At 44.9% G+C, this 144,179-nt stretch overlaps 1 long non-coding RNA gene across 2 annotated transcripts; it reads left to right on the top strand.

Annotated features, from left to right (window-relative positions):
- Positions 1-33,786: 33,786 nt before the first annotated feature.
- On the top strand, positions 33,787-124,973 carry LOC137547020 (uncharacterized). 2 transcript variants are annotated; one of them, XR_011026441.1, is made up of 3 exons: positions 33,787-34,031; positions 40,263-40,346; positions 124,598-124,973. It is a non-coding gene; the product is annotated as an uncharacterized lncRNA (long non-coding RNA). The 2 variants fall into 2 exon arrangements; XR_011026440.1 differs by lacking the exon at positions 124,598-124,973 and adding an exon at positions 48,943-49,200.
- Positions 124,974-144,179: the final 19,206 nt, after the last annotated feature.

The raw sequence follows: 144,179 nt of genomic DNA, 5'->3' as shown, positions 1-144,179 counted from the left end.
GTAACCCTGGCAGGCCCTGCCTGCTGACCTTGCACAGCCTACTCATGTTGTGAACTGGAGCCAGGAAAAGGGATTTTGTTTTTAGTCTGCTGTCTTCCTGTGCTGCGGAAGGACGTTGCCGTCTCCTTATAAACAAAACAGAACAGGTGCATATTTGCTTCTTCATCTTCCAATATGCTAATCCCTCGTGGTTCATAATAATTTAAAGATCTCATTTTTATTTAAGGAAAGACAAAATGCAACTCCCCAGGCAAGCTGCAGCTTCATTGAAGTTAAAGTTTAGCTGTTCCTTTCTTCCTACGAAAAAAAAAGTGTTTCTTCAAACTAACATAAATATCATTGTAAAGGCCTTTTTCCACTACAAATCCCGGATGCAATTGCAAACGTGCTGCTGTGACATTTTTCCAAATCTTAACTTGCTTTTTTTCATGTTTCCGTGCAATTCCTTTTTTTTTTTTCCTGACAGTGTAATTGCATTCCTGTTTTTGACTCCTTTTGTTTTCCTAGTAATAAAAAAAAGAATGCAAACCGGCATGTTGCGTACCAACGTGGCATAGCACCATGTTTGGTATGCAATTCTTTTGCGCTCCCATTAACCATAATGCAAACAGTGAAAAATGCAGCAGAGGCAGTGCTTGCATTTGTGGAAAAATCGAATCATATTGTGGCAGCTGCAATAGAAGTGGATAACCACAATTTCTATCATTCCGGCAGCGGTGTTGTGATCAGGGGTACAACTACATCGGGCTACTCCCCCAACCCACAGAGATCTGTTGGCTTCCCCCCTCCACCTCCATCATGATGTCCCATGTCAAGTGACACGATTGGAAGCTGCGTGGTGATTGGCTGGTTGCATAGCACTTGTAAACTGAACAGAAAGTGAAGAGGACCTGTATTTCTGCAGGGAGCAGGTAATGTATAACGCTCTGCTGGACCCCCCAGCTCCTGCTCCCGGGCCCCTTTGTGTGGCCGGGTTTGTGGGGGCTATTCTTGCAGCCTTGACAGTGATCAGTTTCCAGTAATTTGTAACTGATGCATTTAACAAATGTGCTGCCAGTGGAAACGGAACAGTTGAACTGCATATGTTACTGATAGAGGAAAAATAATGCAAGGGTGCAGCACAATAGACAGCAATAAATAGGAATAATTGGCTCAATAGCACCGTTTCAGTTCCTGCCCATAACCTTTTGTTGGAGGGAGTGACAATCACACAAATAACGTGTAAATCATAATGTAAAAAAAAGTTTTATCACTCACGGCATGGGGAAAATACCAAAATAGCATTTCTTGCACCAATTACAAAAACGTCTACTAATCAACCAATCTAACACCAATTAAAACCTGCATGCTTGTGGAGCACTCCCATCCATCCACTTGCTACATTCCACTCATACTTCCACTCAGATAGCAATGCTGGTATTCTTCAGAGAGGAGGAAAGGTCCTAACATCAGTGTGGAGGAATTATGGGGCTTTGGCATACATTGGGCTTGATTCAGTAAACGGTGCTAACCTACTTAGCACGCCTAAAGACTTTAGGAGTGCTAACCAGGGTGCTAAGTAGGTTAGCACTGTTTCTAAAAGCAGATCACGCGCAAAGTACCCGTGCGCAAAACTTTGCGCGTGCACGGCCAGGTGCGCGTGGAACGTCGCATAGATGTGAATGGGCACTTTGCGCGCAATCTGATTTTAACACGCCCAAACTGAGCTAAGGCGTGATAATGGCCTTTTCAGAAGTGTGCTGTTACTGCTTACTGAATCGAGCCCATTGGCTTGCAAGATACAGGACTCTGTATATTAGGTCTCACCAACCACAGTTCTCAGGTCTTCCGGTATGTCATAGTCCTGCCTCTGTCACCTGCTCTTCATCCAAAAGGACGCCGGGTCAGGAGATGTCTTCGGTGTACATCCATAGGATTGTATATCTCCATGTGCAAGTGGATCTAACCAAGCGGCATCCAGCATGCCGGGGAACCTCAATACCACTCTGTCATATGCTACAGAATAGTTCCTCCTCCGCAGCTGAATTGCTATCCCTCCTAAAAGGATTGCAATATTTAACTTTTCTTATGCCAGCAGTGAGTTTGAGGAAACCAGCAGTTTTGAAACAGGAAAATCACAGTAATGTGATTTTCCTCAGGCAAACAAAGATCAGTAACAGACAATTTACCAAAGGTTACAATACATCATATACAAATACATACATTCAGAAAAAGGTACTAAATTGTACCACAAAAATATATATAGCCCTATCACATGCACTATGATATATATTCAGTGTATATATATATTCCAGCGAGTCCAGCGGTCAGAGAGACACAAAAAAACTATGGGCAGAGCCGTTTATTTCTCCCATAGTCCCACCCCTTTCCTGCTTTGTGATTGGCTAGAGGAAGGTGAGCTGTACTTCCTGTAGCCACAGGAAACTCCACAATGATGAGCTGCACACTGGTACACACTGAGCTGTACAAGAGCTGCCATGTGGCTATCAGAACGATGATGCTATCATGCTATCGGCCATCTTAAAATAAGTTAACAATGTTTCAGATTTAAATGGTAGAAATTCAGTAACACAATCTTCACATCACAGCAGCCAATATCCAATTTGCAGGACTATGAGGCAAAACCCCGCCCCTCAACGCGTTTCATCTGCCCCTTGGGAGCTTTGTCAGGGTGCAGCACAATACCCATGCAAGAAGCAGTTTTAAAAGGACAGCACCAAATTATTATTTTTTTTGGTAGTTACCAGTGGCAGACCTATCATGAAGCCACCTGAATTACGTAATTCAGGTGCCAAAGTCTAGGGGGCGGCGTTAGGACAAACAGTTTGGGGCCACCTGGTGCTTGCTTCCTCTCCGCTCTCCCACCCGCCTTCCGGGCACACACACATAACACTCCGCATCCCCAAATCCCCATCCTCCTTCGACCAGTGGCACCTGCCTCCCTTCCCTATGACATAACTGAGCAGTGGTTGGGGATGAGCAATTGTGCAGTGGTGGGGGATGGGGCCGGTGGTGATAAGCGTGTCAGACTAAGTCTGAAACGTTAATCTGAAGGGGCTTATGTTGTGCCAGTTTTCCTATGTCAGACTATGTCCATCATTGGTCTTATGGAGGAAAATGTCAATGTCGGACAAAGTCTGAAATAGAATTGGAAAGGGTTAATTCTAATTTCTTAACCACTTTTCAAAAAAGTACAATGAATGTGATCACTCAAGCTTCTGCCACATGTCTGTGGCCACCTCCTGAGCTTCCGTGACACAGCTAATGGAAGTGGTCATTTACAGTCGGATTTATACTTTTTTTCATCCCTAGTCCAGTAAGCATCAGTAGATGCTTACTGAGATAGAGGGAATCCTCCTACCAGCCACCAATCCAGCGCTGGAACCCTCAGAAGTTTGTGGCAGCGCTCCTGTGTGCAAACAAATACCACTGCACTGTACAGATGCAGCAAAGCTCGCGTCTGTGGAGTAGTAAAGAGCTGGCACTCAGGCTCTGTGTTTTCTGCAGTATGGCCAAGCTCTAATGACAAGCCCTTGTCAATGGGCTTTGGGGGGTCCCAGCTCTGGAATGGCGAGGAGGGGGATAATGGATAATCCAGAGGCTTCCCTCTACTTAGGTAAGTATTCATTTAGGACACGTTTTCACTATAGGTACACTTTAAAGGTCCCCTTAATCTATAGAATTAAATTATTTATTTTCACAAGCTCTTTCAGGTAAACATGAAGGGGCCTAGTATATACTGCTACTGGTTTTAATTTGAATATACAGTAATTATTTTTTATGAACTGCATAGAAAAAAGACTGAACTTGAGCTGTTAAGGTTTCCTGGGGTTATTATCTGCTATCCTGTGTTCAGCGTCACAGTTTTCTGTGGAAAGCGAGCAGCTGCTTGTAAACATCAGTAAAATTGTATCTAAAATATCTTCTGTGGAGGAATAAACTTGGCATGGTAAGGAAATCCTCCCATACACACTAAGCAGCTGTAAACCATCCCCTGCTCGTGTATTCCGTCCATCCTTTATATGGCAATGTTTTTTGACACTTGTTTATGTATAATGGCTTCATTGTGTATATGGACTGCAAATGTTATGAGCTGAAATAATCAAGTTCAAGTTAATGATCCATGAGAAGAGCTCTGCTCTGTGAGTGGGCCACTAATTACACGGACTCTCTGACCCAGACTTTACTTCATCCAGCAATGCAGACACGCTCAGGATCTTTATATGCTTTCGGTGATAGCAGAAAGTTGGGTAATAAATTATATAAAACCGAAAACAAATTAGTGTTCTCAGTAACTGCAATGGGTATTTTATTAATGGGAAACTCTGCAACAGAATATAAGCATTGAAATAAACACAAGGACCAGATGACAACATAGGAAGGAATTTTGTGACTCAGATTCAGAATGTTAGATGCCTTAGGTGATTTGTTGACATAATCTGTGTTATGTTGACAGACAAGATGGTTGCTGGAGTCACCATGACATGATTCCGGATGTCAGTCGCTTATAACCTAACATGATGAAGGTCGTTTATACCTCAGGAGAGATATAGTGTAAACAGACAAATTCTGTTGCTTTACACATTAAACTGGTACGCTATTACCTGAGTGTAGTGTAAGGCTGCATCTAGCCAGGTTTACTGCAGCTGCCCACATTCAGAATCCTTCAGTGGGCTCCAAGGTTATATTTTTCCCTCAGGTGTCCCCCGTGGGTCCACCTGTGCCACTTGAGAAAGCACTTCTGTGGGCACTTTTGCGAACAGCCTTTTCACTAATAATAAGAAGGGAAGGCAGGGAGTGGTGTCCCACAGGCGGAGAGGTGCACAGGTATGTGGTCATATGGAGGGGCCAGCACACCCCTTCAGTCCAACAACTCCTCAGCCCAGGACTAGATGGAATCAACTCTGTAGTTAAAAATACGTTTAATAGGTATGTGTTTTTCATGTTGTTACGTGGTGACTACTGTATATTCCTGCGTATAAGACTACTTTTTAACCCTTGAAAATCTTCTGAAAAGTTGGGGGTCATCTTATACGCCGGGTGTCATTGATGCCGGGTGATACGCCCTATCCTGTTACCGCTTCTCAGATCTCCCTGCTGAGGGAGCGCAATCTATTCTTCCATACCGCTCTGATAAACAGGTAGACAAGGAGAGCTGACCAGTCTACTTAAGGAGAGTTGACCAATGCAACAAGTCAATTGACTATATACTGTTATATACTGGGTAACACATACAGTACAGCACCAGTATCTGTTCATACGCAGCACCAGTACATGATTTTTTTATTTTAATTTGGCGTGCGTTGGAAGAGGGGTAGTCTTATACGGCGAGTACATCCCAAACTCTATATTTTAACTGGAAAAGTTGGGTGGTCGTCTTATACGCCCAGTCGTCTTATACACCGGAATATACTAGGTTGCTAACTTTTTTTTGCTTCTTTTAAGTGCTGAGCACAAATATTGCAGATAGCCGTAATGTGGTAAAAAGTCTAGGTATCAAAGGATGCCCAGATGGCAGAGGTTTTGTGACCTTAGTTGGCAGCTCTTACTGTGAACCTCTGATAACAGATAAGGGATGACCCAATTGATGCCATTGTTTTGCATCACTGTTGGTTTTAATAAGCTTCATGCTTCCCATACCTCCTTAAGTAAATACCTTCTCATCCACCCCCTGCAAATTGCTCTGATGGTTCCTGCCTTCACCGAATGTATAGAGACACATCTCATCATCTACCATCACCTCTTCCTGCTGACCAGACTCAGTCTTACAGTGAGCACCCTGAGGTGGCATCTGCCTTTGTGCATGGATGTCATCACCTCCTCAGTACTGCAGGGCCAACTGCAGATACTGACCATCCCTACTCTTGTCTTGGTCCTCTACATCTAGTTGTTTAATTGTTGTCACTCCATCAAAAGCTCCCACATAGAACACCAAAGCAGTACTTAAAGAAGAACTTTACAGATAGTATTAGGGGAAAAAATAAATCAAAACATTGCAAAGTGAGAAGTTAAAACATAGAAGATAGATCAAGAAATGATTGCTACTCGCAGTGTAATTCATTCACATGAGCCTGCGGGTAATCATTCTTGCTACTGGCAAACATGTAAAAAAAAAAAAAAAGAAAAACAGACAGCGAAACTGCCTATTATCTATAAACACACCCACTAACAATGTAAACGGCTAAAAGTAATATATATATATATATATATATATATATATATACATATATATATATATATATATATATATATATATATATATATATACAGAGAGAGAGAGAGAGAGAGAGAGAGAGAGAGAGAGAGAGAGAGAGGAAGAGAGAGAAAGAGAGCGCTTTTTCAACTATTTTCATCGTTTTTCACCCTATCTATGTTACTTTTTTAAGCTTCCAAAGAGCAAAAATATACTATAATTAAGGTAAGAAAAGTGATATTGAAATGAAGTTAATCAGGAACAACTTACTTTAAGGGATTATTTTGCTCGTAAATGTGCTGAAAGGCTATTTTTATCAATTAGGTGTAAAATATGTAGTTTATGAGCAGTTTTGTGAATAGAGTCCAATGCCAAGTACATCTGTAGGTAACTTTTCTTCAATAATAGCACCATCATTCGGACAATATGCTCTGCTCAAAAGCCCCTGAGTTCTGTTTGTGATGTTTAGTTAGCATTAATTGTATCACTTGAGTTAGGCACAAAATATCTAAAGCACATCATAAAAACATTAATTTCAATCACCTAAATGGGCTGCACCAGCCGGCTATCGTGCCCCCCCCCAAAAAAAAAAATAAAAAAAATTGAAGCTGGAGCCCCCACTGCTCATTGCTCAAAAAGAAGCTGCTCTGTGTTGCTAAGAAGTAAGAGGAGGTGATCAATGCTGAGTCATCCATTCTATATCTTCAGAAGGTTTCCCTTTCCTTTTTGCTTGAAAAAAATCATGTTGTAATTAAGTGTTAAATGTTTTAGAAACATAGAATGGCCACTAAGAGCAGCATTTATTTTTTCCAACGGTAACAATAATTTATTGTCGCAAATAAGAAAAAAAAAATGCCAAACCACCTTGCCTGTGTGACTACAAATGTATGCACACTCAGTTGAGTACTTAACAACATTTGTTTTCTACTGGTAACACTAAGTTGCTATATTTACTGTTCTGTTCTAGACACTTCCCCTTCCTGCCCAGTCTGATGGGAAATGTGATACCAGCAATCTCAGTAAGGTGGCCTAGTCATATTTTCCCTATGACCGGGGGCAGGGCTGGGAGAGAGAGAGGAGTAACAGGAACGGGAGTAAAGAGAACACAGAGAATGCATTGCTATTTTACTGGTGTTTATGGCAGTGATGTTACATAGCACAACTTGCATTGCGCAGACAACATACATGTTGCTTCTGTAACCCAAGTTATGCTATTTGCGTAACACATTCTAGAAGTAGCAAATGCATTGTATGCATAGCGCAGGTTGCACTAAGAGAACAAGGCCACATTATATTGGTTGTGTAAACACCAGTAAACTTGCTGAGCCCTCTCTGCGCACAGAAATGTTACTGTCATTTAGTGAACCAACACCTATCTATCTACCTATCTATCTTTTTATCTATCTGTCTTTGTCTGTTTTGCCATATTTATCTGCCTGTCTGTCTTGTATAGTTCTATTTCCAGAGGATTTCTCATCTTCCCTTTTATCTCATAGAGACTGCTGCAATTGCTTTTTATTGCAAACACACAGTGCAATACTTTTCTCTCTTCCCTTTAGCATATTAGATGGATCAATCCATCATTCCACACCTACAATTTTGCAATGAATAAATGAAGTACTGTAGCTTAAGAATAAAATGCTGGTACATTGTGAAAGCCCTCTCCTTAATGGCTTGTGTCTGTAGCAGCGTAAGCACCAGACTGGAGAGAGCCATGACAGAATACAAACGAGGAACTTTGCAAGGCAGGCTGATGCCAGGAAGCTTTTTGCAGAGGATAGAAGAAAGACCCTGAATACTTAGCTGAACAGGGTCCTTTGTAAACCTTGTCAGAGAGGAGCAGAGTGCTCGCCTCCAATATAAATGATGTGAGCTGAGAAGGATAAAAAGTACATCCTTTAAGTGTCCGCTCGGACATACATGTGTCAGTCAGTGTTCATAGATTTTTTTGTTCTTTCTTTTGAAACAAAACAATGTTATTAACTGTGGAAAAGAGAAGCTTGTACAGTACTGTCATGCAATGCAGTAGCAACCAATGACCACATTTTCTATAAGGGAAAAGCTCTGAATAGTGGTGGGCAGAAATGACGCCTATGCGTAATTACGCATCAATATTCGCAATTACGCATCATAATCATAATGCAAAATTTGCATCGTATCGTAATGCAAAATTTGTAGATTACACTTACATTTTATTTCGTAATCGTAGCCTTCGTAAATCATAAACTTAATCGCTAACCGTCATTACACATGTTAGCGTTATTTTCATGTAATGAATGCAATTTTTTTTTTTTTTACATATGAAGTGATTTTTCACATTGAATATTTAACTAATAGCCACCCATGTGCAGTTCACTGGCGAATAGATGCAAATATTTTTACGCATTGAAGGTGAATTGCGTAATTACAGGCATAAATATGATTCACAAACAAAGTATGCTATATGTAATGTTATTGCGTAATTGAGAAAAATTACGCAAAACTTTGCGTAGTTGTGATTGACCCATTACGAGCACCACTAGCTCTGAACCTATGAAACATGCACACAGATCCACAGATCACATAAATTAAGTACATTTAGGAGTTTCTGGTCTTCCAAAGACAACAGGTTCCCTCTGAGAAACATGCCAACACAGCCTAAAGGCATCACGGCTCAGCTATCAGGGATTATCACATGTATTTTCCCTATGAACAGCAGAATATGCAGAGTAGGCCAGGACAAATGTGCTTAAAATCTTTTTGTAACCAAAAGTAGAGAAAATAAGGCCTCCAGTGTTAAGCCGCATCTACACACGTAGATGCGGCCGCGATGTTCCTTATCAATCGAGCCGCTGACGCGGCTCGATTGGTAAGATCCGACAGGACGGATCTCTCCATCGCCGATTCCTTGCTCGCTCCCCGTGAGGGGACAATGGCAGGGAATCGAGCGGAAGATAAGCGGCGCCGGCGGGGACGAGCGGGGAATCGAATCCGGCGCATGCGCGGCGAGCGAGGACGCGGCAGGTACGCGCGGGGATGCGGAAGAGGCGATCCGGCGGCTAATCAAGCCGCCGGATCGCCGCCTCATTTACACGTGTAGATGAGGCTTTAGGTCAACACGCAGAGATGCTGGACCTTCATCCAAGAACAAATTTACTATGAGCCTGGTTAATGCTATAAGTCTTCACTTCTAACATTTGGAAACAGTGGGCTACTGTCATCACAGAGACAGGATTTACCTTTCAGTGCACATATGTGTACAATGACTCTTCCAAGCCTTGTACACACACCTCACTTAAGTTGGCTGAGGTGTACATCACAATTAGGCGTGTGCATGGCACTAGGCAACCCTCAGCACCCAACCAGTAAGCGATTCGCCAGACAGATCTACTCAAACCCATCGACAATTCCGTTTTTTGCACTGCTCCACTGTCTGCTACCTGACGTCAAGCATGTGCTACTGGTCATCTGCCTGTCATCCCCCAGCCCCCCGCATACCAGCATAGCGTGTCGTCAGTTACACAGCTGAAACGTGTGTGTGCAGCGGGTCTCAGCAATGTCGCCCAAGGGCAGGCCTGGATTTACATCACGGGAGCCTACAGGCACAGATGTCCCGGCGCCCTAGACTTCGCTCTCTATAAACCTACAAACCCCTGCTAAGCTGCACTAGAAGTGTGTTTGCTGGCCTAGATGTCACTTCTCCCATACTTCCCTTGCCCGTCACAGGTAGCTACAGGTGCTCCTTAGTATTAGGTATCCAGAGGCATCCTCAGTATTAAGTTGCCCCTGACTGAAGAAAGATCCTGTCAGTGGAATTATTATTGGTGTGTATTTACTATCTCCTCGGCTTGCACTGTTTGGTCAGTGGAATGCTAAGACCCAGGTGAGTAACTTCTCATTTACACTTCCCTCAGGACTCTGCATAGGGAAGAAGGGAGACACGTGCCGACAGTGCCTTATGGTAAATCCGGCCCTGCCCAAGGGGATCAGGTGCTGATCCCCAATGGGCGACATATATTGTCAATGTATATGAGCCCTTACACTGTGTCAACTCAACATTTGCATGTACCTGTATACATAGAGCAGTGTTTATAATCAATCAAGATTTATCAGCATGTCCTATCACTAAACAACTGTTCAAATGTATACATTGATAAAATTGTTAACCAAAGAAACTCAATGTGGCACTACCCCAATGCACATTATATAATAGGTAGAATACATGATGCAATATTATATGGATGACAATCACAAAAAAGCACTAATATTACACAAAATAAATGTGGGAAAAAGCTGTTGTATAATATAAAATGAAAACATATGGAAAGGTTAATAGCACACAAATGGGTAATGGGAGGCATGAATATTTGCCTTTCCTGCGCACCAAAAACTGCATCACCCTAAGGTGGCCACACACAATACAATAAAATGATCCAATTTTACAGCATTTCGATAAATACCTATAAATACCAGGAGTCCGCAATTGCAGCATAGGGGGCGATATTTTGGCTGGGAAAGTGAAGAATCACTCGCGTTCCCATGTCTGTCAGGTCCTGACGGTGAAACTGGAAGTGGTCGCCGCCGGGGACTGGAGCATCGCAGAGACATGGCGAGGGCACCGATCGGCTGCAGGGGGCTGAGGAAAGCCCCAGGTGAGTAAAACTCTTTTTTTTTTACTAGGCTTAAGGTTCACTTTAACCACTTGAGGACCTAGGGCTTTCTACCCCTTAAGGACCGGCCACTTTTTTTCCATTCAGACCACTGCAGCTTTCACGGTTTATTGCTCGCTCATACAACCTACCACCTAAATGAATTTTGGCTCCTTTTCTTGTCACTAATAAAGCTTTCTTTTGATGCTATTTGATTGCTCCTGCGATTTTTACTTTTTATTATATTCATCAAAAGAGACATGAATTTTGGCAAAAAAATGATTTTTTTAACTTTCTGTGCTGACATTTTTCAAATAAAGTAAAATTTCTGTATACATGCAGCGCGAAAAATGTGGACAAACATGTTTTTGATAAAAAAAAACCCATTCAGTGTATATTTATTGGTTTGGGTAAAAGTTATAGCGTTTACAAACTATGGTGCAAAAAGTGAATTTTCCCATTTTCAAGCATCTCTGACTTTTCTGACCCCCTGACATGTTTCATGAGGGGCTAGAATTCCAGGATAGTATAAATACCCCCCAAATGACCCCATTTTGGAAAGAAGACATCCCAAAGTATTCACTGAGAGGCATAGTGAGTTCATAGAAGATATTATTTTTTGTCACAAGTAAGCGGAAAATGACACTTTGTGAGAAAAAAAAAAAAAAAAAAAGTTTCCATTTCTTCTAACTTGCGACAAAAAAAAATGAAATCTGCCACGGACTCACCATGCCCCTCTCTGAATACCTTGAAGGGTCTACTTTCCAAAATGGGTCATTTGTGGGGTGTGTTTACTGTCCTGACATTTTGGGGGGTGCTAAATTGTAAGCACCCCTGTAAAGCCTAAAGGTGCTCATTGGACTTTGGACCCCTTAGCGCAGTTAGGCTGCAAAAAAGTGCCACACATGTGGTATTGCCGTACTCAGGAGAAGTAGTATAATGTGTTTTGGGGTGTATTTTTACACATACCCATGCTGGGTGGGAGAAATATCTCTGTAAATGACAATTTGTTAATTTTTTTTACACACAATTGTCCATTTACAGAGATCTTTCTCCCACTCAGCATGGGTATGTGTAAAAATACACCACAAAACACATTATACTACTTCTCCTGAGTACGGCGATACCACATGTGTGGCACTTTTTTGCACCCTAACTGCGCTAAAGGGTCCAAAGTCCAATGAGTACCTTTAGGATTTCACAGGTCATTTTGAGAAATTTCGTTTCAAGACTACTCCTCACGGTTTAGGGCCCCTAAAATGCCAGGGCATGATAGGAACCCCACAAATGACCCTATTTTAGAAAGAAGACACCCCAAGGTATTCCGTTAGGAGTATGGTGAGTTCATAGAAGATTTTATTTTTTGTCAAAAGTTAGCGGAAAATGACACTTTGTGAAAAAACACAATTAAAATCAATTTCCGCTAACTTGTGACAAAAAATAAAATCTTCTATGAACTCGCCATACTACTAACGGAATACCTTGGGGTGTCTTCTTTCTAAAATGGGGTCATTTGTGGGGTTCCTATACTGCCCTGGCATTTTAGGGGCCCTAAACCGTGAGGAGTAGTCTTGAAACGAAATTTCTCAAAATGACCTGTAAAATCCTAAAGGTACTCATTGGACTTTGGGCCCTTTAGCGCAGTTAGGGTGCAAAAAAGTGCCACACATGTGGTATCGCCATACTCGGGAGAAGTAGTACAATGTGTTTTGGGGTGTATTTTTACACATACCCATGCTGGGTGGGAGAAATACCTCTGTAAATGGACAATTGTGTGTAAAAAAATCAAAAGATTGTCATTTACAGAGGTATTTCTCCCACCCAGCATGGGTATGTGTAAAAATACACCCCAAAACACACTACTTCTCCCGAGTACGGCGATACCACATGTGTGGCACTTTTTTGCACCCTAACTGCACTAAGGGGCCCAAAGTCCAATGAGTACCTTTAGGATTTCACAGGTCATTTTTGTTTCAAGACTACTCCTCGCGGTTTAGGGCCCCTAAAATGCCAGGGCAGTATAGGAACCCCACTAATGACCCCATTTTAGAAAGAAGACACCCCAAGGTATTCCGTTAGGAGTATGGTGAGTTCATAGAAGTTTTTATTTTTTTGTCACAAGTTAGCGGAAATTGATTTTAATAGTTTTTTTTCACAAAGTGTCTTTTTCCGCTAACTTGTGACAAAAAATAAAATCTTCTATGAACTCACCATACTCCGTATGGAATACCTTGGGGTGTCTTCTTTCTAGAATGGGGTCATTTGTGGGGTTCCTATACTGCCCTGGCATTTTAGGGGCCCTAAACCGTGAGGAGTAGTCTTGAAACCAAATGTCGCAAAATTACCTGTGAAATCCTAAAGGTACTCATTGGACTTTGGGCCCCTTAGCGTACTTAGGGTGTAAAAAAGTGCCACACATGTGGTACCGCCGTACTCAGGAGAAGTAGTATAATGCGTTTTGGGGTGTATTTTTACACATACCCATGCTAAGTGGGAGAAATATCTCTGTAAATGACAATTGCTTGATTTTTTTACACACAATTGTCCATTTACATAGAAATTTCTCCCACCCAGCATGGGTATGTGTAAAAATACACCCCAAAACACATTATACTACTTTTCCTGAGTACGGCGGTACCACATGTGTGACACTTTTTTGCAGCCTAGGTGCGCTAAGGGGCCCAACGTCCTATTCACAGGTCATTTTGAGGCATTTGTTTTCTAGACTACTCCTCGCGGTTTAGGGCCCCTAAAATGCCAGGGCAGTATAGGAACCCCACAAGTGACCCCATTTTAGAAAGAAGACACCCCAAGGTATTCTGTTAGGAGTATGGTGAGTTCATAGAAGATTTTATTTTTTGTCAAAAGTTAGCGGAAAGTGACACTTTGTGGAAAAAAACCAATAAAAATCAATTTCCGCTAACTTTTGACAAAAAATAAAATCTTCTATGAACTCGTCATACACCTAACAGAATACCTTGGGGTGTCTTTTTTTCTAAAATGGGGACACTTGTGGGGTTCCTATACCGCCCTGGCATTTTACGGGCCCAAAACCGTGAGTAGTCTGGAAACCAAATGTCTCAAAATGACTGTTCAGGGGTATAAGCATCTGCAAATTTTGATGACAGGTGGTCTATGAGGGGGCGAATTTTGTGGAACCGGTCATAAGCAGGGTGGCCTTTTAGATGACAGGTTGTATTGGGCCTGATCTGATGGATAGGAGTGCTAGGGAGGTGACAGGAGGTGATTGATGGGTGTCTCAGGGGGTGGTTAGAGGGGAAAATAGATGCAATCAATGCACTGGGGAGGTGATCGGAAGGGGGTCTGAGGGGGATCTGAGGGTTTGGCCGAGTGATCAGGAGCCCACACGGGGCAAATTAGGGCCTGATCTGATGGGTAGGTGTGCTAGGGGGTGACAGGAGGTGATTGATGGGTGTCTCAAGGTGTGATTAGAGGGGGGAATAGATGCAAGCAATGCACTGGCGAGGTGATCAGGGCTGGGGTCTGAGGGCATTCTGAGGGTGTGGGCGGGTGATTGAGTGCCCTAGGGGCAGATAGGGGTCTAATCTGATAGGTAGCAGTGACAGGGGGTGATTGATGGGTAATTAGTGGGTGTTTAGGGTAGAGAACAGATGTAAACACTGCACTTGGGAGGTGATCGGACGTCGGATCTGCGAGCGATCTATTGGTGTGGGTGGGTGATCAGATTGCCCGCAAGGGGCAGGTTAGGGGCTGATTGATGGGTGGCAGTGACAGCGGGTGATTGATGGGTGGCAGTGACAGGGGGTGATTGATGGGTGGCCGTGACAGGGGGTGATTGATGGGTGATTGATAGGTGATTGACAGGTAATCAGTGGGTTATTACAGGGGAGAACAGATGTAAATATTGCACTGGCGAATTGATAAGGGGGGGTCTGAGGGTAATCTGAGCGAGTAGGCGGGTGATTGGGTGCCCGCAAGGGGCAGATTAGGGTCTGATCTGATGGGTAACAGTGACAGGTGGTGATAGGGGGTGATTTATGGGTGATTGATGGGTAATTAGTGGGTGTTTAGAGGAGAGTAAACGCTGCGCTTGGGTGGTGATCTGATGTCGCATCTGCGGGCGATCTATTGGTGTGGGTGGGTAATCAGATTGCCCGCAAGGGGCAGGTTAGGGGCTGATTGTTGGGTGGCAGTGACAGGGGGTGACAGGGGGTGATTGATGGGTGATAGGTGATTGGCAGGTGATTGACAGGTGATCAGTGGGTTATTACAGGGAAGGATAGATGTAAATAATGCCCTGGCGAATTGATAAGGGGGGGTCTGAGGGTAATCTGAGCGTGTAGGCGGGTGATTGGGTGCCCGCAAGGGGCAGATTAGGGTCTGATCTGATAGGTAACAGTGATAGGGGGTGATTGATGGGTAATTAGTGGGTGTTTAGAGAAGATAACAGATGTAAACAATACATTTGGGAGGTAATCTGACGGCGGGTTTGCGGGCGATCTAATGGTGTGGGTGGGTGATCAGATTGCCCGCAAGGGGCAGGTTAGGGGCTGATTGATGGGTGGCAGTGACAGGGGGTGACAGGGGGTGATTGATGGGTGATAGGTGATTGGCAGGTGATTGACAGGTGATCAGTGGGTTATTACAGGGAAGAACAGATGTAATGAATGCACTGGTGAATTGATAAGGGGGGGGTCTGAGGGCAATCTGAGCGTGTGGGCGGGTGATTGGGTGCCCGCAAGGGGCAGATTAGGGTCTGATCTGATAGGTAAAAGTGACAGGTGGTGATAGGGGGTGATTGATGGGTGATTGATGGGTAATTAGTGTGTGTTTAGAGGAGAGAATAGATGTAAACAATGGATTTGGGAGGTGATCTGATGTCGGATCTGCGGGCGATCTATTGGTGTGGGGGGGTGATCAGATTGCCCGCAAGGGGCAGGTTAGGGGCTGATTGATGGGTGGCAGTGACAGGGGGTGATTGATGGGTGATTGACGGGTGATTGACGGGTGATTGACAGGTGATTGACAGGTGATCAGGGGGGATAGATGCATACAGTACATTGGGGGGGTGGTGGTCTGGGGGGGGGTCTGGGGAGAATCTGGGGGGTTGGGGGGTGATCAGGAGGGAGCGGGGGCAGGGGGGGGGGGGTATTAAAAAAAATAGCGTTGACAGATAGTGACAGGGAGTGATTGATGGGTGATTAGGGGGGTGATTGGGTGCAAACAGGGGTCTGGGGGGTGGGCAGGGGGGGGTCTGATGGGTGCTGTGGGCGATCTGGGGCGGGGGGGGGAGAAAATCAGTGTGCTTGGTGCAGACTAGGGTGGCTGCAGCCTGCCCTGGTGGTCCCTCGGACACTGGGACCACCAGGGCAGGAGGCAGCCTGTATAATACACTTTGTAAACATTACAAAGTGTATTATACACTTTGTATGCGGCGATCGTCGGGTTAACATCCCGCCGGCGCTTCCGTATGGCCGGCGGGATGTTGCGGCGAGTGAGCGGCGACAGGCGGAGGCGGAGGATCGCGTCACGGATGACGCGATCGCTCCGCCCATGCCCAAACAAGGACCGCCGCATTTTGTCAATACGGCGGTCCTTGCGGCGTCTGCTTCCCGGCCGCCATTTGTCTATACGGCGGTCGGGAAGTAGTTAAGCAAAAGAAATGGGTTAACTTCCAAGTGGATGATATGGTTAGGCATGGGAGTTTACTTGTGGGGGAAGGTTAGGGTGAGGCATCTGTAAAGAGATTTAGAGGTAATTGGTTAGATGTTCAGGAATGGAGTATCTCTAAAAAGCATACAAACACCATGTCGTATAGTTGAAGCGTGACAGTATTGGGAATGCTTTTTGTGAAATTCTGCATGCCTATTTAAATCCCCAATATCTACTCTAAAGGTACCGAATCTTCCTAATCCATATTAGATATACGTTTTATAAAGATCTCCAGCCATGTAAAATCTCAGAACAAGTCTTAGCTAAAAATGGGCTTGATGTGCTAGCGGGTAATATTGCTGTGCACACATAGCATATGGCAATTTTACCAGTACTTACACCAGCAAATTACCCAGTGTTGCCCAATCAACACAACCCGCAGTACACTGTTTGCTCAGGGTGACGGCAATATTACCAGCTTTTAGTGCATCAAGCCCAAAGAACCAGGTAAAACGGTGAAACCACAGTGGCATAATGTTTAAAAAACGGAAGTGTGAAACGTCAACTGTTTATTTCAGCTCCATTTTTGTAGTGCAGATTATGCTGAAAAACTTATCACATCCCATGCTTAAAACTTGAGAAATGTTTTATTTTCAAAAACAAAAAAAGTAAAACTTACTAGCGTAGGTGCTACTTTCTACTTATTATTTACAGAATAATCATGCTAATGTTAAAACGCTACTACCTATAAAATATTTAGCTTTATACATAAAATTTATTCTAATAGCAATGCAAGGACAGACCAGTCAAGGTTAGTCTTGTTATTTAACCTGCATTTTTATGATTTATTTCCATTAAAATTTCCATTTCCGTGTGTGTACATTAGCATTTGTATTTACTATATTTCCAAAGTAAAGGCATACATTATAAAAATAAGGTAATTATTCTACAAAACTGCAGGAGTGCTAAGATAATGCACTTGTTGTTCAAGGTCTATTATATATTCTACCCGATTAGAGATCTGATTATTTTGGGAATAAGTGTATCAAACAATCTGAGGGAAATTCAACTAAAAAGTGAATAATGCAGATCTCATATGGTCTTCCCGGGTGTTAGCTTTGTGCCACTACAGTCATGTCAAGATGCGGTACAGCTCAGTATTACATACAAAGATATTCATGCCTTATGCCTAGCTTGTTATGTTAACATGCACATTACCTCTGTATGTATTCCTCTTTTCACTAGTTAAATTAACATCCATTTGCATTGCTGTGCTTACCTTACATGTAGCAGCAGGTAGCCTGCATTTTATGTGCACATTAGGCAACTGTCACCAACTGTATGGCAGAGAATATGTTAGAACAATGGTTGCTCAGTTCTGAAACGTGCTGCAAACTGTCTTCTGTGTCCTTAACCCAAACACCTTTATTCCCTGGCTGATCAGCTTGCATTATTTATTTATTTTAAACTAGGATTTAGGCCTCATTCATACCACATACTTTTTTTGTTGTTGTTTTTTTGTTTTTCCGTAATGCAAATAACACATTAGCGCATGTTAATCAATAGGCTCATTCGCATCTAATGTGTTTTCGTAATCGTGTTAAAAAAGCCGACGGCTTGTTGCTTTTTACGGATGCCATGTGTGGTTTCCAGAAACTGTTTAATACCAAAGTTCCACAAATTGCACGAGCACAAATGCATTCATTTTTTTGCCATTGCAAATGTGAACATAGTCTTAATGTGTAACGTCAGGCAAAAATTAAAATGTATCCATTAATAATGTATTTTTTATGCTCACTTTCACCCTGTGTCACCACCCACCATGTGTCTGTCTCCCCCTTCCCCCTCCCATGGCTGTGAGTCTTTCTCTCTTTTTCAGTCCTAGAATCAGACTCAAATTTATTCACCATTCAGACCAGCATGAGAAACATACATTAGAGAATATAAAAATGAGAGCAAAGGAGCCAAGCATTGAGAAACACTGAGACAGCTGTGGTGTAAGGCAGTGCTGCACAGGGGGTGCAACTGGGAGACTGGAGTGTGCTGCTAGGAAAAAGAGTTGACAAGAAGGCTAAAGTGCCGCAGGAGTGCAGATCTTGTGGGGGGACTCGAGTTTAGCAGGACTGCTTGGGAAAGAAGGTGTTCTTGCGCCTGGTGGTTCTGGAGGGGATGGTTCTATAGCAGCGGCCTGATGGAAGGGGCTTGACGTAGCGAATGCCCAGGTGGGATGGGTTTCGCAAAATCTTGGTGGCCCTCATCTTCATTCTCGTGAAACTGAGGAGATATAGTGGTGACAGGGGAGTGACAATTATCTTTTCCGCTGCGTTGATCTCTCTATGGAGTTTGTACTTGTTGCTAATGGTTGCTCCTGCACACCAGAAGATAATGGAAGAGCAGAGGATGGATTCTGTGGTAGTGGTGTAGAAGCTGGTCAACAGTTCCCGTGGCATTCCAAATTTCTTCAGTTGGTGCAGGAAAAAATAACCTTTGCTGTGCCCTCTTCTGAATTTTGGTGGTGTTCTGTCCTCATCTTAGGATCCCCTATGTATCCCTTATGTGGCTGTCTTTCCATCTACATTACTATACCCACTCCCCCATGTGGCTGTCACTCCCTCCCTGTGTCACTTTTCTCTATGTAGCTGTCTTTGCTTTTATGCGTCATTTTTCCCTGTTTGGCTACCTTTCACTATAACTATGGTAGGAATTAGATTGTGAGCTTCTCTGAGGACACTGACATGACTATTGACGTAGTAAAATGCTGCAAGATATGCCTGCTATATAAAGATAGGACATTAGACTATGACTATGGTAAGTATTGGATTTTGAGCTCCTCTGAAAACAGTCAGTGACATGATTATGTACTCTGTAAAGTGCTGCAGAAGATGTCAGTGCTATATAAATAATATAAATACATAATAATATTATGGTAAGACATTAGACTATGACTATGGAAGGGATTAGGCTGTGTGCTCCTCTGAGGACATTCATGTACTCTATTAAGTGCTGTGGAAGATATCACTGCTATACAGGGGCGTAACTAGAAATCACTGGGCCCCCCTGTGAAACTTTGGATGGGCCCTCCTATCCTTCCCCCTCACTTTCTGCACAGGTAAACTGAGCACCAATCTATATATCTATATATATAATATAATAGACTAAGTGCCTCAACCTTCAAGCAAGAAGAAGAAGTAGCGCCCTGCCCCCAGGGCCGGTCCAAGCAAGAAGAAGAAGTAATGTCATATCAAACCAAGGGCAAAGAGGAATAATTTGCATATTCAATAGCAGTGCATTGTGAGTAACCACAAGTGTTCACTTATAGCTGAATTATTGCAGATTTGCTTCTGTTTTAAGAAGGAAAATTACACCAAGCTTTGCTTTTTTTAGTAGGAGGGCTTTTTCGTCTCTTTTATCCTCCTATACATTTGTACATAGTAGTTTGGGTCACCCTGAGCTGCTTGGTTACTCTGTTGTACTGGTCCAAGCCCAATCTCATACAGCCATATCAAACCCTGCTATGTACTGATGAGAACAAAATGGCTGAAATAGGCTATCACATGTGGATTTGATATGACTGTGTAAAACTTAAAGTTGTAGGCTTGCTTGACTTAACAAAGGTGAAAAGGAATAATTTGCATATTTCGTAGTGGTGCTTTTGGGTAATCACAAATGTTCACTTATAGCCAGGCCCGGCCCTAGACTTTTTGCCGTGGGTGTGAGGGGCTGCCCGAGCTGGAGGGGATAGTGGGCAGGAAGGGGGTCGGACCCCCCCCCCCCTCCCTCGCCTGGGTCCTCCGCTCCCCTCCAGCTTTAAAAAGTGACGTCAGTGGAGCGCACGCTGGAACGAGGAAGAGGTGAGTGATCCGCGCCCGTTGCCTCTTATAGCTGCAGCCAGCGACGTAACTTTTTAAAGCTGAAGGGGAGCGGAGGACGGGGGACCCAGGCGAGGGAGGGGGGGTCCGACCCCCCTCCCCGCCACTAGGCCCAATGCTACCTTCCTGCCCGCTATCCCCTCCAGCTCGGGGCGGCCCCCCCAGAAGTGCCGCCTGAGGCAAAAGTTTCACCCCGCCTCATGGGTGGGCCGGCCCTGCTTATAGCTGAATTATTGCTGATTTAAGAAGACAAATTACACCAAGCTTTGATTTTTTTTAGTAGAAGGTCTTTTTGGTCCCTTTTATCCACCTATACATTCCGAGTGGTTTGGGTCACCCTGAGCTGCTTGGTTACTCTGTTGTACTGGTCCAAGCCCTATCTCATACAGGCTTATCAATCCTTGCCATGTACAGATGAGGACCAAAAGTCTGAAACAGGCTGTCACATGTGGGTTTGATATGGCTGTGTAAAATGTAAAGCTATAGGCTTGCTATACACCAGTGGTTCTGGATACTTGCTTGGCTTACTAAGGGTGAAAAGGAATTATTTGCATATTTAGTAGCAGTGCATTGTGAGTAACCACAAATGTTCACTTATAGCTTAATTATTGCAGATTTCCTTCTGTTTTAGGAAGGCAAATTACACCAAGCTTTGCTTTTTTAGTAGGAGGTCTTTTTGGTCCCTTTTATCCCCCTATACATTCTGAGTGGTTTGGGTCACCCTGAGCTGCTTGGTTACTCTGTTGTACTGGTCCAAGCCCTATCTCAAACAGCCATACCAATTCTTGCCATGTGCAGATGAGGTCCAAAAGTCTGAAACAGGCTGTCTACATGTGGGTTTGACATGACTGTGTAAATTTTAAAGCTGTATGCTTGCTATACACCAGCGGCTCTGGATGCTTGATTGGCATACCAAGGGCTAAAAGGGGTAATTTGCATATTTAGTAGCAGTGCATTGTGGGTAACCACAAATGTTCACTTATAGCTGAATTATTGCAGATTTCCTTCTGTTTTAAAAAGGCAAATTACACCAATACAATGTGCGGCATTGCAGGAAGTGACGACAGTGGAATGCACGATGGAACACGGAAGAGGTGAGTCATCCCCGCCCGCTGCCTCTTACTAATAGTGGCGGCTGCTACCGTACTTAAGCAGGAGGGGGAGCGCACATGGGGGTCCTGCTGAGCTTAAGCTGGAGGGGGAGTGCACATGAGGGACCCAGGTAAGGGGGGGTTTCCTGCTGAGCTTAAGCTGGAGGTAGAGCACACATGGGGGACCCAGTTGAGGGGGGGTCCGACCACCCTCCCCGCCGCTGTGCCCAATACCCCCTTCCTGTCCTCTACCCTCTTATGCGGCGTATGCTACGCCGCGGGTCGGCTAGTGTTATTTAATTGGCTAATGCACACTTGAATGCATTTTCCTCATGCCAATAAAAGCAGACAGAAGTGAAAAAATTTGCGCATTTTCTCTATCAATTACATTAGTTTCTGTGATAAAACGCATACAGAAAACCGACAGAAAAGTGTGTCTTCCCAGCCTCAGCTTATTACACTCACTCTGACCATCTCTGATGGAGCAGAACTTCTCTGGCATCACTAAAGTACAGAGAACTTGGGGAGTGGTAGAGAGGTTGGGGCTGTACACAAGTCCCAGCTACTGAATAGGGACTGTCTACAAATCTTTGTCTGCAAAATGTTGTATGATTCCTTATCAGTGGCTGAGCAGATGCAGTCATTAGAACAATTGTGCACATTGCAATTGTGCAATTGTGCAATTGTGCATTGCAATTGTGCAATTGTGCAATTGAACAGATTTTTTTTTCTCCCCGTGCCCTTAGTTTATCTGTCTCTAAGGACATGGGAGATATACTTCTTCCTTACAGGACCCCCTGTAGCTTCTGGGCCCCCCTGCAGCTGCATCCCTTGCATGGTCTATATTTACACCCCTGCTGCTATATAAATACACAAAAATAAATACCAGCATATGTAATTGTATTTAGGACCTCTTTTTTCCATTTAAGGCCTCTTTCACAGTGCGACGTTAAAGTCGCACGTTAGAAAATTTTATAAGCAGACTAACACACAGCAATACTAAGTCTGTGCGACATTCACAGTGCACACGTTGCGTTTGTGTGTAACGTGAGTCGTTATTAGAAAGTGTTGCATGCTGTGCGTTTAGCAATGAATCTGCTGCGTTATTTGTGTTACACATGCTCAGTAATGTATTTTTTTTTATATGTAACGCATGCGCTGTTTTCGTTCCATCACTGTGCGACAAAAACGGTGCACCAAATGCAAGGCTAAAGAATGCACTATAACGTCCAAGTTATAGTACACAATGCGTTGCATTAGGGGCACGTTGTGCGACCTTAAAGAGACTCTGAAGCGAGAATAAATCTCGCTTCAGAGCTCAAAGTTAGCAGGGGCACGTGTGCCCCTGCTAAACCGCCGTTATCGCGCCGCTAAACGGGGGTCCCTTCACCCCCAAACCCCCCACTGCGACACTTGGTCGCAGACTTGGTCGCTCCCGGAGGCAGGGCTAACCACCGCAGCCCTGCCTCCAGTCGTGTCTATCAGCAGCGCATCGCCGCCTCTCCCCTGCCCCGCTCAGTGAAGGAAGACTGAGAGGGGCGGGGGGAGAGGCGGAGATACGCACTGACAGACGCGCGTGGGGCAGGGCTGCGGCGGTTAGCCCTGCCCCAACAAGGAAGAGCTCCCCCGCTGCACCAAGGGGGTTTGGGGGATCAGGGACCCACATGCCCCTGCTATTTATGAAGTCTGAAGCGAGATTTATTCTCGCTTCAGACTCTCTTTAACGTCGCATCAAATGCAACGTCCTGATAGGAAAGTAGCCTAAATGTTTACACATTTTCATCTTTTGTTTGGAGCATTTGCGAGTGATGTGTGCTACATGAATGCAGTGCCTACAGATTGTAACCTAGGTTCATGCGCTTTTATGTCATCCACATTATTTGGATCCACCCATGATCTGTGACACATTTGGTGGTTACCTTTAAAGCTCAATCTAGACGGAGCGATCCGGCGGCTAGATTAGCCACTGGATCGCCTCTTCCGCATCCCCGCGTGCACCCGCCGCGTCCCCGCTCGTCCACGCGTGCGTCGGATTCGATACCCGCTCGTCTCCGCTTATCTTCCGCTCGATTCCCCGCTATTGTCTGCTCGCGGGGAAACGAGTGGCGGCGAGATCGGACGGCTCGACTGATAAGTAGTATCGTGCTGTGTAGATGAGGCATAAGAACTTTAGGCTACTCCAATCTGAAAGTCCGAAATAATGTTTCACAAAAGTCTTATCTGAAGACCATCTTGCTGCTCAAACAATTATGTGTAAGGGAACACCTCTAAAAGCTCCTTCAGTAGAAGCAACACTTCTAATCAAGTGAGCTTTGAAAACATATGTATCAATACCAGCTGATGATGCAGCCTGCACAAATTATCCCTGAATGGTGTTTGTGGAAATTGGTGTAAACAACTACGGTAAGTGATGCCACATCTGATGTGAAAGAACTGATGCAAATATTTCTTAAAATGTGTTACTTCACGTAAGCATGACTCAGTATTATCCAGTAGCAATTAAGGCTCCTGTTGTGTGAAATAGTTTTAGTCATTCCCTTCAGGTGTGAATGTCAGCCAAGGCACAGTAACATGTAATAAAGTAAACTTAGCCAATCTCGCAGCCATTGCTAACGCCACTATGTATGCAGATGTGGTCTTTTGATGATGATGCACAGAGACCAGCTCAGCAGGGTCTTGTAGGAAAGGTTTTATTTGTTCATCACAAAGTCATAACAGAAAGCTATCTGACACAGTGAAAAGGCAAACAACAGTAGAAACCTAATATACAGATCAATAGAGTAAGGGCTTGTTCACACTAGAGACGTTTTTGGCCAATTTTAAGCGCTGAAGTTTTTTCTAAAAAGCCCTGAAAGCAGGTACACCATGCTTCTCTATGGTGTAGCTCAGATTGGAGCTTTTAGTCCGCATTTCAGGCAGAAAAGCGGTGCCTGAGCCATTTCTGAGCCGATTCTGCCTCAATGGAAGGTGTAGGAAAACCGCAAACGCTCCCAAAATCGCTTTGTGCAGCGATTGCAATTGCTTCCTGACTGACGTCAGGAAGTGGAAAACTGCAATTGCTTGGCAAAACTGCTTAGAAAAGCTTAAAAAAGCGGTGAAAAAAAATATAATACAGCGTACAGGTAATTGCCGGGATTCGGAAAAAAAAACGCTTCATAAACCGACACAGGGACGGAACGCAATGTGAACAAGGCCTCAGGGTGCATATTAACTGAAAAATGTTTTACTACAAAATTGTGCTGTGATACAATTGTGCTTCCTTTAATTTACAGTTGCTGTGATTGCGTCGTGAACAGTCAGGTACAGAGAGCGATCACACCGAACATTGTGCAGGCCACCAATTGCCATTAGAAGAAAATCAAATCCTATTATTACTCTTTCTATAGCGCTAACATCTTTCACAGCGCTGTACAGAGTATTTGAAAAAAAAATTGTAAGCTTTTGTACAGCGCTCACCTCTACAACTTGGTTTGCCTGTTGGTTCAACTGTGATCAGTCCCAGCACTCCACTGTTATGCTACGTACACACATGCGACAACGATCGTTCGTTGTCAACGACGAACGAACTTTTAATTGACGAAAGAATGACCTAAGTAAAGTTAGTTGTAAAAGGTGTGTAACGATCCCATCGCTAGAACGAACGTTACACAACGTAAAAGCACCTATTGCGCCTGCGCATAAAAATGAAAAGTTCCATGGAGAAATAGTGAAATGCGCATGTCAAGCCTAGTACGAACGATCGTTTCCAACGATGTACTACTTTTGCAAACGATCGTCGTTGGGAAAAATCCGCCAAGCTAGACCGTTCGTTTTGAACGATCTAGCTCGTCCATCGTTCGACTTCATGGTCGTTGGCTGCTTTTTTTCAAACGATCGTCGTTTGAAATGATCGGGGAACGATCGTTTCAAACGACTATAGTCCCATGTGTGTACGCACCTTTACCTTACAACACCTGGTATAGGTAATCTGACCATATAATTGGCAGCTCAATTACTACTACAGTGAATCAGTTAAAGAGCCAAATTGTTGAAGAGTGCCAGAGAAGGTGAGGGGAGCCTATATAATCCCCCACAGGCATGCGTGCTACTGTGCTCGTAGCATAGCCAGTAGGTGAGTCCTATTCCACAGGGTGATTGATTGCTATCTTGGTGGAGGAATATTTGTTGAGGAAGCGCTGCTGACAACAGTATACTGAATATAGCACGGCTGTTCAGAGTATATTGTCTTGTCACTTAACTGTCCCAGAGGGGCTCACAATCTAATCCCTACCATAGTCCTATCTATCTATCTATCCAATCAGATCGCGCGCTAAGTCCTATAGGCTTTCATGGGCACTTCGCGCGGAGCGCCCTGCGCTCTGTGCAGTGCGCGCGTAAAGTTTTACGCGCATAAAGTTTTGCGCGTGAAAAGCTGGTTTAGACGTGCTAAGGGGGTTTTCACAGGCGTGCTAACAGTTAACACCGCTTTGTGAATCAAGCCCGTTACCTTCTTGCAGCCATTTAGCACACTCACAGACTGTTGTTGCCAGGGGCGTAACTAGAAATGAATGGGCCCCCCTGCGAAACTTTGGATGGGGCCCCCTATCTCCATCCCCCCCCCCCCTACAAAAATTTGTATGTTTCGTTATCTGCGGCAGATGCCGTCATTAGAACAACTGTGCAGAGATCAGAAAGCTGTTTCTCTCCATGCAAAAACTCCTCAAGCATCACTACAGGACACAGCACTTGGGGAGGGGTAGAACGGCACTGTACACAATACCCTGCTGTACACTGAATTGGGGACTGTCTACAAGTCTTTGTCTACAAAACCTTGTATGATTCCATTTCAGTGACTGAGCAGATGCAGTCATTAGAATAATTGTGCAGTGTGCAGAAAGTTTTTTCTCTCCTTGCCCTTAGTTGTCAGTCTCTCAGGACGGGGCCCCCCTGTGGCTTCTGGGCCCCCCTGCAGCTGCATCCCTTGCAGGGTCTATTGTTACGCCCCTGATTGTTGCATATTCCAACACAATAAACATGCTAATTTTTACTGCTGCTGACTTGAACAATATGTCATTCAAATCCCAAGTGCTCAGAAGAACATCAGTATCCAATGTGGAGCTGTATTTTAAAAATATTGATCTAGGAAGAGCTGCCCCTTTAATAAACCTTTTATATAGGTTGTGAAATAATAGACCAGAGATAATTAATTTAACCACTTCCCTATCACTCCCCCCCCCTCAAAACCAGAGCAATTTTCACATCACGCTCCTCCCATTCGTTGTCCAATAATTGTATTGCTACTTATCACACTGAAATGATCTATACATTATTTTTTTGCAGGACAAACTAGGCTTTCTTTGGGCAGTACTTTTTGCTAAGAATTATTTTATTTTATATACATTTTACAGGGAAGAAAAAATAGCAACATTTCATAATTTCTCAGCTTTCAGCCAATTGTAGTTTAAAAATAAAATGTGCTATCACAGACACATTTTATTTGCCCATTTGTCCTGGTTATTACAAGGTTTAATTTGTGTCTCTAGTACAATGTATGGTGATAATATTTTATTTGCTACAACTTGTAGAACTCCAACAGAGATCCTGCAGTGTTTACTTACTGATATCTTGGGAGCACAGAAAGGGCCCTTTTCCACCAGCGCGTTTGCGCTGGCTGAATCGCAAAGACGCAAACCGCTAGCGATTTTACAATCGCTACGGTTTGCTTTTTAACATAGGAATCGCGGTAGGTCATTTCCACTACCGCGATTCGTTTTTGACGGGAACGCGAACGCACGGCGGAGCGATATTTGCTGCGATTTTGCTATGCAGTGCATAGCATAGCAAAATCGTGGCCGCGAACGTCAGGGAATCGCCGGTAATTGCGATTCAGCAATCGCTAGCGTTCAGCGTGAACGCTAGCGATTGCTAGTGGAAAAAAGGGCACAAAGGGTTACCCTCCTGTGTTTGCATATTAGCCTAGAAACTCTCACAGCTCTGCACAGTTCAGACACTGCTGACAGCTCTGATGCCTGGAACCCACTACAAAACGCTATTGTAATTGCAATTCGCTACCGTTTTGTATGAGCGGTTTGTAATCAATTTCATGAGCGTTTTCAGTAGCGATTTTAAAAAGTGTAATTCATTTGCCAGCGGTTGTGTAGCGATTAGTGGTTTTAATTCTGATTGGTCCTTTCAATTAATTTTCATTTTGTTACAGTGTGCACTAATGTAAAAACGCTTGCAAAATCGCTCTGTGTAGGTTTTGACGAGTGATTATGCCAACGTTTATATACTTTACATTGCAGAAACGCTAACGCTAATCGCTAACGCTCAAAAATGCTGCATGTCCTGAGTTTTGCAATTTGGTAATCGCAATCGCTCCAGTGGAATTTGGCCCATCCATTAACATTAGCTGAGTGTTTAGGGAAATCGCTAGTGGTTTAAATCGCTCCCTAAATGCTCAGAAAATCGCTCTAGTGGGTTCCAGCCCTGATTTACACTTGCAGGGAGAATTGGGAGAATTAGATTGGCTGTTCTCTTTAAACACACCTAGGGTGAATTTCTTTGTGTTTTCATTGTCTGCTGTGCAATAGTTTAGGTTTGCTTTAATGTTAATTATAGTCATCTAGAAAAATGGTATGGGGATAGTTTGTAGTCAATCTCAGTGTAAGTTTCTATCTCACTTAGGCCTAGTGCACACCAGAGTGGTTCTGCTGCGGTTTGCGATCCGCTTGCGGGTGCGGATCCGCTAGGGTAATGTATTTCAATGTGCTGGTGCACACCAGAGCGGGAGGCGTTTTGCAGAAACGCATACTCCCGGGCTGCTGCAGATTTTGGATTGCGGATGCGTTTCTGCCTCAATGTTAAGTATAGGAAAAACGCAAACCGCTCTGAAAAACAACACTTCAGAGCGGTTTGCCAGGCGTTTTATGTTACAGTAGCTGTTCAGTAACAGCTTACTGTAACAATACATGAAATCTACTACACCAAAAACGCTTCACAAAACAGCAAAATGCTAGCTGAAACGCTACAGAAAAAGAAGAAAAAGCGTTTCAAAATCTGCTAGCATTTTGCGGATCTGCTAGCGGATTTTGGTGTGCACTAGGCCTATCAGTGGAGGGATTTTTGGAAACCAAGATTTCGATAACTACGCTGACTAAACCAAGACCAGGTTGTACAGTATAAAGCAGAGGTCTATTCTTGTGAAGGACAGAGTATCTATCCTTCATGCATTGGTGGACTACACCTTCTACACTAACCTCTAAATTTGAGCTGATGATGCAGATTTGTCTCTCACCAAAAGACCGATTTTCAACTGTGGTTTAAGGGCCCATTCACACTTCACACGATTTCGGCAACACGCTCAAACGCTAGCGCTTTTGAAAGCGCTAGTGCAATGAAACCCTATGGGCCCGTTCTTACTTGGGTGATTTGCGCTAATCGCCGCAAATTGCCCAAAAACGCTAAACGCAACCGCGTAGCCTGCACCATTTTCAGGCAATTTCCCGGCAATCACATTTCAGTGCTATGGAAGCGCTAAACGCAAAAAAAATCGCCAAGTGTGAATGGTGATTTTTTTCCGTTAATCTCGCAAAATCGCAGAAGCAAAACGCTAGCAAAGGCACAAGCGTTTTGCGATCACCAAGTGTGAATGGGCCCTAAGACACACTATTGAGTGCAACATATACAGTGGGTTGCAAAAGTATTCGTATTTGTCACATTACTGCCACAAACATGCATCAATTTTATTGGAATTCCACGTGAAAGACCAATACAAAGTGGTGTACATGTGAGAAGTGGATCGAAAATCATACATCATTCCAAACATTTTTTACAAATAAATAACTGCAAAGTGGGGTGTGCGTAATTATTCGGCCCCCTGAGTCAAAGCTTTGTAGAACCACCTTTTGCTGCAATTACAGCTGCCAGTCTTTTAGGGTATGTCTCTACCAGCTTTGCACATCTAGAGACTGAAATCTTTGCCCATTCTTCTTTGCAAAACAGATCCAGCTCAGTCAGATTAGATGGACAGCGTTTGTGAACAGCAGTTTTCAGATCTTGCCACAGATTCTCGATTGGATTTAGATCTGTACTTTGACTGGGCCATTCTAACACATAGATATGTTTTGTTTTAAGCCATTTTATTGTTGCCCTGGCTTTATGTTTAGGGTCATTGTCCTACTGGAAGGTGAACCTCCGCCCCAGTCTCAAGTCTTTTGCAGTCTCCAAGAGGTTTTCTTCCAAGTTTGCCCTGTATTTGGCTCCATCCATCTTCCCATCAACTCGTGCGGTAAATTACCTAATTGTGCGGTAAATGCCTGAATAAATGTCAATTCACAAAGATTAGAGCAATCGGTAAAGAAACTAAACTGTTGCAATCTTAAAGGACAACTGAAGTGAGAAGAATATGGAGGTTGCCATATTTATTTCCTTTTAAACAATACCAGTTACCTGGTAACCCTGCTGATGTATTTGGCTGCAGTAGTGTCTGACTAACGCCAGGAACAAGTGTGCAGCTAATCTTCAGATCTAACAATAATGTCAAACACCTGATATGCTGCATGCTTGTTCAGGGTCTGTGGCTAAAAGTATTACAGGCAGGGGGTCAGCAGGATAGCCAGACAAGAGACAACTAGTATTTTTTAAAAGGAAATAAATATGGCAGCCTTCATATCCCTCTTGCTTCAGTTGTCCTTTAAAGTGAACATCCGGACTAAAAATCGACTCCGCAGCACTGAAAAGGCTTGGTGTTTCTTAAACAGTATCACAGCATCAGAACTTTGTTTCTCTTATCCAAGCCTCATTTTTAGCTGCACAGAAGAAAACTGCCCGGGCTTTTTTCCCCTGATGCTGTGCAAAGCATGATGGGATTTCTGAAGTTGTTGTTCTCGTTCTGCTGTTTTGGTGCAAATTTGTTTTTTTTTACATTTTGAATTTGACATTTGAAGCCTAGCGCCTGCAGCTGGGAGGGGTTATCAGGACACAGGACAGTTGGAACTGTGTCTCCTGCTCCTTGTCACCTCCTTTCAACCAAAAAGATGGCTGCCCCCATGACAAAGATGGCAGCCCCCATGAATCACAAACATTTGCCTGTTCTTTTAAAACAGGGTGGGTAAAAAATTATATTACCGATCTATTCTAATTAACATAACTAATGTAACTTAATGACAGTATGTTTGTTTAGGCTGAAGTTCCCCTTTAAGACCGGTCCATACTTTCCAGAAACTAACAATCAGCATGTGATAACACTGATAGACAAGGCAGACAACCAATAGCATGAGCCTACTGGTCCTCCTACTCACCCCATTTGACCCGATGCACTGAGAAATCGGGACATCACAAAAAATAAATAAATAAATAACGATGTGTGCTGAAGAAGGAGACATTGAAAAAGGCTTTTCTGTATCCCTTTAGATATGAAGTTCTCTACACACAGGAAGTAACATGAAGCACTTAGTGAACAGACACCTCCAACGTGATGGAGGTATGTGTCCAGCCTGCCACCGCCCGCCCAGGGCCACTAATGATTGCAGGAGGGGAACCCCTGATAGGAGAGCCTGAGGTGAGGGAGGGGGGTCCATCCCCCCCCCATCCCCACGGATGTGCGGCCACTCTCTCCTCTTATGTTGCGACCCCTCCTGGCCCCCAAAAAGTCACTGAGTGGGCCCTAGGTGGGGCAGGAGTCATCCCCTATTGTTACGAGAAGAAGCATGCTCTCAGTTTCAGGACAAGTCAGGGGGCAGCAGCATTACTGCAGGCCTCAACTCTTGATTCCTGCTTGGCAATAGGTGGTGGCTTACTGAACAGAAAGAGCTGAGATTTGAAGCCAGGTCTCCTGTGTCAGAGGCAGACCCCTTAACCAGTACACTATCCAGCCATGGCTGGATGTTGAGGCACCTCTTCCATGTACAGCAGTGCCCCTCCCCTTTCATGAGCAGCTCCCTCTTCCATGTGTAACCTCTACTACGGTGACCATATGTCTCGCTTTACCTGGGACGCGTCCCGCCTTCGGGGGTCGCTGTCCCAGGCTGCATGAGGTCCCGGGAAACGTCCCGGTCTTGGGACTCAGGTCACCGTACATGAACTAGCCGCGGCGTCTCATAGACGTTGTGCTAGTTCATTCCCTGCAGCCCCGCTCCAGCAGCCTGCATTGTCCTCCGGCAGGCACAGGCAGAGCAGGGCTACGGGAAGATGGCGTCCGGAGGCGGATCCCTGTACTGGAGACTATTTGTGTCTCCAGTACAGGGCTCCGCCTCCGGACGCCATCTTGCCGTAGCCCTGCTCTGCCTGAGTGTCTGTGAGCCCGGGGACCTGCACACACCCCAGAGGCCGGTGAGGAGACTTCTGTCAGGTGAGTACATGCTTTTTTTCCAGGTTAAATGTGCCCCATTGCGTTTTTGTGCTGACATGTTTGCCCCCATTGCGTTTTTGTGCTGACATGTTTGCCCCCATTGCGTTTAATTTGTGCTGACATGTTTGCCCCCATTGCATTTATTTTGTGCTGACATGTTTGCCCCCATTGCGTTTTTGAGCTGACATGTTTGCCCCCATTGCGTTTGTTTTGTGCTGACATGTTTGCCCGCAATGCGTTTATTTTGTGCTGACATGTTGCCCGCGGTGCGTTTATTTTGTGCTGACATGTTGCCCCAGTGGGCGTTTATTTTATGCTGAAATGCTGACTGTAATGCGTTTATTTTGTACTGCCATGTTTGCCCGCAATGCGTTTATTTTGTGCTGACATGTTGCCCGCAATGCGTTTATTTTGTGCTGAAATGTTGCCCACAATGCGTTAATTTTCTACTGACTGGTTGCCCGCAATGCGATTATTTTGTGCTGACATGTTTGCCCCTATTGCATTTATTTTGTGCTGATATGCTGCCCGCAATGCGTTTATTTCGTGCTGAATTAAATGTTGCCCACAATGCGTTTATTTTGTACTGACATGTTTGTCCCCATTGCGTTTATTTTGTGCTGAAATGTTGCCTACAATGCGTTTATTTTGTGCTGACATGTTTGCCCCCATTGCTTTTATTTTGTGCTGACATGTTTGCCCCCATTGCCTTTATTTTGTGCTGACATGTTGCCCATTGCGTTTATTTTGTGGTGTCTGAGGTAACTGTTGCTGCATTTATTATTTAATGGACATAGTTGGCTATGTTTGCTGCTTTGGGGTTACGGTATACTATTAAATAGCATCACACAGTTTCTGCACACCCATGATGCGAATCCTCGTTTGACCACATCATGGCGTAAACACTGGTTTCTTATGCCTCGCTGTTACATCATTACGTTAGCTCCGCCCATAGAATGTCATGACCATGCCCATTTTTCGGCACAGCAGGCACCACGTTTGTTGGCGCGGCAGCCCCCCCCCCCTTTCCCCCCTGACGCCCTGTCCCAGGTTGAGCCTACAAAAATCTGGTCACTGTACCTCTATGTACTGCAGACCCTCTCTTTCATGTACAGCTCCGTTGTGCATCAGCATCCGTTTTCATGAGTTGCTCCCCATTTGCAGCTTTATCTTCCATATGTAGCAACCCCTATTTCATGTCCAGATGCCTCCTAGGGCTGCAGCCACCCAAGGTCCAGGTCTATGTGGCCTCTAAAGAAATCTGGCCCTGGTTGCGTCAGGTTGGCAGTAGAAGTCTATCTTATGCAGTGTCTCTGGGCAGAAATGGCCTAATGTGCACTTTACTTTTACTTGTCATTTTGCCTCACGTTGCTGGCCGTTATGCATGTCTTGGCACTGCATGGATGTTATGACTATATGTGAGAAAATTGCAGGTAGTTAGCAATCAGTTTAACTGCTTGTGTGAATGGGTCGTACATTTTTGAAATAGCCTATTCAAAGTGGTGAGAGCAATAGAGCAATATAGCATTTTCCCTTGAACATGCCAGCACATATCCTTGTGTTTCTATATCAGCACAAGGAGCAACATGCAAATAACAGTAACACAATACTACCTATAAAAATTGTATCTACAGAAGACAGAACAATACCATATGACATTTACTGTTACTGGTTGCTATGGATACAGTCTGCAATGCAGCATTTTATTGAATAAGCCCAGTATTGCTTATGTGAATCCTATACATGAGCCTTAACATCATCATCTGCTTCTGTTACTGTTACCTGGATGGGTCCCACCATGCTACGTTTGCCACTTTAACACCAAAAGGAATACATATATAATATATGCATTAAAATGACTACATAACTATATACATATTTCAGTAATTTACTTTGCTGTCGGACATCAATGCACTACAAAGACTTTTCCAGTCAGGCTTCCCACATTACTGCAAGTCACCAAAGGCTCTGATCATAATCTTGTTAATGTTCTAGGTCAATGAACACGCCAGAGATCTGCAAATACGGCATGCAGGGAATTCTCACAGTTTCCCCCTAAAGCTTAAAGGTTAAACTTGATTTCAAAACTTTGCAGCCCTTTGAAGATAATTCATGTAAGCTGTCAGACAAATCCTGAAGGTGGCAGCAGAGTACAACGTAAACGCTGAACTGAACACACCCAGTGCAAGCAACCCAAACAAGAAGAAAGATTAATGGTGCTGTACACTGTTGATTATGACTCTAACTAAATGTACCCACCATGTCTGTTTTCAAATGACAGAGAAGGTAAGGAGAGGGATGTTTTATTTTTGTACTGCATTTATAATGAAATTAGAACACTGCATGAATAAAACCGCATTCTATTTTTCTGTGCGTGTCTTTTCTGGTAGGCAGTGTCCTTTTAGTTATATCAGTGACAGTTTTTCTAAATAGATAGATGAAAAGCAATCGTCGTGACAACTCTCCGGAGAGAAAGGGAAGATATACTCTATTTTTGACTGCTGGATTAAGTTAATTCATTTGAAGTTCTTGCAATAAAATGCATTTCATTCCTAGGAGCTGTCGTGTGTTTGGAATTAGTAATGAGACGATTAGCAGGTAAGGTAATGCAGGTAAAGGATTGCTAGTAATGAAGGACTTTATTATTGTCAGCGTACCTAAATTGCGATTCCAGAATACCGCATCCGCAATATAGAATCACATTGCAATCGTATCGTGGTTGGGATGCATTCCTATTGCATTTGTGGTTATCTAAAAAAGCAGAATAGAACATGTTGCATGTGGGTAAGAACAACAAAATGCAACAGTGATTTAACTGTAGCACAAAAGTGACTGCACTGACCATGTACACGAGTTCAAAAGGGACCCACTAATGATACAATCTTGATTGTACAATCTTACCACTTCTTTGTAATATGATGGACTACTTAAAGTATCCCTTCAAAGTACATTCACTCAGTTTACCCTTCTACTACATAGATTTGGTAATATTGCACAATCAAGATTGTATCATTAGTGGCAGGTGTCAGATTTACCATAAGGCACTGTAAGCATGTGCCTACAGGCGCCTGATGGTAGAAAGGTGGCTCACTCTGCTCCTTGAGTGCCTCCCTCCCTTCTTCCCTATTCAGAGTCCTAAGGGGAGTGTAAATGAGAGGTTACTCGCATGGGTCCTAGCATTCCACTGACCAAATAGTGAAAGCCAAGGAAATAGTAAGTGCACACCAATAATAATTCCACTGACCAGCTCTCCCTTCAGTCGGGGGCTACTTAATACTGAGGGTACTTCTGGCTACCTAATACTAAGGGGCACCTGTAGCTACCTATGATGGGCAAGGGAAGCATGGGAGAAGTGACAGCTAGGCCAGCAAGCACACTTGCGGTGCGGTTCAGCGGGAGTTTGTAGGTTTATGGAGAGTGAAGTCTAGGGTGCCAGGACATTTGTGCCTGTAGGCTCCTGTGATGTAAATCTGGGCCTGATTAGTAGGCACCTTAAAGTGGACCTGAACTCAGCACTTCATCTCTGCTCTAAAATATATGCAACAGCATAATAACCTTTAAAGGAAACCTAAACCGAACTTAAAAAAAGAGTTTCACTTACCTGGGGCTTCTACCAGCCCCCTGCAGCCTCTCTGTGCCTGCACCGTCACGGGAAGATCCGCCGGTCCCTCGCAGCGGCTCAGTTTGGATTTTGGCAACTGGGCCAGTTGATGGCCACTGCCCCTGCGCACGTCCTCGCTCACACTCCTACCACCCAGGAGTAACCTGCGCATGCGCAGTACTGAGCCGCTGCAGGGGACCGGAAGATTGTTCCGTGACGGCGCAGACATTTACAAATTAGCTGCTCTGCTGTGACAGAGGAGATTCCTGCGAGCTGAAAGATTAAATTAGGGTGGGGATTAGTCACAGATGAGGGGGAATTAGACAGGTTAAACTCTCTAAATACATACAGGATGCATTTCTCTGTTTTCCTTCTGTCCTGTACAAGAGTTCAGGTCCACTTTAATTATACTCATAGTACTCTGTGTTGCAGACATGTATGGCAAAATGCATCATAATGCGTGCACCATTCTTTGAATTACAGCTGCTAATCAGAATTGGTACCCTGTGGCATTCCGAATAAACAGATTAGCTCAGCATCACATTATATTTAACTGTTGTTTTCAGCATGTTAGGGGCTGTTGTGGAAAAGTAAGACCTGCGAATGGTACCATTTGCAATAATGGCTGGTTCTGCAGCTGGAGGAAATTCTGGAACTTGTGGCCTATTTGTGAGCCACAATAAACTAGGTCATTCCACCAGAATAGCATTTAGGGTCAGTAATGGCAGATTTGTACAGGGAATTTGACTATTAAGGGAATAAATTTCCACTAATGAAGTGCAATAACCGCTGTTTACATAAGCAGCATATTTTAAGTAGCTGTAATTCTGTTATTATTTGCCTTTGGGGTATTTATGATTATTGCCATTTACTAGTGTTTTGAAGAGTAAAGTCATAAAAAAGTAATTCCTTTTATGATAGGTTTCTGTTGCTATGTAATAGAGCTGCTAAATTAACCTATGATTAGATGCCAGTTTAAAGGACAACTGTGCTCCTGTCGCAGAATACTAAGCAGAGAAGACAAGCATCTGTGAGCAATGGTTGTAGTTAACAAGCTTTCGAAACAGGAATTCTTCATATAACCTGCTTGCATACTACAGTTATTCACCAGCTTTAAGGACAACTGTAACAAGTGGGATATGGAGGCTGCCATAATTATTCCATTTTAAACAATTCTAGTTACAGGGCTGATCCTGTTTCTAATGCTTTTAGCCATAGACCCTGAACAAGCATTAAGCAGATCAGGTGTTTCTGACATTATTGTCAGATCTGACAAGATTAGCTGCTTGCTTGTTTCTGGTGTTATTCAGACACTACTGCAGCCATAGAGATCAGCAGGGTTGCCAGGCAACTGGTATTGTTTAACCACTTAAGGACCATAGGCTTACACCCCCCTAGTGACCAGGCTATTTTTTTACTAATTAGGCCTCTGCAGCTTTAAAGGATACCCGAACTGAAATGTGACATAATGAGATAGACATGTGTATGTACAGTGCCTAGCACACAAATAACTATGCTGTGTTCCTTTTTTTTCTTTCTCTGCCTGAAAGAGTTAAATATCAGGTATGTAAGTGGCTGACTCAGTCCTTTACTCAGACAGGAAGTGACTATAGTGTGACCCTCACTGATAAGAAATTCCCCTTTTTTACCTCTTTCTTGCTCTCAGAAGCCATTTTCTGCTAGGAAAGTGTTTTATAGTTGGATTTTCTTATTAGTGTGGGTCAGTTTGGGTATCCTTTAAGAGCTCGTGCAGGGCTTTACAACTCAGCACACAAGTCATCCCCCTCCCCCCTTTTCTGCCCACCAAAAGAGCTTTTCTGTTGTGGGCTGTGATCGCTGGTGCAGTGTTTGTTTTTTATTTATTTATATATAAATCTTAAATGTTCCTATCTATTAAATTTTTTTTCCCATCCTCCTTCCTACCGCCGCCAGCCAATGACAGTGACGACAGTGGATTGCTCCTGAGCCTTATAGGGGGACAGCCGTGTTAGGCTGTCACACGGCTGTCCCCAGTACAGCGACTCCATAGATCGCAGTGCTGTACCATGTAAATAGACAGCGATTGCCACTGGGAGATTGATGATGGAGTGGTGCACCGTCATTCAAGCGGGAATGCGTGCGCATCGTCACACGCGATCCTGTGCAATCTCTGCCCCCAGGACTTAACGCCAATTGGCGTTGAGCGGTCCTAGGGCTGCCGCCGCGTCCATGCCAATTGCCGTGCAGCGGTCGGCAACAAGCTAAAATGAAATAAATATGGTGGCCTCGATATTCTTTTCACTACAGTTCTCCTTTAAAAGGAGAACTCCAACAAATATGATAGACAATTTATTTTCAAACCTTAAAGCACCCTTGAACTGAAAATTAAGTCAGAATACTGTAAACATACACATGCCATACTTGCCTCCCGTGTAGTCTACTCATCAATCTCTTTCTCTTCTTTTTTTTCTGTCCTGTTTGTTCACTGTGATCAATGGAATTCTCCATCCTCCATTTAAAAAAAAAATGGCAATGACCACGTAACAGTTTCCGGATCGGCACACTGTTAAACTGTAATATCACCCACTTGAGCCATAGGGAAACATATACATTACCTTGCACATTAGTTGTCCTTTCAGTTATAACTGACTGCAACTGATATATAACTGACCGCAACGGATATATTTCAATTCTGACAAAATCTTGTCAGAACTGGAAGGACTCATTGTTAGAAGCAAAGAATGACCTCAGGTGTCTAGGTGTGGCCGTTCTCAGATGTACTTCCATGAGACAGAGGCTTGCCATCTGCCAGTACCGAGTTCTTTTCAGTGCCCAGTGGGTTCATGGAAGCAGCTGACAAGCAGTTCTTTTTAACACCTTTAGCCTCCCTCGTGAAAGAAGCCTTTAGCTGACTGTTTGGTTGACAGATAGACTCATCCTCTAAAATTCTTTCCATTTTTTGTTGGATGGCTGGGTTCTTACAAACACTACAGGGACAGACAAACAGTGATAACTGAATGTTCTGCTGTGCTCCACTGGGAAATCTCATTTAGTTAGTAATATTGGTTTTATACGCATATAATTCCATAGCGCTTGATGCTTTAAATCGGCATCTGCAGTATCACCACAGTGCTCAGAGACAATATTGCATAGTGACCATCACCAGAAACAAATCCAACAGGTCACTTCTCCATCCAATAAAATGTAAGCAATTATTTAAAACTGGAATACATCACATATACAAGGACTATATCATGATATATGATTACTGTATATTACTGTTATTTTTGCAAATAAGGCTTGTAATTAGTGCATGACGCAAAACTGAAAAGTAAACCCTTTTTCCCAAATACAATATTGTCGCCATATATTGTACTAGGAATATAATTTCAATGTTGTAATAACCGGGACAAAAGGACAAATAAAATGTGTGGGTTTTATCCACAATAGTACATTTTATTTTAAAGCTTTAATAGCTGAAAATGGAGAAATAATGTTTTTTTTTTCAATTTTTTTCTTACTATTCCTGGTAAAATGCAGTTAGAATAAAATAACTTTTAGCAAAAATACCACCCAAAGAAAGCCTAATTGGTGGTGAAAAAAAACAAATTATAGATTATTTTGTTGTGATAATTAGTCATAAAGTTATTGACAAATGAATGGAAGAAGCGCTGCAATGTGGAAATTGCTCTGGTCCATAAGGGGAAAAACCCTAGTGGTGAACTAGTTAATAAAGGCCAATGTCATTGAAATCATACAGGCCCACGTATCACAATTTCTCTTCACTATCAGACTACAGTGATTGTTAACAGCTTACAGTCTCTCACACCTTGCCATCTGCCTGCTTTGATGCAACTAAAAATATTTTAGAGAGAGGAGTGAAAGTCATAGCTTTGTTTAAACAGCTCTTTGAGTTGAGGTAATGCTGCTGACTTAACTAGCAGTGATGTATTGCTTTAATACAATAAATGTACATCTGTTACTAGTGCTATGCTTTCTGGTGCTTCGCTGTATGTCATCACTTCAAGCACTTTACGTGACCTGAGAAAGTGCACTTTCATTTCACGAAAGCATTGTCATTGTGTCTTCTGATTGATCTGTGTTTCAATTATTATCCACCACTTTTTTCTTGATTTTAAACTGTATTTAATTATGTTATATGTTTGGCAATGCCTAGCGTTTTCTATAGATTCAGCCACATTTGTTGGGAGGTTAGGTTTTGGACTGTTACTATCTCTCAGGCCAAGTTCACACTGTGCCACAAATACAGTGGATGTGGAAATGGTGCGGTGAGTACATCCACTTAGGATGCGTTGGCTTTGTTCACATCACCTGCGGTTTCCATCCAATGCATTGGTGTCACCATCCGTTTGCTTGTCCGCCATACCATCCGCCGCTTCTTCCATTATTTGTGTCATCCCCACTTGTCTGCCGTTCATCCCAGAGACCATTGGGCTTCCTTATTAAATTGTAAATAAATCAATGTGAATCCTACCTAGCAACAGGGCAGATTCTCATTGGTCCACTATGAACCAATGAGAATTTTCCTGTTGCAACAGGATTTCGATTGCTTTTTTTTGCAAACCAGTGAGGTGCCCCATGCTTCTCCTAGGCTCCGATCCCCTGCAATATATTGAACGGCGGTGGTGGAATTGAAAATCCATGGGACAGGCAAGCATTTTTGATTTGGCGACTAGCCTAGTGGGAACACCATCCATTCCTATAGGCTTACATTCCATCCGATTTGTGGCACGATCACGTTACATTTGCGGAAAAATGCAGCAGGTCAGGACTTTGCATTTGCAGTCCAATCTGTGCGCGATGTGTTTCTGTTTCGAATGGCAATGTAAACATATTCTATTAATAATATTGGATGCATTCACTGTTGGATTTTGCATTTTCCTGTGTTCCTAAAAATGCAGTGTTTTTGTCTGCAGTGTGAACAGGGTCTTAAAGTTTCTGAAATGATGACAGACTTCTGCCCCTCATCTGCCTTGCATGTATGCAGGTATCCAGCATCTGTGAGTACCCAATATATTGTGACATTTTTCCTACTTTATCTACTTACTTCACTACACTAGCTCTCCGTTGTCCATACATTTTTGTTTTTGAGATCCTCTCTTGAGAGCGGACCTTTTCTCCTTTCCATATGAATGCTCATGTGATTCTGTGTCCTGCACTGTGTTACCAGACACCAGGCGTAACCTCTCGGTTTGTTTTCACCTTACCAAGCCTCTGCAGGATGCCGAGCATCCTCTCGGCTGACCACATGGCTCAGATGCAATTACATCCTACAATAATGCAATTGACTTCTTGTGGTTAAAATGCCACCCAACAGATGCTTTTATTAGCTTAGCTTTGAGGTAATTTTCCGTCCTTTCTTTCTGTAGAGTTTCACAGCTAAAGGTATCTGCAAGGTAAAATGTTTAAATATAGCCTATGGCTCTAGACCTGCGTTTATACTTAACTCTACCTTTAAAATAAACCTAGAACGAACCAAAATTCCATACATCATTATAAATGTGTAGCGTGTAAAGATCGTATCACATTTCTTTCCTGTGGTTTCAAAGTGATCTACTATATCTGTTAGGCAGACAACTGACAATTTGTATAGTAATTTTTCAAAGTGTGTCTTGAGTGACTCGGCCATTACTCACTGCCATCCATTAGAAGCTATTATGTTCAGTCTGATATTACAGATAATTAGTTTCAAGATTTCAACAGTCTGTATAAGAGTACACTTCCACGATCATATTCAACCAATATGACCTGAGCAGCAGACTTTAGTGAGTTAGAGAAAATCACATGATCTGTAAAGTCATCAGCAGGTACCTGAGGCCCCAGTAAAAATAAATAAATAAATATATTACAAAGTGTATAGAAAAAAAGAACTTTTGATATTGACTGTTAAACAGGAACTGTTGTGAAAATAATGACAGTTGCTTGTTTTTTTCCCCTACAATATGCATTTATAAATTATTTAGTCAGTGTTTGTCCCCTCTAATATCTTTCCTCATTCTGATTTACATTGTGAAATTTATCACAGGTGGTGACATCTTTACTACTGGCAAGGTGCATCACTGCTGAGAATTTCTAATGGTGGCCACTAATGAGCCAATCTTTTTCATTCAATCTTACCAAATCTATGTACAGTAGTAGAAGAGTAAAATGAGTGAATATAATAAATGGATACTATAGGCAGTCCCTTATATTATATAGAAATGGTAAGATTGGATGAAAATGATTGGATCATTAGTGGCCACCATTAGCCAGAGGAGAATTCCACGTAACTTAGGAACCTAGGCTAACCTAGGCTAAGCATCACTTGGAGGGCAAAGCTACACAGACATGTGCAGCAATATATCGCTATAGGAACAGTGGCGTAGCAATAAGGGGTGCAGAGGTAGCAACCGCATCGGGGCACTTGGGCTAGAGTGGCCTCTAGGGGCCCTCCCTCAAACACAATATTAGCTCTCTATTGGTCATGTGCTGATAATATTCACTTCTACAGATGATTTGAATAGTAGTGAATATTAACACACAGTTTCCGATCCCCTTCTTTCACCTCTGGCACTGTGGTTGTCCTTGATTGGTTTTGGTGTGTCGAATCAATTGTTATCTTTAGCATGCTTGGGGGGCCCCAATGAAAAACTTGCACTGGGGTTCATGGCTTCTTAGCTACGCCACTGTATAGTGTTTCTGATGCTGATACCAAGCAAATTACCTGTTTGGTTTAAACTATGGAATAAATAAAAAAATGAAATAAGAAAAACCAAAAAGCAAAACAAAATAAAAAATACAGTTTGTGGTTGTCTATAGCAAACATCTGGGGGGTGGCAGAGTGGGATTAAGGCTAAATGGGGCCCTAAGCAAAGTAACTAATTTGGGCCCCCCCATCAGGTTGTAATAGAATCAGAAGGTGCAGCTGCACAGCAACATGCCGCACACACCGGGACAGCCGAGCTACTGGTTGCTATGGGCAACAGCCCGCTTTTCTCTGTGGGTGCACAATGCAGGGAATAGCAGCGGCAAAATGCAGAGTGAGAGATGAATGGCTGGGGCATTTGCACTCAGGGGCTGGGGCACCCCTGTGAAGAGGGCGCCAGATATAACAGCAGCAGCACTTTCCCCCTGCAACTCCAGCCTGGCAATAGCAGAAAGCTCTAGACACCGCCAAACCGGAAGCCGTTCCCCAGACAGAATTACATAACCACCCCCACCACCGAACAACTGATTGCCTCCCAAACTAAACAGCCACCATGCAGCCTCCATCCCAGTAAATACGATAGTCCAGCAGAGAAGGCAGCCACAGCGTGTGAGAATGACAGCCCCAGGTGACTCATATTCACCTATTGCGATCCAAGCAATAGAGGTCCTGTCATCCGGAGCCCATATGTCTCCTCTAGAGTGCTGCCGCTCTGTTACTACTACTATTACTACTTCCTGTCTGATCTGAGAATCAGGAAGTTCAGAGCGAGCGGCTGCACTGTATAAGAGACAGATGGGTTTCAGATGACGGGATCTCTATCGCTTGGATCATGGATAGGTGAATGAGCATTTGCCATCTGCTGCTATCATTCTTGCTACAGCTGTGGTTCTCTGTGGGAAGGGAGGGAGGAGTGGGCAGCAGCAGAGTGCACAGTAGCAGGAGGGGGACCTAGGAGGAGAGCCTGGCTCTAAAGACAATCAGCAGCACACTGCATCATTTGCCAAGACAAGACAAATAACATTTACATCGCGCTTTTCTCCTGGCAGACTCAAAGCGCCAGAGCTGCAGCCACTAGGACGCGCCCTATAGGCAGTAGCAGTGTTATAGAGACTTGCCTAAGGTCTCCTACTGAATAGGTGCTGGCTTACTGAACAGGCAGACTTGAGATTCGAACCCTGGTCTCCTGTGTCAGAGGTAGTGTTGGGCGAACACCTGGATGTTCGGGTTTGGGTCCGTTCGCCGAACATGGGCCAGATGTTCGGCATGTTTGGGCCGAACCCCGAACTCCCCCGAACATCCCGCTTTTGGGGGCCCTATGGGGTCGCAGGTATAAGGGGGGAGCATGCCCCAATCACGGGGGGGGGGGGGGGTCGGAAATTCCCCCCACCCCCTCCGCTAGCGCTCCCCCTCTGCCCGCTTCCCCATACAAAAATTTTGCGGAAAGTTAAATAGTACCGGTGGTGGCTGGCTGGCAGTGGTGTGAGTGAGGAGGAGGAGTCCGACTAGGACGCGTTGAGGCCGGGCAGCGGGCGGTTCAGCGGTAGTACCCTTGTGGTACTTCCGCCCTTTCTCTGACCTCACGTCCTCTACGTGATGACGCATACGAGGGTACGCGTCACGCGTACCCTCGTATGCGTCATCACGTAGAGGACGTGAGGTCAGAGAAAGGGCGGAAGTACCACAAGGGTACTACCGCTGAACCGCCCGCTGCCCGGCCTCAACGCGTCCTAGTCGGACTCCTCCTCCTCACTCACACCACTGCCAGCCAGCCACCACCGGTACTATTTAACTTTCCGCAAAATTTTTGTATGGGGAAGCGGGCAGAGGGGGGAGCGCTAGCGGAGGGGGTGGGGGGAATTTCCGACCCCCCCCCACGATTGGGGCATGCTCCCCCCTTATGCCTGCGACCCCATAGGGGGGCCGTATTCGGCCGAACAGGCGCCCTGTTCGGCCCTGTTCGGCCGGGCTTTGAGTAGTTCGGGCGAACCCGAACGGTTTGGCCGAACACCATGAGGTGTTCGGCCGAATTCGAACATCACCTGAACAGGGTGATGTTCTGTAGAACCCGAACAGTGGCGAACACTGTTCGCCCAACATTAGTCAGAGGCAGAGCCCTTAAAGGGACTCCGAGCTGTTCCTGTGGGTATGCATTTAAGCATACCCACAACTAATTAATTACATCCTCACACCTACCAGCATGATGTTTGTAATTATATCCCCCTGGGTTCCTTATATTTCATTGCATTGTGCTGAATCGAGCTGCCGACTTTGGAGAAAAGTCGTCCTGTGTAATACAATGTAACTATGAAAAGATGCATATCATTTTGAAGCTCTCTTTCTCCTCTTTCCAATGATAGATAAGCTGCCACCCTACGCCTTTTAGTTTTCGCTATTTTCGCGATCGAATTTGCCGTGGCCACGATTTTGATCGCGAAAATAGCGAAAACTAAAAGGCATAGGGCGGCGGTTTATATATCATTGGAAAGAGGAGAAAGAGAGCTTTAAAATGATATGCATCTTTCCATAGTTACTGCATTGCTCAGAGTCCCTTTAACCATTATACCATCCAGCCACCGCTGACAGGATGGCGAGGGCTGGTTTATGTGCTGATGGGGCCCCTTTGACTCTGAATGGGGCCCCAAGCGACTGTTTTTGTTGCCTGGTCAGTAATCCGGCCCTGGGGGGTGGGGGTTGTGGGGGCTGGAAGCTTCAGGTAGCCACTATCCCCACCGCTTTGCACTAATGTGGACTTTGGTACATGTAGATCTGTGGCTTGCACTGTCTCAATTTGTTTTTTGTGACCCCAGGGGTCACAACGCCAGAAGAGCTGCTTTGTGTGTCTCACACAGAGCAGCGTGCAGGGAGGCGGGGGAGCGGCAGAGGGTGCAGCCAGGGAGAGGCAGAGCTGCTCAATGGCAGCTGGGGATGGCCTGCAAGAAGGCCCCCAGTGGGTGCTTAAGCAGGCAATACCTCTCCTCTATTCCCCTCAAAATTGTTGACAATTGCATGTCACCAAATTCTGGGGGTGATAGCATGGCAGGGAAAGGGCATGCAGCAGGGAACATGCCTTTGTGTCCCATCTGCCTCCCCCGCACCGCCTAGGGTACACTTTAAGGTTACAAGGAAACAATTTAGTATATTATGAGAATAATTGCTGGCTGCAGAGTGTACAGGAAAAGTAATTTTAATAATATCCTATATAATAATCCCCCTGTGTCCCTGCGTCCTTCTTTGTCCCTGTGTTTGTGCTACTGCGCATGTGCAGCACAAACAGCCATTGGGACAGGAAGAGGACGGGACCTGGGGGCTGGGCGGGCGTGTGCGGTGTGCGCACGTGTGGCAGGCGGTGTGCGCGTGCTTGCGGAGCGGGGGCATGCGCATGCGGCTAGTTGCAGGAGGGAGGTTGTGAGAGTGGCTTAGAGCCCGTTTTTAAACGGGCTTAGTTCTACTAGTTCAGTTATAAAAAGGTACATGTATATATGGCGATTTTTGTCAATAGTGGGCTTATACTTTTTGGTAGGTATCCTTTAACTGCTTGCAGCCCCAGGACCGCCCAACGCTGATCGGCGTAATGTCCTGGGGCAGCAGTTTGCAGGAGATCGCGTGCATCTCCTGCCCAGGGGGTGGAGCTTTGCCCCGCCTTTAGTCTCCGAGCGGCAATCGTCGCTCGGGAGACTGTTAGACGGCACAACCGCCGTTTGTTTACATGTAAAGCGCTGCGATCAGCAGCAGCGCTGTACTGGGGACAGCCGTGTGACTGGGCACATGAGAGCGATCGGCTCTCATAGGCAGAAGCCTATGACAGCCGATCGCCATTTTTGGCTTGCTGAGGGGTGGGAGGGCTAAAAAATAATAATAATAATAAAATAGTAAAAAAAAAAAAAATTAGCATAAGTATATATAAAAAAACAAAAAAAACAAAACAAAGGGGGGGGGGGGGGGGGGGGATCAGACCCCACCAACAGAGATCTCTGTTGGTGGGAGGAAAAGGGGGGGGAGGGGGAAATCACTTGTGTACTGTGTTGTGCGGCCCTGCAGCTTGGCCTTAAAGCTGCAGTGGCCAATTTTCATAAAAATAGCCTGGTCTTATGTAGATTTACCACTGTGGTCCCCAAGTGGTTAACCTTATAGAAGGTAGGTCATTCCTCTGACTTTGTTTATTTTTCCAAAATGTACATCGCATTTAGATATACTTAAAGAAAACCTGAACTGAAAATTAAAAGTCAAAATAAGCATACACAAGTCATACTTACCTTCCATGTAGTCTACTCCTCAGTGTCTTTCTCCTGTCCCACGTCCTATTGGTTCACTGTGATCAATGGAATTTTCCGTCCTCCATTTTGGAAATGGCCATTACCCATAACAGCTTCCTGGTCAGCACACAGTTAAACTGTAACATCACCCACTTGATCCATAGGGAAACATGGACATTACCTGGTACATCAGTTTTCCTCTCAGCTATAACTGACAGCAACTGATATTTTACTGACAGCAACTGATATATTTCAGATCTGTCAAAATATTGTCAGAACTGGAAGGAATTATTGTTAGAAGAAAATGGTGAGCTTCTGAGAGGAACTGATGGCAAGGTAACTATGTAATGTTCATTTGAAGCTACCTCGTGTTTATTTTAAATATTTTTTACTCAGTACAGGTTCTCTTTAAGGAACCCATCCTTATTGCACCTTATTGTATCTACTTTTCTTTTGAGTGTATTGAGTCTGTGTTGTTGTTTTTGTCATATTTTGGTTCTTTTATTTTTAAGACATGAATTCACTATATATGTCACTGCATCGTTTTTTTTGTTGCTGTACACAAAATCAACAGATCAAGGTCTCTCTGTGGAGCTTTGTAACATAGATGAATTGATCCAGTGTAGGAAGCATGAAGGGCTGTATGTTCAGCATGCTTAAAACAAGTGTCTACATTACCTTTATCAGGCCAAGGAGTAATGATATCTTCTAGACATATTATTTGTGGCAGCATTTGAGTGCATCGTCTCTGAGGGAACCATTTATTGCATTGGCATTAGGAGGCTGTTTATTAGCTTGGCTCAAATTTGTGTTTGTGAGTGTTATGAAATTAGAACCAAGCCTTGGTTATGGAAGTTTTAGTAGGGCCTTATGTGGATTTTCAGTAAGGACTTCATGACTATGGTTCCCATAAAATTAGGACTGCGAGGCAAACTATTATTATACTGTACATACTTGCTGAACCTCTGTGAAGTTGTTCCCTATCTCTAATGGGCAAAGTCTTCTTTGTAATATACTACCACTACATCATACAGCCCTTAGACTGCCGTGGACATCTACAGGTGTTTGCAAATGCCACTTCCAAAATGCCAAATTTGCCTGCCGCCAACATCATTCTTTAGGCATTTTTGTGTCCCCATATATCTATGCCATGGACAGCTAAAGGCATTTAGTACAAAGTTTTGACTCAGTTTCAAAATTGTACACGACTTGAAATATGCAAATGATTCTAAGTTGATGCAGAATTATGCAAATGTTTCTGCAAATCTATACATCTTGAAAATAGACCAATCAAATGCTTTCACTGCACATTATAAGCATAATATTGTGTCATATTAATTTGCATAATTCTCAATATTCTCAAATGTATTTACACCTCAGTGACAATCCCTACTGACTAATGTGGACTTTGGTACATGTAGATGGTACACGGCATTTAATATAATTCAAACAAAGCTGCCACTTGAGTGTAGCACTTAAAAAAAATAATAGCTGGCAGAAATTAAAGGATACCTGAGGTGACATGGGACATGATAAGATAGACATGCGTATGTACAGTGCCAAGCACACAAATAACTATACTGTGTTCCTTTTTTTCTTTCTCTGCCTGAAAGAGTTAAACATCAGGTATGTAAGTGGCAGTTCCTGTTTGAGTCAGGACTGGTCAGACTACAGTGTGATCCTCACTGATAAGAAACTACAACTATAAAACACTTTCCTAGCAGAAAAATGGCTTCTGAGACCAGAAAAGAGATACAAAGGGTCAATAGCTCATAGAGTTTAGCTCTGGTATACTTCGATGAATGTGTCATTCAGCAAAAACAATAAAACAGTTAAAACTAAACAAGTAGATTTAAATATAAAACAAAACTGTGGTATATCCTAAAACGTCATTTTTAGGAGAAGGAGGATATATACAATTGTTTATTTCATTGGTTTATTTTAAACTCTGGTGTCCTTTAAGCCTTTATCTGTCTTTGTTTCTAAAACACCATTGTATCAAACATATCACCTAATCTTTCTGTAGAGCAGCCATCTTACAAAGATCACTGCATACCATGGTTGTACAGGGTGGCTGAACTAGAAGTTAGGACACCTTGCTCTAGCAGTGTTTCTCAACTTGGTCCTCATGTACCCCCAACAGTTCATGTTTTTCAGAAAACCACAATCCTTCACAAGTGAGGTAAGTAGTGTCTTGGCAGAGCTCATTAACTATCTCTGTGATTTTCTGCAAAACATGCACTGTAGGGGGTACTTAAGGACCAAGTTGAGAAACACTTCTGTATAGTATGGTTCTTGCCCAGTGATATACTGATAATTTGATCAGGTAGGACTAGGTTATCAAAGGAGGAAACATGCCAAAATCATCTACCACACTAGTGTTGCAAAGCCAATATAGCTGATTATTGGCAAGTGTATTTTACTGATTATGTTGGGTAGTCTAATGGCCACTGGCACCAGAATCATTTTACCATCTTTGGCTTCTGAGTTCCATCATTGTATTTGCTTTGAACATGTGGATAATGTCCGCAGTACGATTCCGTACATGTTGCTGAAACCTGTGTAATACATCTCACCTATTTATTTTATCCTATCAGAGGTTTGTGTCAACACTTAAAGGTTGATTTGTTTTCTTTACCTTTCCTTCAATTAAAGGCTTGAGAAAACAACGTTGTCTGAAATCACGAAGAAGTAACAAAACAAATTGCAATGAAATGAGACAAATAAAGACAAGTTGCTGTTTGCGCTAACATGTTTGACAAAGAGGAAATGTACTTTATTACCACTCATCAAGAGGAGAAAATGACTTGGAATATTTCATACAAGGTGTCAGTTCTCCTGCAAACAATGATTTCTAAAGCGCAGGTTGAACTTTTGGAAATGCTCACCTCTATCTGCAGTCGCATGCAAATTTCCTAGGACATAAATTAGAATCTGATGAAAGAAGGCATGCTTTCTACTTGCCGCTGCCTTCTGTCTGGAATAATTGATTTCTGATCTGTTGCCCACACAGCTAGAAACCTTTCTAGGCCATTCTTTCACTGGCTCACTGATAAGGACGGGCTTGGAGGAGTTTAAATAAAACACATGATTGGCAAACACTTCACTATTTAGAGTTCCTTAAGAAATGAAACCTGAAATCAATTGCCAAGTTAACGAAAGCAGCCAAGCTTCTCGGGTTAGCACTTTTAGATCTTAATAAGCCAGACAGTTTTACTGTTGCGTTTATTCCAAACCTATGCTTTCTGGCAGGCGGTAAAGAATGCCTCTCACTGACTAAACCCATTGCTGAGATTTTTGTCACGCAAAGTCTAACACTTAAATATGTGTTGTTCTGTATTACAACTGGTGTCTCTTACTGATAAAATGTGAACAATTTTTAAAGATGTTTTGAATTTTAAAGGGAAGTGAGAACTAGCCCATGAGTTGACCTTTAAAACGGAATGTTCCAAAAAGTTAAACTAGAGAATCACTTTTACTTTTTAAATCATTAGCTAAAAATGTTTCATCAAATCAAACAGAAAGTAAGCATGAATTGTTGGTGTTTGCAATGGAGGAACATGATTGCCTTGTATCTGATGCCCCCCCTGCCACTAAATATTTCTTAAAGAGGAACTCCAGTGAAAATAATGTAGTAAAAAAAGTGCTTCATTTTTTACCATAATTATGTATAAATGATTTAGTCAGTGTTTGCTCATTGTAAAATCTTTCCTCTCCCAGATTCACATTCTGACATGTATTACATGTAGAGTTGGGCCGAACCTCCGATTTTAGGTTCGCGAACCGGGCTCGCGAACTTTCGCGGAAGGTTCGGTTCGCGTTAACCACTTGAGGACCTAGGGCTTTCTACCCCTTAAGGACCGGCCACTTTTTTTCCATTCAGACCACTGCAGCTTTCACGGTTTATTGCTCGCTCATACAACCTACCACCTAAATGAATTTTGGCTCCTTTTCTTGTCACTAATAAAGCTTTCTTTTGATGCTATTTGATTGCTCCTGCGATTTTTACTTTTTATTATATTCATCAAAAAAGACATGAATTTTGGCAAAAAAATGATTTTTTTAACTTTCTGTGCTGACATTTTTCAAATAAAGTAAAATTTCTGTATACATGCAGCGCGAAAAATGTGGACAAACATGTTTTTGATAAAAAAAAACCCATTCAGTGTATATTTATTGGTTTGGGTAAAAGTTATAGCGTTTACAAACTATGGTGCCAAAAGTGAATTTTCCCATTTTCAAGCATCTCTGACTTTTCTGACCCCCTGTCATGTTTCCTGAGGGGCTAGAATTCCAGGATAGTATAAATACCCCCCAAATGACCCCATTTTGGAAAGAAGACATCCCAAAGTATTCACTGAGAGGCATAGTGAGTTCATAGAAGATATTATTTTTTGTCACAAGTAAGCGGAAAATGACACTTTGTGAGAAAAAAAAAAAAAAAAAAAAGTTTCCATTTCTTCTAACTTGCGAAAAAAAAAAATGAAATCTGCCACGGACTCACCATGCCCCTCTCTGAATACCTTGAAGGGTCTACTTTCCAAAATGGGATCATTTGTGGGGTGTGTTTACTGTCCTGACATTTTGGGGGGTGCTAAATTGTAAGCACCCCTGTAAAGCCTAAAGGTGCTCATTGGACTTTGGACCCCTTAGCGCAGTTAGGCTGCAAAAAAGTGCCACACATGTGGTATTGCCGTACTCAGGAGAAGTAGTATAATGTGTTTTGGGGTGTATTTTTACACATACCCATGCTGGGTGGGAGAAATATCTCTGTAAATGACAATTTGTTAATTTTTTTTACACACAATTGTCCATTTACAGAGATATTTCTCCCACTCAGCATGGGTATGTGTAAAAATACACCACAAAACACATTATACTACTTCTCCTGAGTACGGCGATACCACATGTGTGGCACTTTTTTGCACCCTAACTGCGCTAAAGGGCCCAAAGTCCAATGAGTACCTTTAGGATTTCACAGGTCATTTTGAGAAATTTCGTTTCAAGACTACTCCTCACGGTTTAGGGCCCCTAAAATGCCAGGGCAGTATAGGAACCCCACAAATGACCCCATTTTAGAAAGAAGACAACCCAAGGTATTCCGTTAGTAGTATGGCGAGTTCATAGAAGATTTTATTTTTTGTCACAAGTTAGCGGAAAATGACACTTTGTGAAAAAACACAATTAAAATCAATTTCCGCTAACTTTTGACAAAAAATAAAATCTTCTATGAACTCACCATACTCCTAACGGAATACCTTGGGGGTCTTCTTTCTAAAATGGGGTCATTTGTGGGGTTCCTATACTGCCCTGGCATTTTAGGGGCCCTAAACCGTGAGGAGTAGTCTTGAAACGAAATTTCTCAAAATGACCTGTGAAATCCTAAAGGTACTCATTGGACTTTGGGCCCTTTAGCGCAGTTAGGGTGCAAAAAAGTGCCACACATGTGGTATCGCCATACTCGGGAGAAGTAGTACAATGTGTTTTGGGGTGTATTTTTACACATACCCATGCTGGGTGGGAGAAATACCTCTGTAAATGGACAATTGTGTGTAAAAAAATCAAAAGATTGTCATTTACAGAGGTATTTCTCCCACCCAGCATGGGTATGTGTAAAAATACACCCCAAAACACATTGTACTACTTCTCCCGAGTACGGCGATACCACATGTGTGGCACTTTTTTGCACCCTAACTGCACTAAGGGGCCCAAAGTCCAATGAGTACCTTTAGGATTTCACAGGTCATTTTTGTTTCAAGACTACTCCTCACGGTTTAGGGCCCCTAAAATGCCAGGGCAGTATAGGAACCCCACTAATGACCCCATTTTAGAAAGAAGACACCCCAAGGTATTCCGTTAGGAGTATGGTGAGTTCATAGAAGTTTTTATTTTTTTGTCACAAGTTAGCGGAAATTGATTTTAATAGTTTTTTTTCACAAAGTGTCATTTTCCGCTAACTTGTGACAAAAAATAAAATCTTCTATGAACTCACCATACTCCGTACGGAATACCTTTGGGTGTCTTCTTTCTAGAATGGGGTCATTTGTGGGGTTCCTATACTGCCCTGGCATTTTAGGGGCCCTAAACCGTGAGGAGTAGTCTTGAAACCAAATGTCGCAAAATGACCTGTGAAATCCTAAAGGCACTTATTGGACTTTGGGCCCCTTAGCGTACTTAGGGTGTAAAAAAGTGCCACACATGTGGTACCGCTGTACTCAGGAGAAGTAGTATAATGCGTTTTGGGGTGTATTTTTACACATACCCATGCTAAGAGGGAGAAATATCTCTGTAAATGACAATTGTTTGATTTTTTTACACACAATTGTCCATTTACATAGAAATTTCTCCCACCCAGCATGGGTATGTGTAAAAATACACCCCAAAACACATTATACTACTTTTCCTGAGTACGGCGGTACCACATGTGTGACACTTTTTTGCAGCCTAGGTGCGCTAAGGGGCCCAACGTCCTATTCACAGGTCATTTTGAAGCATTTGTTTTCTAGACTACTCCTCGCGGTTTAGGGCCCCTAAAATGCCAGGGCAGTATAGGAACCCCACAAGTGACCCCATTTTAGAAAGAAGACACCCCAAGGTATTCCGTTAGGTGTATGGCGAGTTCATAGAAGATTTTATTTTTTGTCACAAGTTAGTGAAAAATGACACTTTGTGAAAAAAAACCAATAAAAATTAATTTCCGCTAACTTTTGACAAAAAATTAAATCTTCTATGAACTCGTCATACACCTAACATAATACCTTGGGGTGTCTTTTTTTTCTAAAATGGGGTCACTTGTGGGGTTCCTATACCGCCCTGGCATTTTACAGGCCCAAAACCGTGAGTAGTCTGGAAACCAAATGTCTCAAAATGACTGTTCAGGGGTATAAGCATCTGAAAATTTTGATGACAGGTGGTCTATGAGGGGGCGAATTTTGTGGAACCGGTCATAAGCAGGGTGGCCTTTTAGATGACAGGTTGTATTGGGCCTGATCTGATGGATAGGAGTGCTAGGGGGGTGACAGGAGGTGATTGATGGGTGTCTCAGGGGGTGGTTAGAGGGGAAAATAGATGCAATCCATGCACTGGGGAGGTGATCGGAAGGGGGTCTGAGGGTTTGGCCGAGTGATCAGGAGCCCACACGGGGCAAATTGGGGCCTGATCTGATGGGTAGGTGTGCTAGGGGGTGACAGGAGGTGATTGATGGGTGTCTCAAGGTGTGATTAGAGGGGGGAATGGATGCAAGCAATGCACTGGCGAGGTGATCAGGGCTGGGGTCTGAGGGCATTCTGAGGGTGTGGGCGGGTGATTGAGTGCCCTAGGGGCAGATAGGGGTCTAATCTGATGGGTAGCAGTGACAGGGGGTGATTGATGGGTAATTAGTGGGTGTTTAGGGTAGAGAATAGATGGAAACACTGCGCTTGGGTGGCGATCTGATGTCGGATCTGCGGGCGATCTATTGGTGTGGGTGGGTGATCAGTTTGCCCGCAAGGGGCAGGTTAGGGGCTGATTGATGGGTGGCAGTGACAGCGGGTGATTGATGGGTGGCAGTGACAGGGGGTGATTGATGGGTGGCAGTGACAGGGGGTGATTGATGGGTGATTGATAGGTGATTGACAGGTAATCAGTGGGTTATTACAGGGGAGAACAGATGTAAATATTGCACTGGCGAATTGATAAGGGGGGGTCTGAGGGCAATCTGAGCGTGTAGGCGGTCGATTGGGTGCCCGCAAGGGGCAGATTAGGGTCTGATCTGATAGGTAACAGTGACAGGTGGTGATAGGGAGTGATTGATGGGTGATTGATGGGTAATTAGTGGGTGTTTAGAGGAGAGAATAGATGGAAACACTGCGCTTGGGTGGTGATCTGATGTCGGATCTGCGGGCGATCTATTGGTGTGGGTGGGTGATCAGATTGCCCGCAAGGGGCAGGTTAGGGGCTGATTGTTGGGTGGCAGTGACAGGGGGTGATTGATGGGTGATAGGTGATTGGCAGGTGATTGACAGGTGATCAGTGGGTTATTACAGGGAAGGACAGATGTAATTAATGCACTGGCGAATTGATAAGGGGGGTCTGAGGGCAATCTGAGCGTGTGGGCGGGTGATTGGGTGCCCGCAAGGGGCAGATTAGGGTCTGATCTGATAGGTAACAGTGACAGGTGGTGATAGGGGGTGATTGATGGGTAATTAGTGGGTGTTTAGAGAAGATAACAGATGTAAACGATACATTTGGGAGGTAATCTGACGGCGGGTTTGCGGGCAATCTAATGGTGTGGGTGGGTGATCAGATTGCCCGCAAGGGGCAGGTTAGGGGCTGATTGATGGGTGGCAGTGACAGGGGGTGACAGGGGGTGATTGATGGGTGATAGGTGATTGGCAGGTGATTGACAGGTGATCAGTGGGTTATTACAGGGAAGAACAGATGTAATTAATGCACTGGTGAATTGATAAGGGGGGGTCAGAGGGCAATCTGAGCGTGTGGGCGGGTGATTGGGTGCCCGCAAGGGGCAGATTAGGGTCTGATCTGATAGGTAAAAGTGACAAGTGGTGATAGGGGGTGATTGATGGGTGATTGATGGGTAATTAGTGGGTGTTTAGAGGAGAGAATAGATGTAAACAATGGATTTGGGGGGGTGATCAGATTGCCCGCAAGGGGCAGGTTAGGGGCTGATTGATGGGTGGCAGTGACAGGGGGTGATTGACGGGTGATTGATGGGTGATTGACGGGTGATTGACAGGTGATTGACAGGTGATCAGGGGGATAGATGCATACAGTAAACAGGGGGGGGTGGTCTGGGGGGGGGGGGTCTGGGGAGAATCTGAGGGGTGGGGGGTGATCAGGAGGGGGCAGGGAGCAGGGGGGGGGATAAAAAAAAAATAGCGTTGACAGATAGTGACAGGGAGTGTCTGATGGGTGATTAGGGGGGTGATTGGGTGCAAACAGGGGTCTGGGGGGTGGGCAGGGGGGGGGGTCTGATGGGTGCTGTGGGCGATCTGGGGCAGGGGGGGGAGAAATCAGTGTGTTTGGGTGCAGACTAGGGTGGCTGCAGCCTGCCCTGGTGGTCCCTCGGACACTGGGACCACCAGGGCAGGAGGCAGCCTGTATAATACACTTTGTAAACATTACAAAGTGTATTATACACTTTGTATGCGGCGATCGTTGGGTTAACATCCTGCCGGCGGGATGTTGCGGCGAGCGAGCGGTGACAGGCGCCGGCGGAGGATCGCGTCACGGATGACGCGATCGCTCCGCCCATGCCCTTAAATGGACCGCCGCCTCTGTGGGTGAGGCCGTCCTGCAGGGCTCCACTTCCCCGCCGCCCCTGTGTAGTGGGCGGTCGGGAAGTGGTTAAAGTTCGCGAACCGCAATAGACTTCAATGGGGATGCGAACTTTGAAAAAAAAAATTTATGCTAGCCACAAAAGTGATGGAAAAGATGTTTCAAGGGGTCAAACACCTGGAGGGGGGCATGGCGGAGTGGGATACACGCCAAAAGTCCCCGGGAAAAATCTGGATTCGACGCAAAGCAGCGTTTTAAGGGCAGAAATCATATTGAATGCTAAATGACAGGCCTAAAGTGCTTTAAAACATCTTGCATGTGTATACATCAATCAGGTAGTGTAATTAAGGTACTGCTTCACACTGACACACCAAACTGTTCACTGAACAGAACAGGTATACAGTGGCGGGTTCACTGAACAGAACAGGTATACAGTGGCGGGTTCACTGAACAGAACAGGTATGCAGTGGCGGGTTCACTGAACAGAACAGGTATACAGTGGCGGGTTTACTGAACAGAACAGGTATGCAGTGGCGGGTTCACTGAACAAAACAGGTATGCAGTGGCGGGTTCACTGAACAGAACAGGTATGCAGTGGCGGGTTCACTGAACAGAACAGGTATGCAGTGGCGGGTTCACTGAACAGAACAGGTATGCAGTGGCGGGTTCACTGAACAGAACAGGTATACAGTGGCGGGTTCACTGAACAGAACAGGTATACAGTGGCGGGTTCACTGAACAGAACAGGTATGCAGTGGCGGGTTCACTGAACAGAACAGGTATACAGTGGCGGGTTTACTGAACAGAACAGGTATGCAGTGGCGGGTTCACTGAACAAAACAGGTATGCAGTGGCGGGTTCACTGAACAGAACAGGTATGCAGTGGCGGGTTCACTGAACAGAACAGGTATGCAGTGGCGGGTTCACTGAACAGAACAGGTATGCAGTGGCGGGTTCACTGAACAGAACAGGTATACAGTGGCGGGTTCACTGAACAGAACAGGTATACAGTGGTGGGTTCACTGAACAGAACAGGTATGCAGTGGCGGGTTCACTGAACAGAACAGGTATACAGTGGCGGGTTTACTGAACAGAACAGGTATGCAGTGGCGGGTTCACTGAACAGAACAGGTATGCAGTGGCGGGTTCACTGAACAGAACAGGTATGCAGTGGCGGGTTCACTGAACAGAACAGGTATGCAGTGGCGGGTTCACTGAACAGAACAGGTATGCAGTGGCGGGTTCACTGAACAGAACAGGTATACAGTGGCGGGTTCACTGAACAGAACAGGTATACAGTGGCGGGTTCACTGAACAGAACAGGTATGCAGTGGCGGGTTCACTGAACAGAACAGGTATACAGTGGCGGGTTTACTGAACAGAACAGGTATGCAGTGGCGGGTTCACTGAACAAAACAGGTATGCAGTGGCGGGTTCACTGAACAGAACAGGTATGCAGTGGCGGGTTCACTGAACAGAACAGGTATGCAGTGGCGGGTTCACTGAACAGAACAGGTATGCAGTGGCGGGTTCACTGAACAGAACAGGTATACAGTGGCGGGTTCACTGAACAGAACAGGTATACAGTGGTGGGTTCACTGAACAGAACAGGTATGCAGTGGCGGGTTCACTGAACAGTACAGGTATGCAGTGGCAGGTTCACTGAACAGGTATGCAGTGGTGGGTTCACAGTACAGGTATGCAGTGGTGGGTTCACAGAACAGGTATGCAGTGGTGGGTTGACTGAACAGGTACGCAGTGGTGGGTTCACAGAACAGGTACGCAGTGGTGGGTTCACAGAACAGGTATGCAGTGGTGGGTTCACAGAACAGGTATGCAGTGGTGGGTTCACAGAACAGGTATGCAGTGGTGGGTTCACAGAACAGGTATGCAGTGGTGGGTTCACTGAACAGGTATGCAGCCAGGGACAAGCTATGCCTAACTAATCTTTCCCTATGAGAGAGAGTGTGCAGCAGCTCGCCCTACTCTCACTAATGCAGGCACACGAGTGACCGTAATGGTCGCCGCTGCCTGCCTTTTAGTAGGGGGTGGAGTGGCTCCAGGGGCTAGTGTAGCCTAATTGGCTACACTGGGCCTGCTGACTGTGATGTAGAGGGTCAAAGTTGACCCTCATGGTGCATTATGGGGCGAACCGAACTTCCGCAAAAGTTCGCCTGCGGGACGCGAACGCAAATCACGGAAGTTCGCATGGAACCGTTCGCAGGCGAACCGTTCGGCCCAACTCTAATTACATGGTGACATTTTTACTGTGAGCAGGTTATGTAGCTGCTCCTAGCTGTTTTGGCTGTTAGAGACAGCTGTAAACAGCTAATTCCTGTCTGTGAACATTGTTACATTGTGGCAGTTTGCCCAGAGTACCACGGTATTCAGAGCTTCTTGTGGGAGGGGTTTCAGCACAAAATCAGTCATACAGCGCCCCCTGATGGTCTGTTTGTGAAAATCATTATATTTCTCATGTAAAAGGGGGTATCAGCTATTGATTGGGATAAAGTTCAATTCTAGGTTGGAGTTTCTCTTTAACGAAGAGTTGCTGTGTGGCTTTGGGACAAAGTCAAAGTTATTATTATTTATTATTATTTAGTATTTATATAGCGCCGACATATTACGCATCGCTGTACAGTGTATATATATATATCTTGTCACTAACTGTCCCTCAAAGGAGCTCACAATCTAATCCCTACCATTGCCATATGTCTATATTATGAAGTGTAAGTACTGTAGTCTAGGGCCAATTTTAGAGGGAGCCAATTAACTTATCTGTATGTTTTTGGAAAGTTGGTGACTTTTGGTTTGAACCTATTCATGTTAATTATTAGTCTAAAATAAGAATGCTTTGTAGGTTATCCCATAATGTCCGGATTCAGTATTCTGCAGCAAGAGACAAGTAGGGGACTATGGCAACCATCTTGGGCATGCCATTTTAGATGCCTTTATCACCTGGTATTTTTCCCAACCAAAGGTAAAAACAAAACAAAAACTCATATTCACTGAAGCACCCATTTAAATATTGTTCAGATCAATATAGCCATGGTGCTGAGAAGGTTAGTGCATTTTTGTGCATTTTTGTGGTGTACTCATTTCTGTAGGGAGCTCATTGTTATTACTTGCAGGATATTAAAACTAAGTGCAGGTAAGGAGGAAACTCATGTATAGCTGTGAGGTGGCACTATCTTCAGTCATCATCATCCCCAGCTACTTTTAACAGTTTATCATCATTGTTTTATGCTCTTAGTGGGCCTTCCTGCAGCAGTTTATTTGCAAGCACAGCTTATTACACAAAGCATTGAACAGCACTGATGCTATACTAGACATTAAAGTTTGTCAATTACTTCTATCTCTCATCATTGCTTTGAGCTGCCTGTAAATGGGGCTTACACCAGTACTAGATTATTTGCAAGCGCAGCATATTACAATAAGTATTAAGCAACGCTGCTGCTATTCTACCCATTTTAGCCTTACCATTGCCTTGTTCTGCCTTCCAGGAGGATTATTGTACTACATTTGCAAAATTACGTTGTATTACTGTAATTAGTGTTTCACTGTAATTAGTATTACCACTGTCAAAAAAAAAAAAAAAAGCAAAACAAAAAAACAAATATGTTTATTTTTTTTAGTGAAGACCAACTCTTTCCCCAAGAATATTCATACCACAGTCAAGTGGTGTACAATGAACCAAATATATATTTGAGTATATGTGAAACTTGACCCAGCAAAGTAGTTAAATTGACAATAGCCCTTATGGGGGAAGGTCAATGACTATGAAACTTGCTTCTGGCACAGGTCCTTCTCACTTTTTCTTATTTATTTAGCACCGACATATTACGCAACGCCATGCAGAGTATATATTGTCTTGTCACTAACTGTCCATAAAAGGGGCTCACAATCTTGTCCCTACTATAGTCATATGTCTATGTATGTGTTGTGTAGTGTACATCTCATAGTCTAGGGACAATTTATGGGGAAGCCAATTAACTTGTCTGTATGTTTTTTGGGATGTGGGAGGAAACTGGAGTGCCCGGAAGAAACCCACACAGACACGGGGAGAACATACAAACTCCTTGCAGATGTTGACCTGGCTGGGATTTCAACCGGGGACCCAGCGCTGCAAGGTGAGAGTGCTAACCACTACGCCACCATGCTGCCCTTCTCTTCAGTGTAGTTGTATGCCATGCAGCCTTTCACCTTGTGGCTCTTGATGCCTGTCACATGACATGCAGAGACAAGAGCCACAAAGTAATAGTGATAGGCTGCACAGTGGGGTACTTTGCCGAAAAAAGGAGTGAGAAGGAGTGGTCTCGCCACTGGAAGCAGGGGAAGTATCAAATTACAGCTACACCCCTGACTATAGACTTCATATTTGCAAATAGTTGAACAACACAGGCATCAGAAAGATTAACATACACCAAAAACAGTTTTAAATTGGAAGGTAGTGAGGGACTTACCTCCCCATTGAATGAAGACTCAAATTGTCTGATTCAGGCAAAACTTTATTGTATACTCCACAAAATAATGCTTATTATTAATACTATGAGAGGTAAGTCCCCCACTACCTCCCAATTCTAAACTGTTTTTAGTATGCTTCAATCTTCCTGGTGCTTCTGTTTTGTTCTACTATTTGCTAGTTTGTCTACCCTTGGTGGAGGGGTGTTATCTCCTATTTCCTAATCTACACAGAGCGACTTCTTAACCCAAGTGGGGTAGAGTCTAATCTTCCAACCTATCTATACAGTGGTTGCCTCAGCGGTAACCCTTCCTTGTGAGCATCCATTCACATTGATTCTGTTTCATCTCACTTGACCTTAACCACTTCCCAACCACAAGTTTTTCCTCTATAGAAACAAGAGCGATTTTCACATCACACTCCTCCCATTCAATCACCAATAACTTTATTGTTACTTATCACATTGAAATTATCCGTATCTTGTTTTATTCACCACAAATTAGGCTTTCTTTGGTTGGTACTTTTTGCTTAGAATTATTTTTTTCCATTTTGTAATTTTGAATTACTATGACAATAATTATGAGCCTTTATTTGCAAAATTAACAGTAACATACCCTCATGGCATACATATTAAAAAGTACATAAGGTAACTACCGGTATGTATGTTTTTTTTTTTAAATGGTGTTATTTTAACGAGTGTTTTATTTTGCTAACTATAGTGTTGGGTGTAAGGGGTTAAAATGTAATACAAATGTATGTATGTAAATGTAATTTATGTATGTAATGGTGTGTTAGGGTGCATTTTTACTTTATGACCACAAGATGGTGCTACTCTTCTGTGTTCTATTAATAGAACACGGAAGTACTGTTATTTGGGTTTTGTGAATGAGAGGCTGCGTCTTACTGCCATAGCTTCTCATTGATTACAGGCACTGTGATCGGTTTTGAGAACAAGCTATTCTCATTCCCTGATCATGGAATGGCGAGATGATGGCAGAAGGATGGGTGTGAGATACGGCAGCATGTATATACGCCCCTGGTTAAGTGAAGTTTCCAGGGGCGGATATATATGTACCAGTGGTACAGAACTGGTTAACATACTACACCATTTTGGACTCTCGTTTTCCTTTTGTTTCTACAAAGGCATCATATTGCTGGCATAATTGTGTGAGAACAATAAGGAGTGTGTGAAGATACGCGGAAAAGCCGCCATTTCTCAAGGTGAGGCGGCTTTTTCCGCGTCCAGCATGGCGTCACAACGCGGAAAAACTGCCACATGCCGCATAGGCAGAGCGGCGGAATCCGCATTGGGAATGGCGAATTCCGCATTGGGAGCAGCGGAATCCGCATTGGAGGCGGCGAACTTGCCGCATGGCAGTGGCCCTGACAAAAGGGTTGAGCATGGGGAAGTCGCCGCTGGTGTAGTGAGCGGTGTGGCGGCTCCCACGCTCGGTTCGTTGGATACATTGCAAAACAGTACTGGTGTGGCTGGGACTGATAGTCCACCAAGACTCAGAGTGACACGCGCGCGTGCACAGAGGCAGAGCTTATATAACAGCCAGAAGTGAGTCAGCTGACCAGGCTGGTCAGCTGACATTTTCTACAACTCTCATTGGTCCAGCAATTAGGGAGGGGCCTGGAGAGTGTTCTGGTATATATACTGCTGGCTGTTCAGTTGCTGGTTGTCTGGCGTTGCGATCACAACGTGGTAGCACGCAGACCTGAGTCAGATCCGAAAGTGTGCCGGGACCAGCTGGAGCTGTAATCCTACACTTAGCTAGATTTGTTGATAGCTTAAAGTACTAGTTTGATTGTGATTATCTGGTATGACCTTCTGCCTGCCTGACCATTCTCCTGCACTCTGATCCTGTATTTTGTCATTCTGATTCTCTGTTGCTGAATCCCGGCTCGTCCTTAGACTCTGCATCTGCCTTCTGATTGTGTACCTTGATATTTCTGATACCCTGTTGCCGAACCCTGCCTGTACTTTAGACTTCGCCTCTGCCTTCTGAATCTGTACTTTATCTGTCCGTGTGTTTACGACCTGGCTTGTCCGACCTCGAGAACTGACCTTACTGTTAGAGGCGGTTCCCAGTCCTGATAGTGACACTCCCTCTTGAGTGTCACTCTCGTTCTGTCGTTCCTTCTCTCAGCCTGACTCCTCCCTCCGGGAGCGTCCATAAGGAATTAGGCAGTACTCCTTACTGCTCTGAGCCCAGTCCTCTTAATATTACTGTTTGCACTAAACACTCTCATTCTACTCAGGTGTCCAGAGGTTAGCTGGTATATCGGATTATCGGTGATGCTGCAGATCATCTATAATCTGGTATATATCTGTATTCCCAGTGATTCTGCAGATCACCGGTAATCAGATCCTCTCTGTGTTACACCGATCGTTACAGAGTGCTATAGACCTTTTCACTGTGTTATTGGGTACATAATTTTGTTTGTACTGAGTAGTGTACATATGCTGGACTTTGTCATTGTGTTATTAGGTGCTTATTGTAGTTGGGGAATAGAGTTTGCATATCCGTTGTAGGAGGCTGTATCAGGTGGATTAAGGGTTATTGCATTTACTATTCACATTAAGGAATTAGTGGTTTTTGCTGGTGTGTTTCTTCTAATGCAAGCTTTTTTTTCTTTTAAAACTAATAAATTGTTTTTATAGATGTGTTACGGTTATAAATATGTAACACTTCGTTTATAATAACATAATCAATATTTTTAGTTTTTCAATTTCCTTGGGCTCACTATGGTATCCTCCCTGCTGGTATTGAAATTATTTTTTCCTTTCTGCCAGTGTTAGGCTAAGGAGCTCTTGAAAACACACGTTAAATCTTCAGTGTAACAAGAACAATTCTCAGTGGCCTGGCAATGATGAGTGTTAAAGGATAACTCCAGGATGTGCTTAGTAAAAGTGTCTGTCTAGTTATTTTAGTGATGTTTAATACTGTTTTCCGCATGCTCATAATATACTCTGTATTGGTTAATACACTATGTCTGCTATTAATCCTTTGCCTGCCAAGCACGTACCTAGTATGTTATGGCAGGCAAAGGCTCCAACTGCCAAAAACATAGCTACCCCCTGGAAGCAGTGTGTGTGTGTGTGTGGGGGGGGGGGGGCTCACATCATTTCTTCCTCCCTCCCCATGCGTCCCAACTCCTGTGCCTCCCAGCAGAGCTGGAGCAGCGGTGTGGTTTGTACACTAGCTCCTTGCCATGTGTCCCCTGCTGGCAGCCATCTCCTCTCTTCTTCCTGTTTACCTGCATGATGCATTATTATGCTTCTTCCTGTTTACCTGCATGACACGTAAGATTGGGCGGCTGCTGGCCGGGACATATTTCATGGAGCGAGCGATTGGGTGAGTTAATAACACGCCGCACACTGCTCCAGCTCTGCAGGGGTGTACAGGAGAGGTCCCATTGAGAAGGAGGGAGGATGATGTCGGCCCCCCTCCCCAGTGTCACCTATATCTGGCTACCTATACTGGCTGCACCTATTACTGGCTACCCATACTGGGAGGACCTATGCCTGGCTACCTATACTGGCTGCACCCAATATCTGGCTACCTGTACTGGTGGCACCTTTTCCTGGCTACCTATACTGGCTGCACCTACATATATCTGGCTACCTGTACTGGCGACACCTATACCTGACTACCTATACATATCTTATCTCCTTGGATTCAATGGAATCGTGGCTTTTACAAACAGTAACACTTTTGTCAGTAAATTCTTCTTTGAAAAATACAAAAACAGGAAAATATTTTATTTTTTATTTCATTTTTGTTTACATATTTTACTCAAAAATGTTGTTATCTCCAGAAAAAGTACAACATTTTGCTCTGGTGACTGGCTTTACAATTTTAGTTGTGCAGGCAAACTGCATATAACAAAAGTATGCATTGGGTCTATGGCGGTGCACCCTGTGAAGTGGCACTCTATTAAAATTAAATATCATGTAATGAAAAGGTTAAGGTAGGCACTTTGGGGTATAACAAATAGTTATATCACTCAATTGAGATAAGATAGATGGTAGTATTAGGCAGAGGTCAGGTGGAAAGAAGTAAGTATATTGTGTGTGGAGGGCCAATGTAGTTATACCTAAGCCATTTCCTCCTCATTTCACCCACCACCATATACCCTCGCATTTGTTCCAGTCTGGTGTAAACTCTCTTCTCATCTAATCCTTTTTTCCTGACTGTCTCACCGAATATCTTTTCTAAACTGTAAAGGCAGCCATCTACTATACAACTTGCTGTAGATCAGGGATTTGACCAATATCTGCCTGATTCTGACTGTTGAGCTGTTTTACCACCTTCCATCACTCGAGAATATATCTGATTCCTGCTAATACATCGATTACATGACTTTAACTTTGAAACCCATGCTAAACCTAACCTTTTTCTAGGATCTCCTAAAACTTTGTTCCCTTAGGCCTCTTGCACACTGCAAGTGATTCCGATTCAGATTCCGATTTTTAATCAGTTTTTACATCCGATTCAGATTCCGATTTACAGTTTTCTCCCTGCACACTGCAAATCAGAATCTGAATTGGATGTAAAAACTGATTAAAAAGCGGAATCTGAATCGGAATCACTTGCAGTGTGCAAGAGGCCTAAGAGTGTCCAGTAATGGTGCTAACTTAAGTGAAACATATTTTTTTTCGATTTGATCATTAAGATCCAATGAAAAGATTATTTTGAACTGTTATTGTATGTACATAAAAACATTTGCCATGCCGCTCAATCAAGGAAATGATCTATACTTAAAGTGAACCTCCGGACTAAAAATCTACTCAGCAGAACTGAAAAGGCTTGGTGTTTCTTTAACAGTTTCACAGCATTAGAACTTTGTTTTTCTTACCAAAGCATAATTTTAGCTGCATTTTTAGCTAAGCTCCACCCATCAAAGAAAAAAAGCCCAGGCTTTTTTTTCCCTGATGCTGTGCAGAGCATGATGGGATTTCCATATTCACGTTGCCTAGCAACTGGGAGAGGTGCTCAGGACACAGGACAGTTGGAACTGTGTCTCATGCTCCCTATCACCTCCTTTCAACCAAAAAGATGTCTGCCATCATGAAATCAAACATTTGCCTGTTCTTTTAAAACAGTGTGGGTAAAAGATTATATTACCTATCTATTTTAATTAACATAACTAATGTAACTTAATGACAGTATGTTTGTTTAGGCGGGAGTTCCTCTTTAAAGTTTCCAGGATCAGTTTGGCCTATTAGCGTTTCTATTTTCATACAATTTGGTCTGAATGATCTGATAATAATAATGCTAATATTGGTATAGCATTTTTCTCCTGTCAGACTCAAAGTGCTTTAGAGCGGCAATCGCCAAGGGCATGCTTGGTTGACCACCCTGGACTAGGAAGTTTTTCCCAAGCCCTCCTTACTGAATAATGGGGTAAAAGGCACCCAGGGGAGTGTAAAACTCAGTCAGTTAAAAACAACTAAAATAGAAATAGAAAGACAGGTCGCTTACCTCTAGATAACACTGGATTGAATAATAAAATAAGTTTTACCAGTAACTGGAAAATAGCCTAGTACAGAGTGGCACTCCATGGTAGACTATTTTCCAGTTACTGGCACTTCAAACTGGCCCGAATTGGCCTGGGCACAGACACACAAAACACATTGACAGTGCATATTTATATTTAAAACTTTTATTTTATTATTCAATCCAGTGTCATGAGGTAAGCCACCTCTTTTATTTCTATTTTTAAGTTGCGATTACAGCAATTTTGCTGCAATTTAAATGCAAATCAACGGGGGTGTGTCAATGGGGGAGTCTGAAAGGCAACACAGCTGTGGCAGTTGAAAAGCACTCTGCAACGTGGCACAGCCCATAGTCTGAACTGCTATCAATTTAGTAACAGTGGCATGCACAAGGAGCTGGTGATCGCTCAGCTGGGCTCAAGCTACACCTTCCTGCTGAGTCCTAGCCTATCAGGACGCATAGCTGCATACTGAAGGTGGAGAGAAAGCAGGTAGGTGGAGTTTAGTAAAATTTAGTTTACAGTACTTAAGGTCAGACAACAGAGAACAGCTCATTCGTACAGCAGTTTGTGGACAACCATTGTAGGATCTCCTGGATATTATTTCATGTACCGTAATCATCCGTTCTTTTAAAGTGTTTACAGTGCATCACATCCTTTATTCAAGCATATGTTGGAACACATTAAATTAATCTGATGAACCTTTCATCTGGTGGCTTTGTGACATTTTGCTGATCCGCAATGTATATTTAGATTGTGCTATTCTGCTCTTGGTTTCATGATTTTGTCGTCTGGTCTGATCAGGGAAAATTATCATCGCTGCACACCTGCTTTATTGTTTCTGTGTGTAAATCACTTGGCTATAATTTCAGAGTGAAAGCAGCGAGGAGGCTATGGAACACCTCAGTGAAGCTTTACAATGCCTCCGCTTCTCCGTAAACTGACAAAATAAAGCCTTTTTCTTGCAAGCTATTGTTTGCTTTGTATGTGCTATTTTTCATTGTAGATTTTGATTACATTTAATGTAGCTCGCTAACGTTCTATCTGTGTACTATATGTCTATTGTGGATTTAAAAACAAAACAAAACCAAAAGATATAAAACGGCTTTAGGAATGATGAACGTGGATATACTACTTTGCATGTAAACATTTGGACGGCGGGCAAGTTAAATACTGACATTTGGACAACTGCCCGGAGTGCTAAGTAAGTTTTAGAAAATAGCTTCTGTTCGGCTTTCAGCTGAAACAATTTACGCGGAACTAACAGACATTTCTGTACTCTTATAGTGCTTTTGAGAAAAGGCGACATGTAATTGCTGATTTTCACATCAATCTCCAATTAAACATCAATAAAGCGCCAGCGCATAAGTCTGACTGTGGTGACATCACACGGTAAAATGTTCCAAAGAGATCTGGGACGGTAAAATAATAATAAAAAAATAAAGAAATGCCATGAAGTGGTGACTAACTGATAGTCTGAAATTGTCAGCGCTTACAAATTGTCACCTTTCAAAACTGTTCTCAGCTTCACAACTGCTTTCTTGACAGTTCCGTAGGACTAAAACTGTAAGCGGAGACTAAAAAGGGACAAAGTGGACCTATCATGAAATCTCTTGGCATTGATCAGCATGTTTGATTATCCAGGTTTATTATTATTACTATTTTTTTTAGGAAAAGTAACATCTTTCTTTATGATAATACAATAAAAAACATTGATCGTTCATATGTCCAGCAGCATAGGCAGAAGACTTCAGCTCAACAGGGATATTGCGATTATTTTGTGAGAAAATATTGCATGCAGGCCCTTAAATTATTTGTAGAGAAAAGTGTATTAATTAATGGGACAAATCACTTTGGTTAAACAAGAAAAGAAACCACCTCAGTACATCTTTGCATTGCAAAAAGTTTGGCAAACATTTTTTTCAGCTTGCTTACAGTAATTTGTTGGGCAACACCATTCTGAAGAATTCCTATCAGAGAATGGTGGACAGGTTTGTCATTATATACTAGCTGCCATCATCAGGGCCGGTGTAAGCAACAATGGGGCCCCAGGGCAAAATAAACCTGGGGGGCCCCCCAACAGATACCCCGGAGCAAAAATTGGCATTAAGGTACCTTTTTTGCAGCTGGTATAGTCAGGGTTTGAAGCCCCAATCGGTCGGAGCTCCACATTCTGGCTACCCCAGCCGGCATGGGGGACAAGGGGTTAAAAAGTTTCAGGAGGGGGGACCCCACATAATTAAAAAAAAAAAATTCCCACACTCTAAACATAAAAAATAAATAAATCAGAAAATAGGAAAAAAATGCCAGGGATCTTCATACAGCCATATTGCGGCTGTATAGCGATCCCTGGCCAAAGCGCTGCGGCTGCGTATGAACCCCCTAGAAAACCCTGTCAGGAAATGTACTGCTCTTTCTTTTGATACATGTAAAATTACACTACCGTTAGGTACTAAAAGTGACATTTACCGCATTTAAAAGTATACTTTTTTCCATCGAAACTTTAAAATCGATTTTCTCAAAAACTATAAGGTCTTTTTGAAAAATAGTTTTTTCCTCTTATTCCCAATGATCTCCTTAACATATCCTGCAAATTTAGGGTTTTCAAGAATTTAAGGTGGATTTGCTATTAACCATTAAAGTCGGCTGTTTTTTAAATGTGTGTATTTTTTTTCCTTTGAAACTTTAAAATTGATTTTCTCAAAAACTATAAGGTCGATTTGAATTTTTTTTCCTCTTGTAGCCACTGGGGGCCCCTACAAGCTCTGCGGCCCTGGGGCAGCTGCCTCCTTTGCCTCTAGGGTAGCGCCGGCATTGGCCATCATTCGATTAGTCTAGACCACAGGTGTCAAACACAAGACCCGCGGGGCAAATGCGTCCCTCCTTGACATTTTATGTGGCCCTCCATAGCTTCAAATGTGCATCCTTGTTAGCATGTAAGCAGTAAAACAACTACTACAGCACACTCCCTTCCTGTGCGGAGGAACACACTGGTAGAAACATTGTCAGTTTGAGCTGGGGCACAGCAACAACCCATGGGACTTCCCAGCTAAATTACGGTACCATGAAGCCCCCTCTTGGGATCCAAACCCCCTCATGTAGTTGGTAAACTCCACCTCTCCCGCTGCCACCTCAGCTTACCAAAAAGACAATGGGGAAGTAAAGGCTAGCATCTTGCCTTGGGCCACACTACATCTTGTTCCTTTTCTGCCAAAGCAGCAGTGGGGCAGGTTAATATTACACTGCTCCACTGCACTACCCTGCAGAATGGGGAGGACCCCGCCCCCCATGTTCGCTATGGTTATGCCACTTAGTTTGAGCCTGTTCAATAAATGTTGAATCTTCATAAACAATTTGGCCTGCAACATAGACTCGTTTTTAGATTTTGGCACCTTGAGTGATTGAGTTTGGCACCCCTTGCCTAGATATTTAAAGAGAATCTGTACTCTAATATTCTTACAATAAAAAGCATACCATTCTATTCATTATTTTCTCCTGTGCCCCTCTGTGCTGTTTCTGCCACTCTCTGCTGCAATCCTGGCTTGTAATTAACAGTTTTAGGCAGTGTTTACAAACAAACTAACCAGCTTCTAATAGGCTCAGCTAAGCATAGTGTATGAGTCATTCAGAGTATGCAGGGGGCCTGCAGAGGGTGTGTATCGCTTCTACCAATCACAAGCAGCCCTGCACATTCCACACAATCAAGCTTTAGCCCGACAAACAGGACAGAGGAAAGATACATTAATTTATTACAGAGACAGTGCAGTTAGGAAAGACTGCAGTAAGCCAGAGCAGATTAGAACAGGCATAGGAACTTATAGGATAGAAGAACTAAGGCTGAAAAATTTGTTACAGAGTCTCTTTAAAGAAAGTAACTCAAACAGCTGCTTTGTGCAACTACTTACTCCAGCAAGCAGATGGAAATTTCTGAGCAGTCTGTACACTCCACAGAGTGTTAATACCATGGTTGCAAAGGGCAACTTGAACTTTTTATTAACTTACTGTCAGCTTACTGGAAATAACATTTGTAATGTATTCCTTTTAAAATGTTTGTACTTCAAAAGTCATCAGTTGTATACATTTACTGCACTCTCCCTAACAGCTTCCCGACTCAGGCAGGGTTCTCATGGGCATCAAACACGGCTTTTGCAGTGGTTGTGGCATTTGTCGCTCAAGTACTGTCCAATTAAATGAATGGACGGGGCTTTTTAAATGTCAGTAGTGGCTCTTTTTGTTATTTGCACAAATGCTGAGCCCGGTCCCATCGCCTCCCATCACCTCGTTTTGTCCTGGATGCTACTATACCCCTACAGGGGTCAAAATGCAATGTGACAACCAAATGACGGGAACTGATGCCAAATGCTTTTCTGCACACTTGCAGGGAAGCGTTTGGCAACAGCTAAACTAGACATGCCCGATCGAACATCTGAACCGACCCTCGTTCAGGAGATAAACAGAGACAGATTATTTTGCATTACAGATCAGTGTTCACGCTGCAGATGCTGGGAAACAGATCCTGAAAGTCAATTTACACTCAATCCATGATACCCAGGTCCATATGCAATTAACTGCTTCACCTGAGTTATCTCATAGGAGATCATTTTTATATCCTTTTTAAAATAATTTTCAAGCGTTTTACAATGGAAAAGGTACCTAAAAGTAGTGGTGCTCAAATACCCCTTTTCAAAATTCGAGTTAGGTCGAATTCGAATAGTAAATTATTCGAGATCAGTCGAATATTCGAGTCGAATAATTTTTACTATTTGATTTGACCTCGGAATTCGAGCTCACTATTCGAGTCGGTATTCGAGCTCATTATTCGAGCTGACTATTCGAAATGGCCTTAAATAGCTTCCAACACTTGTTTTGAGGGTGAATGATGCAAGAAACCTCTTTTTTTCCAAGTAACAACAGCAAGTGATTATGTGGGGATGTTCCTTTAAAAAAAAAAGTTGAAAAGAGAAGTTGTGTCCAGAAATTTGTTCAGTACTGTATATACTTCTTCTTCTTTATCTTCTATATCTTCTTCTTCTTCTTCTTCTATATCTTCTTCTTCTATATCTTCTTCTTCTATATCTTCTTCTATATCTTCTTCTTCTTCTTTTATATTGTCTTCTTCTTCTTCTTCTTCTTCATCTTCTTCATCATCATCATCTTCTTCTTCATCTTCTTTTTCTTCATCTTCTTCATCTTCTTCTTCATCTTCTTCTTCATCTTCTTCATCTTCTTCATCTTCTTCTTCTTCTTCTTCTTCTTCTTCTTCATCTTCTTCATCTTCAACTTCTTCATCTTCTTCTTCTTCTTCATCTTCTTCATCTTCTTCTTCTTCTTCTTCTTCATCTTCTTCATCTTCTTCATCTTCAACTTCTTCATCTTCTTCTTCTTCTTCATCTTCTTCATCTTCTTCTTCATCTTCTTCTTCTTCATCATCTTCTTCTTCTTCATCTTCTTCATCTTCTTCATCTTCTTCATCTTCTTCTTCTTCATCATCTTCATCTTCTTCTTCATCTTCTTCTTCTTCATCATCTTCATCTTCTTCTTCTTCATCTTCTTCATCATCTTCATCTTCTTCATCTTCTTCTTCTTCATCTTCTTCATCTTCTTCTTCATCTTCTTCTTCTTCTTCATCATCTTCTTCTTCTTCATCTTCTTCATCTTCTTCTTCTTCATCATCTTCATCTTCTTCTTCATCTTCTTCTTCTTCATCATCTTCATCTTCTTCTTCTTCATCTTCTTCTTCTTCATCTTCTTCTTCTTCATCTTCTTCATCTTCTTCTTCATCTTCTTCTTCTTCTTCATCATCTTCTTCTTCTTCATCTTCTTCATCTTCTTCTTCTTCATCATCTTCATCTTCTTCATCATCTTCATCTTCTTCTTCTTCATCTTCTTCTTCTTCATCTTCTTCATCTTCATCTTCTTCATCTTCTTCATCTTCTTCTTCTTCATCTTCTTCATCTTCATCTTCTTCTCCTTCTTCTTCTTCTTCTTCTTCTTCTTCTTCTTCTTCTTCTTCTTCTTCTTCTTCTTCTTCTTCTTCTTCATCTTCTTCTTCTTCATCTTCTTCATCTTCTTCTATATCGTCTTCTTCTTCACTTATTTCTTTCAAATTTTTTTTTTAAAGAAATGCAGCTATTTTTGAGCGTAACAAATAGCTGGTGGCGCACGCATGTTGGAAGCGCCATTGTATGTGCTCCCTGGCAGTGGAAACACACAGACAGCAGGAGGTAAATTCAGCAGCAGGAGGAGGAGGATGAGTGTGTGGCAGCAGGCAGTCAATGAGGCAGGCAGCGTGACATAATAGCCCTGGTACCTAGCGGTGATACCAGGGCTGTAAATAAACACAGCAGGCAGGAGGTCCCAGACAGCGGTCGTGCAGCCCACATTGTGTCCAATACACAACTGGGACAACACAGTTTTCAACCCGGGCACCTCAGAAAAATTAAACCTTTTTTTTTTTTTTATGGTTTTGTAGTTTTGTTTTTACAACAAATTACACAGACAGATATAGCTATTTTTTGACGTAATAGCTGGTGGCAGAGTGGCAGCAGAAGGTAAATCTGTGTACCCTGGCGTTGGGAAACACAGACAGACAGACAGCAGCAGCAGCAGCAGGAGGAAGGGAGGAGTAATGTGAGCAGCTATTGTTTGACGTAATAGCTGGTGGCAGAGTGGCAGCAGAAGGTAAATCTGTGTACCCTGGCGTTGGGAAACACAGACAGACAGCAGCATCAGCAGGAGGAATGGAGGAGTAGTGTGAGTGTGGCAGCAGGCAGGCAGCGTGACATAATAGCCCTGGTACCTAGCGGTGATACCAGGGCTGTAAATAAACACAGCAGGCAGGAGGTCCCAGACAGCGGTCGTGTAGCCCACATTGTGTCCAATACACAACTGGGACAACACAGTTTTCAACCCGGGCACCTCAGAAAAATTAAACCTTTTTTTTTTTTTTATGGTTTTGTAGTTTTGGTTTTACAACCAATTACACAGATATAGCTATTTTTTGATGTAATAGCTGGTGGCAGAGTGGCAGCAGAAGGTAAATCTGTGTACCCTGGCGTTGGGAAACACAGACAGACAGACAGCAGCATCAGCAGGAGGAATGGAGGAGTAGTGTGAGTGTGGCAGCAGGCAGGCAGCGTGACATAATAGCCCTGGTACCTAGCGGTGATACCAGGGCTGTAAATAAACACAGCAGGCAGGAGGTCCCAGACAGCGGTCGTGTAGCCCACATTGTGTCCAATACACAACTGGGACAACACAGTTTTCAACCCGGGCACCTCAGAAAAATTAAACCTTTTTTTTTTTTTTTTTATGGTTTTGTAGTTTTGGTTTTACAACCAATTACACAGATATAGCTATTTTTTGATGTAATAGCTGGTGGCAGAGTGGCAGCAGAAGGTAAATCTGTGTATCCTGGCGTTGGGAAACACAGACAGACAGCAGCATCAGCAGGAGGAATGGAGGAGTAGTGTGAGTGTGGCAGCAGGCAGGCAGCGTGACATAATAGCCCTGGTACCTAGCGGTGATACCAGGCCGTAAATGAACACAACAGGAGGTCCCAGACAGCGGTCGTGCAGCCCACATCGTGTCCAATACACAACTGGGACAACACAGTTTTCAACCCGGGCACCTCAGAAAAATTAAACCTTTTTTTTTTTTTTTATGGTTTTTTGGTTTTGTTTGTAAAACAAATTACACAGATATATAGCTATTGTTTGACGTAATAGCTGGTGGCAGAGTGGCAGCAGAAGGTAAATCTGTGTACCCTGGCAGTGGGAAACACAGACAGACAGCAGAAGGGCAGTACGCAGCCCACTGTAGGTGTAAAATGTGTGGCTGCAGGCGACTTAATAGTCAAAGTGAACCAGGCTGGCTTAGTGAGCAGGAGCCAGGAGATGGTAAAGGGTGGTAAGGCACATTAACGATGGTTCTTAGCCAGTTCATGTCCCCCTCTCGCCGACAACAGGGGCCAGGAACTCGCCTTCCACCCACGCCTGGTTCATCTTGAGAAACGTCAGTCTGTCCACAGACTTGTGAGACAGACGTGAGCGTTTCTCGGTGACCACACCACCAGCTGCACTGAAGCAGCGCTCGGACAGCACGCTGGAAGGGGGGCAGGACAGCACTTCCAGGGCGTACTGCGCCAGCTCGCTCCAGATCTCCAGGCGCTTGACCCAATACTCCATGGGATCAACAGGGGCATCGCTGTCAAGCCCGCTGTAGGACCCCATGTAGTCAGCCACCATGCGGGTCAGGCGCTGGCTGTGACCGGTGGAGGATGCTGCTGCATGCACCTCCTCTCTAGTCACTGCTGCCGGAGCCTCTACAGTCCTGTAGAGCTCGTGGCTGAGAGACAGCAGGTCTGTGGGGCGCTTGCTGCTGGATGCAGGCACCTGCTGCTGCCTCTGTGCTGGCTGCTGGACAGTGGGGGTGGAAGGCTGGGGGAAGGCTTCCTCCAAGCGCTCAACAAGGGCCTGCTGCAAGCTCCTTATTTGTTGCGCTGGGTCTCCTCCTGCAGGCGACAGGAACTGGCTCAACTTCCCCTTGAGGCGTGGGTCCAACATCATGCTGATCCAGATGTCCTCCCTCTGCTTCATCTGGATCACCCTGGGGTCTCTGCGCAGGCACGTCAGCATGTGCGCTGCCATTGGGAAGAGGCGGGCCACGTCTGCTGGCACATCGACGGCAGTGCTGCTGTCCTCATCCTCCTCCTCTGCCTCGTCAGCCTCATCCTCTCTCCACCCCCGCACCAACTCAGCTGCACTGTGCTGCTCCCCCTCATCAGCAGCAAGGTCAGGGACCTCCACCAAGTCCTCCTCCTCCTCCCCCTCAGAGGTGGACTGTGCAGCTGCTTGCCGCTCCTGCTGGTCCAAGGCTGCCGCTCCCTGTTCCAGCAAAGCATCGAGGGCCCTGTTCAGCAGACAAACCAGGGGCACCCACTCGCAGACCATAGCATGGTCCCTGCTCACCATGTTAGTGGCCTGCAGAAAGGGAGCCAGCACTAAGCACACCTGCTGCATGTGCCTCCAGTCATCATCGGGGACGATGGACGGGATGTTGCTGGTCTTGTCCCTTCTCTGAGCGGCGGAAACAGTGGCCAGGGCAAGGTACTGTTTGACAGCGCGCTTCTGTTCAACCAGACGCTCCAACATCGCCAGGGTGGAGTTCCAGCGAGTCGGAACGTCAAGGATCAGCCGATGGCGTGGCAGATCCAGCTCCTTTTGCACGTCTTCCAGGCTCGCACAGGCTGCAGCCGAGCGCCGGAAGTGACGCACAACGTTCCTTGCCGTTTCCAGCAGTTCGCCCATCCCCTGGTAGGTGCGCAAGAACTTCTGCACTACCAGGTTCAGCACGTGGGCAAGACAAGGGATGTGGGTCAGGTTTCCCCTGTCTATTGCGGCAACCAGATTGGCCCCATTGTCGGCCACCACCTCTCCGACTCTGAGGCCTCTGGGGGTCAGCCAAATCCTCTCCTGCTCCTGGAGTTTGGCCAACACATGGGTTGCCGTCAGCTTGGTCTTCCCAAGGCTGACCAAGTGCAGCAGCGCTTGGCAGTGGCGGGCCTTCACGCTGCTGCTGAGGCGGGGGGTTTGGCCAGGTGTGCCGGAGGATGGCAGAGGATCGGAGGAACCTGCTGCAGTTCCCCTGACCCTGCGGGGTGGCACCACCCACTGTGTTGCTGCTGCTGCTGTGCCCGCTGCTGCTCTCCCATCCTCACCCCCTTCCACCAAGCTGACCCAGTGGACAGTGAAGGACAGGTAGCGGCCTGTCCCGAAGCGGCTGCTCCAGGAGTCCATGGTGACGTGGACCCTTTCACCAACCGCGTGCTCCAGCCCTCGCTCCACATTGGCCATCACAAAGCGGTGCAGTGCAGGAATGGCCTTGCGGGAGAAAAAGTGTCTGCTGGGGAGCTGCCAGTCTGGGGCTGCGCAAGCAAGCAGCGCACGAATGTCGCTCCCCTCCTGCACGAGCGTGTACGGCAGGAGTTGGGAGCACATGGCCCGTGCCAGCAAGCCGTTCAGCTGCCGCACGCGACGGCTGCTGGGAGGCAGAGCCCTAACCACCCCCTGGAAGGACTCGCTCAAAAGGCTCTGGCGTGGCCTTTTGCTGGCACGGGAATCAGCAGACACAGCGGAGGAGGCCACTGAGGACTGGCTGCCAGAACAGGCCTCAGTGTCGGCGGCAGGAGTTGCAGAGGGGGGAAGAGCAGTGCGTTTCCGCACTCCTGCTGGTGCTGCTGGAGGAACAGGAGGGCGGGTGGCTGCTGTTGCTGCTGCTGCTGAAGGCTGTGCAGTGATGGGTGTGGTGCCACTGCCAGCACCAGATGCCTTCAGCCTCTGGAACTCCTGATGCTGGTGGAAATGTTTCGCAGCAAGGTGGTTGATGAGCGAGCTGGTGCAGAACTTTAAGGGGTCTGCACCTCTGCTCAACTTCCGCTGACAGTGGTTGCAAGTGGCGTACTTGCTGTACACTGTGGGCATGGTGAAAAAGCGCCAGATTGGTGACAGAAACATCCCCCTACGGCATGGAAGCGCTGCTGCCTGTCTCCCTGTGGTGGTTGGGGGTGGGGCTTGGGGGGCTTGGGTGCGGCTGGTGGTGGTACTGGCAGATGCTGCTGCTGCTGCTGCTGAGCCTGAGACACCAGCAGGCTGTGGGACCTGCCTACTGCTGCTGCCAATGCTTGCAATGATGCGCCTCCTTGCAAGGCCCACAAGAGCATCCTCCTCCTCCTCCTCAGAGCTGCTGAGGACGACATCCCCTGGAGGTGGTGGCACCCAGTCTCTGTCTGTCACCGGGTCATCAACATCCTCCCCCTCCTGAAACATGTCCTGCTGGGATGAGGACCCCCCAAACTCCTCTCCTGATGCATGGATGGGCTGCTTGACTGTCGCCACAGTCTTGCTGTCCAATCCCTCATCCCCCAAAGTGCCCATCAGCATCTCCTCCTCAAGATCGCCAACAACAGCAGACAATTTACTCATGATGCCTGGGGTCAAAAGACTGCTGAATGACAGGTCGGCGAGTGACGGTGAACTGGCCTCCTCCCCAGACCCTGCTGGGCGGCTGCTGCGAACAGGGGTGGTGGTGGTGGTGGTGAGGGTGGAGGCCTCAGATGCAGAGCTGATGGCGGGCTGCTCATCCTCCGTCATGAGTTGCACCACAGTGTCTGCATGCTTTTCCTCAATGGGACGTTTCCGACCCGGCTGGAGGAAAATCGGAGCAGGTGCTACACGCTGCTGCTGCTGTGTCTCTGCAGCGTGAGTTGCAGATGCTCCTGCTGGGCGGCGCCCAAGGCGTCCACGGCCAGTGGCTATGGGAGGAATGTTAGCCACTGACGCTGCTGCTGCGGAACTGTGCATGGTGGCGCGCCCGCGGCTTGCCACAATGCTGCTCCCTCTCCTCCTGATTCCCTTGCTGCCCTTCCCCTTGACCAAACCGCGCTGGCTGCCACTTCCAGACATCTTCGATGTTTTGGGCGTATAGACAAAAGTTTTTTAAAAGGGCGGGTGAAAAGTGGGGTACTTTAATGGAGTGGGTTGGTGGGTGAGGTGACTGAGTGAGTGTCCCTAGTACAGTAAGTAAGTAGTAACAGTCAGGAAGTACAACTAGCAGTTACAATAATCAGTAGTAATCACAAGTAAATTTAGTGTGTGTACACTACAGACAGTGAGTGCACGCACGCGCAAACACGCGCAGGAGCTAGCCTATGAACAGTGACTGAGTGAGTGTCCCTAGTACAGTAAGTAAGTAAGTAGTAACAGTCAGTAAGTACAACTAACTAATTACAATAATCAATCAGTTATCAGAAGGAAATAGAGTGTGTGTAGTGTGTACACAGACAGTGAGTGCACACACGCAGGAGCTAGTAGCCTATGAACAGTGACTGAGTGTCCTAGACTCCTAGTACAGTAAGTAGTAACAGTAAGTACAACTAACTAATTACAATAATCAATCAGTTATCAGAAGGAAATAGAGTGTGTGTAGTGTGTACACAGACAGTGAGTGCACACACGCAGGAGCTAGTAGCCTATGAACAGTGACTGAGTGTCCTAGACTCCTAGTACAGTAAGTAGTAACAGTAAGTACAACTAACTAATTACAATAATCAATCAGTTATCAGAAGGAAATAGAGTGTGTGTAGTGTGTACACAGACAGTGAGTGCACACACGCAGGAGCTAGTAGCCTATGAACAGTGACTGAGTGTCCTAGACTCCTAGTACAGTAAGTAGTAACAGTGAGTACAACTAACTAATTACAATATTCAATTACAATAATCAATCAGTTATCAGAACTTGGAAATAGAGTGTGTGTAGTGTGTACACAGACAGTGAGTGCACACACGCAGGAGCAGCTAGTAGCCTATGAACAGTGACAGTGAGTGTCCTAGTACAGTTACAGTATATAACTACAATACTAATACAATCAGTAGTAAAGGACAGCAGAAATACTGGTATAGAATAGAGAGAAATAAACAGAGGACAGGAGGACAGCTGCCCACACAGGCAGGCCCTGAGGCCTAAAGCTGTAAGCCTGCAGCAGCTGGCCTGTCTCTATGTAACACAAAAGCTACTAACTAAAATACAATGTCTAACTAACTAACAACAATATAGGTGTGTATAGGAGGTGTATGTGAGCAAAAACGCTAGGTAAATGACCACAATAAAGCTCTTGCTAAGCCAAAGCACAAAGGAGCAACTCTCTCTATGCAAGTCTCAGGCAAGGACGGAGAAACGTAACATGGCGGCCGCTATTTATAGGGTAGGGGCTGGCCAGGGTCCCCCTCTGTGATTGGCTGCCGTCAGAGGGCCTGGGAGCCCTCTGATTGGCTCTAAGGACATCAATCTGGGCTATGACGCTATTCGAGCTCGGTACCGAGCTCGAATAGCGCCGTTTGCTCGAATAGCTCGAATAGTGAATGGGCTATTCGAGTGTACGCGAATAGCCCATTCGAATAGCTACAGCTATTCGGAGCTCGAATACCGAGCTCGAATAGCTGGAAAAGAGCTCGAATATTCGAGCTACTCGAATATTCGAGCTCTGCTGAGCACCACTGCCTAAAAGTAGGTGAAAAAGTACTATCAAAGTTATTTTGAGTATTTTCTTGTTTTCTGGTGGTTGAAAAGTCATTTTATGACAAGGTGTGAACATATCACCTAGGAGAAAACTCAGGAGAAAAGGGGAATTGCATATGGGCCTCAGTGTTTTCAATAACAGAAATAGGCTAGTAGAAGACGACAAAAAACACAGGGACACCAGGAGCCCAATATCGTGTATTATCGTCAATCAGGATGGTCAATGTATAGACGAAAGGTATTATACTCACAAGTGTGGGTTGCCTGAGTAGAGCAACCACCTTTAATGCATGTGGAGAAGGACCGTCTCCACTCGGCCTTTATTGGTCGCTGCTCCTGGAAAAAAAACGTCCTACGAGAATGTAGCGGCGTTGCCCCTGGTGGGAATGCTAGGGTCACAGTTAGTAGAGTACAGTGGAAGGAGGCGCCCATAGAATGTATGTGAGTCCACTATTAGTAGCTAATATATATGAAAATTTAATCAGGTAAGTAGAGAATACCCTTACCTGTAATAAAGGTAGAAGACCACTGGTATAAAATTGTAATTATTTATTGAATGAGATTAGCACCTTGACTTCAGAAATAGGTTGTTTACCAACAGGGCTGGATTTAGCATAAGGCACTGTAGGCATGTGCCTAGAGGCACCTGATGATCATAAGGTGTCTTCCCTCCCCGCCCCCCCCCCCCCTCCCCCCTGTGCCTCCCTCTCTCATTCCCTTTGCAGAGTCTGGATGAGCGTGTAAATGAGAGGTTACTCACCCTGCTCTCGGCATTCCAATGACGATGTCTCCCTTCAGTCAGGAGCACCTCTAGCTACTTAACACTGAGGTTCCTCTAGCAACGTAATACTAGTAGGTAAAAAATGCAATTGGATCAGTGGTTGCGCAGGTATTTATCTACCATGACAGTCGGTCAGAGTTCTAGAATGCTGATTACAGTGTCAATCACATGATTCAGCTGTAACAGATGTTCACCGAAATGCCAAGTGAATGCCTATGATTGCATTTGCACACAGTTGTGACATCATGGCTATGAGTGCTTTTATATGATAAAGATGTAATGCAGTACTATCAATTGCATCTTTATACATAGCATAGCAACATACTTTGTGTTAAAGTAAATGTGAAGTGACTAAAAAAAAAAAAATACCTATGGACGGACAGGGAATGCTCTGGATCCTATAGAGCCTTCCCTGTCTTTTCTTGCTCCCATCATTCCAGCGTTGTCACCCCTTTGTGTGTATTCGATCTCCTGGCCGAATAAACGTCCGTTAGCACTTGGAAGTCTTTGGAAGCACTTGTTTCTCTGGGTGCTTCAGAAGACGGGCTGCTCTGTACTGCGCATGCATGAGCCGGCTTGCATGTATACTCGCGGACCCGCCCATCTTCAGAAGCATTTGGGGACCTGAGTACTGCTAAAGCCTCCCGAAGCGGCAAATTTAAACTGGGTCGATGGCAGTGGAACGAGGGGAACAAGAGAGAACAGGGATAGAGCTATAGGATCCAGATCCTTCCTTGCCCATAGGTAAATATAGGTAAATATCTGACTTTTTGACTTTAGTTGCTTTTAATTTACTTTGAGAATATGACCTAAAAGTTTGCATTCTGTAATAATGTCAATATACCACAGGTTTCCTTTGCTTATGACAGATGATGATGTGTTTCATTAGCTTTCAGTAACTATCAGATCCAGCACTTCTGCATTGTCTTTCACTTGCTTGCACAGCCCAGAGACGCAGAACATTTAGACAGACACAGAACATTTATATCACGCTTTTCTCCTGGCGGACTCAAAGCACCAAAGCTGCAGCCACTAGGATGCGCTCTATAGGCAGTAGCAGTGTTAGGGAGACTTGCCCAAGGTCTCCTACTGAATAGGTGCTGGCTTTCTGAACAGGCAGAGTGGAGATCTGAACCCAGGTCTCCTGTGTCAGAGGCAGAACCATTACACTATCCAGCAGCCACAGACTGGTCCCAGTGGCCACCCAAGGTCATGGTCCACACTTCCAGGAGCAATTGGACTTTTGCCCATTATTTTTAATATGCACCCTCCCCCACCCCCCTTTCCTTTTAGGGTCATTTGTTTGTTTTTGCCTTCCAAGTGAAATGCTAATCCTCCTCTGCATCACAGCTCTCTGATTACACGGCTTCTTTCACATGCTGATTAGAATCTTTACATTAAGCTGATCCATTTCGCATAGAACATTGACTGAACCAGACTTCTGCAGTAATCATATCTACAATATGCTGTTGGCAGAGTAAAAGATTACTGTAGAAATTTGAGTTATGATATTTTATACATTTTTCATCTTGAAATACTCTAAACCCTGCTTTGTATTTATTTTCTATCATGAAAAACCTAATGGCTTTCTCCCACTAGAGGTTTATGAGGCGAATATCTTTTGATACTGCAACTTTAGTTATTGCATCTTGAAACAGCAATCCTTATTTTTAGCTAAAAATTGACATTTCTACTAGTACTGAGCTGGGGTTTATTATCTGATATTATATTGTAAGATTTTCTTTCGGGCTGATCTGGAATGGAGATTTCCAGAGCCTGAGAATGCTTACTGGTCTTATCAGAAGGGCATTGCCAAGAGATGGCCATCTGTGTGGTGCAGTCATGCAGTACATATCTGTGACTGTCTTGAAGTAGCCACATGTTAAATTGTGCCAATAGGTGGACAGGGCTGGATTTGTGCTTTCTAGCCCCGAAGGCCTGTTGTCATTTAAATGACATTTATTTATATTTGCTAAACAATCTATGTATCTCTTTCAGATGTTGAATGTACAGTATATATAGCTGTGAGCTCTAACATCTTGTCAGAATACAGGAACAGAGTCTGAAGAAAGCTTTTTAGCCAATAGCTTACTCTTTTTCTTTGAAGTTAGCCAATAAATGGTAGCACCCTGATTCAAAACGTACTGCTTTTAGTAATGGCTAACACAGTACATCCACAAGGGAGACCTTCTGTGAGTTTGTCGAGTTGCTTCAGGGAATTACATGAATATGAAGTTTGCAGGTGAATGAGGGAGCGGGGAGGTACCATAACTAGACGTGGCAATGTTTGCTTGGGTGGAGGCGAGATACTTCACCAGAGGCTATAGTACATATACTGCCACCAATGCCAAAGAATTCCATTTCATACAGTCAATTTGTTAGCTATGCAGAAATAACTCAAAGAATGAGGACATTCTTATACAAGCCACAGAATTTAGAAATGTTTTAAATTTTGAGGTTATCCTAAACAAATAGCTGAGGGAGCCTCTCGGTTGCTAAAATAACCAACATTATCCTGGGTGGTGTGTACAATACACTATTAAGAACTTTTTAACTAGAAACACAAGTTATGCTCTGTATGCCATTTATTGCACCTACATGCGGTTCAAGACCCATGCGCATTAGGTTCCAGGAACAGTGAAGGTCAATCAGGTCAGGGCTGGGCTCCACTAGACTCATAGAGCAGATGAATAGTCCATCATGGAGACACTTCACAAATGAGAGTTGTTGGATTATGTATGCTTAAGCAACCTCCCAACATCTAAAAAAAGAAGCTAACATTATTGCTGAAACTAATGCTCTGGCGGTCATTGGCCTGAATGACAGGAATGACCTTTCATGCTTCCTGGATCCTTAGGGCTAGGATGTAATAATAATATGTAACTATGTTTATAGTGGTACACTTTATTATTATTTATTAGATTTATATAGCGCCAAAATATTATGCAGCACTTTACAATAAATAAGGTAACAGACTATGGTCTTGATTCACACAGAAGTGATAACTGTTATGACTCTGTGAAAAGTGCTTAGTGCGAAAATTAGCGTGAAAACGGTTATCACGAGCGAAAAATCACTTTCGCGCGATAATGTGAATTTCTGCGCATTATCGTTCCGTGATCGCTTGATAAATTCACATTTTCGCACGAACGCAGAACGTTAACACGTGAAAATTTGCGTTATCACACAGATGGGAATTTTTGCACGTGATAACCGTTTTTTTGTACTAAAGCGCCCGCAAATCACTTTTTCACAGCCGTGATAACAGTTATCACGGCTTTGTAAATCAAGCCCAATGATACTAGGGGACAACACAATACACGTAATAAGTAGGAAGACACACAATGCCAGATCATACACTGGAGTAGTAGTCCAAGGTAGGTAGTGCAGGTAGGATATGCAAGGAGGGACGGCCCTGCAAAGACAGGGGTGGTGACATGATAGGAGGTGGGCTGCATCTAGAGGTTCTAGGCAGAGGGAATTACGACATCATCAAGGTGGAGTAGGCCTTTTCGAAGGAGGTGAGTTTTGAGTGATTGTTTGAAGGTGCTAAAGTAGGAGAAAAGCCTGATGGACAGTTGAAAAGAGTTCCACAGAATGGGAGCAGCTCTAGTAAAGTCCTGTAGTCATATATTGGATATGTGTGTGGTGGTTAGGAGGAGGTCATTGGAGGAGCAGCAGAGTGGGCTGTCAGGTGTGTGTCTGCTGACTAGATCAGAGATGTAGGTTGGGCAGGACTTCTGTATAGATTTGTAGGCCAGACATAGGATCATGAAGCTGATTCTGAAGTTGATGGGGAGCCAGTGGAGGAATTTGCACAGTGTAGTTGTGGAGACGATACTAAAAAAGCACTGTCTTTTGCTTATAACACTTTTTTTCTGTCTCTCTCACACTTATGGGTATCTGTGGTGTTTGATATCCACTTGAAATGAAACGAAACAAAACAAAACAAAAAAATAATACATACCTGCAGCTTCCTCCAGCCCCCTTTGGCCTGATCAACCCCCTGCCATCCTCTTCGGCCTCCTGAGTCCTCCATAAGGGCTCCCGGTAACTTTGAGAGTTAGGGCTTACTGCCCATGTGCGGCCTGACAACGCGTGTGCGCCCTGACGCACTCCTGTTGCCAAGAGCGTTCTGGGCCTGTGCAGTACTACTGGGCCTGCGCAGACCTCACCTGACCATAGGAGCACGACGCAGTGTGCGCGCAGCCGCAGTGTGCCCGCGCAGACTGGCCCCGACTGGCTGAAGTTACCAGGAGCCCTTACAGAGGATACAGGAGGCAGAAGAGGACAGCGGGGGATTGATCAGGCCAAAGGGGGCTGGAGGTTATGTATACATTTTTTTGTTTGTTTCATTTCAGGTACACCTTATATTCTCACCTGTCACCGTCTCTGCTTATTAATAATATGCATGCTTGTGCTAAATGTAATCTTTCATATATCTGTGATTGTGAATTCCCTTTTAATTAAAATAATTCAGCTACCCTATATGTAACGCTGTTATTGACCATTCGACAATACATGCCTATCATGGGATCTGACCAATGGGGAAAAACAAAACTATCCTCCCTATCTCTGCCCAAAAATCACCTAACTTCAACCCAGTCTGGCAATTTTCCGTCTATTAGACCAGGCCACAAGCGGGTCCTGGGCAGAGTTGAATGGACAGCTAACGAAAACTAGAATATGGGAGGAGCTATAGACGCTGTAATGCGTATCTCAACGAATGGAAGTGGGTGGTCAGATGGGCGTATCTAGGGGCAGGTGGGTCAGAGAAAATAAAAGACTGCATATAGAGCTGCATAGCCTCCTAAGGTACCACTGCCTTCCATATAACACCTCTCATGATGAGGGCATAGCCCATGAAACATCTGTAAGGTGTGTGTGTGTGTGTGGGGGGGGGGGGCTCTGCATTTGAACTATGTAAAATAAATGTACCAGTGGTGTTTCACCAACCACATATTTTATACAATGTTTTAATGATAGTTATTTTTTTAAATCTTTCACATACAAATACAAGGTCATAGGCTGCTGACTGAAGAAAACAGCCCTTGTATGTTTATTCTCCTACTTGAAAGCCATTGTTTAAATATGCCTGTCGTGTCTGTATGTTGTAAAATTACACACCATCATTTCTCTTCTTTATGAATCTACTTCACTCCATAGCATGGGGAAAAATGAGAAAACAATAGAACCAGATGGATAATGGATTTATTCATGAGAGCTGCCTTCACTGATGCTTGCACAGTCACACCATGATGTTAAACAAAAGCATAGGATAAGGGTGAACGCTTTTGGGTTTCATTCACCAGCAGCTTCCATACACTTCAACAGTGATTTTTTTTTCACCTGCTTGCTTATAAACATCACAGGGGTGATCTACTAAAGATGGGACTGAAGTGCAGTGAAGTGAAGTGAGCCTCTGCAGACCTCGAACCAATGGTGGTCCAGTGACATTTAAATCCTAACTCCAGGCACAGTTCTAAATAAAGCACCTGACAGCTCAGATTGTGTAGTTCTTAATTGTTACCTTTTTGTGTCTTCTACAGCAAGAATCCTGTTTTAAAGGACAAGTGAAGTAAGAGGAATATCGAGGATGCCATATTTATTTCCTTTTAAAGCAAACCTGAAGCAAAATAAACTTATAATATAATGCATTGTATGTGTAGCACAGCTAAGAAATAGAACATTAATAGCAAAGAAAAGAGTCTTATATTGTTTTCCAGTACAGGAAGATTTAAAAAAACTATTTATCTATGCAAACTAGTTATTATCTAGTTATCTAGTTGTTATCTATGCAAAGAGTTTCTCTGATGAGCTGCTCAACCCACTGGTCGAGTACAGTCCTGTTTTCTGAAGCACTTAAAGCACTTGTGTCGAACTCCAGGCCTGGAGGGCCAGATCCATGTCAGTGTTTAGGATGGACTGAGAAAGAAAGGAATGTGTTCTACCAGATGGACCACACCTTTCCTGATTTAGACCCATCAATTAATTTGAGCTGTATCAAAAATGTGTGAGGATCTCGGCCCTCGTAGGACCGGTTTGACATACCTGACTTAAAGGGAAGGTCCAAGGAAAAAAAAATCAAGATCTACTTACACAGAGCTTCCTCCAGGCCCTGGCGGCCGATATGTCCCTCATCGCAGCTCTGGGATCCCGAGGTCCCCTCCATTGCAGATGCCGACCTTGCCAGGTCAGCATCTTCTGTGTCTGCGTGAGCACGCTCACGTTCATGCTCACGTGGCCTGGAGCATTCTGCACAGGCACAGAACTACTGTGCCTGCGCGAAATGCTTCCAGCTACTGGATTGCGACCACTAGAGGCGCGGCCACGCACTTGTGCAGGTGCAGAAGATTCTGACCTGGCGAGGTCTGCATTTGCCACGGAGGGGGCCCAATGACACTAGAGCTGTGGAGAGGGATATATCGGCTTCCAGGGGCAGGAGGAAGCCCTGAGTAAGCAGATCTTGATTTTTCACTTTTCTCAGATGGGTCCTTTAACCACTTGAGGCCCTAGGGCTTTCTACCCCTTAAGGACCGGCCACTTTTTTTCCATTCAGACCACTGCAGCTTTCACGGTTTATTGCTCGCTCATACAACCTACCACCTAAATGAATTTTGGCTCCTTTTCTTGTCACTAATAAAGCTTTCTTTTGGTGCTATTTGATTGCTCCTGCGATTTTTACTTTTTATTATATTCAGCAAAAAAGACATGAATTTTGGCAAAAAAATGATTTTTTTAACTTTCTGTGCTGACAGTTTTCAAATAAAGTAAAATTTCTGTATACATGCAGCGCGAAAAATGTGGACAAACATGTTTTTGATAAAAAAAACCCATTCAGTGTATATTTATTGGTTTGGGTAAAAGTTATAGCGTTTACAAACTATGGTGCAAAAAGTGAATTTTCCCATTTTCAAGCATCTCTGACTTTTCTGACCCTCTGTCATGTTTCATGAGGGGCTAGAATTCCAGGATAGTATAAATACCCCCCAAATGACCCCATTTTGGAAAGAAGACATCCCAAAGTATTCACTGAGAGGCATAGTGAGTTCATAGAAGATATTATTTTTTGTCACAAGTAAGCGGAAAATGACACTTTGTGAAAAAAAAAAAAAAAAAAAGTTTCCATTTCTTCTAACTTGCGACAAAAAAAAAAAAAGAAATCTGCCACAGACTCACCATGCCCCTCTCTGAATACCTTGAAGGGTCTACTTTCCAAAATGGGGTCATTTGTGGGGTGTGTTTACTGTCCTGACATTTTGGGGGGTGCTAAATTGTAAGCACCCCTGTAAAGCCTAAAGGTGCTCATTGGACTTTGGACCCCTTAGCGCAGTTAGGCTGCAAAAAAGTGCCACACATGTGGTATTGCCGTACTCAGGAGAAGTAGTATAATGTGTTTTGGGGTGTATTTTTACACATACCCATGCTGGGTGGGAGAAATATCTCTGTAAATGACAATTTGTTAATTTTTTTTACACACAATTGTCCATTTACAGAGATCTTTCTCCCACTCAGCATGGGTATGTGTAAAAATACACCACAAAACACATTATACTACTTCTCCTGAGTACGGCGATACCACATGTGTGGCACTTTTTTGCACCCTAACTGCGCTAAAGGGCCCAAAGTCCAATGAGTACCTTTAGAATTTCACAGGTCATTTTGAGAAATTTCGTTTCAAGACTACTCCTCACGGTTTAGGGCCCCTAAAATGCCAGGGCAGTATAGGAACCCCACAAATGACCCCATTTTAGAAAGAAGACACCCCAAGGTATTCCGTTAGGAGTATGGTGAGTTCATAGAAGATTTTATTTTTTGTCAAAAGTTAGCGGAAAATGACACTTTGTGAAAAAACACAATTAAAATCAATTTCCGCTAACTTTTGACAAAAAATAAAATCTTCTATGAACTCACCATACTCCTAACGGAATACCTTGGGGTGTCTTCTTTCTAAAATGGGGTCATTTGTGGGGTTCCTATACTGCCCTGGCATTTTAGGGGCCCTAAACCGTGAGGAGTAGTCTTGAAACGAAATTTCTCAAAATGACCTGTGAAATTCTAAAGGTACTCATTGGACTTTGGGCCCTTTAGCGCAGTTAGGGTGCAAAAAAGTGCCACACATGTGGTATCGCCATACTCGGGAGAAGTAGTACAATGTGTTTTGGGGTGTATTTTTACACATACCCATGCTGGGTGGGAGAAATACCTCTGTAAATGGACAATTGTGTGTAAAAAAATCAAAAGATTGTCATTTACAGAGGTATTTCTCCCACCCAGCATGGGTATGTGTAAAAATACACCCCAAAACACATTATACTACTTCTCCCGAGTACGGCGATACCGCATGTGTGGCACTTTTTTGCACCCTAACTGCACTAAGGGGCCCAAAGTCCAATAAATACCTTTAGGATTTCACAGGTCATTTTTGTTTCAAGACTACTCCTCACGGTTTAGGGCCCCTAAAATGCCAGGGCAGTATAGGAACCCCACTAATGACCCCATTTTAGAAAGAAGACACCCCAAGGTATTCCGTTAGGAGTATGGTGAGTTCATAGAAGTTTTTATTTTTTTGTCACAAGTTAGCGGAAATTGATTTTAATAGTTTTTTTTCACAAAGTGTCATTTTCCGCTAACTTGTGACAAAAAATAAAATCTTCTATGAACTCACCATACTCCGTACGGAATACCTTTGGGTGTCTTCTTTCTAGAATGGGGTCATTTGTGGGGTTCCTATACTGCCCTGGCATTTTAGGGGCCCTAAACCGTGAGGAGTAGTCTTGAAACCAAATGTCGCAAAATGACCTGTGAAATCCTAAAGGTACTCATTGGACTTTGGGCCCCTTAGCGTACTTAGGGTGTAAAAAAGTGCCACACATGTGGTACCGCCGTACTCAGGAGAAGTAGTATAATGCGTTTTGGGGTGTATTTTTACACATACCCATGCTAAGTGGGAGAAATATCTCTGTAAATGACAATTGTTTGATTTTTTTACACACAATTGTCCATTTACATAGAAATTTCTCCCACCCAGCATGGGTATGTGTAAAAATACACCCCAAAACACATTATACTACTTTTCCTGAGTACGGCGGTACCACATGTGTGACAATTTTTTGCAGCCTAGGTGCGCTAAGGGGCCCAACGTCCTATTCACAGGTCATTTTGAAGCATTTGTTTTCTAGACTACTCCTCGCGGTTTAGGGCCTCTAAAATGCCAGGGCAGTATAGGAACCCCACAAGTGACCCCATTTTAGAAAGAAGACACCCCAAAGTATTCCGTTAGGTGTATGGCGAGTTCATAGAAGATTTTATTTTTTGTCACAAGTTAGTGAAAAATGACACTTTGTGAAAAAAAACCAATAAAAATTAATTTCCGCTAACTTTTGACAAAAAATAAAATCTTCTATGAACTCGTCATACACCTAACAGAATACCTTGGGTTGTCTTTTTTTCTAAAATGGGGTCACTTGTGGGGTTCCTATACCGCCCTGGCATTTTACAGGCCCAAAACCGTGAGTAGTCTGGAAACCAAATGTCTCAAAATGACTGTTCAGGGGTATAAGCATCTGCAAATTTTGATGACAGGTGGTCTATGAGGGGGCGAATTTTGTGGAACCGGTCATAAGCAGGGTGGCCTTTTAGATGACAGGTTGTATTGGGCCTGATCTGATGGATAGGAGTGCTAGGGGGGTGACAGGAGGTGATTGATGGGTGTCTTAGGGGGTGGTTAGAGGGGAAAATAGATGCAATCAATGCACTGGGGAGGTGATCGGAAGGGGGTCTGAGGGGGATCTGAGGGTTTGGCCGAGTGATCAGGAGCCCACACGGGGCAAATTGGGGCCTGATCTGATGGGTAGGTGTGCTAGGGGGTGACAGGAGGTGATTGATGGGTGTCTCAAGGTGTGATTAGGGAGGGGAATAGATGCAAGCAATGCACTGGCGAGGTGATCAGGGCTGGGGTCTGAGGGCATTCTGAGGGTGTGGGCGGGTGATTGAGTGCCCTAGGGGCAGATAGGGGTCTAATCTGATAGGTAGCAGTGACAGGGGGTGATTGATTGGTAATTAGTGGGTGTTTAGGGTAGAGAATAGATGGAAACACTGCGCTTGGGTGGTGATCTGATGTCGGATCTGCGGGCGATCTATTGGTGTGGGTGGGTGATCAGTTTGCCCGCAAGGGGCAGGTTAGGAGCTGATTGATGGGTGGCAGTGACAGCGGGTGATTGATGGGTGGCAGTGACAGGGGGTGATTGATGGGTGGCAGTGACAGGGGGTGATTGATGGGTGATTGATAGGTGATTGACAGGTAATCAGTGGGTTATTACAGGGGAGAACAGATGTAAATATTGCACTGGCGAATTGATAAGGGGGGGTCTGAGGGCAATCTGAGCGTGTAGGCGGGCGATTGGGTGCCCGCAAGGGGCAGATTAGGGTCTGATCTGATGGGTAACAGTGACAGGTGGTGATAGGTGGTGATAGGGGGTGATTGATGGGTAATTAGTGGGTGTTTAGAGGAGAGAATAGATGTAAACGCTGCGCTTGGGTGGTGATCTGATGTCGGATCTGCGGGCGATCTATTGGTGTGGGTGGGTGATCAGATTGCCCGCAAGGGGCAGGTTAGGGGCTGATTGTTGGGTGGCAGTGACAGGGGGTGATTGATGGGTGATAGGTGATTGGCAGGTGATTGACAGGTGATCAGTGGGTTATTACAGGGAAGGACAGATGTAATTAATGCACTGGCGAATTGATAAGGGGGGGGTCTGAGGGCAATCTGAGCGTGTGGGCGGGTGATTGGGTGCCCGCAAGGGGCAGATTAGGGTCTGATCTGATAGGTAACAGTGACAGGTGGTGATAGGGGGTGATTGATGGGTGATTGATGGGTGATTGATGGGTAATTAGTGGGTGTTTAGAGAAGATAACAGATGTAAACAATACATTTGGGAGGTAATCTGACGGCGGGTTTGCGGGCGATCTAATGGTGTGGGTGGGTGATCAGATTGCCCGCAAGGGGCAGGTTAGGGGCTGATTGATGGGTGGCAGTGACAGGGGGTGACAGGGGGTGATTGATGGGTGATAGGTGATTGGCAGGTGATTGACCGGTGATCAGTGGGTTATTACAGGGAAGAACAGATGTAATTAATGCACTGGTGAATTGATAAGGGGGGGTCAGAGGGCAATCTGAGCGTGTGGGCGGGTGATTGGGTGCCCGCAAGGGGCAGATTAGGGTCTGATCTGATAGGTAAAAGTGACAGGTGGTGATAGGGGGTGATTGATGGGTGATTGATGGGTAATTAGTGGGTGTTTAGAGGAGAGAATAGATGTAAACAATGGATTTGGGAGGTGATCTGATGTCGGATCTGCGGGCGATCTATTGGTGTGGGGGGGGGGTGATCAGATTGCCCGCAAGGGGCAGGTTAGGGGCTGGCTGATGGGTGGCAGTGACAGGGGGTGATTGACGGGTGATTGATGGATGATTGACAGGTGATTGACAGGTGATTGACAGGTGATTGACAGGTGATCAGGGGGATAGATGCATACAGTAAACAGGGGGTGGTGGTCTGGGGGGGGGGGGGGTCTGGGGAGAATCTGAGGGGTGGGGGGTGATCAGGAGGGGGCAGGGAGCAGGGTGGGGGATAAAAAAAAATAGTGTTGACAGATAGTGACAGGGAGTGATTGATGGGTGATTAGGGGGGTGATTGGGTGCAAACAGGGGTCTGGGGGGTGGGCAGGGGGGGTCTGATGGGTGATGTGGGCGATCTGGGGCAGGGGGGGGAGAAATCAGTGTGCTTTGGTGCAGACTAGGGTGGCTGCAGCCTGCCCTGGTGGTCCCTCGGACACTGGGACCACCAGGGCAGGAGGCAGCCTGTATAATACACTTTGTAAACATTACAAAGTGTATTATACACTTTGTATGCGGCGATCGCGGGGTTAACATCCCGCCGGCGCTTCCGTATAGCCGGCGGGATGTTGCGGCGGGTGAGCGGCGCCAGGCGGAGGCGGAGGATCGCGTCACGGATGACGCGATTGCTCCGCCCATGCCCATACAAGGACCGCCGCCAATTGTCAATACGGCGGTCCTTGCGGCGTCCACTTCCCGGCCGCCAATTGTATATACGGCGGTCGGGAAGTGGTTAAACAGCAAAGAAAAAGTGAGAGACAGCATTATTATTATTATTTTTTGTTATTTATTTAGCGCCAACATCTTCCGTAGCGCTGTACATAGTACAAACAAATAATGGGGAACAAATATACATAAGAACTACAAGACACTGTACAGTCATGACCATCTCCGCCATCAGGGGGGTACAAGTATCACTTCCGTCACGGGCCCGGTGCCGCCAGAGGGCCCGCAGCCTCGGGCCCCCCCAGCCAGGCATCAACCTCCTGACTGAGCGCTGCGCTCCTATCCTATCCCCAATTTACTCACTCCCAGACTCCCACCCATGCAGCCGGTGCAGGCAGAGGCAGCATCCCGTCCAGTGACCCGTCCGAGCGTGCGTCTGTGTTGCAGCGCTCTGTCCAGGTCCACCGTCCAGTGATCGCTGCTCTGCACTGCACTTTCCCGGCCGGGCTTCCGGGTTCCCTTCTGTGATCGGGACTGAGCGGCCGCGTCATGACGCCGATGACGTCATTACGCCGATGACGTCATGACGCTGCTGCTCAGCCCCTTTTAGAGAGAATACCCGGAAGGCCGGAAATGTTTAGACTGTCAGGCAGTGAACTTCAAGCTCCTTGTGAGCGCGGGCAGGTACTGGGGCACTATACTGGGGCACTATACTGGGGTTCTATACTGGCTATACTGGGGCACTATACTGGGGCACTATACTGGGGCACTATACTGGGGCACTATACTAGCTATACTGGGGCACTATACTAACTATACTGGGGCACTATACTAACTATACTGGGGCACTATACTGGGGCACTATACTGGGGCACTATACTAGCTATACTGGGGCACTATACTAACTATACTGGGGCACTATACTAACTATACTGGGGCACTATACTGGCTATACTGGGGCACTATACTGGGGCACTATACTGGCTATACTGGGGCACTATACTGGGACACTATACTGGCTATACTGGGGCACTATACTGGGGCACTATACTAGCTATACTGGGGCACTATACTAACTATACTAGGGCACTATACTAACTATACTGGGGCACTATTCTGGCTATACTGGGGCACTATACTAGCTATACTGGGGCACTATACTAACTATACTGGGGCACTATACTGGGGCACTATACTAGCTATACTGGGGCACTATACTAACTATACTGGGGCACTATACTAACTATACTGGGGCACTATACTGGCTATACTGGGGCACTATACTAGCTATACTGGGGCACTATACTAACTATACTGGGGCACTATACTGGGGCACTATACTGGGGCACTATACTAGCTATACTGGGGCACTATACTAACTATACTGGGGCACTATACTAACTATACTGGGGCACTATACTGGCTATACTGGGGCACTATACTGGGGCACTATACTAGGGCACTATACTAGCTATACTGGGGCACTATACTAACTATACTGGGGCACTATACTGGCTATACTGGGGCACTATACTGGCTATACTGGGGCACTATACTGGGCACTATACTAGCTATACTGGGGCACTATATTGGCTATACTGGGGCACTATATTGGCTATACTGGGGCACTATACTGGCTATACTGGGGCACTGTACTGGCTATACTGGGGCACTGTACTGGCTATACTGGGGCACTGTACTGGCTATACTGGGGCACTATACTGGCTATACTGGGGCACTGTACTGGGCGTGCACAGCAGTCTGTAGGGGGGCCCAGGCTTGATGTTGTGTGAGGGGCCCCAAAATTTCTGATGGCGGCCCTGGTCATGACATTGAATAGTAGAAATACAAATACACACATTGTTGACGTTGTAGTTAGTACATGTGCATATGTTAAAATTACAGCAGTATAAGAAACACTCGGAGGAGGTCCCTGCCCTTGCGGGCTTACAATCTAGAGAGCAGTGGTGCTCACCGCCAGGTCGTGATCACGCTTACGCGTGGATTCACGACCATTTTGACGCATTCCGCCTCGGACATGCTAAGCCGTGAATAGATTTTCAACCACGAAAATCTGCTTCGGCTACGCGTGAATGCGGACAGAAATCCGCATTCACGCGCGTGAAACCCGGCGCTGAAGTCGTGGTTTGCGGAAATGCGTCAAACTATGCGGAAGTGACACATTGCAGGCCAATCAGAGTGCCCCAGCCAGGCCCTAGCAACCAATCACAGGAGGGGAGCTATGCCCTCCCCTCCTGAATATAAAGCGGCGGCCATGATGGAAAAGCTCTGTCCTTGCTAGACTGTGGTGCTGAGAGGATTATCTCCAGGCCATTGTTGTTTGAGCAAGTGCATTTATTGTGTTAAAAACAAAGCGTTTTTTTTGCTAACACTGCTCTTATACTGTACACAGTTAGCTAGTCAGTGAGTGATTGCTGTAGTTAGTTGTAGTCAGTGTAGTGTAGTGGGAGTGTGGGAGTCTAGTGATTATTTAACTGTGTGTAGTGCTGTGCAGGCAGGTTCAGTGCTGCAGTGTAGTGGGAGTGGGGATTATCTGTGTGTAGAGTGCAGGCAGGCAGGTTAGTGCAGCTGCAGTGTTCACTTGTATATTCCAGTGACAGTTTATACACTTGTACTATTTGCAGGCAGCCAGTCACACCGCCGGCGCCGCCACTCTCTGCCAGCGCTGTTCATTCATTCTGTCAGTGACCTTGTGCCATGCCCAGTGCCCACTGCTCGCTCGCTCGCTGGCATATGAGCATCTCATTACACAGTGTGACATCCTTGTGTGCCCACTGCATCCTTTAGTGACCTAGTTGTATATCCAGTGGCCACTGCTGTGCCCACTGCATCCTTCAGTGACCTTGTACTGTGCCCACTGCATCCTTCAGTGACCTTGTACTGTGGCCACTGCATCCTTCAGTGACCTAGTTGTATATCCAATGCCCACTGCTGTGCCCAGTGCATCCTTCAGTGACCTTGTACTGTGGCCACTGCATCCTTCAGTGACCTAGTTGTATATCCAGTGGCCACTGCTGTGCCCACTGCATCCTTCAGTGACCTTGTACTGTGCCCACTGCCTCCTTCAGTGACCTTGTACTGTGCCCACTGCATCCTTCAGTGACCTAGTTGTATATCCAGTGCCCACTGCTGTGCCCACTGCATCCTTCAGTCACCTTGTACTGTGCCCACTGCATCCTTCAGTGACCTAGTTGTATATCCAGTGGCCACTGCTGTGCCCACTGCATCCTTCAGTGACCTTGTACTGTGGCCACTGCATCCTTCAGTGACCTAGTTGTATATCCAGTGGCCACTGCTGTGCCCACTGCATCCTTCAGTGACCTTGTACTGTGCCCACTGCATCCTTCAGTGACCTTGTACTGTGCCCACTGCATCCTTCAGTGACCTAGTTGTATATCCAGTGCCCACTGCTGTGCCCACTGCATCCTTCAGTGACCTTGTACTGTGCCCACTGCATCCTTCAGTGACCTAGTTGTATATCCAGTGCCCACTGCTGTGCCCACTGCATCCTTCAGTGACCTTGTACTGTGGCCACTGCATCCTTCAGTGACCTAGTTGTATATCTAGTGGCCACTGCTGTGCCCACTGCATCCTTCAGTGACCTTGTACTGTGCCTACTGCATCCTTCAGTGACCTTGTACTGTGCCCACTGCATCCTTCAGTGACCTAGTTGTATATCCAGTGCCCACTACTGTGCCCACTGCATCCTTCAGTGACCTTGTACTGTGGCCACTGCATCCTTCAGTGACCTAGTTGTATATCCAGTGGCCACTGCTGTGCCCACTGCATCCTTCAGTGACCTTGTACTGTGCCCACTGCATCCTTCAGTGACCTTGTACTGTGCCCACTGCATCCTTCAGTGAACTAGTTGTATATCCAGTGCCCACTGCTGTGCCCACTGCATCCTTCAGTGACCTTGTACTGTGGCCACTGCATCCTTCAGTGACCTAGTTGTATATCCAGTGGCCACTGCTGTGCCCACTGCATCCTTCAGTGACCTTGTACTGTGCCTACTGCATCCTTCAGTGACCTTGTACTGTGCCCACTGCATCCTTCAGTGACCTAGTTGTATATCCAGTGCCCACTGCTGTGCCCACTGCATCCTTCAGTGACCTTGTACTGTGGCCACTGCATCCTTCAGTGACCTAGTTGTATATCCAGTGGCCACTGCTGTGCCCACTGCATCCTTCAGTGACCTTGTACTGTGCCTACTGCATCCTTCAGTGACCTTGTACTATGCCCACTGCATCCTTCAGTGACCTAGTTGTATATCCAGTGCCCACTGCTGTGCCCACTGCATCCTTCAGTGACCTTGTACTGTGCCCACTGCATCCAGTGATTCATTACTAGCAACATGTCTGGCAGGGTTTCGCGGGGTGAGAGGAAAGGGAGTTCAATTGCCTCAGCCACTTCTGGGACTGCTCCACGTCCAGGGAGAGGACGCCCAGCTGTACGTGGTCGTGATGCAGCAGAAAGGGGGCAGCAAAGCCTGGGCCGAGTCAGCGGACGCCATTGTCCAAATATTTTAAAGTTTCTGGTCCCCGTGTGGTGGTTGAGCAAATGGAACCTGACGTACTCATGGACATCATGACTTCCTCCCAGACCTCTACTGTGAGCACCACTCCAAGCAGCAGCAGCAGCCAATGTCCCACGCTTGTTGTGACATCCACCCCAGCACCCACTGGTCATCAGCCCTCCCAGGATGACAGCGTTCTGTCCCTCAGTCCGGCTTCTGGGAACCTGCTGATGCAAGAAGCTCAGGACTTACTGGGGACTGATGTGGCAGAGATTGAGATCGGGCCACAATCACAAGCGTTGTTGAGTTCTGGTGATGAAGAAGAGGGGTCTGTGTCTGGGGATGTAGGGACAGAAGAGGAGGCGGGGGAGTCAGAGGAAGAGCTGGATTATGATGATGCTGCTGATGATGACGACGTTGTGGACCCTAACTATGTGCAGCCTGCTGAGTCCGTGGAAGAATGGTCAGAGGCAGAGCAGGATGACGAGTCACCTCGGCCTAGGCAAGGATATCGCCATATGTCAGGCAGGGGCAGGGGCATCGGCAGCAGTGGGCGTGGAGGAAGTAGACAGGACACTGCTTCAGCCGGCACCACCACCATGCAACCCCCGGCAACTACTACCACACATTGTTCCGCTGCACCCTCTGCTAGTGGGGGCCGCAGTAAATTAAAGTCCCCATTGTGGGATTGCTTTGAGGAATGTACTGATGACAAAAGGTATGCTGTGTGCAGGTTATGCAGCAAAAGATTGAGCCGTGGGAAAAGTCTGAGCAAGATGGGTACCTCATCCCTCCAGGGCCACCTGAGAAGCCGCCACTGCCGCGAGTATGCGGAGTTTAAGAGGAAGCAGGCACTGCTGGCAGGGGTTCCTGAGAGCAGAAGGCCCACCAGCGCAGCAGCATCATCCCTCCCTCAGGGTCGTGAATCCCCCACAGCAGCAGCAGTAGTAGCACGCAAGCGCTCTTCCACCTCGGCTACTCAGGACACAGACATTGAGGCTGGCAGCCAGTGTTCGTCTCTCTCCTCTGTCTCCCCTGCATCCCAGCGTCGTCAGACCCTGCTGAGCGACACCTTTCAGGGTCTGACCAAGCCTCTGCCTCCAAGCCACAGGCGGATCCGCAAACTAAATGGCTTGCTGGCCCGGGCCATGGCATCACAGCTGCTTCCCTACTCCCTGGTGCAGGAGGGGAGCGCCATGTGGACGCTGCTCCAATTTGGCATCCCCGAGTGGCAAGTCCCCAGTCGCCACTATTTCAGCAGGAGCGCGATCCCAGCACTCCACAAGTTTGCGGTGGAAAACGTGGCCCGTTCCCTGGACTACTCTGTGGGCAAGCGGGTCCACGTGACCATGGACTCGTGGAGTAGCAGATTTGGGACAGGTCGCTACCTGTCCTTTACGGCCCACTGGGTGACACTGATGGAAGGGAGGGAGGACATGAGCGCATCAGCCCAGCTAGTGGTGCCACCACGCGGGATCAGGGGGGATGCAGAAGGGTCCTGTCACGACACTCCCTCAGCAACCGGAAAGCAAGCCCGCCTCGGCAGCAGCAGCGCCAAGCCTCGGCACTGCCAAGCCCTTTTAAAATTGGTGACCCTGGGGAAGGAGAGGCTTACGGCCACCAACGTCCTGGCCGCCCTCAGGAAGCAGGAGCGGAGGTGGCTGACCCCCAGAGGCCTGGAAGTGGGGTATGTGGCAGCCGATAACGGGGCCAACCTGGTGGCAGCAGTGCAGCAGGGAAACCTCCAGCACATCCCCTGCTTGGCCCACGTGCTCAGTCTTGTGGTGCAGCGCTTCTTGCGCACCTACCAGGGGATGAGCGAGCTGCTGCAGGATGCCCGGGCGGTGGTACGCTTTTTCCGCCTGTCAGCCACTGCCTCTGCACTCTTGTCCACCTTACAGCAGCAGTATGGAAGGCCACAACACCGGATGATCATCGACATGCCAGTTCGCTGGAATTCGACTCTGGCCATGTTGGAGCGGCTGTGTCAGCACAGGCTGGCTCTTAGGGCCTACATGCTAGACCCAAGTGTCCCCAGCAACCAGCAAGTCCCCATGATTACTGCCACTCAGTGGACACTGATGCAGCAAGTATGCCTGGTGCTGAGTCCCTTCCTGGAGGCAACCAAGATGGTCAGTGAGGAGCGGGCCTCTGTGTGCCAGTGGGTGCCCTTGGTTTGTCTACTGGAGCAGGCAATGGACAATTTAATTGAGCGTGGGGATGAAGCCCTGAGGCAGTTGGAAGAACAGGAGCAGATGGCAGCACAGTCCAGCTCAGAGGAGGGCTCACAGCAGGTAGTGGAAGAGTTGGAGGTCCCTAACGTGAATGAGGAGGAGGAGGAGGAGCAGAGTGCAGCAGGCGTTGTACGTGGATGGCGGTTTGAGGAGGACAACGACATGGCACAGGAAGAGGACAGGCATGCGTTATGGGACAATGGCGAGGACGAGAAAGATCTTGCTGGCAGGGCCCACTTGTTTCCCATGGCTGTGCACATGTTGCGCTGCCTTCGCAGGGACCCCCGGGTGATCCAGATGCGTTCAAGGGAGGACATCTGGATTACCTTGATGCTTGATCCCCATCTGAAGGGGAAGCTGGGAGACTTAATGACGCCATCCACCACCGAGCAACGCACAAGGGAGTTGAAGGAGGCCCTTGTGCGCAGACTACTGGAAGCATTCCCCCAGCCTTCCACCCCCACTGTAACTGCTCTGCCAAGCCAGCAAGAGGTGCCTGCCATTGCCACTAGCAGCACAACAACAACCACCAGCAGCAGCAGCAGCAACTGGCGCCCCGGAGACCTGAAGAGCCTAAGCAAGAGCCTGTATGCAGTGCAGCAGCCCAGAACAGAGGTGCCCGCCACAGCATCCACCACCAACCAGCACAAGCAATGACTGACCACCATGGTGTCTGACTATATGGGGTCATCCAGCGGGCTCAATGACACCGACAGCCCCGTGGACCCCTTGGAGTACTGGGTCAAGAGACTGGACATCTGGAGCGAGCTTTCCCAGTACGCCCTGGAACTCCTATCCTGCCCTCCTTCCAGTGTCCTCTCAGAGAGATGCTTTAGTGCGGCCGGTGGCGTGGTCACAGAGAAGCGCTCTCGGCTCTCCCACGCCTCTGTGGACAAACTCACCTTCCTGAAAATCAACCAGGCTTGGGTGGAAGGTGAGTTCCTGGCCCCTATTGTCGGACACATGGGGACATGAAGTGGCTGCTGCATGTGCTGTTGTTAACTATGCCTGCCTTTATAAAGACATTTACTACCTGTCTAGTGCCTACCTTGGTTAATTTTTTGGTGTTATGGTACTACTACCAGTAAGTTGCCATGGTCCTCCTTCTGAGCTGCTGAACTGACCGCCCGCTTTGTCCTCCTGACTCAGTCGCTACTACACTCTGCGTTCACACTGCCCGGGTCGCCGGGTGCATTTAATTTTTTGGCCAGCACTATGACGCTGTGCTACTACTACTGTGCTGCTGCTGTTGAACTGACCGCCCGCTTTGTCCTCCTGACTCAGTCGCTACTACACTCTGCGTTCACACTGCCCGGGTCACCGGGTGCATTTAATTTTTTGGCCAGCACTATGACGCTGTGCTACTACTACTGTGCTGCTGCTGCTGAACTGACCGCCCGCTTTGTCCTCCTGACTCAGTCGCTACTACACTCTGCGTTCACACTGCCCGGGTCGCCGGGTGCATTTAATTTTTTGGCCAGCACTATGACGCTGTGCTACTACTACTGTGCTGCTGCTGCTGAACTGACCGCCCGCTTTGTCCTCCTGACTCAGTCGCTACTACACTCTGCGTTCACACTGCCCGGGTCGCCGGGTGCATTTAATTTTTTGGCCAGCACTATGACGCTGTGCTACTACTACTGTGCTGCTGCTGCTGAACTGACCGCCCGCTTTGTCCTCCTGACTCAGTCGCTACTACACTCTGCGTTCACACTGCCCGGGTCACCGGGTGCATTTAATTTTTTGGCCAGCACTATGACGCTGTGCTGCTACTACTACCACCAGTATGTTGCCGTGGTCCTTCTGTGCTGCTGAACTGACCGCCCGCATAGTCCTTCTCCTGACTCAGTCGCTACCACCACTGCACTCTGCGTTCACACTGCCCGTGTCCACTGACAACTCTGCTGCGATGTCATTGCCAATTGCTGCAAAAAAAACACAAAAAAATTTACAAAAACCTCTCTGGAGCCTTTTTGCCGTCAGCCACTCATCCTCCTCCAGCGGTACCTTCGCCGCCAAATGCCATTGGAACTCGCCTTCACCTCTTTGACTGCTTAACGCGTATATCCCTTTTTAAAACCACTTATTACCAATTAATAGCCCCATTTAAAGTGTTGATTTCACTTTAAAATCCATTTTCTCTAGAAAAAAATTTTTTTGGGGAATTTTTTATGTTGAAGTTATGTTGCCCCTTATCACCTCGATAATCCATGCTATTTGGGGGACTGTAGCATGTATGGGGGCTTTGTTATTAACGTTAAAAGAAAATCCGCCTCCGGGCGTGAATCCACGCGTGATTACGCCATTCACGGGAAAAAATCTGCGTGGTTGCGTGGACGTGGACGAAAATCCACATGCGGCGGGGCCGAATGCGGATTTTTTTTTGCAACCACGCGGATTGCCGAATTCGTGGATGAGGCACATCCGAGCATCCCTGCTAGAGAGCATGAGATAAGATTTTACTGCAGGAAAGTTCAAAGGGTCATTATTTCTAGGACAGTTTCAAAAGCATTTCCTAAACGACAGTTGCTAAGTCTAACCCACAAAATAGTGTACAAACGTACGGAGGCTGGCTGGTATCTTCTATTTTCAGGCAGGGAACACACTTGACTGTTTTTGTACGCGTTTTCTGCACAGGAAAACTGAGAACTCATGTTAACCAATGGGCTAGTTCACACTTACTGTGTTTTTCGCACGCAGAAAAAAAAAAACTGACATTCTGCATCATGATTCTGCATATTTCGGCAGTTTTCCCTATTAACCCATTCGCGTTCCGTCGTTTTCACTTGAGCAATGTTCACCTCCCATTGATTAGCCTATAACTTTATCACTACTTATCACAATGAACTGATCTATATCTTGTTTTTTCCGCCACCAATTAGGCTTTCTTTGGGGGGGGGGGGGGGGGTACATTTTGCTAAGAACCACTTTACTGTAAATGCATTTTAACAGGAAGAATAAGAAAAAATGGAAAAAAAATCATTATTTCTCAGTTTTCAGTCATTATAGTTTTAAAATAATACATGCCTCCATAATTAAAACTCACGTATTGTATTTGCCCATATGTCCCGGTTATTACACCGTTAAAATTATGTCCCTATCACAATGTATGGCGACAATATTTTATTTGGAAATAAATGTGCATTTTTTCCGTTTTGCATCTATCACTATTTACAAGTTTAAAATAAAAAAAATATAGAAATATTTCATCTTTACATTGATATTTAAAAAGTTTAGACCCTTAGGTAAATATTTACATGTTTGTTTTTTTTATTGTAATGGATTTTTTTTTTTTTAATAGTGCCCTTGGTTTGTCTACTGGAGCAGGCAATGGACAATTTAATTGAGCGTGGGGATGAAGCCCTGAGGCAGTTGGAAGAACAGGAGCAGATGGCAGCACAGTCCAGCTCAGAGGAGGGCTCACAGCAGGTAGTGGAAGAGTTGGAGGTCCCTAACGTGAATGAGGAGGAGGAGGAGGAGCAGAGTGCAGCAGGCGTTGTACGTGGATGGCGGTTTGAGGAGGACAACGACATGGCACAGGAAGAGGACAGGCATGCGTTATGGGACAATGGCGAGGACGAGAAAGATCTTGCTGGCAGGGCCCACTTGTTTCCCATGGCTGTGCACATGTTGCGCTGCCTTCGCAGGGACCCCCGGGTGATCCAGATGCGTTCAAGGGAGGACATCTGGATTACCTTGATGCTTGATCCCCATCTGAAGGGGAAGCTGGGAGACTTAATGACGCCATCCACCACCGAGCAACGCACAAGGGAGTTGAAGGAGGCCCTTGTGCGCAGACTACTGGAAGCATTCCCCCAGCCTTCCACCCCCACTGTAACTGCTCTGCCAAGCCAGCAAGAGGTGCCTGCCATTGCCACTAGCAGCACAACAACAACCACCAGCAGCAGCAGCAGCAACTGGCGCCCCGGAGACCTGAAGAGCCTAAGCAAGAGCCTGTATGCAGTGCAGCAGCCCAGAACAGAGGTGCCCGCCACAGCATCCACCACCAACCAGCACAAGCAATGACTGACCACCATGGTGTCTGACTATATGGGGTCATCCAGCGGGCTCAATGACACCGACAGCCCCGTGGACCCCTTGGAGTACTGGGTCAAGAGACTGGACATCTGGAGCGAGCTTTCCCAGTACGCCCTGGAACTCCTATCCTGCCCTCCTTCCAGTGTCCTCTCAGAGAGATGCTTTAGTGCGGCCGGTGGCGTGGTCACAGAGAAGCGCTCTCGGCTCTCCCACGCCTCTGTGGACAAACTCACCTTCCTGAAAATCAACCAGGCTTGGGTGGAAGGTGAGTTCCTGGCCCCTATTGTCGGACACATGGGGACATGAAGTGGCTGCTGCATGTGCTGTTGTTAACTATGCCTGCCTTTATAAAGACATTTACTACCTGTCTAGTGCCTACCTTGGTTAATTTTTTGGTGTTATGGTACTACTACCAGTAAGTTGCCATGGTCCTCCTTCTGAGCTGCTGAACTGACCGCCCGCTTTGTCCTCCTGACTCAGTCGCTACTACACTCTGCGTTCACACTGCCCGGGTCGCCGGGTGCATTTAATTTTTTGGCCAGCACTATGACGCTGTGCTACTACTACTGTGCTGCTGCTGTTGAACTGACCGCCCGCTTTGTCCTCCTGACTCAGTCGCTACTACACTCTGCGTTCACACTGCCCGGGTCACCGGGTGCATTTAATTTTTTGGCCAGCACTATGACGCTGTGCTACTACTACTGTGCTGCTGCTGCTGAACTGACCGCCCGCTTTGTCCTCCTGACTCAGTCGCTACTACACTCTGCGTTCACACTGCCCGGGTCGCCGGGTGCATTTAATTTTTTGGCCAGCACTATGACGCTGTGCTACTACTACTGTGCTGCTGCTGCTGAACTGACCGCCCGCTTTGTCCTCCTGACTCAGTCGCTACTACACTCTGCGTTCACACTGCCCGGGTCGCCGGGTGCATTTAATTTTTTGGCCAGCACTATGACGCTGTGCTACTACTACTGTGCTGCTGCTGCTGAACTGACCGCCTGCTTTGTCCTCCTGACTCAGTCGCTACTACACTCTGCGTTCACACTGCCCGGGTCACCGGGTGCATTAAATTTTTTGGCCAGCACTATGACGCTGTGCTGCTACTACTACCACCAGTATGTTGCCGTGGTCCTTCTGTGCTGCTGAACTGACCGCCCGCATAGTCCTTCTCCTGACTCAGTCGCTACCACCACTGCACTCTGCGTTCACACTGCCCGTGTCCACTGACAACTCTGCTGCGATGTCATTGCCAATTGCTGCAAAAAAAACACAAAAAAATTTACAAAAACCTCTCTGGAGCCTTTTTGCCGTCAGCCACTCATCCTCCTCCAGCGGTACCTTCGCCGCCAAATGCCATTGGAACTCGCCTTCACCTCTTTGACTGCTTAACGCGTATATCCCTTTTTAAAACCACTTATTACCAATTAATAGCCCCATTTAAAGTGTTGATTTCACTTTAAAATCCATTTTCTCTAGAAAAAAATTTTTTGGGGGAATTTTTTATGTTGAAGTTATGTTGCCCCTTATCACCTCGATAATCCATGCTATTTGGGGGACTGTAGCATGTATGGGGGCTTTGTTATTAACGTTAAAAGAAAATCCGCCTCCGGGCGTGAATCCACGCGTGATTACGCCATTCACGGGAAAAAATCTGCGTGGTTGCGTGGACGCGGACGAAAATCCACATGCGGCGGGGCCGAATGCGGATTTTTTTTTGCAACCACGCGGATTGCCGAATTCGTGGATGAGGCACATCCGAGCATCCCTGCTAGAGAGCATGAGATAAGATTTTACTGCAGGAAAGTTCAAAGGGTCATTATTTCTAGGACAGTTTCAAAAGCATTTCCTAAACGACAGTTGCTAAGTCTAACCCACAAAATAGTGTACAAACGTACGGAGGCTGGCTGGTATCTTCTATTTTCAGGCAGGGAACACACTTGACTGTTTTTGTACGCGTTTTCTGCACAGGAAAACTGAGAACTCATGTTAACCAATGGGCTAGTTCACACTTACTGTGTTTTTCGCACGCAGAAAAAAAAAAACTGACATTCTGCATCATGATTCTGCATATTTCGGCAGTTTTCCCTATTAACCCATTCGCGTTCCGTCGTTTTCACTTGAGCAATGTTCACCTCCCATTGATTAGCCTATAACTTTATCACTACTTATCACAATGAACTGATCTATATCTTGTTTTTTCCGCCACCAATTAGGCTTTCTTTGGGGGGGGGGGGGGGGGTACATTTTGCTAAGAACCACTTTACTGTAAATGCATTTTAACAGGAAGAATAAGAAAAAATGGAAAAAAAATCATTATTTCTCAGTTTTCAGTCATTATAGTTTTAAAATAATACATGCCTCCATAATTAAAACTCACGTATTGTATTTGCCCATATGTCCCGGTTATTACACCGTTAAAATTATGTCCCTATCACAATGTATGGCGACAATATTTTATTTGGAAATAAATGTGCATTTTTTCCGTTTTGCATCTATCACTATTTACAAGTTTAAAATAAAAAAAATATAGAAATATTTCATCTTTACATTGATATTTAAAAAGTTTAGACCCTTAGGTAAATATTTACATGTTTGTTTTTTTTATTGTAATGGATTTTTTTTTTATATTAAACATTTTATTTGGGTATTTTTGGGAGGTAAACCATAGTTTTTTAATGTAAATGTGTGTTGATGTTAATTTTTTTTACTTTTTGTTCTAGTTTTACTTTTTGGCCACAAGATGGCGGCCATGAGTTTGTTTACATGACGTCACTCTAAGCGTAACACACGCTTAGAGTGACGCATCGGGGAGGGAACGGCCAGAAAAAGCGAAGCTTCCGAGAGAAGCTGTCGCTTTTTCAGCAGGGGAGAGGAATCAGTGATCGGGCACCATAGCCCGATACATTGATTCCGTGGATACCAAATCCGCGGCCGGGAGTGCGCGTGCACGCGCCCGATCGGCCTAGAGAGCGCACGGTAGTGCGCATGGTTCCTGGACGTAGTTTCTACGTCCAGGAACCAAAATAGGTTAATTACTTCAGCTGCTGTGAAAAAACGCGTGCAGTTTTCTACATAAAAACACACTTGGTGTGCAGAAAAGTATGCAGAAAAACGCGCAGAGAAAACTGAAAGACAAGTGTGTTCCCTGCCTCAGGAAATATTTTTTGAAAACAAAGACTAGTCCTAAACCTATCAGTTTTGTCAGATTTATCTGCTTCCTTTTTCGCTGGAGTGGTCCTGTAACTGTCCCTCAGAGAGGCTCACAATCTAATCCCTACCATAGTCATAGGTCTATGTATGTATCATATAGTGTATTTATCATAGTTCAGGGACAATTTAGGGGAAGCCAATTAACTTATTTGTATGTTTTTGGAATGTGGAAAGAAATTGGAGTGCCCGGAGGAAACCCACGCAGACACGAGAATAACATACAGACTCTTTGCATATTGTAGCCTGGCTGAGATTTGAACCAGGGACCAGGGTCGTAACTAGAGGGGATTGCAGGGGGGAGCCAGAGCTGTGGGGCCCCCAACTACTTTCCTTCTCTTCCTGTGATACAGGGAACTATACTTCAGATCAGGTGTTTTTTTGGCTACACTTGTTATGAGTGTGAAGATCATTATGGCCATACTTATTTTATGACCCTTGTGAGATCGGCCCCCAGGTGGTGAAGGGCACCAATGGGAGGCAAGGGAACGGATGTGAACGTTTGGGGTCATTAAAGATCTGTTAGGGACCCAATGAATTGTAGTTACGCCACTTCCGGGGACCCAGCATTGCAAGGTGAGAGTTCTAACCACTACGCCACCGTGCTGCCTGGGAAGCTTACACTTCTACAAAAACAGGGATTTTAGTTGTGATCAATGCTTAAGTCACCAACCGCAACAACCAGAGTATGCCTGGTCTGGTAAAAGGCAACACCCACTCACTTATAAGTACTCAGGTGTCCCACAGCATCTACAATTATATAGCTGCATGCAGTGGCGTAGCTAAGGAGATGTGGGCCCCGATGCAAGTTTTACAATGGGGCCCCCCAAGCACTCTATACATAACAATTGATGATACGCGCGAAAAACCTGCCAATGGCAACTACTATGTCAGAGGTGCAAGAAGGGGATGGGGAACAGTTTGTTAATGATTACCACTGTTCAAATTATTAAGTGATTATTATGAGCACAGGCCCAATAGAGAGCTAATACTATAGTTGAGGGAGGGGTATTTGGGGCCCCTCTGGCCCAAGGGCCCCGATGCGGTCGCTACCCCTGCAACCCCTATTGCTACGCCCCTGGCTGCATGGGACTAAATAGACTAGTGCTCGAAACTGTATGCAAGACAGGGTAAGTGCTCAAAACTGTATACAACTCATCCCTATACAATAATAATAATGATAATAATAATTAGCTAGCTTTGAATTGGCCAAAACTGTGTTCTCTATATGGTTTTAGGTTATTTTTTTACAGGAGTATTTTTTAAGAATTACCGGTATGCTTTTGCGCACACCCGACCTCTCTAGTGGCCTGATGTAAATTTGCAGGATAGTACACTATGCTACTTACTTACACAAGTAACATTCTATGCATTACCATAGCAATGTTACCGAGGTTGCGCTAATAGCATAATGCGCGCAGCCCTCCTGTTGTTAGTAACAGTGGAATTGGTGTGCTCTGCCTGCACATTTACCGGCGGTTTGTGCGTCAGGCCCCAGATCTCTAAAATGATGTGGCTTATTGGATTGTTCACATTTTGAATAACCACACCAAGCCTCAGTGCATCTGGCGCAGTGCTTAAACAGCACAGTTTTACAAAGCAGATTTTGTCAGGCTATCCTGCAGGCTAATAGCCCATTAGTGAAGAAGTATAGGGATTGCTTCTTTTTCTCAATAGCTTAATTATATTCTATTGTTATAGATATCTTGTTGTTAAAGAGAAAACATTTAGCAGAGTGCACACAAATTGTAACCATGAAAAGCTTGTTTGCGACAGTACACTGTTGACAGCCATTACTGAGGTAAATAGGACAAGCATATCATGAATACCTGATTATTACTGAAAACTAGTTCTTTCTTCACTAAACTCCGTATTTTATCCCATAGTGTGTGTCTATGCGGAGAAATACTTAAAAAATAAAGTGAAATAACCGTATTTGCTTTATATCTCCCTGCTTAATGCCTAAGCAAATATGTGTTTCTGGAACAAAGCTTGGTTGGAGTTCAACTATAAAAGGCTGTTCCCAGGCAACAATAGTCAGTGGTACTGAGAAGGAGAAAGAACTTTGCAAAGGACTAAGGTTAAAATCATGCAGTGTGTTACTGCTGTCTCCCCTTCTGCAGTGCATAATCTGCCAGAGAAAATAATCCTTATTATGATTGGGAAAACACACACAAGCCTACCTCAGTAAACTGTGGTAGCTTTTAAACATATCCTTAGGCTTCACTAGCAGCTCATGTTTTAACAATACTGCTGCTGCAGCACAGGTGAGTCAGTGACTGGATTGCTCCTTTTGATGCTCTCACAGGGTGCTCAGTCAGCAAATGAGGCCTGTTAGTGGATCCTGAGGAAAGTCTACGGAAAAAAAAAAAGAAGCAAAGAAAAACCCCAGAATACTTTGATGTAACAAATCGTGATGGAACATTAGGTACAATGTGGGAGAAATAGAAAGACGGAGGAGTCAAAAAAAGTTCACAGAACTATGTAGCACAGATGCCTGTGGTGAATCCAAGGTCACTGTACTGGAAATACTGCATCGTTTAAAGGAGGGATGATTTTTCTAACCTAAAGATTGTGTTACATTAATTCAAGCTAAGCTAGGGTAGAAGTACCAGCAGGAATACATGATCTGGATATCGCCCCCTTCCCTAAAGCCACTTGTCACAATAGAGCACGAGTCATAGAGTATATAAAAGGCAACCACATTTCCATCTATAGCTGCTTAAACTGCACTTTCCAGCTTTCCATGGGGACTGCTTGTTATTTCTAATACAGCCAGCACAATGATGCTCTCAAAACTGATCACAAGAGACTGCTGCTGTTTAGAATGGTCATATTACTTTTCCAGTTCCAGCGGTCCCAGGCCTGGAAGGTTATCCTAGGATCACTTTCACTCACTTCATGGAGTACAGCTAAAAGGATAAATGGTGTTAAAGAGGAATTTTACTAAATATATCTAATTAAATAAAGTCATGCCTACCATGAAGTTTTCATAAGAAACATATGTTGTTTTATCATTCAGACCTCACTGATCCTTTCTGTCCTAGTTCATTTTCCTTCATATTAACATTTGAAAATAAGAAATATATCAATTTAAAGGATGGGAATAAAGTTTAGCCTCAATTAACACATTTTTAGTTGAAAAGTACATATATTTACATAGATCTGTACCTCAGTCCTGTAAGAGGGACCAATGATTAAGAAAGAGGGGCTGTCCCTCTGAAAAGGGGACATTGGGAGCTATGTCTAGTAGCTTAGTGAATAAAGTACTCAAGCATTAACTTTTTTGTGTGAGAAGAATTTCCTACTTATTTAAAGTAATGCATTATACCTTTAAACAGGGTTGGGGCTACAATCAACCCCCTGCTCCCAGAGTTCATAGGAGCCTCCTGTGCATCTCCCATTGAAAAATATTTAACTTTTTAATGGTCAAATCACAGTTACATTAAAAAAAAAATGATGCGGGATCCTCCCTCCCAAGCCTCTAAAACCCCTTGTCACCCATGCAGGCTGGGATAGCCAGATTGCGGAGCCTGGGCTGCGTGGGACTCCACAGCCTGAGCTATACTAACTCCCCCACTCTTCCAGAGGCCTTGTCCTATCCATGGCAAGGGGCTTTTCCCCACCTCCAGTGCCTGGTGGGAGGTTCATGGTAGCATCTGGGAGACGCTCAGATACCTGCCCCCTCCCCAGGTAAAGTGCATCTTAACCTCCTGGGGGATACAATTATATCGCCCAGGAGGTGGCGCAGCACTATTTTTAATTTTTTTTTATTTTTTAAATCATGTAGCGAGCCCAGGGCTCGCTACATGATAGCCGCTGTGCAGCGGCATCCCCCCACCCCCTCCAATCGCCTCCGGCATACAAAGCAAACAGGAAATCCCGTTGAGAACGGGATTTCCTGTTTGGCTTCCCCCGTCGCAATGGCGACGATCGGGATGACGTCATCGACGTCAACGACGTCGTGACGTCAGAGGGAGTCTCGATCCACCCCTCAGCGCTGCCTGGCACTGATTGGCCAGGCTGCGCAGGGGGTCTTGGGGGGGGGGGAGCGGCACGGCACGGCGAGTAGCGGCGAATCAGCGTGGAGCGGCGGCGATCGGTATATACACGCTGCTAGCAAAGTGCTAGCTGCGTGCAACAAAAAAAAATTATGCAAATCGGCCCACCAGGGCCTGAGAAAACCTCTGTGGTGGCTTACCCCGAGCTCAGCTCGGGATTATCCCCCAGAGGGTTAATTAACCATAGATGCTTACCATTTCTGACTGCCACAACAGTATCCTCGGAAATGAGCCAGTGCCATATTCTCTTGATAGATGATGAACAATGGAGAACGCTGCGTGCATCGATCCGTGCACCCGATGAACAACTCCACACACGCATCAATCCCATAACTAGCCCTGGACTAGCTATACTAAGCATAGCAAGCCCCAGAGCAATGACATTCTGAGTTCTGCTGCAGGTTGTCATTTTGGAGACTTTAACCAGTTCACCCCCAATGGATTTTTACCCTAACGGACCAGAGCAAATTTTACCTGTCAGTGCTCCTCCCTTTTATTCCCTAATAACTTTATTACTACTTATCGCAATAAAATGATCTATACCTCATTTTTTTTGCCACCAATTAGACTTTCTGTGGGTAGTACATTTTGCTAAGAATTTTTTAGTTCTAAATGTGTTTTAACGGGAAAAATAAGAAAATAGTGGGAAAAATTCATTATTTCTCAGTTTTCGGCCATTATAGTTTTAAATTGAAACATTCTCCTGTGGTTAAAACTGACACATTTTGTTTGCCCAGTTGTCCTGATTATTAAGCTGTTTAAATTATGTCCCTATCACAATGTATGGCGACAATATATTATGTGGAAATATAGGTGCTATTTTTCTGTTTTGTCCGGTCCATAATTACAAGCCCCTATGTAGTAAAGTTATAGTAAAATATAAACGCTGAGTCCCTAAATTGCTATTTATGTATTTTTTTTAAACTTATTTTTTTTACAAGCTTTTTTTTGGGGAGGGGGGGGGGGGGGCTTTGGAAGTATAAGTTATTAATTTTATTAATATTGTGTATAAGTGTATGTATGTGTCTGTATGTGTAATTTTACTTTTTGGCCACAAGATGGCACTAGGGAACACATTCTCATTTAATAGGAAGGGTTCACCTTTTTACATTTGGTTACACTGTGATGGCTTCCTGTTTTATGAATGGACGCGGCCGCTGTTCGCGGTCACGTCCATTCATTCCAGGCATTGCGATTGGGTAGAGGACCGCTCGGTCCTCTTCCCCAATCATGGAACGCTGTGATCTGATGGTAAACTGCAGCAGGAGCGGCTTGCACACGTGCGGATCGGCGGTGGGAGCGAGCAACTTATTAAAACGTCCTGTTGCCGTTGACAGGGTAAATATTTCGTCATTGATCTCCCTCCATCATACCACTGCCTGGGTTTTTGTACACTTTGTACACCTTTTTAAAGAAATTGTGGCTGCAGAGATGCCCAGAAGAGTTTAGAAGTTCATCTGCCATTAAAGTCAGCGGAGCTCGCCACAAACAAACGCTTTCTGAATTTTCACTGTAAAATTTTGATGTTCAGCCTTACCAACTCAACAGTACGACGTGCGTCTTTACATCAGAAGTCAGTCATACTTGAATATGTATTGTATGCCTCACTGTATGCAGCATAAGGCCGAGTTATGGTGCAATTGTAGAATATTCACACTGCAACAGATTCAGCAAAGGATACATTTTAATACAATACAGTTTCAAAATGTTAACCACCCTTCTTTAAAAGTAAATACTTTTTATGCAGCTCCTACCCATGTCTCTAAGATCATAAACATGGGAAAATGATTTAGGAGATGTTTTACATGCGCTTTTCTGCATGCCATAGCTTTTATATGTGAAAATAGACAAAGGCACTGCATGTCGGCAAATAATCATCATTGATCTCAAAAGAGGGAATCATGCCTATAATACAACATGTATGATAAAAGCTGCTGGCCACAAATACAGCGAGATGGAGCCACCCACCACTGAAATTAAATCAAGGACAGGAACATGATGTTATACTACTCTTGATCAAAGTCCTGATTCATTTTGCCCTCAGAGTCAACCAGACATTATTAATTGATTTCTTCCAGAGATTTTAGGTAGAGTAAATCAGAATGATCAAATATATCTTTAACTTATCAGGTCCATTGTTGTTTATTTGGCACACATCAATTTGCACCCTCCTGCTCACACTCTAGCTGTGTTGTTGGCGTGCTAGATGACAGGAGGCAGACTATGTTTGTCTGTCTGCCAATCAGTCAAAGTGATCACCATACGCCTGGAAAATATCACCTTATAGGTTGGTAGAAAAAGTGATTGATGTATCCTTTAAAGCAAATATAGCAAAGACAACAAACTTTTCTGACTGCCATATTTAGGAGATTTTGCAATTTAGCGGTACTCTCAAGAAACTGTAAAACAAGCAAAAGTTGGAAGTCTTAACAGCTCTGCCTTTGGAAATGATGAAAAAAATAGATAACATTTGAGTTCTTCCTTATGCTGGGCATACACGGGTCGTTTTTTGTTATCAATCGAGCCGCTGATGGCTCGATTGATAACATCTGACGTGTCCGACGACCCGCCGGATCGATTCCGCGCTTGATACCCGCGGGCGGACAATAGCGGAAAACCAGCTGAAGATAAGAGAAGCGCCCGTGGAGACGAGCGGGAATCAATCCAGGCACGTGCGGGAACGAGCGGGGACGCGCGGGAGTCGATCCGGTGGCTAATCGAGCTGCAGAAACGGATCGTGTATGCCCAGAATCAAAGTTCATCTTCAATGCATATCTGTTTACATTAGAGGACAACATCATACTTTATTTTTCCTTTATTGCCATTTGTATATGTACATAAAAATAAAAATTATTATTCTTATTGATTTATAAATCACCAACATATTCCGTGGTGCTGCACAGAGCAATGCTTGTAGAGTTGAAGTAACCATTCACTGTACAATTTTTTTTTTTTTTTTTTTTTGCCAAATTAGACATTAGACAAACAAAAAGTCTAACTGATTGTGAACTAAAGAGGATGTAAACATTTGAGATCAATATTATGATCAATAAATCACATCTTTCGGTCAATATTAATGGCGAAAAATGAAAAAAGATTGATTCGCAATGTTGGTCTTTAGTAGGTCATTATGAATCCATTGCTATATTGATCAAAATAATAATCATAAAATCGTAGTAGTGTCTGAATCATCCACCTGAAACAAGCATGCAGCTAATCTTGTCAGATTTTTGCAAGAAACATCTGATGAGCATAAAGTACAAGTGTAAATCCGCACTCCTAATTCAAGGTGGTGTGTGCAAGGCCCAGGACCAAAAAGATCTAACATACTGTAGGTAGAGAACAGAAACCCTGGACAAAAATGGGCTGCACCATCATGGTATAACATCAAATAGCTTTATTCAAACACAAGAATCATAAAACCATTTAAAATGATGTGCATTGCACAGCAAGAGCAACACTCCACAACACAACGTGATGTGGGGAAATAACATTCAAATACACTGCCTCACCTCCCTATAGTAATCAGTGACCCTTTTAAAGCTGAATATCTAGCCATCCGGGTTCAACAATAGAGCCCAGTATGGAAGATTGGTACCCGAGTACAGGGAATCTAAAGTAAAAAAAAAGTGCTTGTGCCATCAAAAGTGTTTGCATATACAGAATTCCTAACAATGCCAAAAACGTGCAAGAGTAATAAATATCAAAATTATGAATATGCTCAAGAACATATTGTGAGGATACTTGTGATGGACAGTGCATATAGGAATGAGCAATGCAATAAGGTGCAATATACATACGTATCCCAGGACAGGATCCAGTGATAAATTGTTGGCAGCAATGGACAGGGACGGATTTGTACTCTTGTACAAAGGCCCACCGCCCAAGGCCCACTGTCACCAGCTGCTCCCTGACCAATGGCATCATCAGTTAACACCCCCCTACACGTTACACCACCCCTATCATTATCCCCTAAAATGGTATATGTGCCCTTGGTGCCTGTACATTAAAATCTCACCTTTCCACTGCCACCACAAGTCCTCCTGCTCTTTTTACGCATTTGCATTCCACCTGACTGCTGCGCATAACATGTGGCGCATGATGTGTGATATCACACAGAGCTGTATGTGGAAGCCACGTGCGATCTGAATAGGCAGAAGGAGAATCTGGACTTGTGCTGGCAGTGAACAGATAAGATATTTTAATGCACAGGCACTGGGGGGCACATATAACATTTGGGGAGAGAGCGGCCAGTTGCGATATTGCACATTGTTACTGCCGTGCACCAGATCAACCATGTCAACCTGAGATTTCCCAGCATGTCCAAGCAATACGATTAACCGATTTCAGCCTGAAATCGGTCAAATCGTTGATTGAGCACGCTTGTTGTGGCAAAGATTTTCATTCAATTGGATAATTATCAAATCGGATGGTCGATCGGCCACCAAATTGCCAAATGTATGGCCACCTTAAGACATGCGATTAATTCTGTCACCCAGCATTAGATATCTTCTGCTAAACATCCTGGCTAAAGTTTTAACTTTAGCAGATACAGTACTAGAGCTGAGTGTGAGAAGATTAATAACCCTATTCTGTCCAGGTACATACATATGCAGCATTCAGATTTCACAGGTCTCCATGCAGTCATAGGGGGAGGGGGGTTGTTGAACTCCTCCTGTCCCTGCATGATCTGATGGTATTTGGACAGGACTGGTGACCCCAGACCTCTCAGTCAGACCTCTCAGTCTCGGGACAGGCTACTCCGTCTCTCCCAGGCTGTGTCAGTCAGATCATACAGTTCAATCAGCACTTGTAAGGAGCAGTCTCTGCACCTCCTTTTTGATGTACGTTGTATATAAGCTGCATGTTCAAACATATTTTCAGTATTCAGGAATTGAGTCTGAAGAAGGCCTAATAGCCAAAATCTTCCTCGTTTTCTCTTAAGTTCACCAATAAATGGTATCATCCTGATTTCTTGCTTTTACTGATGGCTAACACGGTACAACACTCTACTGCTACTATACGTTCTATCCCAGACACTACTGGACAGATCTACCATATGGTAAGAATACTGCCTACTTTACAACCCCTGAAGCCAGTGGCATAGCTAAGGAGTTTTGGGTCCTAGTGCAAGTTTTACATTGGGCCTCCAAGCATTCCATACATTACAATTCATATGGCACAACAAAGAACATCCATGGTATGAGAGGTGTAAGCAGAGGAGGGAAACAGTTTGTTAATGACTACCACTATTCAGAGCATATATAGAAGTGATCATTACCAGCACAGTTCCATTGAAGAGCTAATACTGTGGTTGACGGAGGGCCCCTAGTGGGCTCCTTGGGTCCAAGGGTCCTGGTATGGTCGCAACCTTTGCATCCCCTATTGCTATGCCACTGCCTAAAGAATTGGCTATTCCCGCTAGCAGAGAACTTGGTGTATCTAGATGGGGTAATGCAAACGCTCTGCATTTTCATTAAAGTCTCCATTAAAGGAGACCATCTGTTTCACTTTATATAGCTTTATTATGCTGTGCCAGGCTCTGGAGCAGATCCCGACCCTGCCCAGGGTCGCCGTATCTGATATAGATAAGGATCGCCGCTTTAAATTTAGCGCTCGCATGATGTCTAGAAGGGCACAGGGAGGCTGGGAGCGATGACGCGGTGAAAATGGGGCTCTAGACCTGCGTAGCCACACTACACGGCTATGCGAACTGCGCAGGTGCTAAATTCAAAGCGGCTATTCTTATCTATATCATATAAGGCGACCCTGGGCAGGGTCGGGGTCTGCTCCAGAGCCTGGCACAGCATAATAAAGCTATGTAAAGTGAAAAGGAGGGTGCGGGCTGTCTACCATAACAACTGCAGTGTTAAAGAGGTACCTAACTTTTTTTCATATATCGCATCGTAAGTCCTTTAAGAATATATTTCTGGTGCTTTTAGCTGTGTTTCTCCAGATGCTACTTCAGAGAGAATAATGTAAAATTGCGTGCGGTATATACAATATTAAATCTTTATCTCCTAGCCCAGATGATATTTACATTTTGGCTCATGTGTGGGTCAGTAAATCTTGAGTAGAAAAAGGAAATTTTCATGTGACAGCAGGCCCTGTTTAGAAAATAGGGTTTCAAAGACTGTTACCTCAAAGAGTCTTGAGCTGTCCAGGGATTGCAGGGTATAGTGCATGCACATTTCTTTACAACAACAACAAAACATTTGTAAAGCATTTTTCTCTCATGGGACCCAAATCGCATAACTGTCTCAGATCAGTACATAAGTATGTGTACAGGGTAAAACTTTATGTGATCATACATGCCAGACTAAACAGGTGGATTTTCAGTTTTGATTTAAACGTGTCCAGGGTTGGAGCTGTCTTGATTAAGCTTGGCAAGGCATTCCAATGGTTGGGGACAGCATGACTGAAAGCTCTGGCTCCAAAGGTTTTTAGTTGAACTCTGGAGGTGGTCAAGTAATTGGATACTTTTGATTTGAGGTTTGAGGTGCAACAAATACTTCAGGTATCCTGAGCCTAGGTTGTGCAGGGATGTGAATGTTAGCATGCCACTTTTTGAAAAGGATACTCCATTTTATGAGTAGCCAGTGTAGTCAGGAAATGATTGGTTTTATGGGGCAATAGCAGAGTTGGCTTGTTAACAGTCTCGTGGCAGCATTCTGTACTACATACAGACGGTGTAGTTCTTCATTTGAAAGGCCTGCATAGAGAGGGCATTACAATAGTTCAGCCATGATGTGATAAAGGCGTGAACTAGGGTTGGAAGATCCTCTGAAGGAATGAGGTGCTTAATTTTTGCAATATTCCGTAGGTAAAAAAAGGAATGTTTCAGCTGCACAAAGTGTTGGAGCTAGTAAGGTCTGGGTACCCTACCATCAGTGGTATAGTCTGCGTCTGTAGCTGCTTTGCTGTTACCAAATGTCTTCTTTTATTTAAAAATGTTACTGTAAACTTAATTTCCTTCCAGTAACTAACACACAACATTGAGTTTAGAAGTCAGAAGAAATAAGTGGGAGAATTTGAAGTCATATTATGGAAAGACTGATATAATATTGATGTAGGTGCACTTTAAGAAAATTATAAATAGTAATCATAGCTTTATATAATAGCTATCACGTACAGCCAAAATGCAAGCAGCAAATACTGAGTAGGTGAAAGGTGATAATTGTTCTGTTTTCCTACACCAATAATAACATACTTTCCATGCAGCTTTCCGAACCCATTATCCTCTAAACTCATGAGTCTAAATTACCAGAAAAGTGTGTTCGCAGCTTTACTAGAAGTGTCCTAGACACTGCAATATAAATCCTAAATGCAGTCAGCACAGCCACATATTTTCATTTCAGTGACAACAGAGAACACTTTCATTTGTTTTAGTGCAACATTTCTTTCAACTGTTTGCTGTTTGTTCTTCAAAGTTAACCCCTTACTCCCACTTGAAAACACAGCACATCATTTGTTTTCAAGCAAGCAAGAAAATTTAGTAGGTTTACATCCCATCCTTGGGAAAACAAAGATAACAATACTGTATACTGAATGTAAACTGGTCAAAAAAATAAATAAATAAAAATTAAAGGGATACTTTTTTTAAAACACTTTTTAATCAGTATATGACATCTAGTCAATGAAACTTGGTATTGATCTGTCCCATCAGGCCTCGTTCACATCAGGGCCGTTTCTGTGCGCTTTTCACAGCGCACTGCCCTGTGCGCTCAGCAAGGTATTGATTTTTCCATGTAACTAAATGTAGCTGGTTCACATCTATGCGCTGCGCTGAGCAGCGTTACAGAAACGTAGTGTTGCAGGCATTTCTGTGCGTTGAGCTGGAAAGCGCACAGCAATGCAAGTGAATGGGTCCGCTTTTTTAGCGCATAGAAGCGCGTACAAGCGCATAGAAGCGCATGCGTTTTTTACCCCTAATTGGAGAAAAAAATACATTTACATACAAAAACAAAGTTTTATTGACAACTGCTGCTGGTACAACAAGCAAAAGCGTTTTTTACCCTGCGCTTTAACACGTTTTTCAGCGCAGCAGATGTGAACGAGGCCTAAGTAGCAGAGGGAGTTGATTATCAGATTCAGCTGCTTTGGTGTTAATGAAATTAACCACTTAAGGACCGCAGGCTTAAACCCCCCCTAAAGACCAGGCCATTTTTTGGTAATTAGGCCTCGCTGCAGTGCCGTACAACTCAGCACACACGTGATTCTCTCCCCCGTTTTCTGCCCACCAACAGAGGTCTCTGTTGGTGGGCTTTGATCGCTCCTGGTGTGTTTGTTTGCTTTTTTTTGTAAATAGCACTGTTACCAATGCATGGATGCCGGGGGAGGAAGTAGCAAGAAGCTGGAGGCTCCGTGCGGGGATCGCAGAGGACGGTGAATCTGTAATTACCTATGCCTGCTCCCCCCACCGCTGGAGGCACCTACCTATCTAGCCAATACTGGGGAAACCTACCTATCTAGCCAATACTGGGGAAACACACCTATCTAACCTATACTGGGGAAACACAGCTATCTAACCTATACTGGAGGCACCTACGTATCTAACCTATACTGGGGGCACCTACCTATCTAACATATACTGGGGGCACCTACCTATCTAACCTATACCGGGTACACCTACCTATCTAACCTATACCGGGTACACCTACCTATCTAACCTATACTTGCATGGAAGTCCACAGAGAATTTCCTGGAGGGGGGGGCAAAAATGGGGGTGACGGAGACATTAGACTAGGGCTATGGTAGGGATTAGATTGCGAGTGCCTCCGACACAGTTGTCCCTCAGTTTAGGTAGTGACAGGGAAACTTAAGACATGCCCTCTGTGCGGCACTAAGCCACACCCCGGATTTTGCAGGAGGGTGCCAGTGGGTGGAAGAGGGTTACAATGGGCAGGAGGGGGTGCCAGTGGGTAGGAGGAGGGTGCTCATGTGTGGGGAGGGCAGTAGAAAGGCAGAGAGAGAGAGAGAGGCAGCAGAAATGCAGATAGAGACAGCAGAGAGGCAGAGAGAGAGAGAGAGGGCACAGAAAGGGAGAGAGAGACAGCAGAAAGGCAGAGAGAGAGAGACAGCAGAAAGGCACAGAGAGAGACAGCATAGAAGCAGAAATAGAGAGCACAGAAAGGGAGAGAGAAAGACAGCAGAAAGGCAGAGAGATAGAGAGAGCAGAAAGGCAGAGAGAGAAAGAGAGAGAGACAGCATAGACCCAGAGAGAGAGCGGGGAGAGACACAGCAGAAAAGCAGAGAGAGAGCGCAGAAAGGCAGAGAGAGAGAGACTGCAGAAAGGCAGAGAGAGAGAGAGCAGAAAGGCAGAGAGAGAGAGAGAGCAGAAAGGCAGAGAGAGAGGGACAGCAGAGAGAGAGAGCTGAGAGGCAGAGAAAAGGAGACCGCAGAAATGCAGGGACATCAGAAAGGAAGAGAGAGTATAGTTGCCCCCAGTATAGCTAATATAGTTGCCCCCAATATAGTTAGTATAGTTGCCCCCAGTATAGCTAGTATACAGTGGCTTGCAAAAGTATTTGTCCCCCTTGGAGTTTTCCACATTTTGTCACATTACTGCCACAAACATGAAACAATTTGTTTGGAATTCCACATGAAAGACCAATACAAAGTGGTGTACACGTGAGAAGTGGAATGAAAATCATACATGATTCCAAACATTTTTAACAAATCAATAACTGCAAAGTGGGGAGTGCATAATTATTCAGCCCCCTTTGGTCTGAGTGCAGTCAGTTGCCCATAGACATTGCCTGATGAGTGCTAATGACTAAATAGAGTGCACCTGTGTGTAATCTAATGTCAGTACAAATACTGTACAGCTGCTCTGTGACGGCCTCAGAGGTTGCCTAAGTGAATATTGGGAGCAACAACACCATGAAGTCCAAAGAACACACCAGACAGGTCAGGGATAAAGTTATTGAAGAAATTTAAAGCAGGCTTAGGCTGCAAAAAGATTTCCAAAGCCTTGAACATCCCACAGAGCACTGTTCAAGCGATCATTCAGAAATGGAAGGAGTATGGCACAACTGTAAACCTACCAAGACAAGGCCGTCCACCTAAACTCACAGGCCAAACAAGGAAAACGCTGATCAGAAATGCAGTCAAGAGGCCCATGGTGACTCTGGACGAGCTGCAGAGATCTACAGTTCAGGTGGGGGAATCTGTCAATAGGACAACAATTAGTCGTGCACTGCACAAAGTTGGCCTTTATGGAAGAGTGGCAAGAAGAAAGCCATTGTTAACAGAAAAGCATAAGAAGTCCCGTTTGCAGTTTGCCACAAGCCATTTGGGGGACACAGCAAACATGTGGAAGAAGGTGCTCTGGTCAGATGAGACCAAAATGGAACTTTTGGGCCAAAATGCAAAGCGCTATGTGTGGCGGAAAACTAACACTGCACATCACTCTGAACACACCATCCCCACTGTCAAATATGGTGGTGGCAGCATCATGCTCTGGGGGTGGTTCTCTTCAACAGGGACAGGGAAGCTGGTCAGGGTTGATGGGAAGATGAATGGAGCCAAATACAGGGCAATCTTGGAAGAAAACTTCTTGGAGTCTGCTTGGAGTCTGCAAAAGACTTGAGACTGGGGCGGAGGTTCACCTTCCAGCAGGACAACAACCCTAAGTATAAAGCCAAGGCAACAATGGAATGGTTTAAAACAAAACATATCCATGTGTTAGAATGGCCCAGTCAAAGTCCAGATCTAAATCCAATCGAGAATCTGTGGCAAGATCTGAAAACTGCTCTTCACAAACGCTGTCCATCTAATCTGACTGAGCTGGAGCTGTTTTGCAAAGAAGAATGGGCAAGGGTTTTAGTCTCTAGATGTGCAAAGCTGGTAGAGACATACCTTAAAAGACTGGCAGCTGTAATTGTAGCAAAAGGTGGTTTTACAAAGTATTGACTCAGGGGGCTGAATAATTACGCACACCCCATTTTGCAGTTATTGATTTGTAAAAAATGTTTGGAATCATGTATGATTTTCGTTCCACTTCTCACGTGTACACCACTTGGTATTGGTCTTCCAATAAAATTGATTCATGTTTGTGGCAGTAATGTGACAAAATGTGGAAAACTTCAAGGGGGCCGAATACTTTTGCAAGCCACTGTAGTTGCCCCCAGTGTAGGTAGTGTAATTGCCCCAGTATTAGTATAGTTGCCCCCAGTATAACTAGTATATTTGCCCCCAGTGTAGGTAGTATAGTCACCTCCAGTATAGTTAGTGTAGTCGCCCCCAGTATAGCATAGTTGCCCCCAGTATGGGGGAAGCTTGGAAGGAAGGACAGTGGCAGGGTTGGGGCCAGACCCCGCCCCCCCACACCTCCCTCAGCTGGGTCTTCTCCTTCTGGCGCTTCCCCCCTCCAAATTATCAGCGGCAAACAGAATCGAGCATCAGGGGGAGGAGAGGAACTGCCCACCTTCTTCCTACATTCCAGGCGATGGTGCGCAGTGTCATCGTCACATGACACTGATCTCCGACTTCTCTGCGGCTCACTGTGCTTCCGCTAATCAGGAAGCACAGAGCGGTGGAGAAGGCGGTGACCAGTGTCACGTGACGATGGCGCTGCGTACCATTGCCTGGAATGCAGGAAAAGGGTGAGTAATTCCTCTACGCGCACTGATGCCCGCTTCTGTTTGCGGCTGATAATTTGGAGGGGGGAAGCGCCAAAAGGAGGAGACCCAGGGGAGGGAGGTGGGGGTCCGGCCCCCCTCCCAGCCGCTGTCCCCGCTGCCCCTCCTTTTGTGTTGCTTCCTCCTCCTGCGGGTTCGGGTGGCCGGGGGGGGGGGGGGTCAGCAGCTGGCCGGGGGGTTGGTGCATACCCCATTTTGCCCAATGTGCAGATGCCCATGTATACTGGGGGGAACTACCTATGTAACCTGTGCTGGGGCACCTACCTATCTAACCTATACTTGTGGCAATTATATGGGCTACCCTGTACTGGAGGCAACTATGCCTGGCTACCTATACTGGGGGTGACTTATACCCGGCTCCAGGGGGAGAGGGGGTGAACTTTACACCCTCGCCCTGGGTGCAATTTAGCCTAGAAACTGCCCTGCCCTTCCCCCGCAGTGTACCAGCTCCCGGGCCCTGCTTCCTTTGCATTCAGACCTCAGATCAGTGGTGACCAGACAGAGGCACACGCTACCCACTGACATGGAGAACGCAAGCCCAGGCCAGCCTGCGAAGACAAGACAGAAGCCAGGTGAGGGGCTTATTTATGTGAAATACTGCCTATTTAATATATTTAAGTTACACCACTGCTATGTTCATGTACATTTGGACCCACCCCACCTATGACCACGCCCACTGTCCCATGACATGACCACGCCCATTTTTCACCACGGCGTGCTGTGCGCGCTGCACATTCATTCCCTTTTGATGCCCAGGGGGGGCCCTGGATCTCCCAGGAACCAGCAACGCCCCTGGAGACTGTTAACGTGTTTTGATATCTTACTGTATACAAAATCATAGGTCAACGTGACTCCCTTCACCAACAAGGAAATCTGCACTCCACATGTTTTTTTTTTATGTCATATGTGCTTGTAATTTGTGGGCTAACTAGTTTGCTATAAGTACTACTCTGCAATACTGCATAGGAGGAACCACTACTTGCAACACATTTGTGCAAGGGCTAATTAGGATTGTTAGTCAGGGAAGTATTGTAATTAACTTGTATAGAAAGAATTTATCCTTTTTAACACTTGATAACCACTAGCGCTAGCGATTTTGTAGGGATTTTATAGTGATTTTGTGTGAAATAGCCGGCAGTCTATTTAAAACACTGGAAAGCACTAGCAATCAGGAAAGCTCTTTAAAGAAAACCCGAGTTGATATTCCTGAAATAAAAAAAAAACATACTACCTGATGCAGCTCCGCTTCTGGATCCAAACAAGCCGATTCCCGCTGTTCTCTACCGCTCCGTTCATCCGATGTCTTAAAAAGATAAAAAATACTCTTCAAGATAGTCACGACCTTTTGGGTCAAGGCACGTCACCAAGAATAGTGCATGAGAGGGCCTGAGCTCTGGGCATGCTCAGTAGCTCCTAACTCCCCTCATGCACTTGTTTTTCATGTGTCTGTAGCCAGCTGCACACAAGTGTAAGGTGACCCCTGCAGAGATTACAGAGAGGATCACTATCAGGCACACTTTACACAGCTCTGTGCTGCGTATTTCGACAGTGTCTCATATAGCTGTCTCTACTTCTCAGCTGTCAACAGTGCCTCAGGAGTGCGCACAGATAGTGGGGGAGAGGCAGGGGGAGACGGGGAGAGACGTGACACAGGGAAGGGGCGTTTCAAAGGAGACCCTCTGCTGCTGAGTAAGCTTCTTACTGGACAGAGCTAGCGACAAGCTCCTTGTTGACAACTTCTGGGGGGATTGCAGTGTCCAGTGGGAATCCAGGAAACAGAAGGAAGGACACAGTTGTAAGGGATTAGGAAACTAACATGCCTCTGTGTCCGAATTAGTGTGTTAATTCCGCCTCGGGTACACTTTAAGGAACCTCCAATATTGGCTGCCTTTTTGATTGTGTTTTTGGTTCATTGTGATTTGCCAATTGCAAGGGCACCATGATAACGTGGTAATCACTGTACCCTTTTCATCAAAAGCACTGCATACTACATTTTTGATTGTTTGATAATTTTTTTAACCCGTCGACAAACAGTTGTGAAATGTGATAGCAAAGGCCAGTGGCGTAGCCAAGGAGCTGTGGGCCCCAATGCAAGCATTACAATGGGGCCCACCAAGCATTCTATAAGTAGCAATAGATACGGCCCACCAAAACCTGCTTCAGAGGTGCAAGAAGGGGATGGGGAACAGCTAGTTAATGATTACCAATATTCAAAGTATCTATTGAAGTGATTATGAGCATAGGACCAATAGAGAGCTAATACTACAGTTGAGGGAGGGCCCTTTGGGGCCCCGATGTGGTCGCAACCTCTGCAACCCCTATTGATACGCCCCTGGCAAAGGCTCTTGGTGTAAATAGTAAAACCCGTCACAATCCCATTTCGGTAGCAAATGTGCTTGGTCTAAATAGCAAAAAAAGTGATAACATCACAACATGTTTGCAGTGCTAATCATGATTTTCAATGTCATTTCAATGTAAAAGGGCCCTGGCTCCTAAGACAGCAAGGAAAGATGTCAGCACTTGCCAAAACAGTCTGCATTTGAATGACTACCTGCATAGGTGTGCAGAGCCTAATTATTATAGACAGGCTACACATCTTGCATTCAAAACAGATGCACCAAATTAACATAAAAGCGCTGTCTGTGTGAAACAGTCTTAACAAGAAATGAATTTAGTTTATTACCTTCCCATATATATATAAAGCATAAAAGATCATAGATCTCCTTTAATTATTTTCGCTACGATATTTGCACCACATGTCATACCCAGAAACAATATCATTTCAAGTTATGGAGGGAAACTGTCTAGCAACTCATCAGGAGCTGCAAAGCTAGTTATCTATACAGATGGTAACACAAGGTGTAATTTGGATTGTTTCAGCTGCAGTGGCATCGTTATACAAAGGTCTGAGCAAGAATGGGCAAACTTAGATGCTAAAGAGAATGATAATGTATTGCAAACAGATGAGGTGTGTCGCGGCAACTGCCAGATAAGCTGAGAAGTAGTTTGCCAAGCTCCTCTTGGCTGGAATGAAATTGCAAATGTATTATTCTACAATTCCATTCCACTACTATGTCGCTTTCCTGTTTCACAAACAAGACTTTTTCAACACGTTTCCATGCAAGCTGTAGACTATTTGAGCTTGTATAACTGAGCAAGATAAATTCTATATATCAGTTATGACATTTAATGAGTGTAAGAGCATAAAATTCCCATATCAACATATGGCAGGGAACAATAATTAGTTGAGTAAATGGATTTTAGCGCGGAGAACAACATTTGAGTTCTTGGGTCGGATGTATTTCTTCGTGTTGAACATCTGTAGAGTGTGTTGTTTGTGAATCTTTGCAAGCGGCAGCATTTACTGGATAAAGTTTTATGTGGACTCACAGCTTCCGATCCAGAATAATGCTATTTTCTTCTTTCATTCAGACATCAATGACAGAGAGATTGACGTGATCCCTGCATTATAAGTAAAATAAACGGCGCAGAGACGTCAAACCATAGAATCAGGACAATGAAGAAATGTGTGATAAATCGATGGTATGGAACAGACTGAACAACATCCTTTTGAAGCCCACGACTAATATACTCACTAATAACAAAATGCAGTGGGTAAGGCCTTACATGTGCATAGTCATACAGAGTGAGTGATTTGACTTGCTTATCATGTTAAGATGCTAAAGATGCACAGGCCTTAAAGAGACACTGAAGCGAAAAAAAAAATTATGATATTATGATTTGTATGTGTAGTACAGCTAAGAAATTAAACATTAAGACCAGATACATCAGTGTAATTGTTTCCAGTACAGGAAGAGTTGAGAAACTCCAGTTGTTATCTCTATGCAAAAAAGCTATTAAGCTCTCCGACTAATGCTGGGAATACACGATGCGTTTTTGCGTTCGTTTTTGCCGTCGTTTTCGCTTTCGATCGATTCTACTCTCGATTCACTGCTCGATTCTCCTCTCGATTCCTTATCTTTTCTTATCAATTACATTCACTTGAATGAGGAGAATCGAAACGAAAGTAGAATCGACCAGATCCAACAGGTTGGAATTTATCTATCGAACCCATCTATCTAAAGTAAAAACTTAACGTGTATTCCCAGCATTAGTTAGTCGTGGAGAGGGCTGTTATCTGACTTTTATTATCTCAATTGTAATTGAACTGTTTACTTTTCCTCTGCCAGAGGAGAGTTCATTACTTCACAGACTGCTCTGAAAGACTCATTTTGAATGCTGAGTGTTGTGTAATCTGCACATATTATAAAATCATGCAATGTTAGAAAAAACACTATATACCTGAAAATAAAAGTATGAGAATATTTTCTTTGCTGCTAATCTTCTAGTAATTATTCATAGTACACAACCAATTCATTATATCATTTTTTTTTTTTCGCTTCAGTGTCTCTTTATTTCAATTCACAATTTTTTTTGCCTAGTGACATTTTCACACCTTATCATTAAAATGCCTTTTGAGCCAACAGCAAGCAAGAAAATAGTCAGAGTAATCTTTGACAGCAGTGGAGTAACTAAGGAGCTTGGGGCCCCGGTGCAAGTTTTACATGGGGCCCCACACACTCTTGATATGGAGCCCCAAAGCCTATTAAAGACAGCTGCAGTGCAGAGAGGTGTATTTAGAGTAAGGAAACAGTTTGTTAAAGAGACTCTGAAGCGAGCTTAAATTCAATCTTTTAACTTGTAGCCATGTTAAGCACTATAAGCCCTGCTAAACCGCCGCTATCCCGCGGCAAAACGAGGGGTTTATACCCAAGTTGCAATTTTATCTCTCAGCTGTGTCAGCTCCTGCCATGGCAGAGAGGTAATTGGCAAACACAGGCTGCTTCCATGTGTGTACGGACCCCCTGGAAACCCCTCCACAACGCTTTGGCAAGGGGCCGCTATACAGCTCCCATAACGATGCCAGGGATCTTTATACAGCCATATTGCGGATGTATAGCGATCCCTGGCCCAAGTGTTGCAGCTCCGGAGGGGTTTCCAGGGGGTCCGTACGCACTGCATACGGACCTCCTAGAAAACCCGTCATATCATTGCTCTTTCTTTTGATATATGTAAATTTACACTACCATTAAGTTTGCTACATTAACTGTCATTTACCGCATTTAAATGTATATGTTTTTCCTTCGAAACTTCGTCATGAATACCGACTTGTGATCTTGAGTAACTCATGATCATGAGTCGGGTAACGAGTGCGATCACGAGCTTGTGATGAGCATCCCTGGATACCATCGGTTTAATATTTTTAGTTTTTGCTCTGAATATTTTGACAGTACATTTCCACTTACTTTCTGCTGCTTTTTTCAATTGTAGAGTGCTGAAAAGTTATTTTGAACATCAGATGAAAAATTATTAGTGATGATCGTAATTTGCTAATTATGATGACATAAAACTTTGCATAACATTTTCGGAATAACCGCCATAAGTAATTACAATGTGGAAATTAAATGGATTTCACGTCATCAATTACGTATAATTTTGTACTAACTTAAGCGCCTAACAGCAAAGCCCAATACATGCTATTGTCAGTAAAATTGCATGTTAAGAGGAGAAGAGTAAACAAGTCACAAACATAATTTTTCACAGAGACCTTATAGTTTTTTGAGAAAATTGATTTGAAAAATTGAAATTAAAAATGTTTATGCGACATTCATGCTCATCTCTAAAAATGATCTCCTGGGAGAAAACTTAGGAGAAAAGGTGAAATGAATAAGGCCCACTGTGTTAAAGCAAACCTATTAGGTGTGCTATCAGTTAATTAACCACTTGAGGACCCACCCTTTACCCCCCCTTAAGGACCAGCGTTATTTTTTGGGATCTGTGCTGGGTGGGCTCTGCAGCCCCCAGCACAGATCAGGTTTCATGCAGAGCGATCAGATCGCCCCCCTTTTTCCCCCCTATGGGGATGGTGTGCAGGGGGGGTCTGATCGCTCTGGTGGGCAGGCTAGTTGCGGGGGGGGGGGCACCTCAAAGCCTAACTCCGCGGTGACATTCACCCCCCTCCCTCTCCTACCTGTCCCCCCGGTGATCGGGGCTGCACAGGACGCTATCCGTCCTGTGCAGCCAGTGACAGGACGTCCCCTGTCACATGGCGGCGATCCCCGGCTGCTGATTGGCCGGGGATCGCCGATCTGCCTTAAGGCGCTGCTGCGCAGCAGCGCCGTACAATGTAAACAAAGCGGATTATTTCCGCTTGTGTTTACATTTAGCCTGCGAGCCGCCATCGGCGGCCCGCAGGCTATTCACGGAGCCCCCCGCCGTGAATTGACAGGAAGCAGCCGCACGCGCGAGCGGCTGCTTCCTGATTAATCAGCCTGCAGCTGGCGACGCAGTACTGCGTCGCTGGTCCTGCAGCTGCCACTTGCCGACGCGCGGTATAAGCGTGCGGTCGGCAAGTGGTTAATAAAAAACATACCTTGAGAGGGCGAAGCCTCTGAATCCTAAAGAGGCTTCCCCATCTTCCTCAGCAAGGCTGATCCAGCAGATAGACTACCAAAGCATGGCCGCACTGCACCTGCACAGTTACACAGACAAATCGACCTAGTAACGATCAATTGAAATGTGAATCGGACATGTCGGAAATAATCGAATCGATGCGTATCGACGGACGCATCGAACGCGGAAACACATGGTGTGTATCCAGCATAAGACATCTGGTGCACTTTTGGGCACTCCAGCTGGAAAATGAGTGTGGCCACCCACCATAATTTGGGTGTGGCCATGGGTGGAGCCAAATTTACATGAACTTAACAGCGGTCTAATGACTGCCCAGCAAAATGTTGGATGAAGCCTCTCTCCATTAATACAAAAAAAAACCAATATGCAACATATTACATAAATAGGCAGTGTCACTTAACCCTCCTGGCGGTCAATTAAAACCACCAGGGGGCAGCGCAGCACTATTTTTTAAAATCTTTTTTTTTTCTAATCATGTAGCTAGCCTAGCGCTAGCTACATGACAGCCGCTGAGCTGTGGCATCCCCCTACCCCCTCCGATCGCCTCCGGCGATCAGGCCCATCAGGAAATCCAATTCTAAACGGGATTTCCATTAGCACTTCCTCCGTCGCCATGGTGACGGGGCGGAATGATGTCCCGATACACCCCTCAGCGCTGCCTGGCACTGATTGACCAGGCAGCGCACGGGGTCTGGGGGGGCGGCATTGCACGGCGAGAAGCGGCACGGAGCGGCGGCGATCGGGCACTGCACGCAGCTAGAAAAGTGCTATCTGCGTGTAATAAAAAAAAATTGTGCAAATCGGCCCAGCAGGGCCTGAAAAATCCTCCTGCGCGGCATTGCTTACCGCCAGGAAGGTTAAACATAACTAGACACAGTTACCTGGCTTCTGTGCTGGCTAGTCTGGCTTTCTGCTGGGCAGGCTGTCCTGTTGCCAGGTTGTCTGGCAATCCCCCCATAACATTCCCTGACCTTCTAGTAGACCTCCTCCCATGGGCCTCTCATTGAGGCACCACAACTCCTAGCATGCCCCCATAGAAGAATCACAGCTCCCTGCATGCCCCCATAAAGGCACCACAGCACCCAGCATGGCACCACAGCACCCAGTATGCCCACATAGAGGCACCATGGTACCCAGCATACCCCCAATTGATGCACCACAGCTCCCAGTATGCCCACCATTGACTCTGCCTGGGGGACATCCGAGGCACCCCAGAATATAACCAGGGCAGGTGCCACTGATCTTTGGCCCTAGCAACGCCCCTGGTATACGTGTTCTTACTATCCTTCTGCCCATTTTCTGGAATCAGTTTCCCTCCTGCAGCCAAATCCAGAGAGTCAGGGAGTTTGTCTACAGTTCTGTGGAACTTAAATAATTTAATCTTTGCATCAGTCACATGAAAATCAAGCTGTGTGTATTCGGTCTTACAACATTTGCCTTTAATGTGCTTCTCTACAGTTTTCTTTCTGATCTCCTCATAAAATACTCTTCTCTGCATTATCTGATATACATTCAATGTCAGATACACAATAATATCAAACAGTCAAATCATGTTTCACAAGAAGTTTCACCAGTAGTATTTTCTTAAAAAAAAGGAAACCTGCAGTGACAGGGATATGAAGGCCTCACAAATAATGGAAATATCTACATGGTACCCACTGATAAATATGTGAAAACTTTATGGTTAAATAGGGCAATCCATCATACACTGACCAAAATCCAACAAAAGCAAAAGGAAACCATTGTCCTGATGCATAAACGGATGGTAAAATTGCACGGGCAACTTTTCCAAAACTAACACCAGGGGAACACCGCCCATTACACTATTAGCGCCACACTCATTACTAGGGTAACATGCAGGTTGCTATGATAAGCATAAAGTGCATTACCATAGCAACAGGTCCCATGGTTCAAACATGTAGGGAGCCTTCCTTACATAATTGGACTATTGGCAGCAGAATACAAAGCAGATTGCCAATCTGCCCTGCTGATCCTCTGCCACTAATACTTGAAGCCTATGGCCCAAAATGAACATGTAGATCAAATTCTCTAACTAAACTTTGACCATACTGACTGCATGCATTTTTAGGTGTGTTATTCAGACACGGTTAATGTCAAAAGATTGGCAAGACAGCCAGGTAACAAACACTTTACTAAGAGAACTAGGATTGGGTAAAAGACAGCAAAACACTGGGACTGAAACACAGTCCCTGATACAAAGCCCTCCTAACTGGTAACTATAATACCTAAAATATAACTTGAATTAATAATGATTAAAAGAATCAAAGTATGGAGGAGGACGCATGCGCGGCTACAGCAAGATGGCCGCATAGACTCGGAGCTCCGGCCCCACGCAGCTCACTCACCGCCGCACATAGCCTTCTCTCCGCCTCTGCAGCGCGGCACTGACCCGGGATCCCCCTCCGAACACTTGGGCAGCACGATGGCGGCGAAATCGGGCACCAAAACAACCCCGCAGACAGGGGCAATGGAGCGCTACCTCCGCACGTCAGAAGGCCAAGATGGCGCCGGCCTCGCTGCACAGCCTGACGCAGCTCTCTCCCAACAGGCCCCACAGCTTCCATCTTCTGCTCCCCTGACAGCTGAGATACTGGAGGCCACTCTGGAAAAACACTACCGCTCCCTCCACGACTCCCTCCAACAGGTAATCCTCACAGCAGTAAACGACCTGAAAAGGGACATGAATAGCCTGGGGGAGCGCACTAACACACTAGAGGGAAAAATGGACGCTCTCAATATAAAGCACAAAGATTTAGAAGAAGACCAGAAACTGATGCAGTCTGACATTAAATTCCTAAGAAATGCACAAGAAGATCAGGAAAATCGCGATAGGAGACAGAACCTGAGAATTAAAGGTATATCTATGTCTGTGAGCCCCGACCAACTGAGCCCTTATCTGACTGATCTTTTTAAAACATTAGCACCAGATATCTCGACTGAACTATGGAGAATGGATCGAGCCCATCGATCACTAGGGGAGAGGCAGACTGCTTCTCAGAGGCCCAAAGATGTAATAATTCGCATGCATTACTATGAGGCAAAAGAGGCCCTTTTAAAAGCAGCTCGGAAAGCTTCTCCACTATCATTTAAAGGGGACGACCTCTCTATCTTCACCGACTTATCTCTCATCACCCTAGCAAAACGCAGGGCTTTCAAACCTATTACCCAACTCCTAAGAGACGCGAAAATTGATTATAGATGGGGCTTTCCCTTCCGTTTAATGGTAAACAGGAATGGATCCTTCTTCACGCTCTCAGACATAGACGATGCCCCCATGTTCCTGAAGCAGATGGGAATCCGCCCACCCCCAAGTAACATCACTACCGACTACCTGCGTTCTCCTCCTGATAATTCACCTCCCAGAAAGATGCGTCACATCTCTCATTCAGCAGGCGCTCCTTCCCGAAGCCTCACCTACCCTGATCCCTTGGAAAGAATGGACTCCCAACCATCCTGAAAACTCCACCGATACATTTACATTTTACATCCATCGTGAGTACTGGCCATAGGCCAGAGCAAAGGATCCCGGATTGATCTACTAATGTCTATGTTGTTCTACATTTTGGGCACCTAGTTTTGAGTCATGTGCTGACCTAATTGTTTCGCCCTCATGCTCCTCCGGGGAGTTGACTTTGAGGCCGCCTGGTCCTGGGAGGAACCAGGAACTCTCACTCAACTCTCGATAGTGCAACTATCTTTAGTTGCTGCAATATGTAGCCACGTTACTTTCAGTGGCTTAAGTTACTTATTTTCATCCCTCCCACAGTATGGAAATGTTCATTGGCTTTTTTGTTTCTTTCTTATGTTTTTCCTTATTGTTCCACACCAACTGATTAATGTCTGTTTTGATAGGCTCACTATCTATATAGATAATGGTTAAGTTACTTACCTTAAACTGCAAGGGCTTAAACTTACCTCAAAAACGAAATTCTTTGTTACGAGATCTGCGGAGACTTGCGATCGATATTGCTTTCTTGCAAGAGACACATATATCCTCACGGGACTCCGTACGTCTCTATAGCAGGGCGTACCCGGAAGTGTACCTAGCCTCTGGACCCAAAAAAAGGGCGGGAGTAGCAATTGTCTATAAAAAAGGCCTCCCCCTACAAATAACCAAAACAATCAAAGACCCAAAAGGTCACTATTTGATCTTGCTGGGTACACTCTCGGGTAGACCTATAACATTAGCTAATGTTTATGCACCAAATTCCAACCAAATCCCCTTTTTGACAAGCTTTCTTATTAAGTTATTTAAAGTGACCAATGGTTCCCTTCTCTTAAGAGGGGATTTTAATCTAGCATTCTCCTCCGTTAATGACAGGTCAATACCCCTAGACTCACCATCATTCCCCTCGCATGACCGCCTCTCTAGGAAATTTAGGGCCTTGATCCGTAAATATGGTCTTTTAGATCTATGGAGAATCTCTAACCCCACGTCCAGGGACTATACTTTCTTTCCCCCCCCTCACGCAACACACTCCCGCATTGATTACTTTTTTACTAAAACGCCCACTTTGCCATCTCTAATCACAGCAGATATCTCCCCCACCGCTTGGTCGGATCACCATGCAGTCCTAATTGAGCTTGATTGGCTACACACCCCACATAAACCTATGCAGTGGAGACTTAATGAATCACTACTAAGGGACAAAACATTTCATACCAAAATGTCAGAGGAAATTCATTCCTTCTTCACCACCAATATCCCCTCTGTCTCCTCTTTAGGGATGGCCTGGGAAGCACACAAAGCCTTTGTTAGGGGTCATTTTATTTCTGAGGGTTCTAAACGCAAAAATATCTCCTCGCGAAAACTGACCGAACTTACAAAAGCCCTCAGGGATGCATATACCTCATATAAACAATCGCCCTCTCAAGACCTCTTCTCACATATACAAAAGCTAAAACTCGATATCAGATCCCTTCAAACCTCCCAGCTGAAAAAAAGCTTGAAATGGTCAAGACAGCTGTTTTTTGAACGAGGGAACAAACCTCACACAATCCTTGCACGCAAACTTAACCCCAGGGGATCTTCTCAGGCGGTCCATGCCATGAAGGATACGGAGGGTACCACTCACTATAACCCAACTAAAATCGCACAACTTTTCACTTCATATTACGAACAGTTATATAATCTACCTGATCCCTCCCTAGATCCCACATACACAAATAGAGTTACTTCCTTCTTAGAAAATCTCCAACTCCCTAAGCTAACCGATGAGGAACGCGCATCACTAAACGTCCCAATTTCTAATATAGAAATTCTTGATACACTTAAATCTCTTCCCTCCTCAAAGTCACCAGGCCCTGACGGTCTCCCCTATTCCTATTATAAAAACTTCCAAACGGTTTTAGTCCCCCATCTGACATCCCTAGCAAATAAAATCATGACGGGGGAATCTCCCCCCTCTACTTTCCTAAACTCCCTACTGACAGTAATTCCCAAGGAAGGAAAGGATCCACAACTCCCGCAAAGCTACCGACCCATTTCACTTTTGAACTCAGACCTCAAAATCATCACTAAAACATTGGCTAGTCGCCTGAACGCCATACTACCAAGATTAATAAATAACGACCAGGTGGGATTCATATTAAACAGACAGGCAGGAGACAATACCCGGCGAGCTATTGATCTCATCTCCCTGATGGCCCGTTCAGGTAGGCCTTCTCTGCTCCTTAGCCTTGACGCAGAGAAGGCTTTTGACCGCCTTTCATGGCCTTTCCTTTTTCACGTCCTGCAACATCAAAGATTTGATGGGCCCTTTCTAAATATTCTCCACTTCCTCTACTCCTCCCCTTCAGCCACCATTAAGCTCCCCATGGCCTCGCCTACCCCCTTCCAGATCCGGAATGGCACAAGACAGGGTTGCCCCCTCTCCCCTCTGCTTTTCGCCCTCAGTATTGAACCTCTGGCCAGTGCCATACGACAAAATACAAACATTTCAGGTGTCCAGATAGAAAAACACGAATTCAAAATCTCTCTATTTGCAGATGATATCTTACTCACCATCACAAACCCCCTTATCTCATTACCAAACCTACACGACACCATCTCCGTCTATGAATCACTCTCAAGCTTTCGCCTAAATCAAGATAAAACAGAGGCACTACCTATTAAAATTACACCTGATCTTCTAACCTCATTAAAACAACACTACCAATACAAATGGCAAACCCACTCCCTAAAGTACCTAGGTATACATCTCACACCCACATACTCTACCTTATACAAACATAACTACCCTTCTCTCATTCAACAAATACTTAAAGACCTTCACAAGTGGACCGCCTACAAGATCTCCTGGATAGGAAGGATATATACTTTAAAAATGAACATACTCCCTAGACTCCTCTATCTCTTTGAAACCCTCCCAGTCCTAGTCCCATCCTCCCAGCTGTCAATGCTACAGACAGCTTTTGCTAAATTTGTCTGGAATCATAAACGACCAAGAATACGAGCCTCAATCCTTCTTTCCCCTAGAGAACAAGGGGGTTTGGGGTTACCTCTTCTCCGGTACTACTACCAAGCTGCACATCTCCGCCAACTGCGTGAATGGTCCAGACTTAAAGTCCACACTAAATGGGGCCTCATCGAGGCACTTACTTTACTCCCAACTTCCCTTGCCTCCCTGATCTGGTCCAATCACCCATTTAAAATACCCCTATCTCAACTCCTTCCCACTGTAAAATTCACTCTACAAATCTGGAGGTCAACGGCTACATCAGCTAACCTGAGATCTTCCCCCTCTCCACTAACACCTATCCTAGGTAACCCTGCTTTCCCCCCTGGAATGTCTAGGGACTTTATGTCCAGATGGTATACCCTTAACTTCTTCAACCTCCTTGATTGGAAAGACCCTCTCACCGGCCTTTTACAAACTAGGTCCTCCCTCAAAGATAAACTACCTACCTCACCCCAATACATACTAGAATATACCCAAACAAGGCACTTCCTCCTCTCCCTACTGCGGAACTCTTCCCCTTGCTCTATTCCCCCACTAACACCCTTTGAGCATCTGTGCACATCTAAGGGCTATCAAAAGGGCCTGATTTCTCAGATCTATACCCTGCTACATACTAAATCTGGACTAACCACACCTGCTTATACATATATGTCCAAATGGGAATCGGCCCTATCCCAAACTATACAACTAGAGGACTGGGAAGAGATATGGGAAAACGCCAAGCACTCCTCTATGTGCATACAGATAAGAGAAAACATTTACAAAGTCATGTACCGGTGGTATCTTACCCCAACTAGGCTTTCGAAGATATACCCAAACTCCTCCCAGATGTGCTGGAGAGGTTGCAATGAAAAGGGAAGCCTGGAACATATCTTCTGGTTTTGCCCAAAGATCTCCCCACTATGGTCTGAAGTGCAACGCCTCATTCAACTTAAAACTGGGATATTAATTCCTTTTGACCCTGTTTATATGGTCCTTGGTAAACCCCCCCCTGATACTCCCAAACACACGATACGCTTAATCACCCACATTCTTACAGCCACTCGTTTATCAATCGCGTCATCCTGGAAAAATATTGCTCCCCCTACATTATCAGAGGTCAAACACAAGATTGAATGGACCAAAGAGATGGAAAAAATGACAGCATCACTAAGAGACAATGAATCTCACTTCCATAAAGTTTGGAGCCCTTGGTCCCTATCCTCTCCTGACCTAATGCCCCCCTAAGCCACATACAGCAATTTTACTCCTAGACTATGCCCATTCCCCTGCATTTGATTGATTTCTCGGGAATATCCTACCTTTAAAGAGTAAAATACTCAAATATGTACCTTTAAGCCCCTGCTCACCTATACATAATCTTTGACTTATGTCCTATCTGAAGGCTAATGGTATAATTCCCTCATCTCTCACGCATAGGCCTTCTCTCCGTTACTCATTGATCTTTGGTGTGACCCCTTACCTTGTTATGTACCCAGTTTCAGTGTTTTTTTTTCTTTTAGGCTAACAGTGCCATTGTACTATATACACTTTTATTAATCTACATGTTCTCTAGAATTGTTTAACTGTCCTTAAATCACTTTACAGGATGATTAAGAATACATATTTGTATTATCATTGGACAGCTATAGGTTCACCACGACTTCTACCTGTCAGAACTTTATCTATGCTGGACCAAGGCTCCTGAGATGATCTGATCACGGACATGGTTACATTTAGCGATTCCACCCTGTTAGGTGCTGTTAACACTCTACATGGTTAATATGTTTACCCAACACTGTATATTTTTCTCTGTATTTTTCCCCTTTTTTCTGTTAAGAAAATCTCCTAATAAATATCAGTAAAACAAAAAAAAAAGAATCAAAGTATGAATGGGCTGACACACCCACCACCAACATATAACATAGATGGGAGTAAGGTATAATCTTGGCAAATGAACAGCGATCTAACACTTAGACACCAATATATCAATATTGTGTCAATAAGTGTCAAGTGCATATGAAAGATAATTCCAGTGTTTGTATAGCACCTTTCTCCTGTCGGACCCAAAGCACCTGTGAGGCAGCCTTTAGAGCGTGCCCAGCAGGCAGTGGCAAGTGCTATGGAGTCACGCCCAAGAACTCTCCACTAAATAGGCACTGGCCCACTGGATTAAGAAGAGTTGAGGTTTGAACCCAGGTCTCCCATGTCAGAGGCAGCGCCCCTAACCATTGAACTATCCAGCCACTGTTTAAAATATGAGAGATATTATCAACTGCACTCTATTCATCTATACGTTCATTTGGAAAACGTGCATAGATTGGTCAGTAGTTCAAAAAAGGGGTATGAATTTCCAGTGTAATGGAATATTGATAACATAACGTGCAGAGATTAATTACCCCCATAATCATACACATCACCCCTTAAAAACCAACATGTTTCAACAACATTGTAATTATAGTCTTCATCAGGAAAATGAAAATAAAAAAGGTGCTGAGTAGTGCATTATAACAGTGACATAATGTGCAGCCCAAGTCAGAGCCAACCTGATAATGGGCAACAAGTAAGTATATATAGAAGTACTCCACCCTAAACTAATTGTGTAAACACACCCCTAATCATTCAGCATCTGAGTAGGAAATAATGCAGCCAATGGGGATACAAGTGGGGCAGGAATGGGAGGGATACTAAATGGCAAAAAACACCTCCCATTGATCAACTACTCCCACAGCCCTGCCTATAGATAAGCTCCATTATATAAAACCATGTTCTAAACATCATAATACCCAGAGTGTAAGGGACCAGGTGTAGAGAAGCAAAAGTTATCCCCAGATATTACTAACATAGTAGGGATGCCTGTATTTGTTTAGGCATAATAACCTATCCAATTTAAACTTCCCTGAGGCCTTGTTCACATCATATCTGTTTTGTAAAATTTTAAGCGCGGGCCATTTTCGCCCTGAAAGCGCTTGTGCAATGATTCTCTATGAGAGAGTTCATATCAGAGCCGTTTGTTTGCAATCCGCTTTGAAAAGTGGTGCTTGAGCCATTTTTGAGGCGATTTGCCTCAATGTAAGTTATAGTAAAAATGCAAAACACTCACAAAATCGCATTTGCAAGCGATTGCGTGAGCGTTCTTTTAAAAAAATACATTGTATTTATTGTTTGCGGATTTTTTCCGGATAAAAAACGGAAGCGCTCTGCAAAAGCACTTACAAAAATGCCCACACAAAAAAAAAAAAACGAGCGAACGTGCAGAAAATCACCGAAAAAGGCTTTAGGAAAAGGCGGAAAAAAAAGCCCACCGCAGATGGACATGCGAGCCGAAAAAAATGGGGAACAAGACCTTAGCCCTCTAGTATAATACAATCAGCCTATAGCAACTATAAGGGCCAAGGAAAACCGTAATGCGTTCCACCTACTGATCACTGCAAATAGCATGCAAAAGCAGCCCAGGTGCATCATCCGGGTGTCATTGCGGTGGGCGGCATCCTTGCACCCATTCCAGGTATCATTACAGTGGGCGACGTCCTTGCGCCGACCACTGTGTCATTGCGGGTGTCACTGCGGGTATGTTATATGTTGGTGGTGGATGTGTCAGCCAATTCATACTTTGATTCTTTTAATCATTATTAATTAACGTTATATTTTAGGTATTATATTTACTGGTTAGGAGGGGCTTTGTATCAGGGACTGTGTTTCAGTCCCAGTGTTTTGAAGACAGTTAGGTAATCAGCATTTTTTTAAAGGAAAGAAATGAGGTATCCTACATATCGCTCTGACAATAGGGTCACTTTAAATATTTTGAATGATTAATTAGAGTTGTAAATATCTCTGTAATCTAACTATGTATGTTTTCTTGGGGAATGACGGAATATATTCAGGCACATAAGGATTGAATACTTTAAGGCTACTTTTCCACCATGACGTTGCGTTTTAGGGGACGTTATGGTCGCATAACGTGCCCCTAAAGCAACGCATGGTGGTGTTGAAGTTGGTCGTTAGATTGAGCTGCGTTATGCAGCTCTCAAAGCAGCCGCTCCAGGTTAGTGATAGGAAGTCCGGATCTTTTTAAGAATTCGGATCATTTGAATCGGATCATTGAAAAGATCTGGATCTTTGAACCGAAACATTTGAATCATTTTACTAGGGAAGCAGACTGGGTGAAATGATTAGCAGGACAGGACTTTCCCTGCACTGTACATTCTGTATGTTCCTGCTTCTTCCAGACAGACATCCACTGTGAACCGAATCTTTAATTGTGATGATCCGGATGATTCGACTCACAAAAAAGATCCGGATCAAATGAACGATCCGGTTCATGATCGGACAACACTACAGTCCCACCACGAGTCATCACAGTGCAGTGAATATTAATTAGCCATGTGGCTGGCTGCAGAGGAGGAGGGGAGACCTCCTCCTTTAACATTACTGAGCATGTGCAAACAGTGTAACGTGGCTTAGCCCAGTATAACGTACAGCATGCAGCACTTTGTTTAAACGTGCTGCGTTACTATGTAATGCAAAGTCTGCACTGTGAACAGCACATTGATTTTACAGTGCTGTGAGTTAGGCTGCGTTACTGGCTGCTGTAACGTGGGACTTTAACGTCCCACTGTGAAACCAGCCTAAGAGGTGCACAGCAAAAAACCATTCTTGCATCTATATACTGTATTTCTGTATATAAGTGTGTAACCACCCTCTCAGTGATATTTAGCTTAGGCTATGATGTCATGAAGACAGCCTCCTCCTCCCAGTGCACTCTGGGAGACAAGGGACCTTATTCAATTCACTTTTCTCCAAAGTTTTCTCCTGGGTGAATTGTTCATACCTTGTTATAAAATGCCTTTTAAACCACCAGCAAGCAAGAAAATACTCAGAAAAATTCTAATAGCGCTTCTTCACCAACTTTAGGGAACTTTTTCAGCTGTGAACTGCTAAAAAAAGTTATTTTAAAGAGAACACAAAAAATATCTCCTAAGAGATAACTCAGGAGAAGAAGTTTACTGTATATGGGCACAGGTATTGTTTCTGCTCACTTCAGAGCACACAAGAAACAAACATTCCACAGTGAAGCCACCAGTGATAAATTTAAGAATGTAAAACGGAGAGGAAAGAATTTACAATGGGCAAACACTGACTAAATAATTTCTAAATTACTAATGTAAAGAATAAGCAGTTTTATTAAAGGGGCACTATGGCGAAAAATTGTAAAATTTAAAATATGTGTAAACTAGTGTTGGGCGAACAGTGTTCGCCACTGTTCGGGTTCTGCAGAACATCACCCTGTTCGGGTGATGTTCGAGTTCGGCCGAACACCTGATGGTGCTCGGCCAAACCGTTCGGCCACATGGCCGAACTAAGAGCGCATGGCCGAACGTTCCCCGAATGTTCGGCTAGCGCTGTGATTGGCCGAACGGGTCACGTGGTTCGGACCCGAACGCGCTCTGATTGGCCGAACTGTCACGTGGTTCGGGTAAATAAATACCCGAACCACGTCATATCTCCGCCATTTGTCTGTGGGTTTAGCTTTGGGTAGGCAGGCAGGGTAGTTCGCGCTCCAGCCACGCTAGCCAGGGTGCCCCCAGTCATTGTGTGTCACTGCTGGGAACAGTAGTACACCGCTCGCTCAGCCACACTATATAGCATTGTGTTTACTGCCACTCTGTGTACCTCGCTCAGCCACACTATATAGCATTGTGTTTACTGCCACTCAGTGTCTGCTGGGAACAGTAGTACACTGCTCGCTCAGCCACACTATATAGCATTGTGTTTACTGCCACTCTGTGTACCTCGCTCAGCCACACTATATAGCATTGTGTTTACTGCCACTCTGTGTCTGCTGGGAACAGTAGTACCCTGCTCGCTCAGCCACACTATATAGCATTGTGTTTACTGCCACTCTGTGTACCTCGCTCAGCCACACTATATAGCATTGTGTTTACTGCCACTCAGTGTCTGCTGGGAACAGTAGTACACTGCTCGCTCAGCCACACTATATAGCATTGTGTTTACTGCCACTCTGTGTACCTCGCTCAGTCACACTATATAGCATTGTGTTTACTGCCACTCTGTGTCTGCTGGGAACAGTAGTACACTGCTCGCTCAGCCACACTATATAGCATTGTGTTTACTGCCACTCTGTACCTCGCTCAGCCACACTATATAGCATTGTGTTTACTGCCACTCAGTGTCTGCTGGGAACAGTAGTACACTGCTCGCTCAGCCACACTATATAGCATTGTGTTTACTGCCACTCTGTGTACCTCGCTCAGCCACACTATATAGCATTGTGTTTACTGCCACTCTGTGTCTGCTGGGAACAGTAGTACCCTGCTCGCTCAGCCACACTATATAGCATTGTGTTTACTGCCACTCTGTGTACCTCGCTCAGCCACACTATATAGCATTGTGTTTACTGCCACTCAGTGTCTGCTGGGAACAGTAGTACACTGCTCGCTCAGCCACACTATATAGCATTGTGTTTACTGCCACTCTGTGTACCTCGCTCAGTCACACTATATAGCATTGTGTTTACTGCCACTCTGTGTCTGCTGGGAACAGTAGTACACTGCTCGCTCAGCCACACTATATAGCACACTATATGCTGCTGGGTTAGCGTTGCCGGTCCCTGTTTATTGAACCTCTCATCTTTATTACATTTATGACTGCATGGCGGCAAAAAGCATTGCTATATCCGCACGCTATTTGTCCACACGCAAGGCCTGGGATGTTGTGTCTCAAAAAGCGTGGCCTTCTCCTCCTGCGCCTCCTCCTGTTCCATCACGTGTGCTGCTGCTGCTGCTGCTGCTGGGTTAGCGTTGCCGGTCCCTGTTTATTGAACCTCTCATCTTTATTACATTTATGACTGCATGGCGGCAAAAAGCATTGCTATATCCGCACGCTATTTGTCCTCATGCAAGGCCTGGGATGTTGTGTCTCAAAAAGCGTGGCCTTCTGCTCCTGCGCCTCCTCCTGTTCCATCACATGTGCTGCTGCTGGGTTAGCGTTTCCAGTCCCTGTTTATTGAACCTCTCATCTTTATTACATTTATGACTGCATGGCGGCAACAAGCATTGCTATATCCGCACGCTTTTTGTCCTCATGCAAGGCCTGGGTTGCGTCTCAAAAAGCGTGGCCTTCTCCTCCTGCGTCTCCTCCTGTTCCATCACGTGTGCTGCTGCTGCTGGGTTAGCATTGCCAGTCCCTGTTTATTGAACCTCTCATCTTTATTACATTTATGACTGCATGGCGGCAAAAAGCATTGCTATATCCGCACGCTATTTGTCCTCATCCAAGGCGTGGGATGTTGTGTCTCAAAAAGCGTGGCCTTCTCCTCCTGCGCCTCCTCCTGTTCCATCACGTGTTCTGCTGCTTGTGCTGGGTTAGCGTTACCGGTCCCTTTTCCTGGAACCTCTTCTCTGTATTACATTTATGACTGCATGGCGACAAAAAGCATGTTACCTGTGCAAAGAAACATGACATTTTCCACATTTAAAAGACAATTTTTCCTTTGAAACTTTACAATCAATTTTCTAAAAAACTATAAGCTCTTTTTCAAATATTTTTTTTCCTCTTGTACCCACTCCCAAGGTGCACATACCCTGCAAATCTGGGGTATGTAGCATGTAAGGAAGCTTTACAAAGCACGAAAGTTCGGGTCCCCATTGACTTCCATTATGTTCGGAGTTTGGCGCGAACACCCGAACATCGCGGCGATGTTCGGCGAACGTTCGCGAACCCGAACATCTAGGTGTTCGCCTAACACTAGTGTAAACATATACATATAAGAAGTACTTTTTTTCCAGCGTAAAATGAGCCATAAATTACTTTTCTCCTATGTTGCTGTTACTTACAGTAAGTAGCAGAAATCTGACAGAAGCGACAGGTTTTGGACTAGTTCATCTCTTTATAGGGGATTCTCAGGGATTTATTTATTTTCAAAAGCACTTAGTGAATGACAGTTGCTCTGTCCAACTGCCAAAAACTGTGTAGGGAGCAGGGAAGCTGTCCAGCATCATTGTTTAAATGCTTTTTAGGGAATATCTTTATAAAGAATAAAAAGCCTTACTGAGAATCCCCTATGAAGAGATGGACTAGTACAAAACCTGACACTTCTGTCAGATTTCTACTACCTACTGTAAGGCCTAGTGCACACCGGAGCGTTTCCGCTGCGGTTTGCGATCTGCTTGCGGGTGCGGATCCGCTAGGGTAATGTATTTCAATGGGCTGGTGCACACCAGAGCGGGAGGCGTTTTGCAGAAACGCATACTCCCGGGCTGCTTCAGATTTTGGATTGCGGATGCGTTTCTGCCTCAATGTTAAGTATAGGAAAAACGCAAACCGCTCTGAAAAACGGCACTTCAGAGCGGTTTGCCAGGCGTTTTTTGTTACAGTAGCTGTTCAGTAACAGCTTTACTGTAACAATACATGAAATCTACTATACCAAAACCGCTACACAAAACCGCAAAACGCTAGCTAAAACGCTGCAGAAAAATAAGAAAAAGCGTTTCAAAATCTGCTAGCATTTTGCGGATCTGCTAGCGGTTTTTGGTGTGCACTAGGCCTACGTGACAGCAACATAGGAGAAAAGTGATTTATGGCTCATTTTACTCTGGAAAAAAACATACTTCTTATTCGTCTATGTTTGCACATATTTTAAATTTTAAAATTTTTCGCCATAGTGCCCCTTTAAGTAATGTATATTCAGTAAAGTTCCTCTTGATTTCCTTTCACACTTGCTTTGCTGGTTGAAGTGTGATATGCTGGACATTTGGTTTTCATTCATCATTTCTCAGGAGGCATAAGACACTTTTTTTAAATGAGCTGTAAATTAGAGATGTTGGCGAACCCCTCACCCTGTACTACTTCCGGGTCGCTATGACCCGAAGTAGTACAGCTGCGCTGGGCCGGTGGTGCGCGTCCTTGATCACGTGCCTGTTGCTGGGCACTTTCTGCGCATGTGCGTGACGTAATGAGTGATGTCACGCTCATGCACAGAGAGTGCCCGGCAACAGGCGCGTGATCAAAGACACGCACCTACGGCCCAGCGCAGCTGTACTACTACGGGTCATAGCGACCCGGAAGTAGTACGGCCACATAGAGATTCGTGGGCGAACTGTTTGCTCACATCTCTACTGTAAATGCACCAATTTTTTTTCCAAGTCAGTATATAAAAATCTCATTAACTGGCGTATCGCTTTAATTTGTTTGTTCGAGTTGTGCAGGCCCAAGCTCAAGTCTTTGTATGGCCAATGCTGCATAGGGTTTGTGCAGGTGCTTGATAAAAATAAATGCTTCTAGTTCTATTTACCTAGCACTCAGAAAATCCATGAGACTTTTACAATATTAGTTCAGCTCTCCTCTCATTCCCTTCACCTTAAAGAACCATTGATTAAAAACCCTGATGCTTGTCAAAGAATAGGATTCTTTGAATAACTTACACATTTTACCGCACCAGCAGAGCATCTTAGAAAATGTACTTTTCATTCAATGCCCTCAAGCCATTTATTTAATTGACCATATACCCATTTCATTTTCTACTCAATAACAATACAGCAGCTGCATGTGAGAGACTTGACTTAATTGAGAAGAATTCTACGGGATAACCATACTTATACGAGTAATGGAATTGAGTGCATATTAACCAATATGACAGAGGAGCTATTGTTCAGGGTCAGAAGTGTTCTTCAGGTTTCGTTCTGCATCACTTTGCAGAGAAGCTATTGACCCCCTCGCACACAGCTTGCTGTATATATTTGTATAGGATCGCCATAGTGCACTGTATAGACAGGAAGCATGATAGAAAAACCAAAAAAAATAAAACAATAACAGATAAAATACATTTGTGTTGCTGCCAGGGGCGTAACTAGAAATCACTGGGCGGCCCCCCTGCAAAACTTTGGATGGGGCCCCCTCCCACCAAAGTATGGGGTAGAAAGACTGGGGGTAGAACAGTGCTGTACACAAGACCCTGTTGAACGCTGCATAGCGACTGTCTACACATCTTTGTCTGCAAAACTTTTTATGATTCGTTATCAGTGGCAGAGCAGTTGCAGTCATTAGAACAATTGTGCAGA

This window comes from Hyperolius riggenbachi, chromosome 1 (assembly GCF_040937935.1).
Source record: "Hyperolius riggenbachi isolate aHypRig1 chromosome 1, aHypRig1.pri, whole genome shotgun sequence".
In the NCBI taxonomy this organism is placed as follows: Eukaryota; Metazoa; Chordata; class Amphibia; order Anura; family Hyperoliidae; genus Hyperolius; species Hyperolius riggenbachi.
Note: the sequence above shows the minus strand (reverse complement) of the source record. Positions and strands in the feature narration are given on the sequence as shown.